This window comes from Nerophis ophidion, linkage group LG24 (assembly GCF_033978795.1).
Source record: "Nerophis ophidion isolate RoL-2023_Sa linkage group LG24, RoL_Noph_v1.0, whole genome shotgun sequence".
NCBI lineage: Eukaryota > Metazoa > Chordata > Actinopteri > Syngnathiformes > Syngnathidae > Nerophis > Nerophis ophidion.
In genome coordinates this window covers 32,128,923-32,261,914 of record NC_084634.1, presented here as the reverse complement: position 1 = coordinate 32,261,914, position 132,992 = coordinate 32,128,923, and the positions used below count along the sequence as shown (strand labels likewise).

The window sequence follows — 132,992 nt, the reverse complement described above, 5'->3', positions numbered from 1 at the left end:
CCACTACTACCGACCACGCAGTATGATAGTTTATATATTAATGATGAAATTTTAACATTACAACACATGCCAATACGGCCGTTTTAGCAATTAATTTTTCATGGACGCCCCTGCTTATTTCAGCAAGACAACGTCAAGCCACATTATGATGAAATATTAACATTGCAGCACATGCCAATACGGACGGTTTAGTTTACTAAATTGCAATTTTAAATTTCCCGCGAGGTATCCTGTTGAAAACGTCGCGGAATGATGACGTTTATATTGACGCGTGCTTGTGACGTTATTGGTTGGAGTGGACATGTTCTCCCAGCACCGAACACGGCTAAAAGTTGTCTCTTTTCATCACATAATTACACAGTATTTTGGACGTCTGTGTTACTGAATCTTTTGCTATTTGTTCAATTAATAATGGAGACGTCAAAATATAGTGCTGTTGGTGGAAAGCGGTGGATTGCAGCTGCCTTTAGCAACCGAAACACAGCCGGTGTTTCTTAGTTTGTTGTGAAGCTTTAACACAGAGCGGTCAAGCAAACATGTTTCTCTACGTCAACCAGCAAGTTTTTGGATGGGAAAATTGTGACATTAAGTCGCCTCTTACCGGAGACTTGAGTGGATTATGCGACCTCATCCTGCAGCTCAAAAAGGCAGCTGTGATCTTGGTTCCTCGGCTTCTCTCAGAGACATTGGCGTTCACCGCAGCCATCCGACTTTCAGGTATGACTTTATAATCTCACTAAAATACTATTAACACAATAAGCAGATAAGGGATTTTCCAGAATTATCCTAGTAAATGTGTCTAATTACATCTGAAATGTGCACACTGGGGCTTCACGGTGATAGAGGGGTTAGTGCGTCTGCCTCACAATACGAAGGTTCTGCAGTCCTGGGTTCAAATCCAGGCTCGGGATCTTTCTGTGTGGAGTTTGCATGTTCTCCCCGTGAATGCGTGGGTTCCCTCCGGGTACTCCGGCTTCCTCCCACTTCCAAAGACATGCACCTGGGGATAGGTTGATTGGCAACACTAAATTGGCCCTAGTGTGTGAATGTGAGTGTGAATGTTGTCTGTCTATCTGTGTTGGCCCTGCGATGAGGTGGCGACTTGTCCAGGGTGTACCCCGCCTTCCGCCCGATTGTAGCTGAGATAGGCGCCAGCGCCCCCCGCGACCCCAAAAGGGAATAAGCGGTAGAAAATGGATGGATGGATGCGCACACTGACGCCGCCTGGAGCCGTCGCCTTGTCTTTTTTTTTTTTTAGTGCTTCACTCCAACTTTCCTCATCCACGAATCTTTCATCCTCGCTCATATTAATGGGGAAATTGTCGCTTTCTCGATCCGAATAGCTCTTGCTGCTGGTGGCTATGATTATAAACAATGTGAGGATGTGAGGAGCCCTACAACCAGTGATGTCACGCGCAAATCGTCTGCTACTTCCCGTAAAGGCAAGGCCTTTTTTATTAGCGACCAAAAGTTGCGAACTTTATCGTGGATGTTCTCTACTAAATCCTTTCAGCAAAAATATGGCAATATGGCGAAATGATCAAGTATGACACATAGAATGGACCTGCTATCCCCGTTTAAATAAGAAAATCTCATTTCAGTAGGCCTTTAAAAAATAAAAATAAAAAGCTGGTTCATCAGAGGCTTGACCGAAACAAACTCAAAAAGGTTGGGGGCCACTGCTTCAGACAATAAAAAACACAAAAGCATACCAAAGTGAATTGAACTATGATATACGGAGTAAGGGGGCTCAAAGGATCTGACTGCACTACAAAGCATCTCTTGTCGGTTAGACTCCAGCAAAGTCTTTCCGCTCAGTTCAAATAATATACTGTTATGCTAAACGAACCAGTACAGTGGAGTGATCTCTGCACAGCTGGCAGACAATATAATGTGTGTCAATTCAGCAGACATGCATGGATTTCACTTTAGAACAGGGGTGTCGAACTAGTTTTCATTGAGGGCCACATCGCGGTTATGGCTGCCCTTTTGACAGCAAATAATATGAGTTTGCATATGCATTGTTGTATATATTTTTTGCGTACACAAGTGTTGGCGCTAGGAATTTTCCCATCAAGTCATAAACATGTTGTCCCACAATAAATTTTTGGGGTATCACTTTTTTGTCACTGACTAATAATGAATGTATGTATTATCCTATCATAGCTCACATTCTACATTGTGTTTTGGAAAAAGGTTGTCAGAAACGTCACTTAATTCATTAAAAAAATAATACAAAAGAAAATAAATTATTATTCATATGTAAATTGATTCAGTTATAAACGTTCTTTCGCTGTCTTCTTTCCTTGATGGATCTAAACTTTAGCGCTGCCAACCCCAAAAGTCAAAGTTCTCTGGCTGACGAGGACTCCCGACACATCTCATCGCTGCATATTTTACTAGAATACCCTTATGAGCATTTCATATATCAAAATAAAGTACCTGCCGTACTGTTTACTTGTTGAAATACCCTTTTTAGAGCAAATATCTATTCAAACGACCACTTTGCTGCTGCCAAAAATGTATTTGAAAGGTATTTCAAAAAGTAAACAGTATAGTAGGTACTTGATTTTGAGATAAGTGTAAAGTGTCTTGCCCAAGGACACAACGGCAGTGACTAGGATGGCGGAAGCGGGAATTGAACCTGCAACCCTCAAGTTGCTAGCACGGCCACTCTACCAACCCCACGTGAGCTGCACAAAGCGCCCTGATAGGAGCAGCATGCTTTTGCAGGAGTTTGCATTTTAAGTCCCATTTAAACATTAAAATAAGTTAACATCATTCGAGGAACTACAAACCCCGTTTCCATATGAGTTGGGAAATGTTGTTGGATGTAAATATAAACGGAAAACAATGATTTGCAAATCTTTTTCAATACATATTCAATTGAATGCACTACAAAGACAAGATATTTGATGTTCAAACTCATGAACTTTATTTTTTTTTTGCAAATAATAATTAACTTAGAATTTCATGGCTGCAACACGTGCCAAAGTAGTTGGGAAAGGGCATGTTCACCATTGTGTTACATCACCTTTTCTTTTAACAACAATCAAACGTTTGGGAACTGAGGAAACTAATTGTTGAAGCTTTGAAAGTGGAATTCTTTCCCTTTCCTTTTTTATGTAGAGCTTCAGTCGTTCAACAGTCCGGGGTTTCCGCTGTCGTATTTTACACTTCATAATGCGCCACACATTTTCCATGGGAGGCAGGTCTGGGCTGCAGGTGGGCCAGTCTAGTACCCGCACTCTTTTACTACAAAGCCACGCTGTTGTATCACGTGGCTTGGCATTGTCTTGCTGAAATAAGCAGGGGCGTCCATAATAACGTTGCTTGGATGACAACATATGTTGCTCCAAAACCTGTATGGATCATCATTAATGGTGCCTTCACAGATGTGTAAGTTACCCATGCCTTGGGCACTAATACACCCCCATACCATCACAGATGCTGGCTTTTGAACTTTGCGCCTATAACAATCCAGATGGTTATTTTCCTCTTTGTTCCGGGGGACACCATGTCCACAATTTTCAAATGTAATTTGAAATGTGGACTCGTCAGAACACAGGACACTTTTCCACTTTGCATCAGTCCATCTTAGATGAGCTTGGGCCTAGCGAAGCCAGCGCCGTTCCGGGTGTTGATAAATGGGTTTTGCTTTGCATGACAGAGTTTTAACTTGCACTTACAGATGTAGAGACCAACTGTAGATACTGACAGTGGATTTGTGGAGTGTTCCTGACTCCATGTGGTGATATCCTTTACACACTGATGTCGGTTTTTGATGAAGTAACGCCTGAGGGATAAAAATCATTTGTATACTCTAGCCTTTAAATACACCGCACTTTTAGACCAATTGATCTGCCGTTTCTTTTATGCCCCCCTCTCCTTTGTGGAGAGGGGGGCATGGATTCAGTGACCATAAATGAAACGCTAGCTGTCCAAAGTGTGGGCCCAGGGTGTACCACTCATCTGTGGTTCAGTTGGGGACGTCTCTGCGCTGCTGACTTGTCTCCACTCAAGGTGATTTCTAGCTGGCCCCAGTATGGACTGGACACTCACACTAATATGTCAGATCCACTATGGACTAGACTCTCACACTATTATGGTAGATCCACTATGGCCTGGACTCTCACACTATTATGTTAGATCCACTATGGACTCGACTCACTTTATTATGTTAGATCCACTATGGACTCAACTCACACTATTATGTCAGATCCACTACGGACTGGACTCTCACACTATTATGTAAGATCCACTATGGACTGGACTCTCACACTATGATGTTAGATCCACTATGGACTGGACTCTCACACTATTATGTTAGATCCACTATGGACTGGACACTCACACTAATATGTCAGATCCACTATGGACTGGACTCTCACACTATTATGTTAGATCCACTATGGACTGGACACTCACACTAATATGTCAGATCCACTATGGACTGGACTCTCACACTATTATGGTAGATCCACTATGGCCTGGACTCTCACACTATTATGTTAGATCCACTATGAACTCGACTAACATTATTATGTTAGATCCACTAAGGACTGGACTCTCACACTATTATGTTAGATCCACTATGGACTGGACGCACACTATTATGTTAGATCCACTATAGAGTGTTAAGTTAGTTCCACTATGGACTGGACTCTCACAATATTATGTTAGATCCACTATTGACTCGACTCACTTTATTATGTTAGATCCACTATGGATTCGACTCGCACTATTATGTCAGATCCACTACGGACTGGACTCTCACACTCTGATGTTAGTTCCACTATGGACTGGACTCTCACACTATTATGTTAGATCCACTATGGACTCGACTCACAATATTATGCTAGATCCAATATGGACTGGACTCTCACACTATTATGTTAGATCCACTATAGACTGGACTCTCAAACTATTAAGTTATATCCACTATGGGATGGACTCTCACACTATTATGCTAGATTCACTACGGACTGGACTCTCACACTATTATGTTAGATCCACTATGGACTCGACTCACTTTATTATGTTAGATCCATTATGGACTCGACTCACACTATTATGTCAGATCCACTATGGACTGGACTCACACTATTATGCTAGATCAACTATGGGATGGACTCTCACACTAATATGTCAGATCCACTATGGACTGGACTCTCACACTATTATGTCAGATCCACTATGGACTGGACTCTCACACTATTATGTCAGATCCACTATGGACTGGACTCTCACACTATTATGTTAGATCCACTATGGACTGGACTTGCACACTATTATGTTAGATCCACTATGGACTGGACTCTCACACTATTATGTTAGATAAATAAATGGGTTGTATTTGTATAGCGCTTTTCTACCTTCAAGGTACTCAAAGCGCTTTGACACTACTTCCACATTTACCCATTCACACACACATTCACACACTGATGGAGGGAGCTGCCATGCAAGGCGCCAACCAGCACCCATCAGGAGCAAGGGTGAAGTGTCTTGCTCAGGACACAACGGACGTGACGAAGTTGGTACTAGGTGGGATTTGAACCAGGGACCCTCGGGTTGCGCACGGCCACTCTCCCACTGCGCCACGCCGTCCCACTATGGACTGGACTCTCACACTATTATGTCAGATCCACTATGGACTGGACTCTCACACTATTATGTTGAATCCACTATGGACTGGACTCACACTATTATGTTAGATCCACCATGGACTCGACTCACACTATTATGTTAGATCCACTATGGACTGGACTTGCACACTATTATGTTAGATCCACTATGGACTGGACTTGCACACTATTATGTTAGATCCACTATGGACTGGACTCTCACGCTCTTATGTCAGATCCACTATGGACTGGACTCTCACACTATTTTGTCAGATCCACTATGGACTGGACTCTCACACTATTATGTTAGATCCACTATGGACTGGACTCTCACCCGATTATGTTAGATCCACTATGAACTGGACTCTCACACTATTATGTTAGATCCACTATGGACTGGACTCTCACACTATTATGTTAGATCCACTATGGACTGGACTCGCACACTATTATGTTAGATCCACTATGGACTGGACTCTCACACTATTATGTTAGATCCACTATAGACTGGACTCTCACACTATTATGTTAGATCCACTATGGACTGGCCTTGCACACTATTATGTTAGATCCACTATGGACTGGACTGTCACACTATTATGTTAGATCCACTATAGACTGGACTCTCACACTATTATGTTAGATCCACTATGGTCTGGACTTTCACTATTATGTTAGATCCACAATGGACTGAACTTGCACACTATTATGCTAGATCCACTATGGACTGGACTCTCACACTAATATGTCAGATCCACTATGGACTGGACTCCCACACTATTATGTCAGATCCACTATGGACTGGACTCTCACACTATTATGTCAGATCCACTATGGACTGACTCTCACACTATTATGTCAGATCCACTATGGACTGGACTCTCACACTATTATGTCAGATCCACTATGGACTGGACTCCCACACTATTATGTCAGATCCACTATGGACTGGACTCTCACACTATTATGTTAGATCCACTATGGACTGGACTCTCACAATATTATGCTAGATCTGCCTTGTTTTTAATGACTACTTGGCCCTCCTATGCTACTATGGGTCATTATGGATGCCAAGTGTTTTCTGAGGTGCTTCTAGTTGGAGATGAGACCATTTTGCTACTGGAAATATGACGTCAAAGTAGTTAACCACCACGGGGGACAGAAATAGTAGTGTTCTCCGGTGCGTGACTGTATCTCACCTCGTCTTTAATCCACACCAGATGTGACTTTTCACGGGCCGAGCGATGCGTCGATGACCCGCGGACACCGGCGGTCGCCGTCGATGGTGGCCGGGCCTGCCACGTCCATACCTCCGCCTGAGGGACGACCAGGGCGGGGGTGATTGATGACGCAGCGTGGCGGGCGTGCTCGGGTGAACACCTCCACGGAGGCCCGGGGAACTCCAGCCTGCACAGAGAGCACTTTGTGCCGGGGAACACAAGCCATTGTGCGGCCTGGTCGGGGGGGGCGTGAAGGTAGACTTGGGGCCGGTATTGACATAACCTCGGCCCGGGCTGCAGACGACACGGTGGCTGCTAGATTTCCGACCTCATATCCAGGATTACAATACTATTTACTATCATGCACACTTTTAAGTATTATATCCGATTAAACGGCTGGTGGGAAAAAAACATTTAAAAGTGTTTGGTTCGCACCTGTGGTGTTGGAGCTGATTAAGATATTTTAATGACCTGAATTAGCGATGGGCGATTCATGAACGAGTTGTTCATTAATGTTCGAGTTGTTTGGTCAAATGGGTACTTGTCTGCGTGAACTGGGGATTTTTACCTTTCCTCCACTTGTTCTACTCCCATTGTAACTAATCACTGCATAAATTAAATTAATTAATCCCAATTTTAATTAACTACTGGTACTTTAAAAAATAAAAAAAACTTTTTCTTTAATTTTGTCTTTTTTTAAACTTATTTTGTGACTTCTCCCCTATTTTAACTAACATCTGGTACTTTTATTAAATATATTGTTTTCTTTAATTTCAACTTTTTTATGTGATTTTTACCTTTCCTCCACTTGTTTTACTCCCATTGTAACTAATCACTGCATAAATTAAATTAATTAATCCCAATTTTAATTAACTACTGGTACTTTACAAAATAAAAAAAACTTTTTCTTTAATTTTGTCTTTTTTTAAACTTATTTTGTGACTTCTCCCCTATTTTAACTAACATCTGGTACTTTTATTAAATATATTGTTTTCTTTAATTTCAACTTTTTTATGTGATTTTTACCTTTCCTCCACTTGTTTTACTCCCATTGTAACTAATTACTGCATAAATTAAATAACTTAATCCCAATTTTAATTAACTACTGGTACTTTAAAAAAAAAAAACGTTTTCTTTAATTTTGTCTTTTTTTTTTTTTTACTTATTTTGTGACTTTTCCCCCATTTTAAATAACTACTGGTACTCTTATTAAATATTTTTTCTCTTTAATTTAATTTTTTTAATGTGATTTTTACCTTTCCACCACTCGTTTTACTCCCATTGTAACTAATTACTGCACGAATTAAAGAAATAAAGCCCCATTTGAATTAACTACTGGTACTTAAAAAAAAATAAAAACGATTTTTAAAAATTATTTAATTTTGTCTTTTTTTTTAATTCATTTTGTGACTCTTCCCCCATTTTAACTAACTACTGGTACTTTTATTAAATACATTGTTTTCTTTAATTTATTTTTTAATGTGATTTTCACCTTTCCACCACTTGTTTTACTCCCATTGTAACTTATTACTGCATGAATTAAAGAAATAAATCCCAATTTTAACTAACTAATGGAACTTAAAAAAAAAAAAATCTTTCATTTTGTCTTTTTTTTTTACTTATTTTGTGACATTTGCCCTATTTTAACTAAAATCTGGTACTTTTATTAAATATATCGTTTTCTTTCATTTCATTTTTTTTCCTTTTTACCTTTCCTTCACTTGTTTTACTCCCATTGTAACTAATCACTGCATAAATTAAATTAATTAATCCCAAATTTAATTAACTACTGGTACTTTAAAAAATAAAAATAAAAATTTCTTTAATTTTGTCTTTTTTATAAACTTATTTTGTAACTTTTCCCCCATTTTAACTAACTTCTGGTACATTTATTAAAAATATTGTTTTCTTTAATTTAAACTTTTTTTTATTTTATTTTTACCTTTCCTCCACTTGTTTTACTCCCATTGTAACTAATTACTGCATAAATTAAATAACTTAATCCCAATTTTAATTAACTACTGGTACTTTAAAAAATAAAAAAACTTTTTCTTTAATTTTGTCTTTTTTTAAACTTATTTTGTGACTTCTCCCCTATTTTAACTAACATCTGGTACTTTTATTAAATATTTTGTTTTCTTTAGTTTCCACTTTTTTTAATTTTATTTTTACCTTTCCTTCACTTGTTTTACTCCCATCGTAACTAATTACTGCACGAATTAAAGAAATAAATCCCCATTTGAATTAACTACTGGTACTTAAAAAAAAATAAAAACGATTTTTAAAAATTATTTAATTTTGTATTTTTTTAAAATTCATTTTGTGAATATTCCCCCATTTTAACTAACTACTGGTACTTTTATTAAATATATTGTTTTCTTTAATTTATTTTTTTTAATGTGATTTTCACCTTTCCACCACTTGTTTTACTCCCATTGTAACTTATTACTGCATGAATTAAAGAAATAAATACCAATTTTAACTCACTACTGGAACTTTAAAAAAAAAAAAATCTTTCATTTTGTCTTTTTTTTAAACTTATTTTGTGACATTTCCCCTATTTTAACTAAAATCTGGTACTTTTATTAAATATATCGTTTTCTTTCATTTCATTTTTTTTTTCCTTTTTACCTTTCCTCCACTTGTTTTACTCCCATTGTAACTAATCACTGCATAAATTAAATTCATTAATCCCAATTTTAATTAACTACTGGTACTTTAAAAAATAAAAAAAACTTTTTCTTTAATTTTGTCTTTTTTTAAACTTATTTTGTGACTTCTCCCCTATTTTAACTAACATCTGATACTTTTCTTAAATATATTGTTTTCTTTAATTTCAACTTTTTTATGTGATTTTTACCTTTCCTCCACTTGTTTTACTCCCATTGTAACTAATTACTGCACGAATTAAAGAAATAAAACCCCATTTGAATTAACTACTGGTACTTAAAAAAAAATAAAAACAATTTTTAAAAATTATTTAATTTTGTGTTTTTTTTAATTCATTTTGTGACTTTTCCCCCATTTTAACTAACTACTGGTACTTTTATTAAATATATTGTTTTCTTTAATTTATTTTTTTTAATGTGATTTTCACCTTTCCACCACTTGTTTTATTCCCATTGTAACTTATTACTGCATGAATTAAAGAAATAAATCCCAATGTTAACTAACTACTGGAACTTAAAAAAAAGAATAATCTTTCATTTTGTCTTTTTTTAAACTTATTTTGTGACATTTCCCCTATTTTAACTAAAATCTGGTACTTTTATTAAATATATTGTTTTCTTTCATTTAATTTTTTTTTCCTTTTTACCTTTCCTCCACTTGTTTTACTCCCATTGTAACTAATCACTGCATAAATTAAATTAATTAATCCCAATTTTAATTAACTACTGGTACTTTGATAAATAAAAAAAACTTTTTCTTTAATTTTGTCTTTTTTTTTTTATTCATTTTGTGAATTTTCCCCCATTTTAACTAACTACTGGTACTTTTATTAAATATATTGTTTTCTTTAATTTCAACTTTTTAATGTGATTTTTACCTTTCCTCCACTTGTTTTACTCCCATTGTAACTAATTACTGCATAAATTAAATAACTTAATCCCAATTTTAATTAACTACTGGTACTTTAAAAAAAAAAAACGTTTTCTTTAATTTTATCTTTTGTTTTTTTAACTTATTTTGGGACTTTTCCCCCATTTTAAATAACTACTGGTACTCTTAATAAATATTTTTTTTCTTTAATTTAATTTTTTTAATGTGATTTTTACCTTTCCACCACTCGTTTTACTCCCATTGTAACTAATTAATGCACGAATTAAAGAAATAAATTCCCATTTGAATTAACTACTGGTACTTAAAAAAAAATAAAAACGATTTTTAAAAATTATTTAATTTTGTCCTTTTTTTATTCATTTTGTGACTTTCCCCCCATTTTAACTAACTACTGGTACTTTTATTAAATATATTGTTTTATTTAATTTATTTTTTTTAATGTGATTTTCACCTTTCCACCACTTGTTTTACTCCCATTGTAACTTATTACTGCATGAATTAAAGAAATAAATCCCAATTTTAACTAACTACTGGAACTTAAAAAAAAAAAAAAAATCTTTCATTTTGTCTTTTTTTTCAACTTATTTTGTGACATTCCCCTATTTTAACTAAAATCTGGTACTTTTATTAAATATATCTTTTCTTTCATTTAATTTTTTTCCCCTTACCTTTCCTCCACTTGTTTTACTCCCATTGTAACTAATCACTGCATAAATTAAATACATTAATCCCAAATTTAATTAACTACTGGTACTTTAAAAAAAAAACATTTTCTTTAATTTTGTCTTTTTTACAAACTTATTTTGTGACTTTTCCCCCATTTTAACTAACTACTGGTACTTTTATTAAATATATTGTTTTCTTTAATTTATTTTTTTTAATGTGATTTTCACTTTTCCACCACTTGTTTTACTCCCATTGTAACTTATTACTGCATGAATTAAAGAAATAAATCCCAATTTTAACTAACTACTGGAACTTAAAAAAAAAATATTCTTTCATTTTGTCTTTTTTTTTCAACTTATTTTGTGACATTCCCCCTATTTTAACTAAAATCTGGTACTTTTATTAAATATATCGTTTTCTTTCATTTCATTTTTTTTCCTTACCTTTCCTCCACTTGTTTTACTCCCATTGTAACTAATTACTGCATAAATTAAATACATTAATCCCAAATTTAATTAACTACTGGTACTTTAAAAAAAAAACTTTTTCTTTAATTTTGTCTTTTTTACAAATTTATTTTGTGACTTTTCCCCCATTTTAACTAACTTCTGGTACTTGTATTAAATATATTATTTTCTTTAATTTCAACTTTTTTTTTTCCTTATGTGACTTTTAATTTTCCACCACTTTTTCACTCCCAATTTAACTAATTAATGCATTAATTAAACACATAAATCCCCATTTTAATTAACTACTGCTACTTCCCTAGTAGTTAGTGTGGGGGTTGAAAAGGTAAAAGTCAGAACATAAGAAAAAAAAACAAGGTTTGAGTAACAATATTAAGTTCAAACGTATTTTGTGACTTTTTGTAAAACTGGTACTTATTTTTTTGTTTGTTTCTTTAATTTTATTTTAAATATTTAATTCCGGCTTCTTTTTTTTTCTATTTATTTTGTGACTCCCCCCATCCCCCATTTACTACTGGTACTAAAAAAAAAACCCCAATCTAACTAATTACTGCAAGAATTAAAAACATAAATCCCCATTTTTATTAACTATTGGTACTCTTTTCACAAAAGAAAAAAACTTAATTTTGCCTTTTGTATTTTTACCTATTTTGTGACTTTTCTTGTACTACTGGTACTTAATTTTGTTTTTCTTTAAAGGTAGAAAATGGATGGATGGAATGTCAACTTGATTTAATTCTGTCTTTTTTTTTTTACTTATTTTGTGACCCCTCAACCTTAACTACTTGTACTTAAAAAAACATCTTTAATTTTAACTTTTTATTTTTTTTCTTATGTGACTTTTAATTTTACACCATTTTTCTTCACCCCCATTATAACTAATTACTGCATGATTTCATTAAATAAATCCCCATTTTTATTAACTACTTGTACTTTTCCCACACAACTAAAAACTATTTGTTAAAATCTGCCTTTTTTTTTTTTTTTTTTACTTATTTTGTGACTTTTCTTGTACTACTGGTACTTTTTTATTTTTTAAATTTAAACTTATTTTTTTCATATGTGACTTTTACTTTTCCACCGCTTTTTTTTTTTACCCTAATTACAACTAATTACTGCATGAATAACATAAATAAATCCACATTTTAATTCACTACTGGTACTTGCCCCCCCAACTCAATTTTTTTTTTTTTTTTTTTTACTCATTTTGTGACTTTTCCCCTCATTTTAACTACTGGTACTTAAAAAGAAATCTTTAATTTCAACTTTTTTATTTTATTTGTTTGACTTTTAGCTTTACACCCCTTTTTTTTCTCACCACCACTATAACTAATTACTGCATGAATTAAATAAATGAATCCCCATTTTAATTAACTACTGGTACTTCCCTAATATTTAGTGTGGGGGTTGAAAAGGTAAAAGTCAGAACATAAGAAAAAAAAATAAGGTTTGAGTAACAATATTAAGTTCAAACGTATTTTGTGACTTTTTGTAATACTGGTAATTATTTTTTTGTTTGTTTCTTTAATTTCATCTTAAAAATGTAATTCTGCCCTTTTTTTTTTTTTTAACTTATTTAGTGACTCCCCTGGTACTAAAAAAAAAAAAACAATCTTTAAATTAAATTTTTTAATTTTTTATTATGACTTTTAATTTCCACCATTGTTTTTTTTTTAACCCCATTATAATTAATTACTGCATGAATTCATTAAATAAATCCCCATTTTTATTAACTACTTGTACTTTTTCCACACTAATAAAAAATATTTCTTTAAATCTGCCTTTTTTTTTACTTATTTTGTGCCTTTTCATGTACTACTGATACTCTTTTTTTTTTTGCTTTTTCAATTTAAACTTATTTTTTTCATATGTGACTTTTACTTTTCCACCACTTTTTTTCTTTTTTTTTACCCTAATTACAACCAATTACTGCATGAATAACATAAATAAATCCACCTTTTAATTCACTGCTGGTACTTGCCCCCCCAACTATATATATATATATTTTTTTTTACTCATTTTGTGACTTTTCCCCTCATTTTAACTACTGGTACTTAAAAAGAAATCTTTAATTTCAACTTTTTTATTTTATTTTGTGTGACTTTTAGCTTTACACCCCTTTTTTTTCACCACCACCACAACTAATTACTGCATGAATTAAATAAATACATCCCCATTCTAATTAACTACTGGTAAGGTTTGAGTAACAATATTAAGTTCAAACGTATTTTGTGACTTTTTGTAATACTGGTACTTATTTTTTTGTTTGTTTCTTTAATTTCATCTTAAAAATTTAATTCTGCCCTTTTTTTTCTCTTTTTTTTTTTTTTAACTTATTTAGTGACTCCCCATACCCCCCATTTAAACTAACTACTGGTACTAAAAAAAAAAAAAAAAACAATCTTTAAATTAAATTTTTTAATTTTTTATTATGACTTTTAATTTCCACAATTGTTTTTTTTTACCCCCATTATAACTAATTACTGCATGAATTCATTAAATAAATCCCCATTTTTATTAACTACTTGTACTTTTTCCACACTAATAAAAAATATTTCTTTAAATCTGCCTTTTTTTAATTTTTTTTTTTACTTATTTTGTGCCTTTTCTTGTACTACTGATACTTTTTTTTTCGCTTTTTCAATTTAAACTTATTTTTTTCTTATGTGACTTTTACTTTTCCACCACTTTTTTTTGTTTTTTTACCCTAATTACAACCAATTACTGCATGAATAACATAAATAAATCCACATTTTAATTCACTACTGGTACTTGCCCCCCCAACTCAATTTTTTTTTTTTTTTTTTACTCATTTTGTGACTTTCCCCCTCATTTTAACTACTGGTACTTAAAAATAAATCTTTAATTTCAACTTTTTTATTTTATTTGTGTGACTTTTAGCTTTACACCCTTTTTTTTTCACCACCACTATAACTAATTACTGCATGAATTAAATAAATAAATCCCCATTTTAATTAACTACTGGTACTTCCCTAGTATTTAGTGTGGGGGTTGAAAAGGTAAAAGCCAGAACATAAGAAAAAAAATAAGGTTTGAGTAACAATATTAAGTTCAAACGTATTTTGTGACTTTTTGTAATACTGGTATTTATTTTTTTGTTTGTTTCTTTAATTTCATCTTAAAAACTTAATTCTGCCCTTTTTTTTAACTTATTTAGTGACTCCCCTGGTACTAAAAAAAAAAAACAATCTTTAAATTAAATTTTTTAATTTTTTATTATGACTTAATTTCCACCATTGTTTTTTTTTACCCCCATTATGACTAATTACTGCATGAATTCATTAAATAAATCCCCATTTTTATTAACTACTTGTACTTTTTCCACACTAATAAAAAATATTTCTTTAAATCTGCCTTTTTTTTTTTTACTTATTTTGTGCCTTTTCTTGTACTACTGATACTTTTTTTTTTTCGCTTTTTCAATTTGAACTTATTTTTTTCTTATGTGACTTTTACTTTTCCACCACTTTTTTTTTTACCCTAATTACAACTAATTAGTGCATGAATAACATAAATAAATCCACATTTTAATTCACTACTGGTACTTGCCCCCCCAACTCAATTTTTTTTTTTTTTTTACTCATTTTGTGACTTTTCCCCTCATTTTAACTATTGGTACTTAAAAAGAAATCTTTAATTTCAACTTTTTTATTTTATTTTGTGTGACTTTTAGCTTTACACCACCACTATAACTAATTACTGCATGAATTAAATAAATAAATCCCCATTCTAATTAACTACTGGTACTTCCCTAGTATTTAGTGTGGGGGTTGAAAAGGTAAAAGTCAGAATATATATAAAAAAAAAAAAAAAAGGTTTAAGTAACAATATTTAGTTCAATAAATGTAAATATCTACAAAGAGAGGGACGATGATTCTGGAGCAGGTCCAATCAACAAGAACTGTCCAAAGATGCTTCACAGGCCCAGCAGGAAGGGGACCAGCAGCAAAGTCTCCATCCTGGCAGACGTACAGGCGGGGCAGCGGCGAAGGAGGAAGATCACACACAACGGTGGTGGCGAGGGGCCGCTTTTTGTCTAAAGATGGCTTTCATGTGAAAGGGGACCTTAATAGGCGTGCGCCTGATCCTCCTCAGTGGGGTTTTAATGAATGTGCCGTGGTGGAACCGTCTGTTGTGGCAAGAAGACGCTGAAAAGTGTTGAGACATCATCAGGACTACACAGCAGTTAAAAGTCTTGGTTACTACATTTGGATGGAGTTGTGTTGTGTTTTGTGCATGCATGACATTACACAACTGCTCTCAATGCAATGCAGAACAACACAACAGCTACCAACTGTCCCATTGACTGCAAGGCCAAGTCTGCCCTCTAGTGGACGTGGAGTGCACCTTGCAGCCAGACTTGTTTATTGGCAGCTTGTTCAAGGGCCAGAATTTGTGTGCAAAAATATTGAATACGGAAAATAAGATAGCAAATGTTATAATAAAAACAATAATATTACGCGGACGTTCATCCTGACTGGGAAATGAAGCTATAGAGCAGGGGACACCAACCTGGTAAGGACCAGATGAGTCTGTTCTAAAAATAGCTCAAATAGCAGCACTTACCAGTGAGCTGCCTCTATTTTTTAAAATGTTATTTATTTACTCGCAAGCTGGTCTCGCTTTGCTCAACATTTTTAATTCTAAGAGAGACAAAACTCAAATAGAAGTTGAAAAATCCAAGAAAATATTTGAAAGACTTGGTCTTGAATAAATTCATTTATTGTTTTACTTTGCTTCTCATAACTTTCAGAAAGACAATTTTAGAGAAAAAAAATACAACCTTAAAAATGATTTTAGGATTTTTAATACCTTTTTACATTTTAAATTCCTTCCTCCTCTTTCCTGACAATTTAAATCAATGTTCAAGTTATTATTATTTTTTTTTTATTATTGTAAAGAATAATAAATACATTTAATTCTTCATTTTAGCTTGTTTTTTCGACAAAAAATATTTGTGAAATATTTTTTCAATCTTATGATTAAAATTCAAAAAAAATATTCTGGCAAATCTAGAAAATCTGTAGAATCAAATTTAAATCTTATTTCAAAGTCTTTTGAATTTATTTTAAATTTTTGTTCTGAAAAATCTAGAAGAAATAATGATTTGTCTTTGTTAGAAATATAGCTTGGTCCAATTTGTTATGAATTACACAACGTGCCAACTTCACTGGTTTAGGAAAGCTTAGGCCTAAGGGGCAGGACTTCTCCTTCCACTATTATTCTTCTTTTGTATATTTTCACAGAACCAACGTCCACTACAATAGACATTCGATTTTAGTCTATTTTTCCAGAGTTACAGGAGTGCTCTGCTGTTTTTAAGGACCTAATCAAAGATCATCTCTATGACCACACTTAAGTGTTTCTAGGAATCTTCTGCAGAAATTAGGATTTTTTTTTGGAACTGAACCCAACTGGGCCACCAGCCTGGTGAAAAAAAGAGGACCTAAGATGGAACCTTGAGGAACACCACTAGTAGAACTAAAGAAGTTGAACTACTGATTGCATCTGAAAGTAAACAAACTACAGCAACATCTTAGTTATGTACAGTGCATCAGAAAAGTATTTATAGCCTCACTCCAAAATGGAATAAATTATTTTTGTCCTAAAAATTACACAGATAGCCATGACAATGTAAAAAAAAAACCATGCACATTTATGAGAAATAAACTAAAATTCCCATGCACCAACTAAGTATTCACAGTCTTTGCTCGATACTTTATTACACCTTCGGCAGAAATTACAGCCTCAAGTATTTTTGAATACGACGCCACAAGCTTGGTACATATTTGCAGTGACTCTCAAACTCCATTAAGTTGGAAGAGATGTCTCTGTACATTTCTGCATTCGTATTTCTATCGATCCTGACTAGCCTCCCAGTTCCTGTCGCTGGGGCGGTATAGCTTGGTCGGTAAAGGGTTCTTGGTTCGATCAATGCTTCTGCCATCCTAGTCACTGCCAAGACTTTACTTTACCCACCTGCTCCCATTGCCCCCCACACTAGTTCGAAATGTAACTTAGATATTGGGTTGCCACCTGGTTTTCTCCAAACATGACGCCTGGCATTCACGCCAAAGAGTTCAATCTTTCTCTCATCAGACCAGAGAATTTGGTTTCTAATTGTCAGAGTCCTTAAGGTGCATTTTTCATCTTAGATGGCGACGAGTCTGCCTACAGGACAGATGTGGACTGGCTGGCATCCTGGTGCAGCCTCAACAACCTGGAGCTGAACGCCCAGAAAACAGTGGAGATGATCATGGACAGACTTCAGGAAAGTCACAGCCCTACCATGCCCCCTCACCCTGATTGACTCTCCCGCCCCCGTCTCCATTGTGGCCTACTTCCGTTTCTTGGGCACCACCATCCCCCAGGACCTCGAGTGGGAGCTGACAATCAGCTCCCTCATTAAGAAGGTCCAGCAGAGGATGTACTTCCTGCGGCAGCTGAGGAAACCTAAGGTGCTGACCGAGATGCTGGTGCAGTTTAACTCAGCCATCATCGAGTCCATCTTCACCTCCTCCATCACCGTGTGGTTCCCCGGCGCCACAGTCCAGGATAAGCATAGACTGCAGCGCATCGTAAGTGCTGTTGGGAAGGTGATTGGCCGCAAGCTCCCATCACTCCAGGACCTGTTCTCCTCAGGGACCAGAAGGCGTGTTGGTCGGATCACAGCTGACTCTTCTGACCCTGGAGACAAACTATTCTCCCCTCTCCCTTCAAGCAGGAGACTACGGTCCATCCAGACCCACACCTCCCGCCACCTAGACAGTTTTTTCCCTTCGGCCATCAGGCACATTAACAGTAACAAGATCTGATAGCTCAATCACAGCTCTTTTTATTACCTACTCTGTGTTATGAGTTTTATGCTGCACGATTGCACCAAGAACAATTCCTAGTTTGTGAACCCGTTCTAAAACAATGGCAATAAAAACTATTCTGATTCTGATGTTGGCAAACTTTTTATTAAAAAATGGCTTCCGTCTGGCCACTATACCATACAGGTCTGACTGGTGGATGGTTGTCCTTCTGTTCTTGGTCACTGACTAGACTTGAGATGAATGCAGCCAATGTACATCCTGGGTGAAAGCAATGCTTCGCATTCAACCTATTGGAGCTTGAGAGGAGGTGCTGCAAAGAGGATTCGACAAAACGACCATTGTGTGGAATTTTAAGGACAAATTTCCATTTTGGACCAAGGCTGTGTTTAGAGTCAGTGTTAAGTTGAACCCACGATGCAGGGAAGAGCCGTGAGTGCAGTCAAAACAAGTCTTTAATGTCTGTTGAGACACAAATACTCCAGGTAATACTCTACAGATGGCAAAAGGAAACACCAGGAGAAACTTGGCAAAGCCAAGGGGTTAATAAATAAAGCTTCTAATCACTACAGAGGATACTTGCAAAAGGTTCTTAAGGACATTAGCAACAGCAAATAAGGATACCGGGAAGTCAGTGACATGCAAAGTGTGACACTATCCACCTCCCTATCAGACGCCCCCATGGCGGCTTACCTGGCTTATTGGGAAACTCTTGGTAAAAGTCAGACAGGAGGGAGGGATTGATAATGAGTGCTCGAGATACCCATGAGTGCCCCTCGGGAGCATGGCCCTCCCAGTCGACCAGGTACTGGTAACCCCTGCCCCTTCTTCTGATATCCAGTGTGCTCCTGATCAAGTAAGTGGGATGGCCATCAACCAGCTGAGAAGGAAGAGTGGGTCACGGGAGATTACAGGCTTTAGGAGAGTCACATGGAAGACGGGGTGAATTTTGAGAGACCCCAGGAGTGTGAGCCTGACTGCTGCAGGATTGAAAATCCTCTCCACTTCAAAAGGGACCCACACAACGAGGGCTGAACGTCCTAGAACTGGCCGCCAGGGGCATGTCCTGGGCACACAACCAGATCTTCTAGCCAGGAACATAGGCAGGAGCCTGAATCCGGTGGCTTTCAGCCGCTTGTGTCTCTTGCCAGACACAGCGGAGTTGGCCAGCCACGCTCGTGTCTCTTGCCAGACAGAGCAGAGTTGGGCTGCCATAGCGGGTAGGGAGGATTGCTTCTTCTGGCAGGGGAAGGCGGGCGGTTGAAAACCGTAGGCAGCATGGAACGGGGAGCGGCCTGTAGCGGAACAGTCTAACGTGTGGGCATATTCCACCCAGGGGAGGTTAGACGACCAGGACACTGGGTGCTGGTGGCACACACAGATCGTATCACCAAGTCCTTGTTGACGCGCTCAGTCTGACCGTTAGATTGGTGGTGGTTTCCTGACGATAGGCTCGCCGTAGCTCCCAGGGACTTGCAAAAAGGCCTAAACACACAGCCGAGGAAAACTGCGGACTTCTGTCAGATACTAGGTCAGACGTTATGCCATGGAGACGAAACACATATGGATTACCGACAGGTTAGCAGTCTACAGTCAAGAGGGGAGTTTTCAGGTAGAGGAATGAAGTGGGCAGACTTGGAAAATCTGTCAACTGTAAGTATGACTGTGTGGCCCTCGGAGGACGTATGGCCCGTTGCAAAGACCAGGCCTATGTGAGACCATGGGCGGGAAGGGACCAGAAGCGGTTGAAGCAGGCCCGCTGGGGGACGGTGAGACGACTTGTTCCTGGCACAGACAGTGCATGCAGACACAAACCTCTTGGTGTCTGCGCGGAAGGGAGACCACCAGAAACGTTGAGCCAACAAAAAAGCTGTGCGATGGCAGGACACTTTGGACTTGTGGGGCCACTTGAGGACTTCAGAACGAGGACCTTTGGCACGAAAAGGCATCGCCTGGGCCAGTCCTTGCGCCTATAGAGTCCTTAATTGGGGGGGGGGGCATCGTGGATAAGGCATCTGGCTTGCTGTTTAGTGATCCAGGGTGATAAGTGAGGGTTTGAGAACCTTGTCAAGAACAAAGCCCATTGCGCCTGGTGAGAGTTGAGACACTGTGTAGAGCTGATGTACGCCAAGTTCTCATGGTCCGTATACACCGTGAAAGGATGGATTGCACCGTCTAGCCAGTCCCTCCACTCCTGTAAAGCCAGCAGCTCCCTGTTACCGATATCGTGGTTCCTCTCTGCTGGAGGTCAATCGACGTGAAATGAAGGCACAGCTGTGCAGTTTTTGATCAGAGGTTGACTTCTGGAAGAGCAGAAGTATCTCCATCAACAAAAGAGGGCATAAAGCGTTTAGGATGCACAAGAACAGGAGCAGAGGTAAACCAGGATTTAGGTCTAGAAAAAGTGTGCCCCGTCTCCAGGCCCCACACAGCCGGCTGCTTATTTCATATAAGTGTAGTTAAGGGTTCAACGAGTTCACTGAAGTTGCAGATATAATGACAAAATGTAGCAAACCCAAAGAATCGTAGCAATTTCCTTGACGTGGGAGTGGGCCAACTCACCACAGCCTGAGTCTTGGCTGGGTACGCCCTAAGTTTACCCTTCTCCACAATTAAGCCTAACTGATGACGCATGGAAAGCGCAATTCTCAACTTTAACAAAAAGCTGGTTCTCTAACAGGGGTTGAAGAACGTTTCCATCCACCGGTATCAACCATGCATTAAATTGATTGTTCATAAATCGTTCAACTTGCACTTACCCATTTTACGCATATAATCCGGCTTTGCTGCGGGCTTTCGTTCAGTTTTCTTCTCTGCTATGTTGAGCCGGAACAGCACACTAGGAGGTGCGCGATTAATTCCGGCCAGGTAGGACAGGTAACTTACTTTAGTTCCCTTTTGTATTTAAGTTATAGGCTATGATTTTTGAGGACGCTATAAGTTATAACGTCCTCAAGAATCAAAACATCTCAAGGGAAGACTTTAGTTAAGGCATATTTTAATCAAGGGTCACAGAAATCTATTTTTTTTAACTTTTCTGAGATTTAAGGAAAATTATAGACATTTTAAGGCCTTAAATACAAATTGTAGGATTTAAAAAAAACGTAAGACTTTACAGATACTGTTTTTAAAGAGTATGCTGAAAAAAATGTTTTGAACTGAACCCGGGTGCAAGCATGGTGTCATTCCCAGACCTAAAGTAGGTACAACCCACAAGGAAGCACTTGAAGACAAACGGTAGTAAGACACCTTAAAGCAAAGATCATTTTAATGGTCCCAAGTATTCTGAACAACTAAGTGTACACTCATGTAAAAGAAAAAAAGAAAAAAATGAGAAGATATGACAAAATACATCACATCTAGAATTCCACTCAATCTTTAATCAAGACGGGATTACAAATTTCTCCAAAAAATCTGCAGTTTCAAAGGGCAAAAATGGTAAAAGTAGCTCACCTACTGAGGTCTTTTAAAAACCTGTTCAAGTGTGACTGAAAACATCCTGAACATTTAAAGGCAGGAACTCTTTTGTTGTCGTCATAATTTACAAAAACAAACCGGAGAATGGTTTTGCGGGACAAATCAGAGCAAGAAAATGAAACGAAGAGAGAAAACTGCTGGCTTTTTGTTTGCTCCCTCCTTTTGGGAGAAATAATGTCCACTGAGTACTGACAACACTGATGACATCATCAGAATACAACAAAGACGGCTCTCTGTGCCACACGCTGCCTCCTACCGGGTCGTGCATGCTAACTTAAAAAAAAGAAAAACAGATAAGGAGAGGAAGAAAAGAAGATTCTGGAGAGATTATAAAAGGGATGAGTGTGTGAGTGTGAATTGGCTGAACCATTTGGGCAACTGATGTCCTTCCCTGAGTGGGGGCGGCGGGGAGACAAACGGATCATGATCCGAGTCCACAATCTCCTGGGATTTCTGTCTGCATATACATGTTTGTTTTGTATCAGTTTCTTTACCATGGTGAGACCTCTGGGTCAGGTTGGAGACCATTGACAAACCTAAGTGTGACTGTTCCCGCCCCCTTGACTTGACCCTCACCTGTGTTGTCCTCTCTTAGTCTGGCCTCCTGATTGGCACTTGTTTGAGTTGGGCTGCTCTGACGAGGACGAGGCGTGTTTCCCCTTATCTGTTCCAGTCCGTCTCCTCTTGTGACCACCAGCAGTGTGTGGCTCTCATTCGTTCCGTGTGTTTACAAGTTAGATCATTCCCGTGTTCAGAAACTGTCTGAGTGGAGCACAAACAGAGACCGCGGCGCATCTTTAGGAGTTCAGCTTGGATTTTTTTGAAGGTGGCAGAGGGTCATCTTTACTCTCTCCTTCTTCCTCCTCCTCCTCTTCCTCGTCATCATCATCATCGGGATAGTCCACCAGTCCCACTAATCCTCCCTGCAAATGACAAAGTACTTAATGTTTAATTATAGGCCTGGGCGATACAGCCCTTTATTAATATCTCAATACACGATTGTCTCGATATTTTGCCTTAGCCTTGAATTAACACTTGATGCATATAATCACACCAGTATGATGATTCTATGTGTCTACATTAAAACATGTTGTTCATACTGCATTAATACCGTATTTTTCAGACAACAAGTCGCAGTTTTTTTCATGGTTTGGGGGTGCGACATATACTCCGGAGCGACTTATATGTGAAATCATTAACACATTACTGTAAAATATCAACTAATATTATTTATCTCATTCGCGGAAGAGACGAAGAAAATATCAGCAATCGTCACATACACGTCAACCAATAAAAATTCGGCGGGGGAGGGTCATGGCAGAAGTGCATTGTGGGTCATGGAATGCTAACTGCTATATGCTACTGCCGTAGCTATTAAAATGGATCATTTCATCGTTGGCGGTAACTTATAAAAAACTGAGAAGGGCTGAACAAAAATGGCAGTGAAAAGGATACATGTACCGCAGATTACAGAATATCAAATAATATTATTTATCTCATTCACGGAAGAGACCAAGAAAATGTCAGCAATCGTCACACACACGTCAACCAATAAGAATTTGGCGAGGGAGGGTAATGGAACTCTAACTGCTATATGCTATATGCTACTGCCTTAGCTATTAAAATTAATCATTTCATAGTTGGCGGTAGCTTATAAAAACTGAGAAGGGCTGAACAAAAATTGGACCGAAAAGGAAATCATGTACTGCAGATTACAAGCTGGACGTAGTGAAATACGCAGCAGAAAACGACAAGAGGAAGCGGCGCATACTTTTGGAGTTGACAGAGGTGTTTAGAAGCGACATCGAGGAAGATTTCATGGGATTTATCGATTAGGAGTGACCGATTGTTTGGTAAACGTATAGCATGTTCTATACGTTATAGTTATTTGAATGACTCTTACCGTAATATGTTACGTTAACATACCAGGCACCTTCTCAGTTGGTTATTTATGCGTCATATAACGTACACTTATTCAGCCTGTTGTTCACTATTCTTTATTTATTATAAAGATGTTAGATTTTCTCAAATCAATTTCCCCCAAAAATGCGACTTATATTCCAGTGCGACGTATATGTTTTTTTCCTTCTTTATTATGCATTTTCGGCCTGTGCGACCTATACTCCGGAGCGATTTATAATCCCAAAAATACGGTATATGTTGATTTTAAACTTTAATGCAGAGAGGGAAATCACAACTAAGTAAATTTACCAAAACTGAATTTATGAAACACTTATTAAGCAGTGGCACAAACATTCATGTCATTTCCAAAAAATAAGTGCAAGATAGTCAGAGACATTCTAAAACAAGCTATTAGTGCACTTTTGTGCATGATGTCACTAAGATGACATATCAAAAAAACACTCAAAGTGCACTTTTTGTACAGAACGCCACTACAATATTTTAAAACAAATAAAGTGCACTTCTGTGCATGATGTCACACAAGATATTTCAATAACAGTCAAATAAAAATTAGACGTATAAAAGGAAATCCAATAGTGTATATCCTTCGCTATGTGGTAGGTTCCTGCGGACGTTATCTTCTGTTGACTATTTTGTTTCATACAATGTTGATCTGGAAATTCCCACTTGAAGCCAAACCACTGCGAGACGATAGACCCTGTGCTGTTTTTCTTCGGAATGTATTCTTCTTCCTTCATTTGTTATCAGATTCGCAACCTCTTTGTCTCGTATTACTACTCGCACCACTGCTAACGTCATCCATGTCGCTACCTTTCTGCTCCGCAAGAGCGTATGACGTTGCAAGCACGACATAAGTGACATGTGTAGGAAGGTGCGCTTGTTTTATGTCTCTGTGAGAAGGAGAGACAAGAAAGATTGAGAAAAGCCTGAGGTGTAATGCCCGTAGCTAAAAGCAACTGCGTGAGAAGGTATACTCGAATATCACGATAGTCATTTTCTATATTGCACAGAGGCAAACTGTGGTCTCTATAATCCAACCTCAGTCAATTCTACTGACACAACTGGGGTTAACAAAGGCTCAATTTTAGGTCCCATTCTTCAATCTTTACATTAGGGCTGCACAAATACCGTATTTTTGCCGACTAAAAGGCGCACTTAAAATCTTTTTATTTTCTCAAAACTCTCCCTATAACCTAATGTACGGACAAATTTTGGTTGTGCTTACTGTCCTTGAAGCTATTTTATTTGGTACATGGTGTATTTGTAAGTGTGACCAGTAGATGGCAGTCACACATACGAGAGACGTGTAGACTGCAATACGACTCCAGTAAACAACACCAAAATTGTATATGTTCCATTGAAAATATAGAACACAACACACAGCGCTCAAAAATCTATCAAAATGTTTTAGTATGAATTTGGCAAGCTATGAAGCCGCACCGCTTGATGGAATGTACTGTGCTTCAACATACGAGTATTATTATTGTGTGTAAGGTAAGACAAATCATCTGACGTTTTTTTTCACAATATTATACAAAATTAACTTTTCTTACCTTCTGGTACCTGCTTATCTGTATTTGGGAACTGGATAAGTCTTGAAAATTTGCACGCTTCCGCCTTTGTAGTCTGTGACGACAACGTCCTCAATAGCTTCTTTTTTTTCCCTCTCTCTTCTTGTTATGGGACATTCATCCTCTGCTGTTGCCCTTTCTAATATAAGGTAATGTAAAGTTCTTACTTATATCTGTCAGTGAACTCGCCATGAGAGACCTAAAACATACCTGTGTATTGAGTTTACATTATTTACCCAAGGAACTTTAGTTATTACAGAGTTCCGGTCGGACATTTTTTCACTGGACACATTTCCGGCGTTGTCTTTGTTTCCAGATGAGGAGATGCTGCTCCGTTATTGATTAAAGTCTGAATGTCATTAAAACATTTAGCTCCATCTTTTGACACTTTTCCCACTCCTGTGCACGCTATACCACTACAACAAAGATGACGGGGAGAAGACGCTGTCGAAGGTGAGCGACGTAAATAAAACCGCCCACAAAACGGCGCATCCTAAAGCGACTTGAAGATGATCTGTAAAACCTAATATATGCAACATTTAGACTAAAGAACCACCACTACATGTTCTGTAGACCACAAGGAAGTGTTTTACATTTCCAAGAAAAATAAAATAGTATGACCCCTCTAATGTGCCTTATATATGAAAATAGACCTGACTAGACCCGCTAATCGGCAGCGCACCTTACACCCGATGGTTTGGAAAAAACAGTAATCTAATTGGTGAGGTTATGTAACCGCTAGGGGATAAAGTTTTTTTCACTTCAAACAGGGAAAGAGGTCTCTTCGTTCTTAGCACCTGAGCATGTTTATGATACAGGATAATTCACTTAGGGCAGTGAGCCCTCTTTAGTCATTCACAATTTTTGTTTCGATGGGTGGCAAGCGACTTCGCGAGACCGCACACAGGAAAAACAGAGAGCTTCGCGACTCGCCAGTGAAAAACGATTGTGGTGTATGTCCGCTAAATGTCACTGAAGATAAACATAAGGCTAAAATGTTCTAATCGTATTTATTACTAGAAAATTAGGGTTGTCCCGATACCAATATTTTGGTCGCGGTACCAAAATGTATTTTGATACTTTTTTAAATAATAGACCACAAAAATGGCATTATTGGCTTTATTTTAACAAAAAAATCTTAGGGTACATTAAACATATGTTTCCTATTGCAATCGAAGACCAAGTTTGTCCTTAAATAAAATAGTTAATACTAGACAACTTGTCTTTTATTAGTAAGTAAACAAAGACTACTTTTTAGTCTGCTGACATATGCAGTAACATATTGTGTCATTTATCATTCTCGTATTTTTTCAAAATTATGAAGGACAAGCTGTAAAAAAATATTTTTAATCAACTTGTTCAGTTATTGTTAATATCTTTATATTTTCTGTTTCAACATGTTCTATCTACACTTCTGTTAAAATGTAATAATCACTTATTCTTCTGTTTGATACTTAAAATTAGTTTGGGATGATACCAAAAATTTAGGTATTGATCCAATACGAAGTAGTTACAGGATCATACAGTGGTCATAATTTAAGTTCTCATGTGTCCAGCAAAGTATTTCCTGATTCTATGAATATAATATGAATTAAAAAAAAAACGAAAAAAGATTTTGTGACAATAAAAAATATTGATGTAATCATAGTAGTATCGACTAGATACACTATTGTACTTTGTATCATTACAGTGGATGTCAGGTGTAAATCCACCCACGGCATTTTTTTACATTGTGACGCCGGATGTTTAGCTATTCGTCACCCTACAGGGATGATACTTGTAAGAAACTTACTTTATTTGTCGCCATGGAAGCGAGGATTAGTGATTTAGAAGAAGCTAAAACACTGCTGACTGCAGATGAACATTTGTCACTAACTAGCTAGCCATGTCTTAAAGCACCTCTTCCTAAGGGCGTGTCAGTGTTCAACTTTAGTTTTTAGGCCATAATGCGTCCGTTCTGCCTTTTCTGTCAACACACTGTCTGCTTGTAAGTAATCTGTGATTGTGTGCTGCCAAACTTGCTCTTCTGCTTGTAAAACCATGCCCGGGAGCAGGTACTTTTCAAACAGACTATAGTACCGTTTTTGATTCATTAGTACCGCGATACTATACAACCCTACTACAAACCTCATTTCCATATGAGTTGAGAAATTGTGTTACATGTAAATATAAACGGAATACAATGATTTGCAAAAAAAAAAAAATGTTTATCAGTTTTAACATCAAATATGTTGTGTTTGTAGCATTGTAGCATATTCAACTGAATATGGGTTGAAAAGGATTTGCAAATCATTGTATTCCGTTTATTGTTACATCGAACACAATTTCCCAATTCATATGGAAACGGGGTTTGTACATACATGTATTTTTATGTGCAAAGCATTATGCAGGGGACATCCACTGTTTCAAGCAAATATTAAAAATAAACATGTCTTTAAAGTTATAATGTAAACATCCGGTGTAAAACAATAACGCTCACTTTAGTGTCTTTCAGCTTTTACTTTCTAAGAAGCAGTGTCCTCCACAGTGGACACGTTTAAAACAGTTTGGAAAATACCGTTTCTCCGAAAAGTCAACTAACAACTTTACTTTTAATAATGTAAATATCTCACAAAGTGATGTTTGGCTTTGCTGGCTACAAATATATTTTCTGGGTGACAGTTTATGAGGAGGCGACTTGTCAAGGTTGTATACTGCTTTTCGCTTGAGTGTACCTGGACACAAACGATGAAAAAATAGATTGATGGATTGACGATTCATCAAGTAGTTCTTCAGTTTCCTCATATTTCTAGAGTTGGACATTTTTTTGGGGTGATGACCTCCGTGCTGTGCCACGTGACCGGCTGGCTCTGTGTCGCCTTGAAAACGCTCAAGGCGAAAGTATTGCTTTGAAGAAAGCAGACTGTCTTACCTCTGTCAAAGACGTTATGTTTTTCGCCTCTGTCTGTTAGCAAAATAACTCAAATATTTATTGGAAATATTTTAATGACATTTTTCAGGAAAAGTCAAAAAATAATTCCTCTCATCGACCATGAACACACTTCACTTCCTGCTTTTGAAGGCTTTCCACACCCCCATCTTCACTAAAATAGGGACATTGTCAAGGCTCTAACTCAAAAATCATATTAAAAATGTTTCTAACGGAAGAATTTGCTTAACTATACAAACTTTACGAACCCTATTCAAGAACCAACTAAGTTAGTAAATCAAGGTTCCCCTGTATTAAAAATCAACAATTATTACACAACTCAGCAGCACGCATTCTGCCAAGGACCAGAGGTTGGAGATATATTGCACCATTTTTAAATGCCTTAATGGCCTTGTGCTTTCTTATCTATCTGACCTGTTTTTGAGATATCAACTCTCACAGATCCGAAGGTCCTCTGGAACCAGCCCTTTATCTTTATCAATACCAAAAGAAAGACACACGGTGAGCCGGCATTCAGCTACAACAGACCCCACCTGTGGAACAGCCTGCTGAAGAGCCTAAGGACTGATACTAGGAAAAAATAAATAAAATAAAACAATAAAAGGCCGACCTTTTTAATCAGGCTTTGTTCTAATCATTTTAAACTCTTAGGTTCTTGACTTTTATTCTTTTATTTTTTATTTCATTAATTGCAAAACTCATTATTAATACTACTGTTATGTTTGTTTTATTTTTTATATCTTAAATTTATATACATTTTAAAATATATTTTATATTATTTTATCTTAGAATACAACATATAGAATTGTAGTTATTCTACAATGGCTTTTTTGTTCAACCCTCAATGCAGTGCAATGTTTGATATTGTCAATACTGCTGAGTGTGGATGCGTGCAGGTATGTTTTATTCTTATTCTTTTTGTGTGAAATAAAATAAATAGTTTGAAAATAGAGTTTGACCTACCTTTGTGGTTACTGCTGGGGTAGGAGGTGAGTTCCGTGTCGCTGAGACAGGAGGCTCAGGTGAACCGGGAGAACCGGGATTCAAGGAGGTGGATGAAGGAGGACTTGACAGACTAGTTTTGGTGGAGCCAGAAAAGGAGAGCTTGAAGCTGGGGTTCTGCCTGCCTGACAAGCTTGACTTGCCCAGAACGTCCTTGTCGTCTGTGTCTTTCACTACAGGCACAGAAAGACAAATGATGCTTCTTAGGAAATCCTTCACAGCTTACAAGACCTTTTAGGACGGTATCCAAAATTCCAAATGTCAAGCATAGAGTCCATTAAACACTCTTTTCGTACGATACATATTCTCAAGGGCAGTGTATACTTTTGTATTTCCTGGTCAGCCTGTTCATCATTTTAAGCATTACTGCCACCGAGCTAGAGGCTTGTGTATTGTTTAAGCATGAATGAAGACGCCAATACTGGAAGTCTCACTGCCTTTAAAAAAAGTTAAAAAAAATAAAACTTACATTTCTTTCTCTCCATGAACTTGCTTATAGGTTCCATGAGGTCTTCCTCATTCTTCGCCTTGTCAGATACCACAGCCTCGCCATCTTCAATGTCTTCTTCGTCCGTGTTGAACCACATCTCCTCTTCGTCCTCCAGTGTCCGTGCGTCCCGACGGAAGCGGTGGTTTCTCAGGATGGAGCGCATGCTAATGAATGATGATAATAACAAAACACCCATTGTAGATGGTTTGTAACAGTATCGTGGAGGTATTTATTAAACTAATTAACAACAAGCTTTGTTAAGAGATTCGTAATGTCTTATTTCAATACTGAATGGGTGTGAGTAGAGCGAGGCAACATGGGAAAACAGATCACAATACTTTTTCATATCAGTCAACATCAATATGGATAAATGCTGCCCAATGCACTCAACAGTGTGGAAGGAATTTGGCTATGGCTAATATGGCCAAAAATCTACAGTACAGACCAAACGTTTAGACACACCTTCTCATTCAATGGGTTTTCTTTACTTTCATTACTATTTAGATTGTAGATTGTCACTGAAGGCATCGAAACTATGACACCTGTGAAGTAAAAACCATTTCAGGTGACTGCCTCTTGAAGTTCATTGAGAGAATGCCAGGAGTGTGCAAAGAAGTAATCATAGCAAAGGGGGGCTATTTTAAAGAAACTGGAATATAAAACATGTATTCAGTTATTTCACCTTTTTTTGTTAAGTACATAACTCCACATGTGTTCATTCATAGTTTTGATGCATTCAGTGATCATCTACAATGTAAATAGTCATGAAAATAAAGAAAACAGATTGAATAAGAGGGTGTGTCCAAACTTTTGGCCTGTGGTGTATGTTGGAGAAAACATCTGGAAATGACACGATTTCTCCATAAATCGTACGATAGATAGATGAACGTTAGGCTTGGAAAAATCAGCATCGTCTACACTAAAAACAACACAACATTTATACCATAAACACACTTCTGACATTTTTTTAAGTTTATTAAATGTCAGTTTATTAAGTTTATTATTCGCTTTGCATAGTAGAGTTTTAACTTTCACCTACAGATGTAGTGACAAACTGTAGTTACTGACTGTGTTTTCTGAAGTGTTCCTGAGACCATGTGGTGATATCCTTTACAAACTGATGTCGCTTTTTGGTGCAGTACCGCCTGAGGGATCGAAGGTCACAGACATTGCCGCTTACGTGCAGTGATTTCTGCAGATTTTCTGAACCTTTTGATGACATTGCAGACCATAGATGGTGAAATCCCTAAATTCCTTGCAATAGCTCGTTGAGAAGTGTTGTTCTGAAACTGTTGGACAACATGCTCAAGCATTTGTTGACAATTTGGTAACCCTTGCCCCATCCTTGATTGTGAATAACTGAGCATTTCATGGAAGCTGTTTTTATACCCAATCATGGCACCCACCTGTTCCTGACTAGCATGTTCACCTGTGGGATGTTCCAAATAAGTGGTTGAGGAGCATTCCTCAACTTTCTCAGGTTTTTTTGCCACTTGTGGCAGCTTTTGTGAAACATGCTGCAGGCCTCAAATTCTAAATGAGTTAATATTTGCAAAAAATAACGATTATCAGTTCAAACGCTAGGTATCTTGTCTTTCACAGTGTATTCAATTGAATATAGGCTGAAAATGATTTGCAAATCATTGAATTCTGTTTATATTTCCGATTTACACAACATGCCAACTTCACTAGTTTGGGGTTTTGAAACTTTGTGTTTATGAGTCATCATTAGTAGGTTAGTCTTGTTTTTTTTTTTAGAATGTGGAATAATTATTGCTACCAAAATTGTATCTTATTATTATTATTATTATAAAGAAAAGTTATTTAGCAATATTTATAAATATTGTTTATTCGCCCAGCCCTTATTGCATGGTAGTCAAACACTATAAAAGTAAATTGTTCTGAAAATATTGTATTTAACAAAATGCAACAGCCTCAGCAATCTGGTTGACATTTTTTCCATCCCTATTACAGTAAATATACCGTACGTGACACAAAGATGCTAACTGGAAGCCGTACTACACCATATCGTGTACTAGGAATAACTCACCTGTCCAGTTTAGGGTTATCTTGCCTCTCACGCTGCTGTTCATATCGCAGCTTGAGGCCCTTGAAAGTCTGGACATAGTCCACATCTTCCAGAGCCTTCCAGTAATTCTCTATTATATGAGCAGTGAGAGATTTTACATCCTCCTAGGGAAAATGGAGAGACAAGAGGGGAGGGCAGGGAAGGTTGGAAAGGGAGGAAGACAAAGTTTGGAGTGCAGGATAATGATGTGCATAAGGAGGTATGTGTGTGTGTGTGTGTGTGTGGGGGGGGGGGGGATAAGTAAGAAACACAAGGACAGGGAGGGAAGAACACCAAAATCATTAATATGCATCAATGAAAGTGTGTTTGCATTGCATTTAAGTAATCAGTCTTCATTTAGGTGTACAGCTTGTTAGGCATGTGATAGTACTGGTGGTCCTCTGGTTACAAATGACTGTGATGGAATTTGAGTTAAGGTTCTCACAGACTCGAACGTACACAGGATGGGTGTGGCTTTGGGATTACTTGCTACCTATTGGCAGCTCCGAACAAAGTGTTGAATGCTGCCAGTCAGAGATTGAGCACATCAAATGTCTGAAAATGTCTCAAAAGTGAGTAGTGGAAAACATTTAATTCATCATTGGCCTGAAGTTGGTTTTATAATATGCTGTAGTAGCAAAATGCAGACTGGTGGATTGAGGATTTGTGGGTCTACGTAAAAAATACATGCCTATCAGGGTCTTGTGAGACACCAGTGCGCAGAGCAGATTCAGCATGGCAGTAAATTTGAGCTTTGCAGGATTCGCAGACTCCACGTGAACTACATTATGCCCAACCTTAGGCCCTTTACCACCGCAATAACTTTTACAGATAGTTTACAATGTGTTTCCACCAAAAACTACCTGGGTCTACTTTTTGCCAGCGAGGTATTGGGGGCAGGCTGTGCTGTCGAACGCTGATTGGTTAAACAAAGTTGGGGGCGTTCCTAAAACTTATTTTTTGAACACAGAACCGCCATTTTGAGAACTCAAGACAACTTATTAATTTCTTATTTCTTGTGTATTTCAGTTACAACAAACCTTCTGTGCAGGTTGTGCTGAAAATAACAAGCAGCGTAATGTCTGTTTATAGCGAGTATTGATAATTTCAACACTCGGTTGTGTAGTGGAATCTTTGCGATGAAATGATCACTGTGATTTTAATCACGATTAGTAGTAAAACCGGTTAGTGGTTGCATCCCTAATGGTATATAAACATTACATATAGGGCTATAGCTGTGAACAAAAGCTTTGCAGGTGAGTTTCGTTGTGACCTTTTGGTTTTCTCACACCAAGAAATACAAAAGATAACAGATATAGAAAAATACTCACCACACGGACATACTCAAACATCTCAATGATGGCCGAGTTCATGAGATTGTAGCGCGAGCCATTTTTGAGAAAAGCCTTAACGACAGGCTCAAATAGAAAGTTTCTCATAATGTAGCGGTTGTAGAACTCGTCCTTCAAGCCGATAATTCTCCGCATGAAGCGCAGGGCACCTGGTGACACAGGAACCGAATTTGAGAACAAGAAAAGGCCAACTACATTGGAGTGTTATGTTGTCGGAGCTCAAAACTCACATAGTGCCAGAAAAGCATGCTGAGAGGCAGTGAGTACCAGTACCCTCCTGAGAATATCCTTGTTGATGATGTAGTTCTTGATGTGATAGGTGTGATGCTCGACACAGAATGTCAGCAGTTCCAAAATGAGGGCTAATAACTGTGAGGTCTGGAAATCATCTAAGAGAAGGGAGAATGAGTTTGTTTAGCTGTTGATTTAACACAAATACATATCTGACCTGCCCACACTCCTCCAGACATGCAATACCTTTGCTGGGCTTTTCCTCTGTGGTGTTGGCCAGTAGTGGAGCTGACAGGACATGCATACAGTGTTTGTAAAAGAAACTGAGGAACTCAGTCTTTTCTGTTTTCTGGAAAGAGAATAAGACGATGTGATGTAACCAACAGTCACTAAGTGAGTATAATGAGACAACAACCCCAGAAGACATGTAATTTTCAGTCTGGAGTTACGACGCAAGACTCAAACAAAATACACAGAAATGTGTGCCAAACCAAATGCGGTTGTGTAGCATGCAAACTCACATTTGCGGTAGCAAGCATGTTTTCTGGGTCCACCAGAGTTCGGAGCAAACCCATCAGTTGCACCGCCCCCCCTAACTCTGGGTCTGTGTCACAGATCATGTGTTCTATGATGAGGTTGATCAGAAGGATGTCCTAAAAGGCCAAAACATTGATTTTTAAATTAGTTGTGTCATCATTTCATACAGTGGGACCTCCGTTTCTGCTCCAAAAAGTATGACAAAGGCTGAATCATATTAAAACAATTAATCTGTTTTAGACAATTTTGGGGGGGAAATTTTGCTTATCATTCACAATCATTATGAAAGACAAGAACACACTGAATTACCATGAATTACCATGAATTGATTAACGTGGACCCCAACTTAAACAAGTTGAAAAACGTATTCGGGTGTTTTCATTTAGTGGTCAATTGTACAGAATATTTACTGAACTGTGCAATCTACTAATAAAAGTTTTAATCAATCAATCAATCAAACACGTCTTTTTTTAGGAATTTAAAGATGATAAAAAACACTTGGAAGATGCGGCTAATAAGAATCACAGTCTAACTTCAAAACTCTCCCATCAATGTTTTGTATACACACTGCAAGTATATATAAAATGTAGTAACAGTATATAACAATATGTATTATGTTTAATATTGAAGCTATTTTGACCATTATAATCAATAACTGGCTTCTTCTGTGCAATGATTTCCGTTTCCATAGCAGCGCACATCAGACTTCCAGCAACAACCGTGTATTCCTACTTCCGGATACAAAACGCTTGTCTGTGTTCCAAACATGGCAGATTTTGGAACAATCAACAAGGACAAATGAGGATTTAGAACCTTATCTTTTTGATGCTGAATGAATGGAGGATGAACTGCTGATTCTAGAAGCCATCACGAACAAAAGGGTTAAACATTTGAGCAGACGAAAGTCGATAGTGAGCTAAAAGCTACTTGAAGCTGCAAATGTGGAATTTAGAGACAAGCTATTTCAACATAAATGGCATGCTTACCCTAAACTAAATAGAAAAAAACGTTCCCGGCCAGCCGGACCAATAAGACAAGTGTACATTGAGTTAGTCACTTTAAATTAATCATGATACACGTAGCACGTCATGCGTGCTATTAAAACAGTGCATATGCTGTCTGGCTGGCCGTGTACAAACAAAACAAGAAATGAGGGCTACAGCTACTGTAAAATGATTGTTCATGTTTTTCAGTCTGTACAAATTGGTGTCTTGTTGCAGTGTTGTGCATTACAAACTGAAACGTGTTTTGTCTTGTCCTAGAACAGGGGTCGGCAACCCGCGGCTCCGGAGGCCGCATGCGGCTCTCTAGCGCCACCCTAATGGCTCTCTGGAGCTTTTTCAAAAATATATGAAAATGGAAATGATGAGGGGAAAAAACATATTTTTTTGTTTTAATTTGGTTTCTATAAGAGGACTGACATGACATAAACCTCCGTAATTGCTATAAAGCGCACTGTTAATATTAAACATGCTTCAATGATTCGAGTATTTGGCGAGCGCAGTTTTGTCGTACTAATTTTGGCGGTCCTCAAACTCACCCTAGTTTGTTTACATGCATAACTTTTTCCGACTTTCTAGGACGTTTTTTATGCCACTTCTTTTTCTGTCTCATTTTGTCCGCCAAACTTAAAACGTTGCGCATGTATGCACAAAGGTGAGTTTTGTTGATGTTATTGACTTGTGTGGAGTGTGCTAATCAGACATATTTGGTCACTGCATGACTGCAAGCTAATCAATGCTAACATGCTATTTAGGCTAGCTTTATGTACCTATTGCATCATTATGCCTCATTTATTGGTATATTTGAGCTCATTTAGTTTCCTTTAAGTCCTCATAATTCAATGTATATCTCATGACACACTATCCGTATGTAATATGGATTTTAACTTTTTGCGGCTCCAGACAGATTTGTTTTTGGATTTTTGGTCCAATATGGCTCTTTCAACATTTTGGGTTGCCGACCCCTGTCCTACAAGCTAGCTTATCTCTTGCCGTAGTTAGCTTTTACGGCTAATACCGAAGTCCACCGATGTGTTACTACAATTAAAAAAAAAAAAAAAGAGTTCCTCAGTGTCCGCTCTTACAATAACAATGTCGCTACAGTTTGGTTATCGTACAGGTTACGGAACGTAAATTAAGTATTTGTGACAGTTTTTCAATGCATTTTTAAAGTGATTTAGAGGTAGAATTAATTGCATTGTGAGCCACCAAGAATGAGCCTAGAATGCAAAAAAAACAAAAAAACATTTTGTCTTGTCTTTCATAATGATTGTAAACAAAAAAGGGAAGTTCCCTTCAACAATACTAAATGGTAGAGCTATCTTTGAATAATGATTTTTAGAGTCAAATCTGATTTGTTAGGTTTTTGCCCATTGTTAATAGATCTATAGCGTCATTTGTTTTTTTTAAGCAATTGTGAAGTGTGTAGTACTGTTCACCTGTCACCAGGTGTCAGAAATTATACAATGTGAGTCTCAAAAATCAAAAAACAACAACAACAAAAAGTCTATGAAATAATTACAATCTTTCATTAGAGAACAAAAAATGGGTCTCATTTTCACCTCAAAGAAAAAGTCTCAAACAAATAAACATGATAGAGATTGGATGGTTTTGTGAGGTCCTTTAGTAAGGTCAGCATCATATCTCACGCAGTGCCGAAAATATATTCAAACTTGTCTATCTAGGAAGTAAGTCCGAACTAGCTTTCCAGAAGTGAACCTGCGGAAAGATCGTTAAAGTTGCCAGAGAGAAGCAAAAAGTGAGGCTTCCTGCCCGAGCTGAGGCGCCGTGTCCAACTTCCGACTCTGTCCCGATAAAGGTGTGCGCTGGCACGGCAAGCTCCGTGTCTGACGTTGACGTGTCCAGACGTGCACCACCTCCCTCATCTAGGAACATGTTCCCAACACATCTGCTGTACGCAGAGGTACTCAAGGGGGTTTAATGACTGCTGATTCAACTGCGAGGTTGATAGTCGAATCCCACTCAGAGTAGAACCACTAAAACGTTGACTAGTCTATGGCAACCCTGGTATAAAGTAGAACTGGGCGATATGGACGAAAAAGTGTATCTTGATATATTTTTAATTAAACTCGATATTCGATATATATTCCGGTGAAAGTATAAATATAACGATATTCATTTTGAGCGAAAATCAGTGAAATTGAAGTGAATGACAACTGTACTGTAAACGGTCAGTGGCACTTTTATTAACCCAGTTAGTCAAGATGGGTATTGACAGCACAGAAAAAAAAACGGAATTACATAACACAAATAAAATGGGAAAAATAGTTGTTCTATGTGAAATAAGCAACATAACTGTGCAAATAATACAACATGCATCAAACTCAAAAAATATATTTGCAGGGAGTCCCTTTTTAATTCCCAGTCGACGATGTAATGGACTGTAACACATGGTTCAGGTCAGCACCAAGTACGTGACTTGACTTTTTTGGCAGCATTTCTGGTAACTCGAGAACAGTTTTGATTTGGGCTTACATGGTAAACAACTCAAATTAATGTTTTATCCAGACGCATACATTTGTCCATATGTAGCAAAGTAGACGCACTGTTGGTTTCCTGAACGTCGTCTACATCGCTAAAATAAAAATCTAAAGAAGAGAATCCCATGGCCATCTTCCACTAGTTTGTTTAATATATAAATCGCCCGCTTGAATTTTCCTTCTTCTCTTCTACGACACTCTCTTCATTTGGGATGCCTGTTGTGATTTCCCTTCCTGATTCCATGACTCGCCCTATCTTGCCTCTTATTGGCCTGTCACTAATGTTTTGACCTAATTTCAACCAATCGTGACTCATCATTGTAAACAACCAACCAATCATGGATGTTCTTGTATGTGCAAGCACGTTTTGGAAGGAGGAAGGTGAGGGGTTTGGTAGCCCATAAAGTGTTGAGAGGGAGTGAGATGCGGGGGAGAACAAGGAACACAACTAATAAGCAGTGTTTGGTCATTTTAACGAGAAATAAATATCGATATTTTCTTTTTTCATAACTTGTTTAAAAATATATAATTATATCTTACAAACTCGATAGATCGCTCAGCCCTAGTATACAGTACACAAAAACTGGTGCACATTTTTTGCGCGAATGTTTGTGAAAAACCTATTCTCTAAAAAATGGGGTGTACAAAACTGTAGGTAGCACTGTGTTTAATTATCAGCTGTTTTTTATTGCAACATTGAACACCACTGATGTTTAATTAAGGCAGTCTTCACATAGTAGGGCAGGCCACGCCGGTGACAATTGTTTTTTTTTGCCGTAACAAAATACAAACCCCGTTTCCATATGAGTTGGGAAATTGTGTTAGATGTAAATATAAACGGAATACAATGATTTGCTAATCATTTTCAACCCATATTCAATTGAATGCACTTCAAAGACAAGATATTTGATGTTCAAACTCATAAACTTTATTTTGTTTTGCAAATAATAACTTAAAATTTCATGGCTGCAACACGTGCCAAAGTAGTTGGGAAAGGGCATGTTCACCACTGTGTTACATCACCTTATCTTTTAACGACACGCAATAAACGTTTGGGAACTGAGGAAACTAATTGTTGAAGCTTTGAAAGTGGAATTTTTCCCATTCTTGTTTTATGTAGAGCTTCAGTCGTTCAACAGTCCGGGATCTCCGCTGTGGTATTTTACGCTTCATAATGCGTCACACATTTTCGATGGGAGACAGGTCTGGACTGCAGGCGGAAAGTACCCGCACTCTTTTTTTTCCCGAAACCACGCTGTTGTAACACTTGTCTTGCTGAAAACAAGCAGGGGCATCCATGATAACGTTGCTTGGATGACAACATATGTTGCTCAAAAACCTGTATTTACCTTTCAGCATTAATGGTACCTTTCAGCATTAATGGTGCCTTTCAGCATTAATGGTGCCTTTCAGCATTAATGGAGCCTTCACAGATGTGTAAGTTACCCATGCCTTGGGCACTAATACACCCCCATACCATCACAGATGCTGGCTTTTGAACTTTGCGCCTATAACAATCCGAATGGTTATTTTCCTCTTTGTTCTGGAGGACACCACGTCCTCTGTTTCCAAATATAATTTGAAATCTGGACTCGTCAGACCACAGAACACCTTTCCACTTTGCATCAGTCCATCTTAGGGGAGCTCGGGCCCAGCCAAGCCAGCGCCGTTTCAGGATATTGTTGATAAATGGGTTTAACTTGGCATAGTAGAGTTTTAACTTGCACTTACAGGTGTAGCGACCAATTGTAGTTACTGCCAGTGGTTTTATGAAGTGTTACTGAGTCCATGTGGTGATATCCTTTACACACTGATGTCGGTTTTTGATGCAGTACCGCCTGAGGGATCAAAAGTCCGTAATATCATCGCTTACGTGCAGTGATTTCTCCAGATTCTCTGAACTTTTTGATGATTTTACGGACTGTAGATGGTAAAATCCCTAAATCCCTTGCAATAGCTCGTTGAGAAATGTTCTAAACCTGTTCGACTATTAGCTTACAAAGTGGTGACCCTAGCCCCTTCCTTGTGCTTGCTGCTTTTATACCCAATCATGGTACCCAACTATAAATAAATAAATGATAAACGGGTTGTACTTGTATAGCGCTTTTCTACCTTCAAGGTACTCAAAGCGCTTTGACACTACTTCTACATTTACCCATTCACACACTGATGGAGGGAGCTGCCATGCAAGGCGCCAACCAGCACCCATCAGGAGCAAGGGTGAAGTGTCTTGCTCAGGACAAAACAGACGTGACGAGGTTGTTACTAGGTGGGATTTGAACCAGGGACCCTCAGGTTGCGCACGGCCACTGCGCCAACTAGCCTGCGGGATGTTCTACATAAGTGTTTGATGAGCATTCCTCAACTTTATCAGTATTTATTGCCACCTTTCCCAACTTCTTTGTCATGTGTTGCTGGCATCAAATTCTAAAGTTAATGATTATTTGCAAAAAAAAAATGTTTATCAGTTTGAACATCAAATATGTTGTCTTTGTAGCATATTCAACTGAATATGGGTTTTTGATTGATTGATTGACATATTTTTATTTCAAATATGCAAAAAAAACAAAAAAAACAAACAAGAGCAAGCATGATCCAATACAGTGCTATAGCCTTAACGGCTATTATAACAAAATGAAAACAATGAAGAATAAAAAAAACAAATGAGCATTCGACTTTTTTTTTTTTGAATATGGGTTGAAAATGATTTGCAAATCATTGTATTGCGTTTATATTTACATCTAACACAATTTCCCAACTCATATGGAAACGGCGTTTGTATGATGAAGCGTAAGAAGCACTTGGCTTCACTGTAACCACAATGGGAGACGATGAAAGACTGGTGGGTTGTTTCCTTTAAAGTTAATAAGCTTACAATGTTATGCAGAGGTATAGTTAACAACAATATAAACTAGACCTGGGCAAATTAAGGCACAAAGGGTCACATGCAGCCCATCAAGCTTTTCAATCTAGCCCACTAAAGATTCCCAATTTTTTTTTTTAGATCTTTAAAATGGAAAATGTAGCTGCCATTATAATGTACAGTGATGTTTTCTAATGACCGTAAGTCTTGAACTATGTTAAGTATTTCAATGGTTGGAATCTGCACTTTGTCATGATATACTAGTTACTATGGTAATCTAATTAGTTACTATGGTAATCTAATTCACAGCAGCTCAGAAGAGGCACCTTGCTGTGTGGGTGGGGAGCGTTTCCACAGAGTGTTTTCAGAGCGGCCAGACTGAAATGCGGGTACTTTCTTTACTTTAAAAAACTGTGGTGCCGTTTTGGCATTCACAGTACGAAAAATCTACAGTTGTTCATTTGCAGTGAAAAAAAATACAGGCAGCTCAGGTGCCAACATCTTACTGTAAAATTGCATTTTTTTTTATTTATAGTAAAAAAAAAAAATACAGTAAAATTCTAGCAACTGAGCTGTCTTTTTCAAACATAAAAAGCAGTAATGTTTTTCCATTTACAAATTTACCATATTTTTATCAAATTGAATTTTTTTTAAATCTATTAATAAAACGCGTTAACAAATTGTGTAATAACACTGATAAAAGCGGCCCTATTGGGCCAAACATAACTGCAATGTGGCCCTCAATGAAAACGACCTTGGCACCTCTACACTACAACATTTCAATTCATGTTTATTTATTTTTAAAAGAACGCCATTTATGCGACTGATAGTTGACGAAATCTAACGAATCAGACTCGACGAAGAGAATCCTTCGTCAATGACAGTCCTACACATCACAAAAGATGTTAGGTTATTTTTACACTTGCAGTGTTAAAATGAAACTAAAAATGTTTCTAAAAGTTTTACAATGACAACAATTTGACCATGTAACGGTGGAAAAAAAAGTGGAGGGACAGAATCTTGGAGGTTCCACTGTAGTTTGAACAATTACATATAACTGCACATAGAACTGACAGGAAGTTGCATTCTCCAAGTACTCACGTCGTCATTTTGCTGAGGCTCCTGCATGACAAACTCTCGTACCATGGAAGGGTTGTACTCCACCAGATAAGAGAAGATATCTGTGGCAGCCCCGCGCACTTGGACATCATCCATTCCCTGTTTCACAAGAAGAGGGTCGTTTTAAATAAATTAGGAATTGTTAAAGAGGAACTGCACTTTTATTTGGATTTTTTCCTATTGATCACAAATATTATGACATTAACACGTCTTTTTTTTTTTAAATAAGATTCTACAGAGGATTAAAATGCTTGCAAAATGCGGCTATTGGGAGTCACTGTTGTAGAGTTTAAAACTCTCCATCAACATTGTATATACACATTCAGCAAGTGTACGTAAAATAGTAACAGACACGATCGTAACAATATGTAACATGTATAATGTTTACCATATTTTGGTCATTTTGAGCATCAATGGAGCTCATTTACTCAGCGCATTTATTTCTGTTCCCATAGCAACACACTTCCGTTGCAAGCGTGTGTTTCCGAAAGTACGAACACTCATATGTTCATATTTTCAAAAACAAACGCTTGTGTGTTCTAATCACGGCAGATTTGGTAATAGACGACGAATACGGCTATTTTTGAACAAATGAGGATTTACTCTTTTTGAACTTGAGTATACTGAGGATGAACTGCTGGTTATAGAAGTGAGCACTAAGAGAGTGCGAAAAATTGGTGTAGACGGAAGCCGAAAGAATGAGTAACATAATGCTGCAAATGTGGAACTTTAAATAAATGGCGTGCTTACCTAAAATTCAACTGGTAAAAAACATCAGCTTGACCAAGCAGTCCATCGAGTGAGTCACTATAATATCGATCATTATATATGCAACACGTCATGTCTGTAAATACAGTTACATACACTGTCGAGCTAATTGTGTACCAACAAAACATTAGATGTGGGCTACCACTTTACAGATACTGCAATGTGATTGTTTATTTCAAAATTCAAAAGCCATTCTGCTGCTGACAGAGGAGTTAATTTAACTACAGCTAAAAAAGTAGCATTCTGTCACAAGGCAATGTGTTTTGCTATGCTAGATACAAGGGTTGTAAGATGTACCGGTAATACTAATGAATCATATTCGATACTATATCGCCTCTAAAAAGTATCGGTCATCCACACCCCCGGTCTCCTGTCATTACATTGCTGGTTTTGTGAGCAGATGAGCATGTTCGGCAGCGCACAATCACAGAGTACTTACAAGTAGACACAGTGTGTAGACAGAAAAGGGAGAAAGGACATATTTTGAAGTGAAGTTATAACACTGAAACACTCTCAGGAAGAGGTGCTTTAAGACATGGCTAGCTAGCTAGCGGCTAAAATCAAGCCGCAGTCGGCAGTGTTTTAGCTACTTCTAAATCACTAATCCTCGCCTCTGTGGCAACAAATAAAGTAAGTTTCTCACAAGTATCATCCCTGCAGGACGAGGAATAGCTAAACATGCTTCACTGCACAACGTCGCTCACCGGCGTCACAATGTGAACCAACGCCATGGGTGGATCTACACCTGACATCTACTGTAATGATACCAAGTACAGGAGCGTAACTAGTCGATACTATGATAACATAATTTTTTTTTTAGCATAACAAAATACATATATATATATTTATAATTCATATCATGTTTATACACTCAAGAAATACTTCCCTGGACACATGAGGACTTTGAAATTGACCAATGTATGATCCTGTAACGACTTGGTATCGGATTGATACCCGAATTTTTGGTATCATCCAAAACTAATGTAAAGTATCCAAACAGAAAAATAAGTGATTATTAAATTTTAACAGAAGTGTAGATAGAACATGTTTGAAATGGAAAATAACCCGATATTAACAGTAAATGAACTAGTACAAATAATGATCCATTTTTACAGCTTGTCCTTTATAATGTTGACAAAATAATAGAATGCAAAATGACAATATGTCACTGCATTCGTCAGCAGCTAAATTAGGAGCCTGTTAGCTTACTAATAAAAGAAAAGGTGACTTGTATGTTCACTAGAAAAGTTGACTTGTATGTTCACTATTTCAATTAAGGACAACATTGCAATAAGAAACAAATGTTTAATGTACTGCAAGATTTTTTGTTAAAATAAAGCAAATAATGCCATTTTTTGTGGTAGTTTTATTTTGAAAAGTATTGTAAAGTACCGAAAAGTGTCAAAAATGTTTTGGATAACAGCACCAAAATATTGATATCGAAACAACACTACTAGATACAGTTCCTGACTGTTGGCTCTTACAATAACAGCAGCTTTGTTGTTATACAGGTTACAGAACGTAAATTAAGTATCGTTGGCAGTTGTTGGATGCAATTTCAAAGTAATTTTGGGGCAGAATGAATTGCTCTAATTGCTGGCCAGTCATTACGATCACTACAAATTAGAATGCTAAAATAACAAAAAACTTTTGGCTTCTTGTCTCATAAAGATTGTAAATGATAGGTAAAATTCCAAAAAAGTGCAGTTCCCCTTTAAATCAAGACAAAAAAACTAACAATATGCCTCTTGGCATTTAGGATGTAAAGCACATTACACAATCTAATTTCTTTTTGTTTAACCTTTGTCTTGTGTTAGGGTCGGCACCGACCCGTTTTAGTTTTTAAATGCATAAAAGAACCACATACATTTTTTTTTATGCATCAAGGCTTTTTGACTTTGTCAGGAACCTCTATTTCAACAAAATAAAACTTGTTTTTTTTGTTTCACTAAATTATAAAATGCTCTGGTTGAAATTATGACCTTGGTGTTGTTAGGGTCGGTTTCGACCCAGTTATAAAAATGAGACTATAAAGCAATAAGTAGTGCCAAAACTGAACACACTGACGGCCAGCTCCTCTCCCAATCATGTGAGCTTTAGGGGATTCTCATTTTACCTTGTTATCCTGTACAAAAACAAACAAAGACGGGCATGTCCAGACATTTGAGGTCAATTCAGTATAGAGTTGTTGACTTGCAGAGTGCACACCATAGATGTTACTATAGTTAAAATTATTAAAATGAAAAAATAAATCAAACAAATTTATTCAAGAGATGTGTTCTAATACCCCTCAGTAATGGTCAGGTAACACAACAACCTTTTTTTTATTTATAGGATTCTCTTGAGGTTCGTTTTACCATTTTTTTCAATTGAAATCAAGGGGTATACTGACAAAAAAAAGGCCCAATAGCCCACACCAAAAATATTAAAACCCATATTTTCATGGATAAGGAAACCTAACGAGGTAACCAAGAGATGAGAAACAAATTGGATGATAGATAATTGTTTTTAGTGTATTTTACAGCTGATTTAAGACATGGGTCAAAACCGACCCGTTAACATAAGAGATGGTAACAGAAAGCTAACACAAGAGGAAGGTTAAAAAAATCAATAAAAGTCTCTACTCACCAATATGACCTCTAGTGCAGGTAGAATCCCCATGTTTGACAGTGTCTTGAAGAAGGCATCTCTGTTTTGAGGTTGTAATGTTTGTGAGAACGCGCAAAATTCCTTCAAGAAGTTAACCTGTAGTGGGAAAGGCATGCACATGTTCAACTTCTCACCCTTTACACGTTTGCTTTAATTGAAAGAAAACCGATGCAATACCAGTTCATGTCTTTTGTCGTCATCTGTAGCCTCGTCTGTTAGCTGTGCAAAAAGATCGGTCAGGAACTTTTCGTCGTCCTGAATCCCATAAAAAAGAAAATGTGAGCGCCATTTATCAAATAGATCTAAAATACATTAAAAAATACAAAAAACGTTAAGTTTCAGGAGAACCAATGATACAGTACAGGCCAAACGTTTGGACACACCTCCTCATTCAATGTGTTTTCATTATTTTCACGAGTATTTAGATTGTCCCTTAAGGCATCAAAACTATGAATGAACACATGTGGGGTTATTCAGTCAACAAAAAAAGGTGAAATAACTGAAAACATGGTTTTATATTCTAGTTTCTTCAAAACAGCCACCCTTTGATCTGATTACGGGTTTGCACACTCTTGGCATTCTCTTGATGAGCCTCAAGCACACCTGTGAAGTGAAAAACATTTCAGGTGACTACCTCTTGAAGCTCATGGAGAGAATGCCAATAGTGTGAAAAGCAGTAATCAGAGCAAAGGGTGGCTATTTTGAAGAAACTAGAATATAAAATATGTTTTCAGTTATTTCACCTTTTTTCTTGTTAAATACATAACTCCACATGTGTTCATTCATAGTTTTGATGCCTTCAAGGAAAATCCATCCATCTTCTTCTGCTTATTTAAGGTTGGGTGGCGGGGGCAGCAGCCTAAGCGGGGAAGCCCAGACTTCCCTCTCCCCAGCCACTTCGTCCAGCTTCTCCCGGGGGATCCCGAGGCGTTCCCAGGCCAGCCGTGAGAGATAGTCTTCCCAACGCGTCCTGGGCCTTCCCCATGGCCTCCTACCGGTCGGACGTGCCCTAAACACCTCCCTAGGGAAGCGTTCGGGTGGCATCCAGGCTAGATGCCCAAACCACCTCATCTGGCTCCTCTCGAAGTGGAGGAGCAGCGGCTTTACTTTGAGTTCCTCCCAGATGGCAGAGCTTCTCACCCTATCTCTAAGGGAGAGCCCCGCCACCCGGCGGAGGAAACTAATTTCGGCCGCTTGTACCCGTGATCTTGTCCTTTCGGTCATGACCCAAAGCTCATGACCATAGGTGAGGATGGGAACGTAGATAGACCCGGAAATTGAGAGCTTTGCCTTCAGGCTCAGCTCCTTCTTCACCACAACAGATCGATACAGCGTCTGCATTACTGAAGACGCTGCACCGATCCGCCTGTCGATCTCACGATCCACTCTTTCCTCACTCGTGAACAAGACTCCGAGGTACTTGAACTCCTCCACTTGGGGCAAGATCTCAACCCAAACCCGGAGATGGGACTCTACCCTTTTCCGGCGAGAACCATGGACTCGGACTTAGAGGTGCTGATTCTCATCCCAGTCGCTTTACACTCGGTTGCGAACCGATCCAGTGAGAGTTGAAGATCTTGGCCAGATGAAGCCACCAGGACCACATCATCTGCAAATAGCAGAGATCTAATCCTGCAGCCACCAAACCAGATATCGGCCTCAGCGCCCTGACTGCGCCTAGAAATTCTGTCCATAAAAGTTATAAACAGAATCGGTGACAAAGGGCAGCCTTGGCGGGGTAAAACCCTCACTGGAAACGTGTCCGACTTACTGCCGGTGATGCGGACCAAGCTCTGACACTGATCATACATGGAGCGGACCGCCACAATAAGACAGTCCGTTACCCCATACTCTCTGAGCACTCCCCACAGGACTTCCCAGGATACACGGTCGAATGCCTTCTCCAAGTCCACAAAGCATATGTAGACTGGTTGGGCAAACTCCCATGCACACTCAAGGACCCTGCCGAGAGTATAGAGCTGGTCCACAGTTTCACGACCAGGACGAAAACCACACTGTTCCTCCTGAATCCGAGGTTCGACTATCCGGCATGGCCTCATCTCCAGTACACCTGAATAGACCTTACCGGGAAGGCTGAGGAGTCCTTCGGGGACAATCTACAATGTAAATAGTCATGAAAATAAAACGCATTGAATGAGGAAACGTGTCCACACTTTTGGCCTGTATTGTATATTAAAACAACAAAAAAAGTATTGCGTCCATTTGTAATAAGGAGTTTAAAAAAACATTGTCCGATTATTTTGTCTATTTTCCTGGTAGCTTGAGTATTTTTTTCTGTCATTATTAATAATACTGTAGCTTTCAAACATAGCAACAGGTACTCTAAGTAAATACTGATTTGGTCTTTTAGACAACTTCACGCTAAATGCTGAGGGAAAATTGCAGTCAACTTCTGGAAGTCCCCAAAGAGACAACAGCCCACGTTTCAGTATTTTACCATTTCAGCATGACTGGTTAACCAAACACTTCCTAGTCTCTATGGCAACAACCCCACATTTGCGGTGTTTGCACACAAAAGGTAACACGATCCTAAAAAAAAAAACAAGATTACACAGAACAAGCAACACAGTCTACTTAAAGGGGCCGCATTATGCAAAAACTAACTTGCTTACTTGCTGGTACCTGTTTTTGTGTATTTGGGATTCCCATTAGTGCCGAAAAAAACAAACAATTATGCCTTTTTCTGAACTTGCTCCAAACGAGACATTTGGAATTTGAGACTTTAGTGACGGATCTAGTCTTGGTTATGTCAGTGGATATCTCCATATCCCCAAAGTGAGTCCGCCATTTTTCTTCAGTTGTAGTTCAAAGTTGTAGTCAAGAAGTTCCCTATTTGTCCCCTGTCCTGTTGTTGTGGGGCAGACTTGCTCATGCATGCTATGGAGGTTGATGTGTATCGTTATTACAGTCGGCAGTGTTATAGCCACTTCTAAATCACTAATCGTCGCCTCCATGGCGACAAATAAAGGAAGTTTCTTACAAGTATCATCCATGTAGGACGAGGAATAGATAAACATGCTTCACTACACACCATAGGAGGATACAATAGCTCACTGGCGTCGCCGCTACCAAAAGCTAGCACGCCTGAATGTAAACAAATGCTATGGGTGGATCTACACCTAACATCCACTCTAATGCTATCAAGTACAATAGCATATCTAGTCGGTACTACTATAATTACATTGATATTCTTTATCATCACAAAATATTGTTTCCTTTATTTAAAATGCATATTATGTTTCAAGCAGTGGTTCGATCGAACCCTAGATGTTCGGTGTGTCGGGCTCTGGGGTTCGGCGGAGGTCAAAACACACCCGACTCATAGTATGAATAAAAACTTCTCCCTATCGGCGTATTACGGAAACGGCAACAGATGAAGGATTTGCAGGTGAGTAATTTGTTGTAAGTTCATGTACTGTGTTGGTTTTGTTGTCTGAACAAGGCGATGTTCATGCACGGTTCATTTTGTACGCCCATCCATCCATTTTCTACCGCTTATTCCCTTTCGGGGTTGCGGGGGGCGCTGGCGCCTATCTCAGCTACAATCGGGCGGAAGGCAGGGTACACCCTGGACAAGTCGCCACCTCATCGCAGGGCCAACACAGATAGACAGACAACATTCACACTCACATTCACACACTAGGGCCAATTTAGTGTTGCCAATCAACCTATCCCCAGGTGCATGTCTTTGGAAGTGGGAGGAAGCCGGAGTACCCGGAGGGAACCAGTAAAAAAAAAAAAACATTGTCACACTTTAGTATGGGGAACATCCATCCATCCATTTTCTGCCGCTTATTCCCGTTCGGGGTCGCGGGGGGCGCTGGCGCCTATCTCAGCTACAATCGGGCGGAAGGCGGGGTACACCCTGGACAAGTCGCCAACTCATCACAGGGCCAACATATTCACCGTTAATTAGTTGCTTTCTAACATGCAAATTTGTAACATATTGGCTCTTAACTAGTCATTAAGTACTTATTAATGCCTTATTCGGCATGGCCCTATTATAACCCAAACCCTCTAACCCTGACCCTAACCAAATAACTCTGAATTAAGTCTTTGTTACTTAGAATATGTTCCCCTAGTTTCCAAAAAACTCAAAATTAAGTCTTTGTTACTTAGAATATGTTCCCCATACTAAACTGTTACCAAAAATAAAAAACTTTGTCTTGAATTTGAAAAATTTTTTTAAATATTTTTCACTTTAGAAGGGTTCGGTGAATGCGCATATAAAACTGGTGGGGTTCGGTACCTCCAACAAGGTTAAGAACTACTGGTTTAAAGACTAAGTAAATATGTCCCTGGAGACTTGAGGACTTTGAATGTGACCAATGTATGAACCTGTAACTACTCGGTATCATCCAAAAGTAATGTAAAGTAAACCGCAGAATATGTAGTGATTATTACATTTTAACAGAAGTGTAGATAGAACATGTTGGAAACGGAAAATAAGCAGATATTAACAGTAAATGAACAAGTGGATTACTAATCCATTTTTACAGCTTCTCCTTTATAATTTTGACAAAATAATAGAATGATAAATTACACAATATGTTACTGCATACGTCAGCACATTTTGTTAGTAGCTTTTGTTTGCTTGCTTACTCATAAAAGACAAGTTGTCTAGTATGTTCACCATTTTATATAAGGACAACATTGTTTTACGATTGCAATAATAAACATGTTTACTGTAAACCCAATAATGCCATTTTTTTGTGGTCTCCTTTATTTAGAAAAGTATTGAAAGTTATCAAAATACATGTTGGTACCGGTACCAAAATATTGGTATCAGCCATTATTGTGTGAGTGTTTGTACCATTGAGTGACCAACTTTTATCCTTTTTTGCGGAATTTTAGGATTTGTTCACTAATGTACAGCAACAATCCTTGTTTAAAATGTTCATAAAAACATGCTTATTTGTCAGACCCATGTCACGTGACTTCAAACTTGACACCTTGTTTGTTGGCTGGTTCGGAGACGGGATCGATTGCTTTAGTCTGAATTTACCGGAACTGGGTCTTGAGTGAACTGTTTTGCACTGAGTTTTTCAGCACGGAATTTTTTTACAACTAATTTTTAAGCAAGCATTTTGTTCACAATTTAAAAAATTGTCAGCATAATTTTATGTCAAAACCATTCAGCTCACAAACTTCAAACGCAATATAACCAGTAAAAAATTCAGTGTCAACAAAAAGCTTTCATAAAAGACAATTTAACCTCCATATATGCGAAAATCTTCTGTTGTTGTCATTTCTAATTAAAAAAATAGCTTCTAGTTCTAACTCGTCAGTAGACTCGATATGGAAGCGCAAAATAATATAACATGGCTGATGGGGTGGCTCACACAAAACGGCGCATTCTGAAGAGAGTCAGAAATTGACTTGAAGATGGTCTGTAAAACAAGATTTATGCAAAGTTTTGCCCAAAGCACCACCATTCATGTTATGTTAAGCACAAGGAAGTGTTTTAATGTGGATTAAAAAAAATAAGACCCATTAAAAAAGGTTAATAAACTGACGGTCCGCATTAGATTAGGACTCGTAATATTCAGTATGTTTTACATGTTTCTTTCTTTTGTTTTTTTAATGCCACCTTTTCAGTATGCTTTGCTTAAAACAAAAACCCACACAAACCTTTCAGGGGAAGAATTGATTGAATATGTCATCCAACCTCACCTGAAGCATGCCCACAATCTCCACCTTGTTGAAGAAGATGAAGGAGTGCAGGGTGGACAGCATGTTCTCCTCAAAAACAGAGGGAGTCGGCAGAACCATGTCCTGAATGTACTGCACCCTATAGGTCTGGTGTATTTTCAGACGCAGTTCAGGGTCCGAGATGGGAATCACCTCCTTAAAGCGGGCCGTTTTCGTGAGAAACTCCCGGTGCCGCCGCGGTTGCGGGAGCGCTGGGTCAAACTCCAAACAACCGATGACGTCCATGATGCACTCGTCTGAGAACATGACCTCGAAGAGGGCGGTGCGATTGAGTAGAAAAATTCCTTTGATGATTTCATACAGATGGTGCAGTCCTTCCTGGTTCTCCAAGTCCTCACACAAGCGGAAAAGCTCGAGGAGCTTGCGGATATAGCCCTCGTTTTCCACGGCCAGCGCCAGTTTCTCTCGCCGCAGTTGCGACGGGAGCGAGGAGGCCACCAGCTCCGCCAAGTCCTCTAGCCGGCTCAGTTCACATGGAGGCAGCTCCAGACCAGGCGAAGCCATGTCATCGAAGCGCTCCTCTTCTAACTCGTCCACTACATCTTGGGTGATGTCCACTGATGGGTCCTTTCCTTGCACCTTGACAATAAAGCAAAATCATTGGTGAATGTTTGATTACCTGGAAAAGGCCTATATACAGTATATGTGACAACTATTGTATTATCTTATTTTTGGGATGATAAGGCGCACTAAAAATGATTTCCTTTTCTCAAAACTCGACGGTGCGCCTTATAACCTAATGTCTGTAATACTTTTGGTTGTACTTACCGACCTCAAATCTATTTTATTTGGTACATGGTGAAATGATAAATGTGACTGCACAAGGCACAGTTTAAAATTTTGGCCCAATCTGTATTTGAGTTTGACACCCCTGGCTTACAGGAAAATAATTAACAAGCATGCCACACGCACACACGCACACACACCCAATGGAAGCCAATAGTAGTTGTTGCTTATATTAAGTGATTGTGCATTAGCCACTTTATTTTACGATAGCATAGACTTTTTTTTTATCCCCCAATGAGTAAATTAGGTATGTTATTTATAAAACATTAAATACCACAAATGTAATACATAGCGTGATTGTCAACAATGCTATCAAAAATCTAATTTGGTAAAATAAGCGTCATAAAAATGTGTTAATGTGTATACTTTAGCTATTTTCTATAAAACAATTTTACTTCTATTATCTTTTGCCAAACTATCGGATCGGAACTCGAAATCTGAACCAAAAAAAATCATATCAGAGGCCCAAATATATTGATTGGGACATCCCTATATAGTTATTTTGGGCGTTACAGGAAGTACAGGAAGGTACCACTGCACTTTCCTGGTGAAACACAAAGCAGGTATGTTAAACATAGCCTTACAGTCCAGTCCAGTGGGTACCACTGTTATTGTAACCACTGTACTGTTATTGTTGGATATATATTGTGTTAGCCTGCAATTAATGCCCTATACACCACAGCACACAAGGGTGGAAAACAGCAAAAAAGCAAAGATGCACAGTCACCTGGCAAATTTTCTCCCAGATCTCATCGCAACCGGCTTTCTCCTGGAAGCTGAGGGCCAAGTCATAGTTTTCGGCCTCTGACCACACGATGAGCGTATCCTGTGAAAGAACCAGCAAAAAATGCATCAATATAAAGTCCCCAGTATGCCCACTGCACTTGAGCAAGATAAAAAGCAGAGGTGTAACAATTAAGATATCGATTTATATTCCTTAGATTAGATGGCGACTTGTCCAGGGTGTACCCCACCTTCCGCCCGATTGTAGCTGAGATAGGCGCCAGCGCCCCCCGCCACCCCAAAAGGGAATAAGCGGTAGAAAATGGATGGATGGATGGATGGATTAGACCAGCGTTTTTCAACCACAGTGCTGCAGGTGTGTGCTGTGAGAAGCAGTCTAGTGTGCCGTGGGAGATTATGTAATTTCATCTATTTGGGGTAAAAGCATTTTTTGCAAACAAGTAATTATAGTCTGCAAATAATGTGCCGTTGATGAGTGGCGGTACGGTCGAGTGCTCGGCACAGTAACCGTGTAATACAGACGACAGCAGCAGGCAGTATGCAGGTGAAAAGGTAAAAATAAACAAAAGGAAAGTGCCCCTAAGAAAAGGCATTGAATCTCAGGGAAGGCTCTGCAGACCGAAACTGAAACTGAACTGGCCACAGAGTAAACCAAAACAGAATGCTGGACGACAGCAAAGACTTACAGCGTGTGGAGCAGAGACGGCGTCCACAAAGTACATCCAAACATGACATGACGATCAACAATGTCCACACAAAGACGGATGAAAACAACCGAAATGTTCTTGATTGCTAAAACAAAGCAGAAGCGGGGAATAGCGCTCAAAGGAAGACGTGAAACTGCTACAGGAAAACACCAACAAAACAGGAAAAGCCACCAAACTAGGAGCGCAATACAAGAACTAACACACTACAGAGGAAAACAGCAAAAAAAATTTAAATAAGTCACGGAGTGAGGGGACAAGTTGTGACAGTAAACATACTTTGAGACAAAAGCTGTAGTGATGCATGGATGGTTATTGTTTAAAGTCATATCCAACAATTGCGACAACGACTTTTTACTGCTGCTGAGTTTAATCTTTTTAATGACATCTGCTAGTGGTGTGCCTCCGGATTTTTTCAATAAAAAAATGTGCCTTGGCTGAAAAAAGGAGTGATTTCTCCAGATTCTCTGAACCTTTTGATGATATTATGAACCGTAAATGTTGAAACCCCCAAATTGTTGTTGTTCTTAAACTGTTTGACTATTTGCTCAAGCAGTTGTGGACAAAGGGGTGTACCTCGCCCCATCCTTTCTTGTGAAAGAATGAGCATTTTTGGGGAAGCTGTTTTTATACCCAATCATGGCACCCACCTGTTCCCAATTAGCCTGCACACCTGTGGGATGTTCCAATTAAGTGTTTGATGAGCATTCCTCATCTTCGTCAATATTTATTGCCACCTTTCCCAACTTCTTTGTCACAGGTTGCTAAAGTTAATGATTATTTAGAAAAAAAAAATGTTTATCAGTTTGAACATCAAATATGTTGTCGTTGTAGCATATTCAACTGAATATGGGTTGAAAAGGATTTGCAAATCATTGTATTCCGTTTATATTTACATCTAACACAATTTCCCAACTCATATGGAAACGGGGTTTGTACATTGATCTGTGTTTCAATCCAATCCAATCCACTTTATTTATATAGCACATTTAAACAACAATAACGTTTCCAAAGTGCTGCACAGCCATGTTAAAAACAATATTATGCTCCACCAATGACTGAATAAAACAAAAAATGAATAAAAATAAAACCAATAAAAACAATATAAAAACAAATATGATTAAAAACTATTTTAAAGGGTAAAATCAATTAAAACAGTAAAATAAAAATAAAAGTGTATAAAAAACACAGAGGACAACAGAGGACAGAGGACCACACAACTCACGTAGTGTTAAAAGCCAAAGAATAAAAGTGGGTCTTAAGACGAGACTTAAAACACTCCACTGTGGAAGCAGTTTGAACATGGAGCGGCAGAGTGTTCCAGAGCTTAGGGCCGACCACAGAGAAGGCCCTGTCTCCCCTGGTCTTAAGTCTGGTCTTGGGCACCACGAGCTGGAGCTGGCTTTCGGACCTCAGAGCACACGCAGGGATGTAAATATGGATGAGGTCCGAGATATATTGAGGTGCCAGTCCATGTAAAGATTTAAAAACAAACAGCAATGTTTTAAATTCAATTCTAAAATGAACAGGGAGCCAGTGCAAACTCTGAAAAATTGGGGTTGTATGCTGCCGTTTCCTGGCCCCTGTTAAAAGTCGTGCTGCCGCGTTCTGGACTAACTGCAACCGGGAGAGAGCTTTTTGGCTAATGCCAGCATAAAGTGCATTGCAGTAGTCCAGGCGACTTGAAATAAAAGCATGCACGACTTGTTCAAAAAGGTTAAAAGATAAAAACGGTTTAACCTTTACTAAAAGACGAAGGTGATAAAAACACGATTTTAAAACGCCATTGACTTGTTTGTCTAGTTTAAAATCGCTGTCGATAGTGACGCCAAGGCTGGTGACTTTGGGACGCACATCATTTTGCAATGGTCCCAAGTCAGTAAGGGCCGGACCAAAAACTAAAACTTCCGTTTTTCCCTCATTCATTATTAAAAGATTCTGGGCTAACCAAGCCTTGACGTCACATAGACAGTTAAGAAGGGGGGTAAGGGGGCCGTGGCTTTTTGAAATCGGCATATAAATTTGGCAGTCATCTGCATAAAAGCGATAAAACACTCCATGTTTCTTAAAAATATCTCCAAGAGGGAGGAGATAAAGAGCGAACAGGATGGGGCCTAAAATAGATCCTTGGGGGACATCACAGTAAAGCGGGGCAGAAGAGGAGGTGGCGTCCCCCAGCCTGACAGAGAAGGACCTCTCAGACAGGTAAGATCTGAACCACTCTAACGCAGTCCCCCTGACACCCACACAGTCTCTCAGGCGGTCTAAAAGAATTGTGTGGTCGACTGTGTCAAAGGCAGCTGAAAGATCTAAAAGTTTGGTAAGTTGGCCTTCCGGAGGAGAGGTATCGATTCAAGACCGTTTTATCGATACAAGAAAATGGAAAACATTCGACTTAAGAACAGCATACATTATATGACATTTAGCACTTTTAATAATAAGGACAGCAAACGTTAAGTCTGTCTGCCCGTCTCTGGCGTCATCAAAGAAAGAATGGAAGCTAGCTACGGTGAGAGAGAAAGGTCCTAACTAATGCCAAAAAATTATATAAATTGCAACACGTAAACTATCAGCTACAGCACAATTGCAAAAACCACAACAGACAGACGGCACAAGACAATGACGAAGCCATAACTCAACCACAAAAGAGGATACCGACAACGGAAGTGACAGCGGAGCTAATTACGGTGACGCACCGACCTACGGAAACACAAGTTGCAGCCTAAGAAAAGTAATTTCCTCACAAACAAATACAAGAGATCGATGAAGGAGGCTATGGAATATAGGAAGCGAGAAGCCAACACCATTGAGAGTCGAGGTGGGAATTAGATTACGACTACTTTTCGGAAGCTAAAAATTGATTTAGGATGCATCTATAATTTATATGTATTGAAGCTGTTTTACATTTCTTTTTCTTTTACTAAATAAGTGTTTATCACTTGCAACTTAAAAAGCCCCTGCACATTTGTAAAAAGAAACGGTTAAATTGATTCTCATATTCACTTAATGAAAATGTGTGCAAAACTGGAACATAAGTTCCCTAAAATAAAGGAGCTGGTCGGATCTCTCGGTGATGTGGTTTGCAGCAGTCAGACAAATTTTAGAACGGTCTGCATTAATTTATTTACAATAACTAAATCGATTTTCGATTATTGACATTTCCTAATGGATTTTATAATCCTCCATGTCCGTATTGCGAATCCAAATTATTTCCCCCACCTCTAATTGAGAGGCCATACATGCTCCAGCAAACCTGGGATGCTGTCAGTCATCGGCAATGCCGGAGCAGAAAAAACATACGGTATTGCCAGGTAACTTTATCTAGCAGGTAATCTAGGGGCCAGCAAGAGTCTGTGGTCGAAGGGTTCTGGGCGGAATTTTGCGTTTCTTGAAGAAAAATTTCCCATGCTTCCAAAGTATTAGTGCAGGGATGTCAAACTAGTTTTCATACCACATGGCAGTTATAGCTGCCATCAGAGGGCTGCTTGAAACAGAGAACAATGTATGAATTTGCCTCTGGATTTCATTATTAATTATATAAGTTGTTTTAAGTAGACTGTAAATTTTGCATGAAAAACATTTACGTTTACAAAATGTTATTGTAAAATAGTGTTTTTTTTATTGGTCACGTTTTACGGTAAATGTAAAAACAGTAACACTGTTTTTTTTGGGGGAGAGGGGTTACGGGAAAAGCTGGCAGCTTAATTGCTAGAATTTTACTACTAAATTGGTTTTATCAACATTCTATTTTTAATGGAAAAACAGTACAAGTTATTTTTTTAGTCCGACAACTTAGCTTCCAGTTTTTCTGCCATAAAAACAAATGTACAGTATTGCCATTTACAGTAATACACGGCTAAAAACAACCACCGCTGATTTTACAGTCAAAAACTTGCACCTCAGTCAACAGAATTTTAACGCAAAAAACAGTAGTAGTTTTTTTCCAATTCACAGTAACATGCTGTAAAGAACAACGTTAAATTTAATGTAATTTTTATCAATTTGATGGGAAATTTGCTGTAAAGTTAAGTATTTTTATTTAGACAAAACATGTTTGAAAAGTATGATAATATACTAATATGTGTAGCAATAATGGATACCAATATAGTTTAAAAGGATTGCAATTTCAAGCAGTACATATATTTTTTCTGTCAAAATGAAAAAAAAAATCGATTACAATTAGTGAGAAAATATTAAGTACTTTATTGACACATATAATTTCCAGGTCTTTGCAGGTTATATTAAATGATGTTGCTTACCCGAGCATTAACTATGCGTGATTTATCCGGGAGAGTCTTGACACCAATTTCCTTGACCTAGTCACACACAAAGAAGTTGTAGGTCTCCATGCTTTTCCAAGCTTTCCTCTGTTTTGCCGTGTAGACTGATGTATGGAGCACCAGATAGTTCAACATGTCTGAGAATGCGACCGACGGATAATCCTATTGCATACTGTAGGTAGATTTTTTCAGCTCGTATCTGAGTTGAATGGTAAGGTCTAAAACCCAAGCTACTGAGATAGTTTGTACGCTGCTGCTGCACAATCACCATGATGGTTTGGCGGTCCATCCCACTTCCCCCACTTTCTGTAAAGTTAAGTTCAAAAGTCACGAGACTGAACACAACCAATTGCTCGTACTTTGTGACGTGACTTCTTCCCCGGAGTGAAAAACCGTGGTGGTCAACCAAGCCAAGATGGCTGTTGCGCTGCAAGCAGCGCGCGAACTATCGGAGTACACAAGAGGCCTAGATCCTCCTGCAAAAAGCAGATACGAGCAAAACATCAAACTATGCAATGCAATACATCCCTATACATTATCAAAACAAGATTTGTTGAGTGATATTAAGGATTATCCGTCGGTCGTGTTCCCAGACATGTCAAACTATCTTGTGACGACACAACAAAACAGATGAGAACTTGGAAGGCATAAAGGTCCACAACATATGTGTGGCTGGGTCATTGGTATCAAGACACTCCCGGATAAACATGCATCATTTTTGCTCAGGTCAGGTTGCCTTTCATGATTTAACTTTGCTTCTACCGCCATGTTTTTTTTGTTGCTGTTGCACGCGCCGTTTACAAGTACGCATGTTTTTCCCCGTCTTTGTCAAAATATAACCGTAGATTTCAAAGAAAGAAAATTTTTTAAAGCAGTAACTTTTTCAGGAACTTCCCCACTTAACCAGGTAAAAAAAAATTCCCCTGCGTTTCCACCAAAAACCAGCCCGCTGGATATAGTTCTTTCGGAACCTTTCAGAGTTCCTACTAGCAAGGTGGGAAAACCAGGAATATTTTCGGGGGCGGGTTGTGCTGTCGAACGCTGATTGGTTGAACACAGTCGGGGGTGTTCCTACAACTTGTCTTTCAAGCAAACGACCGCCAATGGAATATACACCGTGACTTGTATATTTCTTGTGCATTTCTATTACAACAAACTTGACAACGGAGAGAAAGACGATTGAAAGGAGCTTTTGGAATGCAGGAAATTTTGTGGGGCATCTTTGTGCTGAAGAACACTGATCAGTGGAACTATCTTGCAGTCTCATAGTCATTAAATTATATACAGTTTATTGCTGCGGCTTATTATTTTTACAAACTTCATTTCGATACACGAAGCTAGGAGATGTGGACGGACTCAAAGCAGGGAGCTAGGCTGCTAACTACTCTGACTTCATTCGATAAATATGGGAAAAAAGGAGCAGTACACGAGGGGAACGAAGATAAATGACAAAATATTAATTATTTACTTTATTACATGTTGTAAAAGTAGTCAGTGATATTCCATTTGTGTAGTTCTTAGCCTCAACCTGAGTGAACAGAATGCTAACGCTAACACTAAAGCAGATATATGCTGTGTTGTTGGCGTGAGATAAACACTGACATGTATTCTTTATACAAACCCCGTTTCCATATGAGTTGGGAAATTGTGTTACATGTAAATATAAACGGAATACAATGATTTGCAAATCCTTTTCAACCCATATTCTATTGAATGCACTACAAAAACAAGATATTTGCGGTTCAAACTCAAACTTTATTTTTTTTTGTAAATAATTAATTTACAATTTAATGGCTGCAACACGTGCCAAAGTAGTTGGGAAAGGGCATGTTCACCACTGTGTTACATCATCTTCTCTTTTAACAACACTCAATAAATGTTTAGGAACTGAGGAAACTGATTGTTGAAGCTTTGAAAGTGGAATTCTTTCCCATTCTTGATTTATGTAGAGCTTCAGTCGTTCAACAGTCCGAGGTCTCTGCTGTCGTATTTTACGCTTCATAATGCACCACACATTTTTGATGGGAGACAGGTCTGGACTGCAGGCAGGCCAGGAAAGTACCAGCACTCTTTTTTTACGAAACCACGCTGTTGTAACACGTGCTGAATGTGGCTTGGCATTCCATCCATCCATTTCCTACCGCTTATTCCCTTTTGAGGTAGCGGGGGGCGCTGGTGCCTATCTCAGCTACAATCGGGCGGAAGGCGAGGTACAACCTGGACAAGTCGCCCTATCATCGCAGGGCCTGGCTTGGCATTGTCTTGGTGAAATAAGCATGGGCATCCATGAAAAAGACAGCGCTTAGATGGCAGCATATTTTGTTCCAAAACCTGTATGTACCTTTCAGCATTAATGGGGCCTTCACAGATGTTTAAGTTACCCATGCCTCGTGCACTAATGCACCCCCATACCATCACAGATTCTGGCTTTTGAACTTTGCGTCGATAACAGTCTGGATGGTTCGCTTCCCCTTTGGTCTGGATGACACAATGTCGAATATTTCCAAAAAGAATTAGAAATGTGGACTCGTCAGACCACAGAACACTTTTCCACTTTGCATCAGTCCATCATAGATGATCTCGGGCCCAGAGAAACCGGCAGCGTTTCTGGAGGTTGTTGATAAATGGCTTTCGCTTTGCATAATAGAGCTTTAACTTGCACTTTCAGATGTAGGGACTAACTGTATTTAATGACAGTGGTTTTCTGAAGTTTTACTGAGCCCATGTGGTGATATCCTTTAGAGATTGATATCGGTTTTTGATACAGTGCCGTCTGAGGGATCGAAGGTCCCGGTCATTCAATGTTGGTTTCCGGCCGTGCCGCTTACGTGGATTGATTTCTCCAGATTCCCTGAACCTTTTGATGATATTATGGACCGTAGATGTTGAAATCCCTTAATTTCTAGCAGTTGCACTTTGAGAAACGTTGATCTTAAACTGTTTGACTATTTGCTCATGCAGTTGTGGACAAAGGGGTGTACCTCACCCTGTTATGGGAAGCTGTTTTTATACCCAATCATGGCACCCATCTGTTCCCAATTAGCCTGCACACCTGTGGGATGTTCCATATAAGTGTTTGATGAGCATTCTTCAACTTTATCAGTATTTATTGCCTACTTTCCCAACTTATTTTTCACGGGTTGCTGACATCAAATTCTAATGTAAATGATTATTTGCACACAAAAAAAAGTTTATCAGTTTAAACATCAAATATGTTGTCTTTGTAGCATATTCAATTGAATATGGGTTGAAAATGATTTGCAAATCATTGTATTTCCGTTTATATTTACATCTAACACATTTTCCCTAAACATATGAAAAGGGGTTTGAATATTATTTGCAGATGAAGTGCACCAAAAGGAATCACCTGAACCTCATGAATTCATCATTTACTGAGAGAACAACTTTCTGACTGTTGGACATTATAGGCAAAACCTGACTTTTTATAAACAATTTGGTAAATGCTATTATATAAATCATTTCCTTTTAATAATAATAATAATGGATTAGATTTATATCGCACTTTTCTATTAGATATTCAAAGCGCTCACAGAGAAGTGGGAACCCATCATTCATTCACACCTGGTGGTGGTAAGCAGGGATGGGAATGAAGATTTACAAAATCAGCTGAAAATGTTTTAATCCTAAAACACCGCTTTGCGGAAGGCCGCACAGCGGCCGCACCCGAGTGCACATGGTGCTAGGGGGCTCTGGGGGCATTCCCCTCCAGATAAAGTTTGAAATCTATGTTAGCCAACATGTGGCTGAACATGTTGTAATTCTATGAGTGTTGGGTTTCGGCAGCACAGGTGTACATTCGCTCTTTAATAATGTTCTCAGGGCTCTGTGTACATGCAGGCTGGTTTTTAGGATAATGTACATGTCATTGTACGTCTAAAGTTGATCAAAATAAGCACAATAATGCCGCCAAGTCAGCTATTGCCACTTTTTTTCAGGCACTGCTGGATTTTAAAAAGATGTTCCGCAGCCACCGTAGCAGAACCTCCAGGTTCAGTAACAGCTTCTTCCCTCAGGCCGTAAGACTCTTGAACGCATTAAAATAATGCCCTCAATTCCCTCCAAAAATGGATTAACTCCCTAGGATATAAAGACAATATAACATCCATCCATCCATCTTTTCCCGCATATCCGAGGTCGGGTCGCGGGGACAGCAGCCTAAGCAGGGAAGCCCAGACTTCCCTCTCCCCAGCCACTTCGCCCAGCTCTTCCCGGGGGATCCCGAGGCGTTTGCACGCCAGCCGGGAGGCATAGTCTACCCAACTTGTCCTGGGTCTTCCCCATGGCCTCCTACTGGTCAGACATGCCCTAAACACCTCCCTAGGGAGGCGTTCGGGTGGCATCTTGACCAGATGCCCGTACCACCTCATCTGGCTCCTCTCGCAGCAGCCTTACTTTGAGCTCCCCATGGATGGCACAGCATCTCACCCTATCTCTAAGGGAGAGCCCATATATATAGGGAGAGACAATATAACATACATCCATAAACGTGGACGTATATGACAAAGCCCAATGGATTAGTAATCTATTTATTTATATATGTGCACCTTATTACTCTTTTATCCTGCACTACCATGAGCTAATGCAACAAAATGTTGTTCTTATCTGTACTGTAAAGTTCAAATTTGAATGACAATAAAAGGAATAGGTTGATTGGCAACACTAAATTGGCCCTAGTGTTTGAATGTGAGTGTGAATGTTGTCTGTCTATCTGTGTTGGCCCTGTGATAGGATAGCCGCTAGCGCCCCCAAAAGGGAATAAGCGGCAGAAAACGGATGGATGGATAGATAAAATGAAGACTAAGTCTAAGTGTGTGTAGACCAGTGGGGGCCATTTGCGGCCCGCAGGTCATTTTTTAACGGCCCCACGGCACATTTTAAAAAGACAATGGAAAAAAAATTAAAACATAAAAAGTGGTATAAAATAGCAAACAGGTGAAATGTAACAAGAAAATGTTGCAATGTTTACTCTAATAACACAAAGCTGCCATGCAGGCTGTTTCTTTCTTTAAAAAAAAAAAAAAAATAGTGAATCAAAATCAATTATGAATTATTGACCAATTCAAGGCTCCAATTTCGTCACATTAAATATTCCACTTTGAGATATTTTGGGGGGCAAATGTTGCATATTTTGTGTTTACCATATAAAAAAACAGATGTTTTTCTAAAGAAGGGCCTAAGACAAACAAACAAAAAAAATAAACTACAAAAAAACGTATAATTGACGAATAGATCTGAAGTTGATCTCGAGACCATTGTGTTAAAAGTAAACAGTAAAAAAAATATATATTATTTATTTTTTAACACTTTAATGAGTAGGAGCCTTTTGGATCAGTGTGTTTTGTTTTTAAGTGTCATTGCACAAAAAATAACAGTGAACAATCAATGTTGTTATGAGTTGTTGACCGTTTTACGGCTCCAATTATTATATAATCTCAAACATTTTCGTAAAAATTTTATTGGGTGAAAATATTGCATATTTTGTTTGTTTTTTTCCACAAAAAAAAAACATGGTTTTCTTTGACAAAAGGAGTATACAACTTAAATCTTTAAAAACGTCATATTGACAGATTGACTTAATGTTGATCTAGAGATTTAAAGGCCTACTGAAACCCACTACTAACGACCACGCAGTCTGACCGGTTTAGTTTACTAAATTACAATTTGAAATTTCCCGCGGAGTTTCTTGTTGAAAACGTCGCGGAATGATGACGCGTGCGCGCGACATCCCGGTTTGCAGGGGACATATTAGCACAGCACCATTTGCGGCTAAAAGTCGTCTCTTTTCATCGCGCAATTAAACAGTATTCTGGACATCCTTGTTGCTGAATCTTTAGCAATTTGTTCAATTAATAATGGAGAAGTCAAAGTAGAAAGATGGAGGTGGGAAGCTTTAGCCTTTAGCCACACAAACACGACGTTTCCTTGTGTAAAATTCCCGGAGGTGAAGCTTTGCTATGGATCAGAGCGGTCAAGCGAACATGGTTCCCGACCACTTGTCAACCGGCAGGTTTCGGTGAGAAAATTGTGGTAAAAAGTCGCCTCTTACCGGAGATCAGCTGAGCTTGCGCCGTCCATGCAGCTGCCGTCGACTTCCCTCAGAGACTGGCGTCAAGACACCCGTGGATACACCCTTTCGACTATCAGTTACGATTTAATCTCACTAAAAAACTAGCAACACAATAGAAAGATAAGGAATTTCCCAGAATTATAAATAAATAATATTTGATATTTTACGGTAATGTGTTAATAATTTCACACATAAGTCGCTCCAGAGTATAAGTCGCACTCCCGGCCAAACTATTAACACAACTACGACTTATAGTCAGAAAAATACGGTATTTAGAGCCCTAAAAGATCAATAATGCAGGACACCATTGATTTGAATTCTTTAATATTTTTGAGTAATCACAGTGAAAAGATAATTAAAATACCACTAAATGTATTTGTGATACATGTGATACATTTTAGTTTTTGTTTTTTTTACTTTCAACACTTAAGTTACGAGATCAACTTTGTATCGATTTTATGTTTAAACTATGATTGTTTTATGCTCTTCTGTCAAAGAAAACGTTTATGTTTTTACATGGCAACTACACAATATATGCAATATTTACCACATAAAACATTTTAAAATGAAATATTTGAACTAATTGGAGCTTTGAAAATAATTCATTATAACATGGATTTTTTTGTCATAATTTTTTTTTTTTAGCAATGGCAAAAAAATAAAAAATAAATCATTGACTGATTGAAACTTGTATTTAGTAGATTGCACAGAACAGTACATATTCCGTACAATTGACCACTAAAGGGTAATACCCGAATAAGTTTTACAACTTGTTTAAGTCGGGGTCCATGTTAAAAGCCTACTGAAACCCACTACTACCGACCACACAGTCTGATAGTTTATATATCAATGATGAAATCTTTACATTGCAACACATGCCAATACGGCCGGTTTAGTTTACTAAATTGCAATTTTAAATTTCCAGCGGAGTTTCCTGTTGAAAATGTTGCGGAATGGTGACGCGTATGACGACGCGTTTGTGACGTTGTTGGTTGGAGAGGACATAATAGCTCAGCATCACTTGCGGCTAAAAGTCGTCTCTTTTCATCGCGCAATTACAAAGTATTTTGGACATCTGTGTTGCTAAATCTTTTGAAATTAGTTCAATTAATAATGGAGAAGTCAAAGTAGAAAGATGGAGGTGGGAAGCTTTAGCCTTTAGCCACACAAACACAGTGATTCCTTGTTTAAAATTCCCAGAGGTGAAGCTTTACTATGGATCAGAGCGGTCAAACGAACATGGTTCCGGACCACTTGTCAACCGGCAGGTTTTGGTGAGAAAATTGTGGTAAAAAGTCGCCTCTCACTGAAGATCAGCGGAGCTTCTGTCCTGCTGCCGTGACTTCCTTCAGAGACTGGTGCCAACACACGCGTCCGTGGACACACCCGTGCAACTATCAGGTACTATTTAACTCACTAAAACACTAGCAAAACAATACAAAGATAAGGAATTTCCCAGAATTATCCTAGTAAATGTGTCTAAAAACATCTGAATCGCTCCCAATGCTTTATTAACTTTATTTTTTCTAGTTCTTTACTTTACAGAGCAGGCTATACTTCCTCAGGAGGCTGGATTCCTTCAACATCTGCAAAAAAACTCTTGTGGATGTACTACCAGTCTGTGGTTGCCAGTGTTCTGTTCTACATGGTAGTGTGCTGGGGGGGCAGTACATCTAAGGACAGCTCCAGACTTGAGAAACTGATCAGGCGGGCCGGTTCTACAATCGGAATGAAACTGGACTCATTGGTGACGGTGGCAGAGAAGAGGACTGTTGACAAACTAGTGAGCATCCTGGATGATGCCAGTCACCCTCTGCATAGCGTTATCAGTAGCCAGAGGAGCCTGTTCAGTGCTAGACTGCTTCATCCCAAGTGCAGGACTAATAGACTAAAGAAACTCCTTTGTCCCACATGCCATTAGACTGTACAACTCCTCTCTGGGGCGGAGGGTACAAGGAAGACAGGGGATGCAAAACAATAACAGTGCAATACGTTTTCATAACATGGTCACTACTGCCTACTTTCTCTTGTTATATTCTTATTTTACTGTTATATTTTTATTCCCATTGTTGCTTTTTATTTTTTATTCTTATTGTAATAATTCTCTATTTTGTTTCCATTTAAACCCACATTCTTTACTTTTTTTAAAAATTTATCTCAACTCTGTACACTGCTGGTGGAATTTTAATTTTCCTGAAGGAACTCTCCTGAAGGAATCAATAAAGTACTATCTATCTATCTATCTATCTATCTATAAATTTCCTCATCCACGAATCTTTCATCCTCGTTCAAATTAATGGGGAAATTGTCGCTTCCTCGGTCCAAATAGCACTTGCTGCTGGAGGCTCACATTATAAACAATGTGAGGAGCCCTCACACCGGTGACGTCATCGTCAGATACTTCCGGTAAAGGCAAGGCTTTTTCATTAGCGACCAAAAGTTGCGAACTTTATCGTTGAAGTTCTCTACTAATCCTTTCAGAAAAAATATGGCAATATCGCAAAATGATCAAGTATGACACATAGAATGGACCTGCTATTCCCGTTTAAATAAGAAAATCTCATTTCAGTAGGCCTTTAATCAATTCATGGTAAAGATGAGTTTTCCATGGTAAAATAAAGGCAAAAGAAAAAAAAACAGCCTGCGTGGCAGCTTTGTGTCAACATTGCAACTTTTTCTCGATAGATTTCACCTCATTCCAATATTTTTAATTTTTTGATTGATTGATTGATACTTTTATTAGTAGATTGCACAGTTCAGTACATATTCCGTACAATTGATCACTAAATGGTAACACCCGAATAAGTTTTTCCACTTAAGTCAGGGTCCACGTTAATCATCCATTTTCTACCGCTTATTCCCTTTTGGGGTCGCGGGGGGGCGCTGGCGCCTATCTCAGCTACAATCGGGCGGAAGGCGGGGTACACCCTGGACAAGTCGCCACCTCATCGCAGGGCCAACACAGATAGACAGACAACATTCACACTCACATTCAAACACTAGGGCCAATTTAGTGTTGCCAATCAACCTATCCCCAGGTGCATGTCTCTGGAAGTGGGAGGAAGCCAGAGTACCCGGAGGGAACCCACGCATTCACGGGGAGAACATGCAAACTCCACACAGAAAGATCCCGAGCCTGGATTTGAACCCAGGACTGCAGGAACTTTGTATTGTGAGGCAGACGCACTAACCCCTCTTAATCAATTCATTGTAATGTTCTTTTGTATTTTTGCAATAGCATTTCCAGAATGTAACTGCGGGCCACACTTTGGACACCCCTGACGTAAATCGATTCATGGTAACAAAAAAAAAAAAGCACTGACCTGCTGTTTCTGGTACGCAGTATTTGTGTTTATTTTGGACTCCAGTAGTAAGGAACCTTGGCAGTGACAGAGACAAGTTCAGTATTGGTCATTTGATGATGGGGACCACAGTGTTGCACATTTTTGGCGCAAGTACAAGGCGCTTACCATCACTCTCCGCCCGCACCAGGAGAGACGTGCCTTTCAGCTGGTCCACATACCCCGACGAGACGTGTCCTGTGCCGCGGTCGTCCCACTGTCTGTCCTCGTTGAGGGTGTAGACTTTGACTCGTCGGCGAGTGTCCGTCATCCTGACAGGTGCTTGCGACCGGTCCCCCCCCCTCCCCAAACACCCGTCCAGGCTGGTGCACCTCACCTTAGTGACGCCACGACTTTCAATCGCGGTCCAAAAACGTTGCGGGCTTGGGTCAAGCCGACCACCAAGCGAACGTCCAGCTTCTGCTTCCAACTAATATATTTACGCTATATTATCACAATGTTAGTCAGAAAACTTCAAAGAGAAGACCGCGCACTCCGGAGCCACCTTGAAGAGGTAGTCGAACATCAAAACAAGGAGTTGCACCATAAAGGGGCTTGTGTTTACACACTTGCTACATTAAAAAAACGCATATTTATTGATTTGTCGATAGTTGGAATCCTTAAGATATAGACGTCGATACACTCTGGTGGACGTTAGCTGGCAGCGCTAACGCGTTGACGTGCCTTCGCGTAACCCAGACACCAGGGCTTCGTACCTTACCCGTTTTAAGGCCAAATAACCACAGCAACGCGCCAAAAACATCGTTTCACATTTGCAGGCGTTTGGTTTTAATCCGGACCAGTGTTGGGAAATATGGCTGGATAGCAGGCCGGCTAACTTAGCGTTAGCCGCTATTTCTCCCCAATGTGTTCCGCCATGTTCTGGCTCGGGGCCGCAGAGAGGAAACTCTCTCCGTACTGTTATACATTCCCGAAAACAATGCAAACCAACAAGCTCGTTGTTGTAAAATTTACATAAAGCGTTTGCTTTACACCGTATTGCTATTTGTCATTCATTACCGATGTCTTGCTCGGTTATTTGCTAACAGTCCCCCCGTGAGTATTCAGCCATCTTGGGCCCCAACAGTCTGTACGGGGTTTCCTGCACACCAACAACAGGGCAGCCCGCCACATTTAAAGAGACAGTGCATGACGGAAGTCACTTTATTACGTTTAAAGTACTGCTTTTTTTAGTAACTATTTCATAATAATGAGGTAGATCAGTGGTTGTCATACTTTTTTCACTAAGAAAAAACGTGCCTCTCCAATTACTTCCATAATGACTTACATTAGAATACAGTAGCGTAGTAGGCCTTAAGTATTCATTAAAAACAAGGTTGTAGGCCATGTCCACACGAACATGGATACTTAATAAACGCATACTTTTCTCTGAGTTTACAGTTTATGCTTCTTACCCACAAGCAAATGCTTGTGGATAAGCATTTGCTTGTGGATAAGTTTTTATTGTCCTTAAAAACACAGACTTTTGCAAACCAGAGTTTGCAAATACGTGTATACAGCTCAAAACGGAGACTCGTACTGTTCTGATGACGTCACGGTTGTGCGCTGTCATTTCCAAATCTCAACAACACTGCCTTGCTGGCTTTCAACACACTATAAGAGGACTTAATGTACGTTTCAAAGTAAACATGCTGATATTTTCACTCTACATTAAAAAAAAAAAAAGACGCATCAGAATGATACGCCAGTGCTAATGTCAGTCAGCTTTTTTGGTATTTTTCTGACGCATTCTAAGTGGTAAATAAATAAATACATAAAAAGTCCGCTAACAATGTAGTCAATGGGAGCTCTCTATTTTGCCCACAAATCCCTCAAATAACCACCTAAAACCCGCCAACAATACTCTTTATACATATCGTGACCTGAATATCAACCACAGATTAGCAATGGTGTTTTTATTAGAATTATTAGTCCCATATGAGTATGGGCCCCAACAGTCTGTACGGGGTTTACTGCACACCAACAACAGGACAGCCCGCCACATTTAAAGAGACAGTGCATGACGGAAGTCACTTTATTACGTTTAAAGTACTGCTTTTTTTAGTAACTATTTCATAATAATGAGGTAGATCAGTGGTTGTCATACTTTTTTCACTAAGAAAAAAACGTGCCTCTCCAATTACTTCCATAATGACCTACAGTAGAATACAGTAGCGTAGTAGGCCTTAAGTATTCATTAAAAACAAGGTTTTAGGCCATGTCCACACAAACACGGATACTTAATAAATGCATACTTATCTCTGTGTTTACAGTTTAGGATTTTTGTCTACATGCAAACGCGTACTCTTGTCCTTAAAAACAGACATTTGCAAACAAGAGTTAGCTAATGAGTGTACGCAGCTCAAAACTGTGACTCGTACTCTTCTGATGACGTCACGGTTGTGCGCTGTCGTTTCCAAATCTCAACAACACTGCCTTGCTGGCTTTCAACACACTATAAGAGGGTTTACTGTATGTTTGAATGTAAACATGCTGAGATTTACACTCTACAATGAAGAAGAAGAAAAACAAGACGCATCAAAATTATGCGCCAGCACTATCAGTCAGCTGTTTTGGTATTTTTCTGATGCATTCTAAGTTGTAAATAAATAAATACATAAAAAGTCCGCCAACAACGTAGTCAATGGGGGCTCTCTATTTTTCCCACAAATCCCTCTAAAGAACCAGCCAACGAAACTCTATTAACCAAATATTAGCAATGTTGTTGTTATTAGAATTATTAGTCCCCTCGTGAGTATTCAGCCATCTTGGGCCCCAACAGTCAGTACGGGGTTTCCTGCACACCAACAACAGGGCAGCCCGCCACATTTAAAGAGACAGTGCATGACGGAAGTCACTTTATTACGTTTAAAGTACTGCTTTTTTTAGTAACTATTTCATAATAATGAGGTAGATCAGTGGTTGTCATACTTTTTTCACTAAGAAAAAACGTGCCTGTCCAATTACTTCCATAATGACTTACATTAGAATACAGTAGCGTAGTAGGCCGTAAGTATTCATTAAAAACAAGGTTTTAGGCCATCTCCACACGAAAATGGATACTTAATAAACGCATACTTTTCTCTGAGTTTACAGTTTATGCTTCTTATCCACAAGCAAATGCATAGTATTGTCCTTAAAAACACAGACTTTTGCAAACCAGAGTTTGCAAATACGTGTATACAGCTCAAAACGGAGACTCGTACTGTTCTGATGACGTCACGGTTGTGCGCTGTCATTTCCAAATCTCAACAACACTGCCTTGCTGGCTTTCAACACACTACAAGAGGACTTAATGTATGTTTGAATATAAACATGCTGATATTTTCACTATACATTGAATTAAAAAATAAATACTTATCAAAATTATGCGCCGGTTCTAATGCCAGTCAGCTGTATTTGGTATTTTTCTGACGCATTCTGAGTGGTAAATAAATAAATACATAAAAAGTCCGCTAACAATGTAGTCAATGGGAGCTCTCTATTTTGCCCACAAATCCCTCAAATAACCACCTAAAACCCGCCAACAATACTCTTTATACATACCGTGACCTGAATATCAACCACAGATTAGCAATGTTGTTTTTATTAGAATTATTAGTCCAATATGAGTATGGGCCCCAACAGTCTGTACGGGGTTTCCTGCACACCAACAACAGGACAGCCCGCCACATTTAAAGAGACAGTGCATGACGGAAGTGACTTTATTACGTTTAAAGTACTGCTTTTTTTAGTAACTATTTCACAACAATAAGGTAGATCAGTGGTTGTTGTACTTTTTATTAAGTACCACCCAAGAAAAAACTTGCCTCTCCAATTACTTCCATAATGACCTACAGTAGAATGCAGTAGCTTAGTAGACCTTAAGTATTCATTAAAAACAAGGTTGTAGGCCATGTCCACACAAACACAGATACTTAATAAATGCATACTTATCTCTGTGTTTACAGTTTAGGCTTCTTGTCTACATGCAAACGCGTACTCTTGTCCTTAAAAACAGACATTTGCAAACAAGAGTTTGCAAATGAGTGTACGCAGCTCAAAACGGCGACTCGTACTCTTCTGATGACGTCACAGTTGTGTGCTGTCGTTTCCAAATCTCAACAACACTGCCTTGCTGGCTTTCAACACACTATAAGAGGGTTTACTGTATGTTTGAACATAAATATGCTGAGATTTACACTCTACAATGAAGAAGAAGAAGAAAAACAAGACGCATCAAAATTATGCGCCAGCACTAATGTCAGTCAGCTGTTTTGGTATTTTTCTGATGCATTCTAAGTCGTAAATAAATAAATACATAAAAAGTCCGCCAACAACGTAGTCAATGGGGGCTCTCTATTTTTCCCACAAATCCCTCTAAAGAACCACCCAATACCCGCCAACGAAACTCTATTAACCAAATATTAGCAATGTTGTTATTAGAATTATTAATCCCCTCGTGAGTATTCAGCCATCTTGGGCCCCAACAGTCAGTACGGGGTTTCCTGCACACCAACAACAGGACAGCCCGCCACATTTAAAGGGACAGTGCATGATGAAAGTGACTATTACGTGTAAAGTACTGTTTTTTTAGTAACTATTTCGTAATAATGAGGTATATCAGTGGTTGATTAACTTTTTTTTACCAAGTACAACCCACGAAAAAACTTGGCTCGCCATTTACCTCTATAATGAGCGACATTAAAATGCAGTAGCGTACTAGGCCTTAAGTATTCATTAAAAACAAGGCAGACGTTTTCGGTCATGTCCAAACGAACACGGATACTTAATTGCATACTCATCTCTGTGTTTACCGTTTAGGCTTCTTGTCCACACGCAAACGCATACTATTGCAAACGCTGGCCAAGGTGAAGAGTTCCACCAACTTTTACCAGTGGAGTGGAAAAACATGTTGACTTGATATGCTTAATTGTTTCATTGTATCCATTAAACCATATACAATCATATTTATAATCCGCAATGTAGGTAAAAACACAGTTTAAACATCACTGATTCAGTCAGCCGTTTCAAATATTCCACTCCAAATACTTTCGGCTATTTTCGGAGACTGACGTCACAATGGGAACGCTTCTGCACTCTGACCATATTCATACTGGAAATACCCAACAATTATATAACACATTTTTTTTCTTATGCATTCTAAGTCGTAAATAAATAAATACATAAAAAGTCCGCTAACAATGTAGTCAATGGTGGCTCTCTATTTTGCCCACAAATCCCTAAATAACATTCCAAATTATCTTGAGTATTAACCAAATTTTAGCGAGGTTATAAGCGCTAATGCAAACAAACCATTTCTTAGCGACGCAATGATACAGACAGCGAAGTAGCCATTTATCGCCATTACCGGTTTGAAGGAGGATTTAGCGTTGAATTCTAGAAGCTGTTCATCTGTAACATTCAATGTCCATTTGTAGATGGAGACAAGCATGCACAACCGAAGACAGTGTCTGCAGGAAGACTTCCTTTTTAACCTTTCGTGTGCATCATGATTAATTGTTCATTGACATCCTATCATTTGATATCAAAGTGAGAGCAGACATTGTACAGTAAGCTATCACTTTATTATGTTTGTAGTTTGTATTTCTTGTTTATCACTTAGCAATACTGCTACATGAAGCTATAGTTTTTCCCTAAAACTGGATTTGTTTAGCAGAGCTTCTAAAACTTGTAGCTCATCCTCCTTATATTGACGATCAAGAATATAAGGTTCTGGATCATAATTTTGCCCAAAGTAATCGTTGTTGGCTCTCACAAAGTCCGCACAATTTGCATTGTTGTTGGTCGGGAAGGGATCTGCGATGACGTCTGGCTTCTTCAATATTTCTCAAAATGGCTCGGGAATCTCCTTGAGATTGATACTATTTTGATCATATCTTTTTATTCACAAACTTTGGAAGTCTTTAGGTGTCATAAATCAAATAAATATGATAATAGCTTCAATATAGAGGCAACTTGTTTTTCAACTCTGGTACTTTGTGACCATGTAAAGCGACCGAGCGACTAAAAAAAAACATGATGTAGCTTCCTCCTTGCAAGTGTGTATAGATGTTAAAGACAATATACACGTCATTGCACATTTAATCCATCACAATATCGATAAATAAATGCTTTCCAATTCCACAAGTCTGTGCGCTTTAGGCACTTACATGTAACTATTCAGGTTTCCTTGGCTCCTTGGGAGTATGCACTGATTTTATAAATAATTTACACTTCATTGGACTTGTAATTAATCACCACGTTGCTGATTAAACATATTATTCCGCAAGTGTTGCGTTTCAGCAGCACAGGCACATATGCATGCTTTATACATTAAGAAAGATTCATAATGTTCCTGTGTAAATCAAAACATGTCTAGTATATCAAAATAAACATGATATTAACAGAGGTGTAATGCTAGCAAGTCAGCTGTGGCTTCTTTTCCAGGCTTCTGATTAGACAAAATGTGGATGACAGCAGGTGTATGTGTTTGTGCGTAGACTGAGACAGTTTTGAATCTGCACCTGTGTGGATGAGGATCGTTTTAACCCAGCGTATTAAGTTTTTTGAAACCATCCGTGCTTGTGTGGACATCATTTCAAAAACACATATCCACGGTTTTAACGATCTCCATCCACATATTCGACAGCGATTGTATCCTAATCAGCTGAATGTCATTGTCGCAAAGCCCATTTTGATATGTCTTTTTTATTAACGTTGAGTAAAAAGGGCAGTAATTTTACGTTCAAACATGTTGTGCTTTGATAATGACAGTCATCCCAAGTCTCCGTGTGTGCAGTGTACACGTAGTTTTGGAACAGCGTTTGCAATAGTCTGCGTTTTTAAGGACACAAGTATGTGTTTGTCTGTGGAAAAGAGACCTAAATGCAGTAAGTATCTGTGGTAGTGTGGACATGTAATAGTGTTGGTCACTGTATCATTACACTCAGTATTGAACAGTAACACTGGTTGAATATTGGGAAATAAAACAGTTACTTTAATCAAGTGATTATATGGCTCTACTACCAGACCGTTTGAAAACCACTGAGGTAGATTTAATGTTTTTTTTTTATGAACTAGGAGTAATTTCATTATGCATCATGGATTAAAATTAGTACAGTACAATAAAATCCAACAACAAACAAACTTTTTTCAACCAGTTGTATTTACATTTTATGTAAATATTTGCATTATTTTTATACGGTGAAAAAACATCCTTGAGCAAAATAATATTTGCATATTGCTAGTTTAAAAACTAGAAATAAATTAAGTTTAAAATAGTCTATGGATGTTCTCATTCATTCAGCTCATTGTATTTTCAGGGCATTCAATCCATCGCAATTGGACTGTTTGGTTTGTCTGAGAAGACGTTTTTGCATCTCATCAGAGTAGGCATCATGAATTCATGCTTAAAGACTTAGATTGGTCATATTTAGTCTAGTAGCTGGTGCCAAAAAAAACACTATTTATATTCCAACACAGTAGGGTTACTCTTTTGCATCTCAACAATTGTTCTTTTTTCACTACAATAGGGTGGAAACATCCTTGAGTTGAAGCACAAATTGTTGGGGTTTTGGCAGCGGCTACTAGACCAGATCTGACCAATCTTGAGCATGAATTGATGAAGGCGGAATGTCTTCTAAGACAAACCGAACAGTCGAGTTGCGATCGAGTGAATGCCCTGACAACTTCAAAGTTGTGTGGTAAAGAATGAAAGGACAGTCTTGATACCAAAACTTTATTAGGAAACAAGCTGTTGTTGCCATTTCCTTGAAATAACAGACAGTAAAACAAATGGTTGACAACAACAGCATTAAGCACAAATAAAGTAACCACTGCAAGTCAGAGTAACATTGTAAAAGGCTCCAGCTCAGATGTGACCCTAAAAAGGCCAAGTGGTATAGAAAATGGATGTATGGGACACATGTAATTGTGAGAGGTCATGGTCAGTTTGTTGACATTAACCATATTCTATCTGCACATGATTATTAAATTAATTTACCGTATTTTCTGGACTAAAAGCTAATAGCCCCCCCCCCCCCAAACTTTGAACCTTGTGGTTTATACAAATGTGCGGCTGATCTATGGTTTATTACGGAATGGCAATCAAACTAAAATGATACACTTAAAGAAACTGTTCAAACTCAAATGTGTTCACAAAGTAATGTACACGGAAGAAGAAACGTACCAGACCCTATTAATAAAAGGACAATCTTATTCATCCCATAAAGAATGAATAAAGACATCCATAACTTTTCTGTACTGTTTGATCAAGCGTTGGACTGCTATGTTACAGGCACCGTTTGGAAACAATTACGGTATAAAGTTAAAGTACCACTGATAGTCACACACACACGGTATGTGTGGCGAAATTACTCTCTCCCTGGGAGTTGAGGGGAGCAGTGAGCAGCAACGGTGGCTGTGCGCTGGAATTAATGTATGTAAATAAACACAAAATCTTTCTATGTAAATATCATTTCACAACATAAAGGTTTAAATACAGTACAGGCCAAAATTTTGGACACACCGTCTCCTCATTCAATGCGTTTTCTTTATTTTCATGACTATTTACATTGTAGATGGTCACTGAAGCCATTAAAACTATGAATGAACACATGTGGAGTTATGTATTTAACAAAAAAAGGTGAAACAACTAAAAACGTGTTATATGCTAGTTTCTTCAAAATAGCCACCTTTTGCTTTGATTACGGCTTTGCATACTCTTGGCATTCTCTCGATGAACTTCAAGAGGTAGTCACCTGAAAAGGTTTTCACTTCACAGGTGTTATGGTTTTGATGCCTTCAGTGACAATCTACAATGTTAATAATCATGAAAATAAAGAAAACACATTGAAATGAGAAGGTGTGTCCTAACGTTCGACCTGCACTGTGTGTCCGGTGCGGTTAATATACGGAAAAACAAATAATCAAAAAATTAGGTGAGCGTGGCCTACATAACAGGGCGGCTAGTGGTCCAGAAAATACGGTATACAGTAAATGACAACACATTTATTGGCTTTCGTTAAAATGAGGACAGATGACAGAGAAAAAGGAAGGTAAAATGTTTTCATTTTGCTAAAAGAAGTCTATTTTCAAAATGTATCTGGTAACAAACGTGTGCCTTACAACCTAAACCTTCCCCAATATAAAATATGGGCATCCTCACTTTACCGTACTCCGTTGTCCCATTACACATATCTCAGAAAATAACTGAAATGTAAATGTTTTACACAATATACCCTTTTCAGATGTGTGTAGAAGGACAAAAGCGATAAGACTTCTTTCTACTTCCCTGCTTGCTGAGCTTGACGCCTCAGCAGGACATAAATCTTCTCCTTGATCCAGTCTTTGTTATACGGCTGGTATGTCTGGGTGTCAGCTCTGTAACTTTACAACAAAAAGAGCAATTAATTGAAACAATACACAAGCAAATTGGTGCTTTAATTAGGTATGTGACAATCAGCTGCTAACCTACCGTATTTTCCGGACCATAGGGCGCACGGGATTATAAGGCGCACTGCCAACGAATGGTCTATTTTTAATCTTTTTTCATATATAAGGCGCACTGGATTACAGGGCGCTTCAAAGGAGTCATATTTTTTTCGTTCTAAATTCAAAACACTTCCTTGCGGTCCACATAACACGTAATGGTGGTTCTTTGGTCAAAATGTTGCATAGATTATGTTTTACAGATCATCTTCAAGCCGCTTTAGGATGCGCAGTTTTGTTGGTGGTCTTATATAAATGGCTCACCTTCGGCACCTTCATCTTTGTTTTAGCGGTGTAGCGTGCAAGGACGTGAGTGGAAGAAGTGAAGATGGAGCTAACTGTTTCAATGACATTCAGACTTTACTTCAATCAATAACAGAGCAGCATCTCCTCATCCAGAAACGACAACAATGCCGTCCAAATGTGTCACGTGAAAAAACGTTAGACTGGAACTCTCTAATAACTAAAGTGCCTTGGGTGAATAATGTAAACTCACTACACTGGTATGTTTTAGCACTTTCATGGCGAGTTTGCTGACAAATATAAGTAAGAACTTTACACTACATTATATTAGAAATGGCAACAGCAGAGGATGAATGTCCCATAACAAGAAGATAGAGAAAAAGAAGAAGCTTATCTACTACAGACTACAAAGGCGGGCGCACGCAATTTTTCAGATTTATGCAGATCCCAAATACAGATCGGCAGGTACCAGAAGGTAAAAAAAGTCACTTTTGCATAATATTGCGAAACAAAACGCCAGATAATATGTCTGACCTTATATACACACACACACACACACCATAATAATACTCGTTAATTTAATGTGCCGACAATCCATTAAGCAGTGCGGCTACTTAGCTTACCAAAGTCGTACCAAAACATTTTGATACATTTTTGAGCGCCCTGTGTAATGTTCTTATTTTCAATGGAGCATATACAATTTTGGTGTTCTTTACTTATTAAATCATATTGCCATCATAGTGCAGTCTACACATATCTCTTATATTTGACTGCCATCTACTGGTCACACTTATTTTACCATGTACTAAGGTCAGTAAGCAAAACCAGAATTATTCTATAGATTAGGCACACTGTCGAGTTCTAAGGGAAAAAAACGATTTTAAGTGTGACCTATAGTCCGGAAAATTCGGTACTTAACTCCTTCGCAGCGGCGGCTTGTGACCGTTTAGTACGAGGCAGTTTGGAATGCAAATCATTGTTTTTTTTTTAAACAATTGAAAAGTACAGGGGTTCATGACGCAGTGGAAGTGGAAATTTACAGGTGTAATTTGAAGAAGTGGAATATATCAACACGCGAACAAAATAACCATACTCAGTGGTAAGTTTTAGTTTTTATACTTATAGTTTTAGACTTTTGTTTACGTATTTGTACGAATAATCCTCAACTATGAAAACCCGATGATGGTTTTTGAGCGTCCTGAAAATGCTTTTGTGAGGCTGGTGTGGCCATTATAGCTGCCGGCGCCGCTCTGCCTCGGACAAACAAAACAAACATTTGTGTAACATTTCATCAAGAAAAAAAAAAAACACGACTTCTGTCAGATAGTCCCATACTAATGCATAATTATTTGCTTTAAAATGCCATTAAAAACTTCCAGGAAATATTGAAGTTAGAGCTATTTTTCTGTTCATTATACTGTCGTTACATAATTTAATTAAAAATGAATCAATTAAGTTTTTTATTTTATTAAGTAATTTTCTTTGGGTTACTGACTCAACTAATCCATTTACAGTATTTTTCAGATTATAAGGCGCACTTAAAATCTTTTTGTTTTCCTAAAACATCCACCCATTGCGTTTGTTTACATTTTGATACTGGTAAGCTACGGTGTGTAGTGAAGCATGTTTAGCTATTTGTCATCCTGCAGGGATGATACTTGTAAGACACGTACTTTATTTGTCCGGTGGGGCGTTTCAGTGTTATAACTTCACCTTTATTGTTAGTTTTTATGCCAAAATGCGCCCATTCCCCCTTTTCTGTCTACACACGGTGTCTGCTTATAAGTACTCTGTGATTGTGTTCCGCCGAACATGCTCCACTGCTCGTAAAACCAGCAATGTCGACGCGGGCGCGGGAGGAGGGTTGCGGGACCGGTACATTTCAGAGACTGTTTTGTACTGAAAATAATTCATTAGTATCGCGGTACTATACTAATACCAGTATACCGTACAACCCTAGTTTGAACTTCATCGGTCAGTAGTCTCGCTATGGAAGCGCTAAAAACGACAACAAAAGATGAAGATGCGGTTGAAGTGGAGCCACGCAAATAAGACCTGCCCACAAAATGACAAAATCTTAGACTTGAAAACGGTCTATAAAACTATATCTATGCAACATTTCCAGAATACGACCACCAATACATGTCATGTAGACCACAAGGTTTTAAATGTACAAAACAAAATCATAATATGACCCCTTTAATGCCAATTTCTGGGTTGAGTAGCCAGAAATTGTACTCAAGTAAGAGTACTGTTACTTGAAAGATATATTACTAAAGTAAAAGTAAGGAGTAGTCACTCAATTATATACTTGGAGTACTAAGATGACAGGGGATGCAAAACAATAACAGTGCAATACGTTTTCATAACATGGTCACTACTGCCTACTTTGTCTTGATATATTCTTATATTACTGTTATTTTATTCCCATTGTTGCTTTTTATTTTTTATTCTTATTGTAATATTTCTCTATTTTGTTTCCATTTAAACCCCCATTATTTACTTTTTACTTTTTTTTTTTTAAATTGATCTCAACACTGTACACTGCTGCTGGAATTTTAATTTTCCTGAAGGAATCAATAAAGTACTATCTATCTATCTAAAAGTAAAAAGTATTTTGTGAAAAAACTACTCAAGTACTGAGTAACTGATGAGTAACCTGTTCGTTTAATGATAACAACAACAAGTAATTCACAAAAACACAAAAATAGCAACTAACAAATTCAGAGCCAGGAATATCTCTTAAGCAACTACAACAATGATATATATTAAATAATATATATTTGGTTTTACACTGTATTGAAAAAAAATTTGAAAATGAAATTTACCTTTGCAACCTCATTATACTATTGGCTTAGTTTTAAATTCATAAATGTCAGTTTTTCAATACCCGACCTGTTTTTTGTGCCTTTAAAAAAGATTTAGAACTCTACATTAAAACACTCTACTTCTAACAACCAAAAAGCTGTGAAAACGATGATGCTGTGATCCAAATTTAAGTTTTTTACTGAGATTGAGTGAGCCTATGGCTTAGCACTTTGTTTATTTTATATATTTTTTTTCTATTTTAGTTATTCTGAATTTACAACCCCCTGGCGCTGTTTTGTACGGTTTTTATACTGTTTTTGTACTGACTTTGATTATTATTTTCAAATGTTTATGAATAAAGGTTTATAAAAAAAAAGTGTGCACTTATTCATGTGACCGCCTGGCTCTGTTTGATTGGTGAAACGGAGTCAAACGTCACCAGTGACTATATTTGATTGGTGAAACACAGGCATGTGTTAGATCCTACTTTGAAGGTCTATTTGACAAACAAACAAACAAAACCGTGCATTAACAGATCGATAAAAATCCTGAGCGAGTTGAATGTAGATAAATGGAGCGGAGTAAAAGTAGCGTTTCTTCTCTATAAATATACTCAAGTAAAAGTAAAAGTATGTTGCATTAGAAGTACAATTTATCCCAAGTTACTCAAGTAGATGTAACGGAGTAAATGTAGCGCGTTACTACCCACCACTGGCCTTGTGTATGAAAATAGACCTGAATAAAGCAGTTCATCGAGAGTGCGCCTTATGGTCGGAAAAATACGGTACTTTTAATCTAATGCATTTTTGACAAATAAGGGTGCCATGATGTTTTGAGGTTAGCGTTCCAAAATGTAGGTCATACATTTCTGTATCGTCTTACTGGATAATCCAGTACAAAGAAGCGATTGATTTGTATAAGTACCATTAGAAAGCTTAGCCTCCAGTTTTTGCAACGGTATCATTTCTTTTTTTTTTGTCACATACCTACTTTAGTCGTGTGGCACTTACACAAGACAGCTGAGATCTGCCAGGTCGTCAATAAAGTCAAACAACTGACTAATATCGTATGTGATGGACGGGCTGTTTGGATTCATCCTCTTCAAATGTTCTTCATACATTTTGCACACACCTGGATGAGGTAAAATAATGGAAAACTTATGTCAACTGACAATGCCATCAAAATCACACAGGATGCAAGCAAAATAAAAGGATATCTTAGTAATATTGGAGAGCTTAAAGGCCTACTGAAACCCATTGCTACAGACCACGCAGTCTGATAGTTTATACATCAATAATGAAATCTTAACATTGCAAAACATGCCAATGCGGCCTTTTTAGTTTACTAAATTGCAATTTTAAATTTCCCGCGAAGTGTCCTGTTGAAAACGTCGCAGAATGATGACGCTTATGTTGACGCGTGCTTTTGACGTTATTGGTTGTAGCAGACATTTTATCCCAGCACCACTCACGGCTAAAAGTCGTCCGATTTAACCACATAATTACACAGTATTCTGGACATCTGTGTTGCTGAATATTTTGCAGTTTGTTTAATTAATAATGGATACTACAAAGAAGAATGCTGTTGGTGGAAAGCGGTGTATTTCGGCCGGCTGTAGCAACACAAACACAGCCGGTGTTTCTTTGTTTGTTGTGAAGCTTTAATATGGAACAGAGCGGTCAAGCGAACATGTTTCTCTACCACATGTCAACCGGAAGGTTTCGGTGAGAAATTTGTGGTAATAAGTCGGCTCTTACCGTAAACATGAGCGGAGCTTGTGTCGTTCTTCCTGCAGCTGTCAAAGAGGCAGCTGCGACTTTCTTGGCTCCTCCATGGCAGAGACACTGACTTTCAGGTATGACTTTATAATCTCACTAAAACACTAGAAACACAATAAGCAGATAAGGGATTTTCCAGAATTACCCTAGTATCTTCTTTGGCAGCTTAGTCACAGATGACCATGGTAATTTACGCTTGTGTCAGACACTTATTTCGATTTGATGTTTAATTTATTTATTTTAATTTTTTATTTTGTAATGGTACTTTAATTATTATTAACAGTTTGTTTTTTTATTTAAATAGTTTTGTCATCCTATTTTAGTCAATTATTTGTATTATCCGTTGTGGTGAAGAAGGAGCTGAGCCTGAAGACAAGGCACTCAATTTACTGGTCGATCTGCGTTCCCATCCTCACCTATGGTCATGAGCTTTGGGTCATGGCCGAAAGGATAAGATCACGGGTACAAGCGGCCGAAATTAGTTTCTGAAGCTCTGTCATCCGGGAGGAACTCAAAGTAAAGCCGCTGCTCCTCCACATCGAGAGGAGCCAGATGAGGTGGTTCGGGCATCTGGTCAGGATGCCACCCGAACGCTTCCCGAGTGAGCTGTTTAGGGCACGTCCAACCGGTAAGAGGCCACGGGGAAGACCCAGGAAACGTTGGGAAGAGTATGTCTCCCGGCTGGCCTGGGAACGCCTCGGGATCCCCCGGGAAGAGCTAGACGAAGTGGCTGGGGAGAGGGAAGTCTGGGCTTCCCTGCTTAGGCTGCTGCCCCCGCGACCCGACCTCGGATAAGCGGAAGATGGATGGATGGATGGATATTTGTATTATCTTTTCAATTTTAATGAGTGTTGTAATTATACAATGCCCTTATATAATTATAATTTTCACATTTTAACTTGATGTTTTGTTGATACAGTACATTCAGGTTTGTTGACAACGCCTAGCATGGCTGTACAACCCAATTCTTGAGTGACAGTCCCTGTTGCACTTTGGACAAACATGTGTAAAGACTTCGTCCCGCTGTTGCTGTGCAATGCTATTTGCAGTACGTTTCCTCCTGTCTCTCTTCTGCTCTGCGAGCTGGCCTCTCCTCAAATCAGCCTCTGCAATACCCCGTCCAACCGCTTGACGCCAGACATTTCGGTTCTCCGCCTGTGTCTCCCAGCTGTCTAGAGGAATATTACACGCCTTCCGATCTCTATTGCATGCGTCCTTGAACCGGAGGGAGGGACGACCAACACGTCTGGAACCAGCAGCTAGTTGTCCGTCCGTCCTCCATCCGTCGAACATGTTCCAGCCATCGAAGACGGCGCTGGCTAAGAAGAGAGTTCATGCTATGGATATTAGCCCACTGACGAATGACACTGTGTGGATTATAGTGCTGCCAACTAATACTGAGGATACGTTTGATGCACCGCATGTGGAAAGCGTTAAGTCGACGCTCTTGTAAGTAGTCCAGGTCTCGCTTCCGTAGAGTAAAGTGCTGAGAACGCAGGCCAGATAAACTCGGATCTTTGTATGTTGAGTAAGAGCGTTGTTTTCCCACACTCGTTTTGCTAGTTTAGCCATGAAAGTATTTGCCTTTCCAAGCCTCCTGTCAAGTTCAACATCAAGCGAGAGTTTATTGCCGATTGTCGAGCCTAGGTATATAAAATTGTCTAAAGTGACACCATTCATCTTGATAACAGGATTTGGGATAAGGGATTTTCCAGAATTATACTAGTAAATGTGTCTAATAACATCTGAATCGCTCCCACTGCCCTCGTCTTTTTTTTCTTTTTCTTCTAGTCCTTCACTCTGACTCCCCTCATCCACAAATCTTTCATCCTCGCTCAAATTAATGGGGAAATCGTGGCTTTCTCGGTCCGAATCGCTCTTGCTGCTGGTGGCCATGATTATAAACAACGTTCAGATGTGAGGAGCCCTACAACCTGTGACGCAGTGGTGTCAAACTCAAATACAGAGTGGGCCAAAATTCTAAACTGAACAATGCCGCGGGCCAAAGTTGAACAACTTAACATTTTAGTAGGGACCTAAAAACAAGTTTTGCATTGAATATTGAACAAGCAAGGCTTATATAACTTTATAGTGACATGCAAAATCGAGTTTTGTTGGTAGCAGGGGTGTATATTGTAGCGTCCCGGAAAAGTTAATGCTGCAAGGGGTTATGGGTATTTGTTCTGTTGTGTTTATGTTGTGTTACGGTGCGGATGTTCTCCCGAAATGTGTTTGTCATTCTTGTTTGGTGTGGGTTCACAGTGTGGTGTAACACTGTTAAAGTTGTTTATATGGCCACCCTCAGTGTGACCTGTATGGCTGTTGACCAAGTATGCGTTTGCATTCACTTGTGTGTGTGTAGAAGCCGCATATATTACATGACTGGGCCGGCACGCTGTTTGTATGAAGGAAAAGCGGACGTGACGACAGGTTGTAGAGGATGCTAAAATTAGTACCTTTAAGGCACGCCCCCAATATTGTTGTCCGGGTGGAAATTCGGGAGAATGGTTGCCCCAGGAGATTTCCGGTGGGGGCACTGAAATTCGTGATTCTCCTGGAAAAATCGGGAGGGTTGGCAAGAATGAAAATTAGCGTTGAATACGGTGATACAGCGGCACCGCCACTGTATAATACCGGCGGGCCAGCTCTATTTTTAATTTATTATTGCCTCAAGGGCCAAATTAAATTACACGGGCCAGAGTTTGACACCCATGCCGTGACGTCAAGCGCACATCGTCTGCTACTTCCGGTACAGGCAAGGCTTTTTTAATAGCGACCAAAAGTTGCAAACTTTATCGTCGATGTTCTCTACTAAATCCTATCAACTAAAATATGGCAATATCGTGAAATGATCAAGTATGACACATAGAATGGACCTGCTATCGCCGTTTAAATAAGAAAATCTCATTTCAGTAGGCCTTTAAGCAGTGATTTGGGCTACTACCTTCCATGCATTCATTCACCGACTCGTAGTCTGCATACGTCCGGCCTTCGGGTCTCTTGGTCGGCTGAACCAAAAGGATAGTGTGCGACTGCAGGAACGATAAAATGTCAATGGGCGAGACATGTAAATTTTAAAGAGATACATAGCATTTTTAATATTCAATATACTAAAAGTATATATAGAAGACACATTTAATATTCAATATATTAAAAGTATATAGAGGACACATTTCAATTAAGCACAGCTCGTTGGACCGAGTTAGCCTGCTAGCTTCTTAACCTAGCAACAGTGGCTCGTCAACAGTAGCCGCAGATTTAAGTCTTTACTTCAAAAATAACAGACCCGCTCACCATATTTGTGCGAATCCTGACGCGGTGGTTTATTCGGCTGGAAGAAGTCGGCGGAAACACAACTCGAAGTTGAACAATTCCCCCTTGCGTCGTAGCAACTAGCTACGCTAAAATAGCCAACGGAAGTGAAATGTGTACATTTCCGGTAGAGAGATTAAAGTGCTTCAAAATAAAGGTTTATTTCAAAACAAAGAAAATTGAAACCGGCATTCAGTTAATTGAGTGAATGTAAAAATAATTCGTTGTGTGAATGCTAAATAGTATTATAATTATTAATTCCTTCTCACACATTTTTCATCCAATTCAAACCATTCACTTTCAAAACGTTCGGCTTTTTCATGACACATGCGCTACCGTTATACCCCGAAATTTCCAAAAACATCTAGAACAGGGGTCACCAACGCGGTGCCCGCGGGCACCAGGTAGCCCGTAAGGACCAGACGAGTCGCCCGCTGGCCTGTTCTAAAAATAGCTCAAATAGCAGCACTTACCAGTGAGCTGCCTCGATTTTTAAAATGTTATTTATTTACTCGCAAGCTGGTCTCGCTTTGCTTGTTATTTTTAATTCTAAGAGAGACAAAAATCAAATAGAATTTGAAAATCCAAGAAAATATTTTAAAGACTTGGTCTTCACTTGTTTAAATAAATTCATTAATTTTTTTACTTTGCTTCTTATAACTTTCAGAAAAACAAATTTTGAGAAAAAATTCAACCTTAAAAATGATTTTAGGATTTTTAAACACATATACCTTTTTACCTTTTAAATTATTTCCTCTTCTTTCCTGACAATTTAAATCAATGTTCAAGTAAATACATTTTTTTTTATTGTAAAGAATAACAAATAAATCTTAATTTAATTTTTCATTTTAGCTTCTGTTTTTTCGACTAAGAATATTTGAGAAATATTTCTTCAAATTTATGATTAAAATTCAAAAAAATTATTCTGGCAAATCAAGAAAATCTGTAGAATCAAATTTAAATCCTATTTCAAAGTCTTTTGAATTTTTTTTTTACAATTTTTGTTCTGGAAAATCTAGAAGAAATAATGATTTGTCTTTGTTAGAAATATGGCTTGGTCCAATTTGTTATATTTTCGAAAAAAGTGCAGATTGGATTTTAACCTATTTTTAAAACATGTCATCAAAATTCTAAAATGAATCTTAAACAGGAAAAATTACTAATAAAGTTCCATAAATTATTTTTGTAATTTTTCTAAAAAGATTCGAATTAAATAGTTTTTCTTTTCTTTTTTTCGGTTTAACTTAAAATTTTAAAGAGTCGAAATTGAAAATAAATTATGTTTCAAAATTAAATTTTTATTTTTTCGTGTTTTCTCCACTTTTAAACCGTTCAATGAAGTGTTTTTTTTAAATCATTTATTCTCTACCAAAAAACCTTCCGTAAAAGGAAAAAAAAATGTATGACGGAATGACAGACAGAAATACTCTTTTTTATATATATATATATCGATTTATTTTTTAAAGGTAAATTGAGCAAAGTGGCTATTTCTGGCAATTTATTACGTGTGTATCAAACTGGTAGCCCTTCGCATTAATCAGTACCCAAGAAGTAGCTCTTGGTTTCAAAAAGGTGGGTGACCCCTGGTCTAGGAATTCCACATCTCTCGAGACATTTTATCCCATTTAAAATGCGTTGTCAATTTTTCTACAAAACCCAAAACCAGTGAAGTTGGCACATTGTGTAATTCATAAATAAAAACAGAATACAATAATTTGCAAATCATTTTCAACTTATATTCAATTGAATTGACTGCAAAGACAAGATATTTAATGGTATGTCTTTTTTTTGCAAATAATCATTAACTCAGAATTTAATTTAATAATGGTGCCTTCCCAGATGTGTAAGTTACCCATGCCTTGGGCATTAATACACCCCCATACCATCACAGATGTTGGATTTTCAATTTTGCGCCTATAAAAATCCGAATGGGTCTTTTCCTCTTTGTTCCGGAGGACACAACATCCACAGTTTTTTACACTTTGCATCAGTCCATTTTAGATGAGCTCAGGCCTAGCGAAGCCGGCGGCGTTTCTGGGTGTTGTTGATAAATGGCTTTGGCTTTGCATAGTAGAGTTTTAACTTGTACTTACAGATGTAGCGATGAACTGTCGTTACTGACAGTGTTTTTTTCAAGTGTTACTGAGCCCATGTGGTGATATCCTTTACACCCTAATGTCAGTTTTTGATGCAATACCGTCTGAGGGATCGAAGGTCAAGAGCATTCAATGTTGGTTTTCAGCCTTGCTGCTTACGTGCAGTAAGTTCTCCATATACTCTGAACCTTTTGATAATATTGCGGACCGAATCCCTAAATTCCTTGTAATAGCTGGTTGATAAATGTTTTTCTTAAACGATTTGCTCACGCACTTGTTCACAAAGTGGTGACCCTCACCCCATCCTTGTTTGTGAATGACTGAGCATTTCATGGAGACTGCTTTTATACCCAATCATGGCACCCACCTGTTCCCAATTAGCCTGTTCACCTGTGGGATGTTCCAAAAAGGTGTTTGATGAACATTGCTCAACTTTCTCAGTCTTGTTTGCCACTTTTGCCAGCTTTTTTTTTGAAACATGATTCAGGCATTAAATTCCAAATGAGCTAATATTTGCAAAAAAACAAACAAACAAAGTTTTCCAATTTGAACGTTAAGTATCTGGTTTTTGCTGTCTATTCAATTCTAATATAAGTTGAAAAGGATTAGCAAATCATTGTATTGTGTTTTATTTACAGTTGACATAAGGTGCCAACTTCAGTGGTTTTGGTGTTTGTAATCTCGAAATTTTCCACATTTCTCAACCGATTCAAACAGTTCAAAAGCCAACGTGTTCCTTGCTAATGTTAGATAATTGCTAGCACAATAACAAAAACTATGTTTTCAGATATACACTCAAGAGTAAAAATGTTGGTATTTCAATCAATCAATCAATCAATCAATCAATCAATCAATCAATGTTGATTTATATAGCCCTAAATCTCAAGTGTCTCAAAGGGCTGCACAAGCCACCATGACATCTTCGGTTCAGAGCCCACATAGGGCAAGGAAAAACTCACAACCCAGTGGGATGTCAATGTGAATGACTATGAAAAACATTGGAGAGGACCGCAGATGTGGGTGACCCCCCTGAAATGTTAAATACTTGTCACCTGTAATTTGTTAGCATGCCAATATTAGCATATTAGATTTTTGAATGATTTTGCTGATATACACCTCACAATCATATGTTTTGATGCTTGACATATGCTAACCGTTAGCACGCTAGCTTCATGGATAATTTTGCAGGTATACACCTCAGAGTCACATATGTTGGTACTTGACGCATGCTTACTGTTAGCATGTTAGCCATATTTAGTCAAATTTCTTGTTACTTGTCCCTACCGGGGTAGCATGCTAACTGTTAGAATATTGGGTGGGCTGTGGCTTTTCAGCATTCACAAGCAATTTCTTCTGACATTGCATTTTTTATCCTATTCAAACATTTCTACTTTCAAAACGTTTGGCTTATTCATCATGACACATGCGCTACCAAGTTTAAGTAAACAGTGGTAATTCAGTTTGAACACATAATAAGATAAGGCCCCTTAGTTTCGATTTTCGCAGGTGGATTGGATCACTTCTTGTAGGAAAGAGGCCCTAGTTGGGACTTCGGAATGCAAAAGTGGTAGCCCTATCCTTGAGAAGAGACTACCTGTCTGGCTCAACGTCAACATTTAAGTTATGACTTCAAGCCTTTGTTTTTCAGACACTTACACACTAAGATTTCCTTTTCAATCAATCAATCAATGTTTATTTATATAGCCTTAAATCACAAATGTCTCGAAGGACTGTACAAACCATTACGACTACGACATCCTCGGAAGAACCCACAAAAGGGCAAGGAAAACTCACACCCAGTGGGGAGGGAGAATTCACACCCAGTGGGATGCCAGTGACAATGATGACTATGAGAAACCTTGGAGAGGACCTCAAATGTGGGCAACCCCCCCCCTCCCTCTAGGGGACCGAAAGCAATGGATGTCGAGCGGGTCTAACATGATACTGTGAAAGTTCAATCCATAGTGGCTCCAACACAGCTGCGAGAGTTCAGTTCAAAGCGGATCCAAGACAGCAGCGAGAGTCCCGTCCACAGGAGACCATCCCAAGCGGAGACGGATCAGCAGCGTAGAGATGTCCCCAACCGATACACAGACCAGCGGTCCATCCTGGGTCCCGACGAGCGGTCCATCCTGGGTCTCGACTCTGGACAGCCAGTACTTCATCCATGGTCATCGGACTGGACCCCCTCCACAAGGGAGGGGGCAGACATAGGAGAAAAAGAAAAGAAGCGGCAGATCAACTGGTCTATAAAGGAGTTCTATTTAAAGGCTAGAGTATACAAATGAGTTTCAAGGTGAGACTTAAATGCTTCTACTGAGGTAGCATCTCGAACTGTTACCGGGAGGGCATTCCAGAGTACTGGAGCCCGAACGGAAAACGCTCTATAGCCCGCAGACTTTTTTGGGGCTTTAGGAATCACTAATAAGCCAGTCAGGATGTGCTTTCCTGACTTAGCACACACACACTGAGACAGGAGGGATGAATATAAAACTGTTGGTTTGGTTTCTTCAAGTTAGGAGTGCCTAATATTTTTGACTTGACCTCCTCTAGGTACTGCAGTCCTGTATAATGACGCTCGCTTGTAATAAAGCAACTTTTTGTTCTCCGACGCCTCTTTTGATCCAGCCGCACTTCCGTGTCGCCCTTCTGCTCGGGAGGGGGTGACAAGACCAGACATACACATGAGTAGTTAAATATTGAAGTGTTGACTTTGCAATATGTGCAGTATAATTAATCCGCATAGGGATGAAGAATGTCAGTTTCAATATTTTTACTGGACTTAAACCAGTGTCACATTACAGAGGGACATTACCATTTAAAAATGGGTAATCACATTGTTTTTATTGAATTGCACAAACAACACTACACAAATGACAGTGACCGACATGCCAAAATTGTAAACAATGAACATAAACACAACCAGGAGCTGTGAATATGCCAGTTACAAAATGAAACAGTCATAGACACCTACATATTATATTGCCTAATTGTCATTTATGTTTGGGGGCGTTTTAGGGGTGTAGCCCGCAGACCTAACACTGACTTTGACAGGCTGCAAGAGAAAAAAAGTTATTAGCGTTGCCTTGGCAGCCTCCGAACCAAAACTCTGTACATTTGCCGCTGCTTGTGTTGTAATAAAACCGTCTCTTCCAGGTGTCACATGGCCCCGGGTCGCGGGGTAGGGAGCACACAGTCCGTGCAGGTGGAGGGGTTGGATCTGCCGGGATCTGGAGTGCAAAGGTAAATGAAGAAGATCCGATTCAACTTTTGCAAGAGATGATGGTGATTTCCTGTTTTTCAGCAGCACTTGGAACATTGCAATTTAAATAGGCCATTTCCTACCACAATAGTCTGGTATTCGGGACATCCGGCTCTTCCAAATCCTTGAGCAGGTGTAACCTCATCCAAACAACATCCGTATCTACGATTGGAAGGTACTTTAACTTAGCCAATACATCTTTCAACAGTTTTTAAAAAGAAACAAACAATTGTTACCTGGTGTTAACACAGTCAGCTCGGGAACAACCCCCGTTTCTGGGTCCAGTGGCGGAGGTATGGCCATCAGGGCAGCAGCCAAAAGTAGACTGGTGACAGTCAGGAGTAACTACTCCTGGGTTGGCATCACTGTCAGGGCTTGGTCTGGAAGCTAGAACATCAACATGCAGAGACATATACAAATAATGACGCATCAACATACTTGCCAACCTTGAGACCTCCGATTTCGGGAGGTAGGGGGTGGGGGTCGTGGTCGAGGCGTGGTTGGGGCAGCGCGTGGTTAAGAGGGGAGGAATATATATACTGTACATCTACAATTCACCAACTCGAGGATTTCATATATATTTCATATGTATATATGTTCATATATATATATATAAATGTATGTATATATATATATGTATGAAATACTAGACTTTCAGTGAATTCTAGCTATATATATTTATATTATTATATATATAAATAAAATAAATAGTTAAATTTCAGACGGCACCAATCAAATACAGAGTAATAAAAACACAGTTGTTCTACTAACTGTACTGTGCTTGCTGGTTACAATAAAACAACAACAACACTTACCTTTCACTATTTGAGTAACCTTTGTAGTGCCATTTGCGTACTGGCGAGAGTCACTTGCCGTCAGGTGCGCAACACCACATAAATCGTTGGCCAATCAAAAAGCCACCCCATAACGCTATAGCCAACATTCACCAGGAGATGGCAACAGACAACATAGAATCACTCTATTACAGACGGCGTCGCCATGGCTGTAACTTCCTCATTCTTCTGCTTCGTCTCCTTGTGTGTGCAGTTTTTTATTAAAATCCGTAGATGTTGTAACGTGATTGGGAAGGAAAGATGTTTATATAGTGGGAAAGCGGACGTGAAAACAGGCTGTCCCTACTCAAGTCCGCATGGAGCTGGAGGGGGCGTGGCCTCCAGCTCCGCTGGATTTCGGGAGATTTTCAGGAGAAAATTTCTTCCGGGAGGTTTTCGGGAGAGGCGCTGAATTTTGGGAGTCTCCCGGAAAATCCGGGAGGGTTGGCAAGTATGCGCATTAACATCATTGAATAAGTTGAATCAGGTTTATAAACAGCTCTGTGGTTGACCATTTCAAGGTGTTTGTAAAGGTTTGAATATGTTTTTCTTTCATTTTAATCCTTGAGTTATACAAAACCCAAAACCAGTGACGTTGGCACGTTGTGTAAATCGGGAATAAAAACAGAAATCAATGATTTGCAAATCCTTTTTTAAATATATTCAATTTGATACACTGTAAAGACAAGCAATTTTGTTCTGCAAATAATCAATAACTTAGAATTTAATTGCTGAAATAAGCAGGGGCGTCAATGAAAAAGACGTTGCTTGGATGGCAACATGCGTTGCTCCAAAACCAGTATGGACCTTTCAGCAATAATGGTGCCTTCACAGATGTGTACGTTACCCATGCCCTGGGCACTAATACACCCCCATACCATCACAGATGCTGGCTTTTGATCATTGTGCCTATAACAGTCCGGATGGTTATTTTCCTCTTTGGTCCAGGGGACACCACGTCCACAGTTTCCAAAAACAACTTTGCATCAGTCCATCTCAGATGATCTCCGTCACAGAGAAGCCGGGGGCGTTTCTGGATGTTGTTGATAAATGGATTTCGCTTTGCATAGTAGAGTTTTAACTTGCACTTACAGATGTAGCGACAAACTGTAATTACTGACAGTGGTTTGCTGAAGTGTTTCTGAGCCCATGTGGTGATATCCTTTACACACTCGCTTTTTGATGCAGTACCTCCTGACGGTTCCAAGGTCACGGGCATTCAATGTTGGTTTTCAGCCTTACTACCTATGTGCAGTGAATTCCCCAGATCATATCACGGACCATAGATGGCGAAATCCTTAAATTCCTTGCAATAGCTCGTTGAGAAATGTTGTTCTCAAACAATTTTCTCACGCATTTGTTCACAAAGTGGTGACCTTCATCCCATCTTTGTTTGTGAATGGCTGAGCATTTCATGGAAGGTGCTTTTACACCCAATCATGGCACCCACCTGTTCTCAATTAACCTGTTCCAAATAAGTGTTTGTTGAGCATTCCTCAACTTTCTCAGTCTCTTTTGCCACTTGTCCCAGCTTTTTTAAAACATGTTGCAGGCATCACATTCCTAATGAGCTAATATTAGGAAATAATAACATAGTTTATTAGTGTCTTGTCTTTGCTTTGAATTCAATTGAATATAGGTTGAAAATAATTTGCAAATCATTATATTCTGTTTTTATGTACTATTTACACAACGTGCCAACTTCACTGGTTCTGTATAATCTACAAACCTGAAGGCTCCTCATGAACATACGGTACAAATCCGGTCATGGTGCTTTCATGCGCCCCCGGATCCTGCAGACTCGGTACTCCTACAGAGGGGAAATATCCGCTGAGTGCTTTTAATACAATCACATTGAAGAAGTACGCCACAGATGTGGAGTTGCCTCACCCTGAGCTTCATAGCAGGGCTGCGTGTTGCATCGCTCCACAGTTGCGGGTTTCCTCATGATCCCGCACCTGACCACCGGTTGTGGCTTCAGATTGGCGTCAAAGCAGCCCAGCTGCCTCTCCCTCACACCGCCGCCGCAACTGCGAGTGCACTGCAAAATGACACGTTCATGAACGGCAAGATGCATTGTCATTTGTTATCATGTCATGTCAAGTGTTTTTTTTTTCTTTGTTATATTGAATCAGTGTCCAGAGGCGTAGCACCACATCCTGGGACTCCTAAAGGCCTCCCCATCCCGCCCTAAAACCAACGTTGCCACCCCAAACACTTGGTATGTTTACATGCACTAAAACTATGTAAACATCTTGTAGGTATATACTTTACTGTATATATATATGTATATATATGTGTGTGTATATGTATATATATATATATATTAGGGGTGGGCAAATTAATGCGTTAATTACGCGTTAACTCATCAATCTATTAACGCCGAAAATTATTTTATCGCACTTTTGCGTATGTTGTTTACATGCTTTTATTTTGTTAACGCCTTTTCTTAACAAGATGGCGTCGCCCGGCGTCGATGGGCTCTTGGTAAAGACGGAACATTTGGCAAAAATACCGGACAATTCTGCAAAATTCACGGCTGGCTTACAGCGTGGTCACTCCGGGATCACTTACGACCGCCAGACAATTCTGGATGTGGATAGATCGGGCCGTTTTGGGCTGAATGATGCGTTCTTGCTAGACCGGCTAGCTAGCATGGGAATACTTTGCTACATCCAGCAGCGGAGTGTATGTGTTGTTTGTCTATTTATGAATAATGCAGACGAGGCGTGTTGGCTGAGTTCTTAACGTTTGCTTTCAGAGCGTGCATATCACAACATACAAGATGCCGTCATGGCGACACACAACCTATACCGGGCTACCGCGCATGCTCGTCACTCCTGTTGCATGCTGGGTAGGGTAGTTCTTTTATTCCCTGGCTCATAACATCACAATATAGTACCATGTATATGCGTTCAGTTTATCAAAGCACCAAGCAAACAATCGGGAAATTCCCATCATATCAATTCCTAGATATGGTCATAATTATTTTAAGTGCACTACGCAGAATAAACACAACATTATTAATATTGCTATTACGGATAATTTGATCAAAAATTCCCTAAAACAGCCCACTACCTATAATATAGGTTTTTTAAATATAAGACCCTGATAAAAAAAAAAAATTCTGCTATTACCTCAGAAATTGCTTGTTCAGATGTTATGATTGTGGCTCAGAGATTTGTATGTAGATTATATTCATTTTCCATAACAAACAGGATAACTTAAATACCCTGGCAGTGGTAGTAATAAGCTTAAATGTTTGTATTTACATTTTTTGAGTTGATTTTCATAAAATATGCTATTTAACTGCAACTGTTTGACAAGGACTGATTTAAATTGTGTTTGCACAACAAATGTTTTGGCGCTTTTTTTCATGTGGGAGAATATTCCAATAAAGGTGCGCTACACACTACTTTTGAATTCATTATTGGGCTTTGCGTATACAATGCAGTTAATCGCGATTAATCGGAGAAATAGTGCGATTAACTTCGATTAAAATTTTTAATCGTTGCCCAGCCCTAATATATATATATATATATATATATATATATATATATATATATATATATATATATATATTCCCTTTGGGGTCTTGGGGAGTGCTGGTGCCTATCTCAGCTACAATCGGGCGGAAGGCGGGGTACACCCTGGACAAGTCGCCACCTCATCACAGGGCCAACACAGATAGACAGACAACATTCACACTCACATTTACACACTAGGGCCAATTTAGTGTTGCCAATCAAGCTATCCCCAGGTGCATGTCTTTGGAAGTGGGAGGAAGCCGGAGTACCCGGAGGGAACCCAAGCAGTCCTGGGGAGGACATGCAAACTCCACAAAGAAAGATCCCGACCCCGGGATTGAACCCTGGACTACACAGGACCTTCGTATTGTGAGACAGACACTCTAACCCCTCTCCACCGTGCTTCCCTATATATATACCTGTATATATATATAAAATCGTTGCTGTGTTTTGCTTAATTCTAAAAATTGTCTATGGAGGAGTTGATTTGAGGAGTAAAAGAGGAGCGAAGTTCATATGTTGTTAATATTCAGTGTTTTATCGTTCATAGTTAATATTGTAAATCCCACATTCTTTATTTTCATGTACATTTTGGGTATCTCATTCAGTAAAAAAAATGTAAAATTCCATTGCTTTTTTTAAGGTGGTCGGTCCTAACTTTTTTTGCTTTCAATCAGACATTATCGTGAGGGGTTCCGACCCCCAAACACATTTTTTTTTTCAAAATTTGGCACAACGAGGCAAAATAATCACCCAGGCCTGATATACTAGTTACTATGGTAATCTAGGTCACAGCAGCTCAGACGAGTGTGGGTGGGGAGCGTTTCCACAGAGTGTCAGCCTGAAATGTGGGTGTCAGGGACAGACGTGGAAGGAGATTTTTACAACAAAGTTGTAAAGCTTAGTGATATATCAGATGTATCAGATAGTAGATGGGGTTTTTTTTACCCTTCGCGTTCATATTTTGCTGTGTTTGTTGCATTATTGTTTCATTTCTCTAGTGACTCAAAGCGCTTTTACATAGGTTTACATATTCATATATTGTCAATATTCAGTGTTTTATCGTTCTTAGATAATATTGTAAATCCCAATTTCTTTATTTTCATGTACATTCTGGGTGTCTCATTCAATAAAAAAAGAATTAGAATTCCATTCCGTTTTTTAAGGCGGTCTGTCATAACGTTTTTAGTATTCAGACATTATTTTGAGGTTTTGTATTAGTGTTCCTAAAAATAGGTATACCGGCCCCCAGACAAATTTTTTTCTCTAAATTTGGCCCTCCCGAGGCAAAATAATCACCCAGGCCTGATATACTAGTTACTATGGTAATCTAGGTCACAGCAGCTCAGACGAGTGTGGGTGGCAAGCGTTTCCACAGAGTGTCAGCCTGAAATGAGGGTGTCAGGGACAGATGCGGAAGGAGATTTTTACAACAAAGTTCTGAAGCTTAGTGATATATCAGATATATCAGATAGTAGATGGGTTTTTTTTACCCTTCGCCTTCATATTTTGCTGTGTTTGTTGCATTTTTGTTGCATTTCGCTTAAATGTAAAATATGTCGATGGAGAAGGGGTGTGACGTTGATATGTTGTCAATATTTAGTGTTTTATTGTTCATAGATAATATTGTAAATCCCACATTCTTTATTTTCATGTACATTCTGGGTCTCTCATTCAATAAAAAAAAAATGTTAAATTCTATTTCGTTTTTTATGGCGGTCTGTCATAACATTTTTAGTATTCAGACATTATTGTGAGGTTTTGTATTAGTGTTTCAAAAAATAGATACAATACAAATAATACAAATCATAATATAACCTCACTATTCTTATGATTATATTAATATTATTATTAGGGAGTTAAATATTTCCCTGTGTTTTAAACCTAGTCACCCCTCTGTTTTTTAAAGGATTTCCATAGTATTGAAATGCTGTAATTACCAGTCCGTAGGTGGAAACATGCCAGGTGATGTGTGTGTGGCAGACTCTTCTCCTGCAGGTCTGGACCGAGGGAGGTCTTTGGAGGTTGATGCAGGCCTCGTCAACCAAGCGTTCCCCTCCTAGACCCTCGCATATCACTTCTCTTGTCTGCTGGCCCTCTCCACAAGTCACTGAGCACTAAATCACGATACAGTCCATCATGATTCTTTGCTTCATGTACAGTTCACCAATGTATTGCATTTGAAAGATACACACCGGACCAAAGCTGGAGACGGTGTACTTGGCATCACACGGGTGCATGTTGCACACCTGCTGGCACTGGGGCCTCAGCAGGCCCTGCGTGATACACTGGGTTTCGTCTACCATACGGGGGCTCGCCGGGTCCTGAAGCCAGCATTCCACCTTGCGATACTGCATTCCTCCGCCGCAGGTGGCGGAGCACTCAGCGTAGGCGCCGGTTTTGTAAACGTATGATTGGGTCTCCGTCGGCTGGGGGGCGACGGCATCAGTGGCAGGGGAATGATCGGGATGAGTGTCGTCTTCCATGCCCAAAATCACTCCTTGGCTTACTACCTGCAACAAATAATAGTCAAAGTGCTACTGTCTCTTTAAATCACAGGAAATCTCTGCTAAAAGAAATAATAATAAAAGAAAATCCTTTCCTATCAAACCATGTTCTAAATATATTTCTGTTGCTGTAAAAAAAAAAACTACAAAACCCAAAACCAGTGAAGTTGACACTTTGTGTAAATTGTAAATAAAAACAGAATACAATGATTTGCAAATCCTTTTCAACTTATATTCAATTGAAGAGACTGCAAAGACAATACATTTAATGTTCGAACTGAGAAACTTCATTTTTGTTTGCAAATTAGTTTATTAAGGATCCCCATTAGTCTACACCGCAGTGGAGACTATTCTTCCTGGGATCCAGGCAAAAAAACATCACACAACCACAGAACAAACGATTAAAATGCAGTACAACATGATCCAATAATAAATTGTCATAATACAAAAATAGCAACAACAAAGAACCAAAAAATACTAATAAATGTTGTTACATAATCATTTTCATACCAAAGATAAAAATAGCAATATAAAAATAGATATACTGTATACATTTTTGCAAAAATAAAACAAAGAACCAATGGCCTAAAATATACACATTAGTGTACCAAAGACAAACAATAAGTGACGAAAAAGTATCATCCATCCATTTTCTGCTGCTTATCCCATCCATCCATCCATTTTCTACCGCTTATTCCCTTTCGGGGTCGCGGGGGGCGCTGGCGCCTATCTCAGCTACAATCGGGCGAAAGGCGGGGTACACCCTGGACAAGTCGCCATCTCATCGCAGGGCCAACACAGATAGACAGACAACATTCACACTCACATTCACACACTAGGGCCAATTTAGTGTTGCCAATCAACCTATCCCCAGGTGCATGTCTTTGGAAGTGGGAGGAAGCCGGAGTACCCGGAGGGAACCCACGCATTCACGGGGAGAACATGCAAACTCCACACAGAAAGATCCCGAGCCTGGATTTGAACCCAGGACTGCAGGACCTTCGTATTGTGAGGCAGACGCACTAACCCCTCTGCCACCGTGAAGCCCGATCCATTACAGTCTTTTTCAAAACATCACTTTTGGGTTTAAGACGGGTGAGAGCACCTCTTTGGGCTAGCCTGGTACCGTAGTTGTGACTGTCACTGGCAAGCAAGAGCTGAGAATAAAGATATGAGGGTTTATGGTATGTATAGATGTTTTTTAAAAAATAGAATCAAACCACAAGCCAGTCTTTCATCAACTTTCATCCATGACAATTCATGATGCATGATCTCAATGCCGGTCCTAAATGAGCAATGGAGAGCTAGTCTGGCAGCTCTGTTTTGGGTAAGCTGGATTTTATTTAGATCTTGTTTAGATGCATTAGAGCAGATTGCTGGGCAGTAGTCCATATGTGACAATACAAGGGATTGTATAACTTGCTTCATAGATGTGTTAGTTAAAAAATAGGCACTTCTTCTTATGATTGAAAATAATAATTGACAAATAAATAATAATTAAATAATAATAATAATAATAATTAAATAATTAATAGTCAAATAATCATTGACTTAGAAAAAGTTGCAAACAAATTGGCATGGGGGCATTTTGACCACTGTGTTACATGGCCTTTCCTTTTAACAACACTTAATAAACGTTTGGGAACTAAGGAGACCAATTTTTGAAGCTTTTCAGGTGGAATTCCTTTCCCGTTCTTGCTTGATGTACAGTGAAGTGCAGTGAAGTGAATTACATTTATATAGGGCTTTTTCTCTAGTGACTCAAAGCGCTTTTACATAATGAAACCCAATATCTAAGTTACATTTAAACCAGTGTGGGGGGCACTGGGAGCAGGTGGGTAAAGTGTCTTGCCCAAGGACACAACGGCAGTGACTAGGATGGCGAAGCGGGGATCGAACCTGCAATCCTCAAGTTGCTGGCACCGCCGCTCTACCAACCGAGCTATACTGTCCCAACAGCTTAAGTTGTTCAACAGTCCAAGGTCTCCGTTGTGGTATTTTAGGCTTCATATTGCGCCACATTGGCCCTGCGATGAGGTGGCGACTTGTCTAGGGTGTACACCGCCTTCCGCCCGATTGTAGCTGAGATAGGCGCCAGCGCCCCCCGCGACCCCGAAAGGGAATAAGCGGTAGAAAATGGATGGATGGATGGATATTGTGCCACACATTTTCAATGGGAGACAAGTCTGGACTACAGGCAGGCCAGTCTAGTACACACACTCACGTGGCTTGGCATTGTCTTGCGGAAATAAGCAGGGGCTTCCATGAAAAAGATTTTACTTGGATGACAACATATGTTGTTCCAAAACCTGTATGTACCGTTCAGCATTAATGGTGCCTTCACAGATGTGTAAGTTACCCATGCCTTGGGCACTAATACACCCCCATACCATCACAGATGCTGGCTTTTGAACTACGGCGGTCACTCGAAGCGAGTATGACGATCCTCCTGGTAGGGGTGTGTCCCCCTTGTGGAGGATGCATGTGCGTGACTTTGTTTAACGTGAGGAGAATGGTGCACAGACAGTCACCACACGATTCTTGGCAAATCCGGGCAAGGGTCCAGTGGCATGGAGTTCAAAACGACTGGAGACCTTTTTCTGCTGCAGCCTTCATCCGCCATCCAGGCCGTTGTGAGGCTCCACAGGGTTACCAATCATCCTCCGCCTTTTCCACCGTTGAGGTCTTGGGTTGCTATTTCCCTATAACTGGGCCCACATAAATGTGGGGGTGCCTTCTTCCACCATTGCGACCGTTGTGGTAGTTCTTACATCTACCGTCTTCTGCCTGCTCCGTCGTTAAGGTCTTTACCGTATCCCTGGCTAGGGGGCAGTCAGGTACTAAGCCTTTGCCAAGGGCCACCTGGGGTAACAGTAGTAAAGGGGTTAACTTCCTTGTGCCCCAAGACCCCATAGAGGAGCCTCCACTGCCGGATGCACTTTAATGTCATACCCAGAACATCTTTGCGCCTAAAACAGTCCGGATGGTTCTTTTCCTCTTTGGTCCGGAGGACACGATGTCCACAGTTTCCAAAAACAAAGTGAAATGTGGTCTTTTCAGACCACAGAACACTTTTCCACTTTTCACCAGTCCATCTTAGATGAGCTTGAGCCGAGCAAAGCCGGCGGTGTTTCTGGGTGTTGTTGATAAATGGCTTTGGCTTTGAATAGTAGAGTTTTAACTTGCACTTACAGCAGGGGTGTCCCACGTACGGCCCGAGGGCCGGATCAGGCCTGCCAACAGGTTTTATCCGGCCCGCGGGATAAGTTTGCGAAGTATAAAAATTAACCTGAAATTTTTGAATGAAAGAAACAGCTGTTCTAAATGTGTCCACTAGATGTCACAATAGCAATTCTTGGTATCTTTGTAAATTATGCTACATGTGTACAAAATAAACCACATGATGTTAGTACATCAGTCGAGGAAAATGATCAAACTACATAAATAACAACCTGTAATTTGATTTTGATATATACTATATATATTTTTATTTTGATTGACACCAATGAGTTGACTGATGAACATCATCACATAAATTATTAAGAAAATATAAACGACAAATAAATGATTAACCGCAACATGTGGGTGTAAAAAAATCAAACAACATTATGATTAGTACATTTTTGCCTGCTGTATTTTCAAACAAAGAAACAAATCTGAAGTTGTCTTTATTTGTAAGTTATTGTGCCGGGATTTTACTAGTTTGGCCCAATTAGGAGTAAATTTTTGTCCATGTGGCCCCGGATCTAAAATTAGTTTGACAACCCTGACTTACAGACTTAGCGACGAACTGTAGTTACTGACAGTGGTTTTCGGAAAGTGTTCTTTAGCCCATGTGGTGATATCCTATACACACTGATTTTCACTTTTTGATGCAGTACCGCCTGAGGAATCGAAGGTCACAGGCGTTCAATGTTGGTTTTCAGTCTTGCTGCCAATGTGCAGGGATTTCTCCAGATTCTCTGACCTCTTGATGATATTACGGACCGTAGATGGTGAAATCCCTAAATTCCTTGCAATAGCTGGTTGAGAAATGTTGTTCTTAAACAATTTGCTAGCGCATTTATTCACAAATTGGTGACCTAGCCCCATCCTTGTTTGTTAATGACTGAGCATTTCATGGAAGAGGCTTTTATACCTAATTTTGGCACCCACCTGCTCCTAATTAGCCCTTGGGATGCTCCAAATAAGTGTTTGATGAGCATTGCTCAACTATCTCAGTCTTAGTTTTAAACATGCTGCAGGCATCAAATTCCAAATAAGCTCATATTTGCAAAAAATAACAACGTTTACCATTTCGAACGTATCTTGTCTTAAGTTGAAAAGGATTTGCAAGTCATTGTATTCTGTTTTTATTTATTTATTTTTCGGGTCTCCCCATGTCTAGCATTAAAAGATTACAGTTGGTACAAAATGCGGCTGCTAGACTTTTGACAAGAACAAGAAAGTTTGATCACATTACGCCTGTACTGGCTCACCTGCACTGGCTTCCTGTGCACTTAAGATGTGACTTTAAGGTTTTACTACTTACGTATAAAATACTACACGGTCTAGCTCCATCCTATCTTGCCGATTGTATTGTACCATATGTCCCGGCAAGAAATCTGCGTTCAAAGGACTCCGGCTTATTAGTGATTCCCAAAGCCCAAAAAAGTATGCGGGCTATAGAGCGTTTTCCGTTCGGGCTCCAGTACTCTGGAATGCCCTCCCGGTAACAGTTTGAGATGCTACCTCAGTAGAAGCATTTAAGTCTCACCTTAAAACTCATTTGTATACTCTAGCCTTTAAATAGACTCCCTTTTTAGACCAGTTGATCTGCCGTTTCTTTTCTTTTTCTCCTCTGTCCCACTGGAGGGGTCCGGTCCAGTGGCAATGGATGAGGTGCTGTCTGTCCTGAGTCGGGACCCAGGATGGAACGCTAATCCAGAGCCTGGACCCAGGATGGACCGCTCGCCTGTGTATCGGCTGGGGACATCCCTGCGCTGCTGATCCGCCTCCGCTTGGGGTGGTTTCCTGCTGGCTCCACTGTGGACGGGACTCTCTCTGCTGGGTTGGATACACTTTGGACTGGACTCTCACGGTTGTGTTGGACCCACTATGGATTGAACTTTCACAGCATCATGTTAGACACGCTCGACATCCATTGCTTTCGGTTCCCCTAGAGGGGAGGGGGTTGCCAACATGTGCGGTCCTCTCCAAGGTTTTCTCACAGTCATCATTGTCACCGGCGACCCACTAGGTGTGAGTTTTCCTTGCCCTTATGTGGGCTCTCCCGAGGATGTCGTTGTGGTTTGTGCAGCCCTTTGAGACACTAGTGATTTAGGGCTATGTAAATAATCATCGATTGATTGATTGATTGATTGATTTCCCATTTACACAACGTGCCAACTTCCCTGGTTTTGGGTTTTGTAAACCAGAGAAAACAACCCCGAATTCATAAAGTTGACATTAGATTGACACAATTGCCTTACCCTACAGACGCCGTCCACACAGATGTCACTGCGTCCCAGATGGCACAGGGTTCCATCCTGTACTTTGGGCCAGTGACGGTAAACAATGTTCTCTTCTCGAGTGACACAGGTCAGTTCACAAGGGTTGGCTGGACAGAACAGAGCAGAACCCACCTAAAGCCGCCTGTGTCCAGTAGTCACAGAGTTTGCAGTATTAGGTATCATACCTGCGTAATATGACACCCATGTGTGATGTCTGCCTTGGAAGTCCATTCGGTCAAATTGGGAGCATTGCTCCTCTCTAAAGTCCCTGGAACCCACTGGACATTCCTGTCATGTGGAAAAAAAAGGATTCATTTAGTCAATTTTTGACATTCCTATAACAGAAAACAGTTGTTTATATCAGTTTGTTTATTTGAGGTAGGTCATTTTAAAATCGTATTTTTGCTGCAATGCAAGCGCCCATTGACTGCTACAGCAATGAATGCCATGTTAGCAATCATCAACATTTTTGAAACCAAGAGATACTTTTTGGGTACTGATTAATGCAAAGGGGCTACCAACCAGTTTGATACACACTTAAATATCCATCCATCCATCCATTTTTCTACCGCTTATTCCCTTTTGGGGTCGCGGGGGGCGCTGGCGCCTATCTCAGCTACAATCGGGCGGAAGGCGGGGTACACCCTGGACAAGTCGCCACCTCATCGCAGGGCCAACACAGATAGACAGACAACATTCACACTCACATTCACACACTAGGGACCATTTTAGTGTTGCCAATCAACCTATCCCCAGGTGCATGTCTTTGGAAGTGGGAGGAAGCCGGAGTACCCGGAGGGAACCCACGCATTCACGGGGAGAACATGTAAACTCCACACAAAAAGATCCCGAGCCTGGATTTGAACCCAGGACTGCAGGAACTTCGTATTGTGAGGCAGACGCACTAACCAAATCGCTAGAAATAGCCAATTTGCTCAATTTACCTTTAATAAATACATCTATATATAAAACAATGGGTATTTCTGTCTGTCATTTTTTTTTTCCTTTTACGGAAGGTTTTTTGTAGAGAATAAATGATTAAAAAAAACACTTAATTGAACGGTTTAAAAGAGGAGAAAACAGGAAAAAAAATGAAAATAAAATTTTGAAACATAGTTTATCTTCAATTTCGACTCTTTAAAATTCAAAATTCAACCAAAAAATATGAAGACAAAAACTAGCTAATTCGAATCTTTTTGAAAAACTAAAAAAAATAATTTATGGAACATCATTAGTAATTTTTCCTGATTAAGATTAATTTTAGAATTTTGATGACATGTTTTAAATAGGTTAAAATCCAATCTGCACTTTGTTAGAATATATAACAAATTGGACCAAGCTATATTTCTAACAAAGACAAATTATAATTTGTTCTAGATTTTCCAGAAAAAAAATATTAAAAGAAATCCAAAATACTTTGAAATAAAATTTAAATTTGATTCTACATATTTTCTAGATTTGCCAGAATAATTTTGGGGAATTTTAATCATAATAAGTTTGAAGAAATATTTCACAACAGCAGCTATAATGAAAAATTAAATTAAAATGTATTTATTATTCTTTACAATAAAGAAAAAAAATACTTGAACATTGATTTAAATTTTCAGGAAAGAAGAGGAAGGAATTCAAAAGGTAAAAAGCTTGCATGCTAGCATGCTAACATTAGCATTACAACGTTTCCAGCTAATATTACACTCTCTTTGTGTAATTCCGCAGCCATACACCTTAGAGCCATATAACTTGGAATGAAACACATGTTAACTGTCAGCGTGCTAATGTTAGCGTGCTAACATCTAAGTGCTAACTTTTTTTGAGCAAATTTTACACTTTTTTTGTCTAATTTCGCAGCCATACACCTTATAGACATCTAGCTTGGTGTTTGAAACATGCTAACTGTATGCATGCGTTTCCCTTAGAGTCATATCAGAATTAGAATAGTTTTTTACTGCCATTGTTTGAGAACGAGTTCACAAACTAGGAATTTTTCTTGGTGCAATCGTGCAACATAAAACACATAACACAGAATAGGTATTACAATGAGCTGTAATTGAGCTTTTGTTATTGTTATATATTGTTATATAACTTGGTATGTGACATTTCTTAGCTGCTCGTATGCCAATGTTAGCATGCTTGCATACTAACATTAACATGCTAACTTTTTTCCTCTATTTACACAGTCATATAACTTAGTGTGTGACACATGCTAGCTGATAGCATGCTAACATTAGCTGTCTAGCATGCTAAATGTTTTACCTTGTTTTGCAACCATTTACCCCTGATTCATATTACTTGGTATGTGACACATGCTAACTGATAGCATGCTAACATTAGCTTGCTAACATGCTAAAATCAGCATACTAACTTTTTGAGCTGGTTTTGCAAACATTTACCCCAGAGTCATATATTTTTTTACGTGACACTTGTTAACTGTTAGCATGCCAACTTAAGCATGCTAACTTTTTCATATAATTTTGCATGTTAATATTTATATATTTCCTAACTCTTACAGCCGTGTTTGATTGATTGAGACTTTTAGTACATTGCACAGTACAGTACATATTCCGTACAATTGACCACTAAATGGTAACACCCCAATAAGTTTTTCAACATGAAATGTGTTACTTGAAATGTGAGTCATGCTAACAGTTAGCATGCCATCGAAGTGTTAGCATTTTATTGTGCGCATGCTAACATTTTAGGCTGGCTCTGGACCTCATTTTGTACAGTTACACCTAAAACTCACAAATTCTGACCCTAGGCACTATTTATGACCCCCCGGCCAAACGTCCAGGGCATAAATAGTTATACATACATATATATAATATATCATATTTACATTTGTATTACAGATCTGAAAGGACTTGGACGATCCAACACAGTCATGACCCCCATCTGTCCTAAAAAAGAGAGACAAAGCAAGCAAACATTATTGAAGTTAGGCGCAAATATACAAACCCTTTTTCCATATGAGTCGGGAAATTGTGTTAGATGTAAATATAAACGGAATACAATGATTTGCAAATCCTTTTCAACCCAAATTCAGTTGAATGCACTACAAAGACACGATATTTGATGTTCAAACTCAAAAACTTTATTTTTTTTTTGCAAATAATATTTAACTCAGAATTTCATGCCAGCAAAGATGTCGAATATTTCCAAAAATAATTTGAAATGTGGACTCGTCAGACCACAGAACACTTTTCCACTTTGGATCAGTCCATCTTAGATGATCTCGGGCCCAGAGAAGCCGGCGGCATTTCTGGGTGTTGTTGATAAATGGCTTTCGCTTTGCATAGTAGAGCTTTAACTTACACTTACAGATGTAGCAACGAACTGTATTTAGTGACAGCGGTTTTCTGAATTGTTCCTGAGCCCATCTGGTGATATCCTTTAGAGATTGATGTCGGTTTTTGAAACAATGCCGTCTGAGGGACCGTACGTCACGGTCACTCAATGTTGGTTTCCGGCCATGGCGCTTACATGGAGTCATTTCTCCAGATTCTCTGAACCTTTTGATGATATAATGGACCATAGATGTTGAAATCCATAAATTTCTAGCAATTGCACTTTGAGAAACGTTGTTCCTAAACTGTTTGACTATTTGCTCACACAGTTGTGGACAAAGGGGTGTACCTCACCCCATCCTTTCTTGTGGAAGACTGAGCATTTTTTGGGAAGCTGTTTTTATACCCAATCAAGGCACCCACCTGTTCCCAATTATCCTGCACACCTGTGGGATGTTCCAAATAAGTGTTTGATGAGCATTCCTCAACTTTATCAGTATTTATTGCCACCTTTCCCAACTTCTTTGTCACGTTTTGCGGGCATCAAATTCTAAAGTTAATGATTATTTGCAAAAAAAAAAAAAACGTTTATCAGTTTGAACATCAAATATGTTGTCTTTGTAGCATATTCAACTGAGTATGGGTTGAAAATGATTTGCAAATAATTGTATTCCGTTTATATTTACATCTAACACAATTTCCCAACTCATATGGGAACAGGGTTTGTAGAACTCAGTATAAAGTAAAGTACAATATTAAGACTAATATACACAAAATAGCATTTGGTCAACAATAGGGTCTTAAGTCTCAAATTCAATTCACCTGGGGGCCACTGGATGCAGAGCCTGGGTGAGGCTGGGCCGCAAGAAAATAAAATATTGTAGCGTCCCGGAAGAGTTAGTGCTGCAAAGGGTTCTGGGTATTTGTTCTGTCATTTTTATGTTGTGTTACGGTGCGGATGTTCTCCCGAATTGTGTTTGTCATTCTTGTTTCGTGCGGGTTCACAGTGTGGCGCATATTTGTAACAGTGTTAAAGTTGTTTATACGGCCACCCTCTGTGTGACCTGTATGGCTGTTGACCAAGTATGACTTGCATTCACTTTCATATTACGTGACTGTGCCGGCACGCACAGGCAGTGCCTTTAAGGTTTATTGGCGCTCTGTTCTTCTCCCTACGTCCGTGTACCACTCCGTACAGCGGCGTTTTCAAAATTCATACATTTTAATTTTTGAAACTGATACCTATCATTTTTGATAATACATTCTAAAGCATTTATTGGCCGATAATATCGGCAGTCCAATATTATCGGACATCTCTACAATAGTGATGGGATCGGCAGTTCTTTTGACTGTATTGAATCACTACAATAAGTTCCTTAAATTGAGTCGTTCAAAAAATGTGTTCACCGTAAGGTGTGCTGGATGCAAGAATTTGCCATGTTATTGAATATTCAACATTATTGTCTTTGAGGTTCCAAATGTGTTTGCTGAGTTCTGTAGAATTCCGCAAAGTCTGGTTTCTAAAGGAGGCGTTGTGATTATTCCATCTTGTTTTGAACGCTCCTTCGGTTAATCCTACGTACGTGTCGGATGTGTTAATGTCCTTGCGTGTTACCTTTGCTTGGTAAACGACTGATGCCTCCAGCACACCTTACAACAGTGGTAATAAAAGATGCAACCTATGCTTAAAAGAGAAACTGTTTATTATATATCATCCAGATCTATCATCCCTCAACAAGCGCAGTGAAATCATTTCAACATGCCGCCACAGACGGAAACACCTCCTAGGTAACACATGAGCCAATCACCACACCCTACGCCTGCCTGTACCCACCCACTCTGTGCCCTATATGAACCATTGTATGTGAATGCTTCCATTAAAATCTCCTGATGATTGAGGGAACCCCTCATGAAACAGTTCTGTAGAGATGAAGTAGTCTTGTGATTTTTCCCACACCTACATATTGCGCTCTACCACGGTATCAAGCACTATTCTCTGGATAATCCAATCAAGACATATACATATATATATATATATATACATACATACATTTATATATACAGTATATAATTTATATTTATTTATTTTGCCGTTTTTGTTCACATGTTGAAGGTGTTTTAATGAATATACATGCATGTTTAACATATAGATTCCTATCTTTCATGAACACAAGAATATAAGTTGGTGTATTACCTGATCCTGATGACTTGCATTGATTGGAATCAGACGTCCACGTTTTCAAACGGAGGAGAAAAAAAGTTCCTCTTTTCTGTCTAATACCACATGAAAGTCGTTGTTTTTTGGCATCTTATCTGTCCAGCTTCCATATTTGTTTTCATACACTTTACAAGAAATACATTGGCGGCAAACACCGTAGCTTGCTAGCTTGTTTGCGCTGGCTTTCGGAGACTCTTATTTTGTTAGCGCAGGCGCGATGGAGCGGCGCTTTTATTGTGAAGACCGGAACTGTGCGATCAGTCTTTAGGCTTTTGACGGGAAGTACGGTGGAAATAAAAAGTGTGTTTTTTCCTTTACACTTTTGATTGATTGATTGAAACTTTTATTATTAGATTGCACAGTACAGTACATATTCCGTACAATTGACCACTAAATGGTAACACCCGAATAAGTTTGTCAACATGTTTAAGTCGGGTTTTATGTATCACGGTCATGTGACCGCCTGGCTCTGTTTGATTGGTCCAAGGTCACCAGTGACTGCATGTGATTGGTGAAACGCAGGCATGCATAGACCCTACTTTGAAGCACTGTCATTAACCAAAACAAACATTAATAGATCGATAAAAAAAAGTAGCGATTAGCAAGCTTAATGTAGATAAATGGAACGGAGTAAAAGTAGCCTTTCTTCTCTATAAATATACTCAAGTAAAAGTAAAAGTAAATTGCTTAAAAACTACTCGTAGAAGTACAATTGATCCCAAAAGTTACTCAAGTAAATGTAACGGAGTAAATGTAGCGTGTTACTACCCACCTCTGATCATGAGTCAGTCAGTAACAGCTTCCCCAGCGGCAGATCTCGGTGTGTGTCAGTTCGCGAATGCCCAATGCACCGTGACTGAACGAGAGCCTCAATGTGACGTCCTCCTCCGCGACACAGTAAGTTCTCTGTGTCAGTAGGTTCGCGAGTCCTGATTCTGAATGAGTGAGTGAGTGCAGCGCAAACCTGAATCACGTCCTCAGCGACAACCAGTCAGTTCTTGTAGGTTCGTGAAGGGAACCTGAATCACTCAGCTACAGTTCTGTGGGCCAGAGGGCGACAGACGTGAATCGCTCTCTGCCCTGACAGACTCCCTTTGACGTTCGCAAACAGACATTGCAGCTGTAGTAGAGATTCTGTTACTTTTAAAAACACTGTGTGTGCGTTTCCGGCCTGTCCAATGAACAAAGTGTTACTCTGTGTCTTGGTTGGGGTGGTTTAGCTCGGTTGATAAAGTGGCCGTGCCAGCAACTTGAGGGTTGCAGGTTCGATTCCCGCTTCCGCCATCCTAATCACTGAGGTTGTGTCCTTGGGCAAGACACTTTACCCACCTGCTTCCAGTGCCACCCACACTGGTTTGAATGTAACTTAGATATTGGGTTTCACTATGTAAAGCGCTTTGAGTGACTAGAGAAAAAGCGCTATATAAATATAATTCACTTCACTTCACTTGGTTGTTAAGTATGTTTTATTGCACTGAAATGAAAATAAGAAATAAATAAAAGTGGGAAATAAAAAAAAAATAGTAATAGCCTACTAAAATCACTCGCGGCATTGGGGCAAGCAGAGCGGAGAGCGAGAGCCTTGTCGTTCACTGAGTGATTCCTGTCGTTAATCCGCGGTGAACGAATCGTTTGCTCAGTCCCTCCCCCCGCCCCCATGATGAATAGCTGGCTGCGTCGTTCGCCGACGTCGAGGGTCCAGTGAGTCACAGAATGCGCCGGTTCCACTCATACCGGCATGGAGCGCAACTGAACTGAGAAAGGAACAAATCAGTTCATGAAGTGATTCGGTTCAGTACGTTCACTCGTTCGAACTACTCTACAAATAACGATTTGGTGTCGCGGTGTAACTGCAGCCAGGCAGGTAAGAGAACCCCTGTATGTGTGGCAACATCTCTGTCGCTTCCACTCATTTGCTACTTTTCCACTAATGCAGGGGTAGGCAACCCAGAACGTTGAAGGAGCCATTTTGGAGCCAAATAACACAACGCTGTCAGGCGCCATTCATATAAAACTCAGGGGGCGCACTAACATTAGACTTTCATATTAAGGTGGGGGCTGCAAAATAACGTCTCAGACAATTGCCGAGATCCCTGGTCTTAAAAATGTGAAAATAGTTTTGAAGATCACCCGTCCAAACTCCTGGTGTACCTGCATTTGATTTTTATTTCATACAAAGAACAATACAAAGTCTGTTCTTACCTTGATGTAAGGCATTTCCTGGTTCTCATTGCCACACCAGTGCCACAAGAGCGGCTACAGGGGCCAAAGGGGCCAAACTCCCCCCAGTGGTCGTACGAGGGCTGTGTCTGCTGCAAGTGCAAGGGCATCAAAGTCAGTTGGTCAGCCTACACAGTAATGTTCACACTAGCGTGCGGCATTCTTCTGCCACAAGATAGTCCCCATATGCTGCACATAAATCAGTATTATAGAACATACTGTACTGAAAGTTGAGAGCACCCTAAGGAAACATTGCCAGATGTGAGACTCACAGTCCAGACGGTGGGTATTGCCAGAAACTGTAGGAGCGCCAGGACTTTCAGCTTGTCCATTTCTATCGCCAACTGCAGAAACTATGGGAAGGAGAGGAATTAAATACAAACCCCGTTTCCATATGAGTGGGGAAATTGTGTTAGAGGTAAATAAAAACAGAATACAATGATTTGCAAATCCTTTTTCAACCCATATTCAATTGAATGCACTACAAAGACAAGATATTTGATGTTTAAACTCATAAACTTTTTTTTTTGCAAATAATAATTAAGTTGGAATTTCATGGCTGCAACACGTGCCAAAGTAGTTGGGAAAGGGCATGTTCACCACTGTGTTACATCACCTTTTCTTTTAACAACACTCAATAAACGTTTGGGAACTGAGGAAACTAATTGTTGAAGCTTTGAAAGTGGAATTTTTTCCCATTCTTGTTTTATGTAGAGCTTCAGTCATTAAACAGTCGGGCAGCATATGTTGTTCCAAAACCTGTATGAACCTTTCAGCATTAATGGTGCCTTCACAGATGTGTAAGTTACTCATGCCTCGGGCACTAATGCACCCCCATACCCTCACAGATGCTGGCTTTTGAACTTTGGGTCGATAACAGTCTGGATGGTTTGCTTCCCCTTTGGTCCGGATGACACCATGTCCAATAGTTCCAAAAACAATTTGAAATGTGGACTCGTCAGACCACAGAACACTTTTCCACTTTGCATCAGTCCATCTTAGATGATCTCCGGCACAGAGAAGCTGGCGGCGTTTCTGGATGTTGTTGATAAATGGATTTCGCTTTGCATAGTAGAGTTTTAACTTGCACTTGCAGATGTAGCGACAAACTGTATTTAGTGAGAGTGGTTTTCTGGAGTGTTCCTGACCCCATGTGGTGATATCCTTTAGAGATTGATGTCGGTTTTTGATACATTGCCGTCTGAGGGATGGAAGGTCACGGTCATTCAATGTTGGTTTCTGGCCATGCCGCTTACATGGAGTGATTTCTCCAGATTCTCTGAACCTTTTGATGATATTATGGACCGTAGATGTTGAAAGTCCTAAATGTCTTGCAATTGCACTTTGAGAAACGTTGTTCTTAAACTGTTTGACTATTTTCTCATGCAGTTGTGGACAAAGGGGTGTACCTCGCCCCATCCTTTCCTGTGAAAGACTGAGCATTTTCTGGGAAGCTGTTTTCATACCCAATCATGGCACCCACCTGTTCCCAATTAGTCTTCACACCTGTGGGATGTTCCAAATAAGTGTTTTTAATGAGCATTCCTCAACTTTATCAGTTTTTATTGCCACCTTTCCCAACTTCTTTGTCACGTGTTGCTGGCATCAAATTCCAAAGTTAATGATTATTTGCAAAAAACATTTTTTTTTTACCAGTTTGAACATCAAATATGTTGTCTTTGTAGCATATTTAACTGAATATGGGTTGAAAGTGAATTGCAAATCATTGTATTCTGTTTATATTTACATCTAACACAATTTCCCAACTCATATGGAAACAGGGTTTGTACTTCTGCAAACATTACAATCTTTTATTAACGTGTCACATTTCTAAAGTATCCCCAGGTTCAGTCATTTTAATTGAAAAAAGTAACTATAGGACAACAATAGGAATACAATTTATATCTATACGGGACATTTAGGTTAATAGTAACACAGTTAAAAGAGTGTGAAGTTGAAAGCTTTGACCTACTCTCTCAGTCGTTTGTTCATTTTCATTTTCTATAAGTATGCCGATACTGTGTGATATAAGTCTTACCTTTTCAATGAGAATGCCGAGGAAATATGTTGAGTCCCGGTGTTGGTGGAAGGAGTACTGCCGCACACTGACATGCAGTGTTCTCTCTGCACACACTCTGTCAGCACAGCACAGCCAATGAGAAGTCAGAGTCCAGCCATACATTAGAACACCTCCTCTTTCTATATTCCTGAGAACCGACGTCCTCTGCGGTGGACTTTTTTTTTTTTTGCAGAGTTACACATTTCTGGAAAGAAACACAGCCCCATATCATCACAGAAGCCGCTTTTCAACGTTGCGCCCATGAGAATATGGTTCAATATGGTATGGTTCTTTTTCCTCTTTGTTCCGGAGGGACACGACGTCTACAGTTTCCAAACACAATTTGAAATGTGGACTCGTCAGACCGCAGAACACTTTTCACTTAGCATAAGTCCATTTTAGATGAGCTCAAACCCAGCGAAGCCGACGGCGTTTCTGGGTGTTGTTGATAAATGGCTATGGCTTTGCATAGTAGAGTTTTAACTTACAGATGTAGCGACCATATGTAGTTACTGACAGTAATGCCGCACTTTGACATCCAGTGTTCTCTACACACACTCTGTGCCATAGGTCTTTCTATATTCCTGAGAACCAACGTCCTCTGCGGTGGACATTTGTCTTTTGTTTTTTTTGCAGGGTTACACATTTTTTCGGAAAGAAAACAGCACAAAATGTCCACTGCATATGATGCTGGTTATAAGCAGGATATAGTCCATTCCACTGTTTTGCAACCTTAAGATGGACTATATACACTTACTCCTGGGGCAGTATAGCTCGGTAGGTAGAGCGGCCGTGCCAGCAACTTGAGGGTTGCAGGTTCGATCCCCGCTCCCGCCATCCTAGTCACTGTCGTTGTGTCCTTGGGCAAGACACTTTACCCACCTGCTCCCAGTGCCAACGTAACTTAGATATTGGGTTTCACTATGTAAAGCGCTTTGAGTCACTAGAGAAAGAGCGCTATATAAATATAATTTACTTCATTTCACTCCTAGAACCCAAAAGGGATTCACTCATAAAATTGTTGTAATTCAGCAAAAAAATAATATTTCCTTTCAATACTTAAAATCTTAGAACAACTTCAGATTTATCTACTGATATAATGGTTAACTTATCCTTTAATTTTTCTTCATTTTTTGTCGGAAATATATTACTTAATGGGAAAAAACAAAACAAGCAATATTTAAAAATAAATAAAGAGCAGAGTTGAATATTTGAGGTATACATATATATATATATATATATATATATATATATTATATATATATATATATATATATATATATATATATATATATATATCTTCAGTACATTGTACCGATCCGTTGTGGTGAAGAAGGAGCTGAGCCGGAAGGCAAAGCTCTCAATTTACCGGTCGATCTATTTTCCCATCCTCACCTATGGTCATGAGCTTTGGGTCATGACCGAAAGGATAAGATCACGGGTACAAGCGGCCGAAATGAGTTTCCTCCGCCGTGTGGCGGGGCTCTCCCTTAGAGATAGGGTGAGAAGCTCTGCCATCCGGGAGAAACTCAAAGTAAAGCCGCTGCTCTTCCACATCGAGAGGAGCCAGATGAGGTGGTTCGGGCATCTGGTCAGGATGCCACCCGAATGCCTCCCTAGGGAGGTGTTTAGGGCACGTCCAACCGGTAGGAGGCCACGGGGAAGACCCAGGACACGTTGGGAAGACTATGTCTCCCGGCTGGCCTGGGAACGCCTCGGGATCCCCCGGGAAGAGCTAGACGAAGTGGCTGGGGAGAGGGAAGTCTGGGCTTCCCTGCTTAGGCTGTTGCCCCCGCGACCCGACCTCGGATAAGCGGAAGATGATGGATGGATGGATATATATATATATATATATCTGGAGTATTGGTGCGTTCAAAACAGCAGCGGGCCGGCTCTAATACTGATCAAATATCATCCCGGGGGCCGTAGATCATTCATTCACGGGTTCCGAATCTGGCCGCGGGCCTTGACTTTGACACCCATGTGTCAGACTGTAGAGCACTCATTCGTGCATTGTTCTGCGTGTCCTTTTGCAATTCATCAAGTATAGTATTAGGATCTCAAATGTAAATGAAGGCTCTTTAAGCAACAAAAAGCATCAATCTTATTTCAGTTTAGGGGCCGTGTGGAGGAAAATCTACTCCCAAGTGGGCCGTGATGGTAAAATCGTGGCATGATAACTTAAAATTAAAGACAACTTTGGATTAGGTTAGGATAGGATAGGTCTTTATTGTCTTTGCGACTGTCACGGTCGGGGCGCCCTCATCCTTGCGCTCTGCTTGCCGCACTTCGGGACATGCCCACGTCCCTGCAGCAGCCGCCAGCTGCAATCATTCGAAGGAAATCGGCGCACGAGCCTTAAATGAGGGATCTGCCTGCTCAACCTGCCATCACGGGCCGGAATATAGTCTTCTGTACCGTAAACCGATACCCACCTTTATGTTTTCTCTCTGTCCTGATCTCTGTGTTTGATGGCCGTGTCCTCTCTCACTTCGCATTTCCCTGTGTGCATCTCCGAGTCACGCTGTGTGTCGTGTGCTCCTGGATCTTCCCTGTCTTCCTCGCGCTCCCTGGTTCTCGACTCCTCACTTGCCCCGGACTATGACGACTCTCTCCTGCCTCTCTACTCCGCTTCCGCCCCTGGACAACTCTGCCTGCCTTGCCCTTGTCGGACATCACTGCTCCTCCCAACACGCACCTCCAACATTTACAGTAAAACGTTCCCATTAAATACACATAGTCTTACACCATACACACTCTTGGATTTTTGACACACACCATTCTATGGTTTAGGAGTGTTGTTTATTATATATATATATATATATATATATATATATATATATATATATATATATATATATATATATATATATATATATATATATATATCCATCCATCCATTTTCTACCACTTATTCCCTTTTGGGGTCGCGGGGGGTGCTCGCGCCTATCTCAGCTACATTCGGGCGGAAGGCGTGGTACACGCTGGACAAGTCGCCACCTCATCGCAGGGCCAACACAGATAGACAGACAACATTCACACTCACATTCACACACTAGGGCCAATTTTTAGTGTTGCCAATCAACCTATCCCCAGGTGCATGTCTTTGGAAGTGGGAGGAAGCCGGAGTACCCGGAGGTAACCCACGCATTCAGGGGGAGAACATGCAAACTCCACACAGAAAGATCCCGAGCCTGGATTTGAACCCAGGACTGCAGGACCTTCGTATTGTGAGGCAGACGCACTAACCCCTCTGCCACCGTGAAGCCATATATATATATATATATATATATATATGTATATATATGTATATTTATGTATATATATATATATAAAATAAATCATTGTGTATTACCACTCTCTGGTGTCTGAGTCGTCATCTCCCCTCAGTAACCATAACAGCAACAAGTACAATGAAACTATGTTTTCAGCACAAACCCGTTCAAGATTAGACAAACAAACAGTGTACAGGGTTGCGGAAGAGGAACTCTGATGGGTCGCCACGAGACGCCGCATAAAACGTGGGGAAAAAGGTAAAACGCTGGGGAAGGAGACGAATAAAAATATACAATCTAGACTGGGATCCTAAGGGGGCCTAGTCTGGAGTGGGGAAAAAAACTCCATGCCATACACACATAAATAAATAAATAAATGGGTTGTACTTGTATAGCGCTTTTCTACCTTCAAGGTACTCAAAGCGCTTTGACACTACTTCCTCATTTACCCATTCACACACACATTCACACACTGATGGAGGGAGCTGCCATGCAAGGCACCAACCAGCACCCATCAGGAGCAAGGGTGAAGTGTCTTGCTCAAGGACACAACGGACGTGACAAGGTTGGTACTAGGTGGGAATTGAACCAGGGACACTCGGGTTGCGCAAGGCCACTCTCCCACTGCGCCACGCCGTCCCTAAACATAAACATGTTACATTTAATCACAGCAACAGGTTGTTTTCTTTGTCTTACTTTGGCCAAAAATAGAACAAACCCATTTTGGAAATATTACAAAAAAATATCCATGAAGGAAAGAAGAAAGTGAATGAATGTTTATAACTGAATACATTGACATATGCATAAAAATGTTTTTTTATTTGTATTTTTTTGTATTTTTATGAATCAAGTAACATTTATGACAACCTTTTTCCCAAACAGAATATAGAATGTGAGGTACAACAGGATAATGCATACATTTATCATTTGTTTCGAAAACGCTTAGAAAAAAGTGGGACCCCAACAATTGACTGTGGGACCCCATTTCTAATGACTCCATGGGCCAACACTGATCAAATGGGGCGGTATAGGTTGGTTGGTGGAGTGGCCGTGCCAGCAACTTGAGGGTTCTGAGTTCGTTCCTAGTCACTGCCGTTGTGTCCTTGGGCAAGACATCTTACCCACCTGCTCCCAGTGCCACCCACACTGGTTTAAATGTAACTTAGATATTGGGTTTCACTTTTTTCTCTCTGGCACTCATGGAGGGCGAACGCTCCCCTTTCCTCTCCCTTATCTCTCCTGCTTGCTTCTTTGCTTTGTCTTGTCTTAACTTTCTTGTTGCCTCTTTTTGCACTGCTCTCCAAATCTAAATATTGGAACTATTTAACTGGCTTCAACAAAATTGACGAGATCTTGGATTTCGGGGAACCTGCTGTCGTGACGAAGCGATTGTTGCTGGACACACGACGGACTCTCGGGCGACCTTTTTCTGTCGAGGACGTGAAGATATCCACCTATTCGGAATTATGACAACAGGACATCTGCTGATTGGAGTAAGCGTTGCTCTGGTTTGTCGACAAATTGGAAGTTGCTGGCGGTCTTCAAAGTACCCCAAAGCTGCCACAAATGATTGGAGGATGCGGGAAGAACTGTGGATTACATCGGACTGTCTACCCCGCAGGTTTGAGGACCAGTCATAGACAATTTAGAGTGAAAAGCTAATTTTATTTTCACTCGCATACAAATCATTCTAAGTTGGATTGTGTCCCTGTCTTCCAGACTCTCCTGAAGAACACTGCAGCGTAGACACAACAAACTCCCTTCTTGTCTCTCATGGACACACACCTGTTGTTGTTGACTTTGGACTAGCGACCCGACAATACATCAAGGCCGCGGAACAGAGACACACCATGGGCTCACACACACATCCACACAAAAAAATATACGCCACACATTAGCACCCCCACCACCCCAACCCAACGCCCTCGACGCAAATCCCATAGGGGTGATGCCTGAGAGCTGCGGCCTACCACCATGACCTTGAACTACCTTCCTTCTGTTGCTAGATATCTCGAGATGTATTTGTGTAATATGTATATGTGCTTTGCTATGGAGTTTTTTTCACCGCTCCAGTCTAGATTGTATTTTTTTACTTATCCTTCCCCAGCGTTGACCTTTTTCCCATCTTTTATGGCGACCCATCAGCGTTCTTGTTCTGTAACCCTGTACGCTGTTTGTCTAATCTTGAACAGGTTTTGTGCTGAAAACAAAGTTTCGTTGTACTTGTGCAATGACAATAAAGACCTATCCTATCCTATCCTAGAGAAAAGCGCTACATAAATATAATTCACTTCACAAATATCATCCTGGGCGGGGGCTGTAGATCATTCCTTGGCCCTGACTTTGACACCCCTGCTTTAGAGGCCTATAATATTAGTGGAATCGTTAGTTTTACAAGCTTATTTTTGTTCTGGCAGACATTAATCAGCTTCTTTAATAGCTTAGCATGCAAAGCAAATACAATTTCAGGGAGAATTGAGCAAAAACCAAAATGTCCCTGTTGCTACTTCAAAGCCACGGATGTCCGAATATACGTGTGACCAGATCCTACTAAAGTACGACTTTGTGTCCCGTCAGAACTGCTTGCTGAGTTTCTGCGCTTCCTGCTCTTTGGTTTCAAAGGCGCTCTTGGTGCTGAACAAGCCGTCCATGGCTTCCATGATCTCCTGCATATCCCGGGAGAGCTCCATGTAGCTTTCCTTCAGCTCGTCCTGCTGCTCCTTCAGTTCCGTGGCGGCGCTCAGCAGGTCGCCGGCCTGGCTGCTGCACTGACTCCTCAGCTGCTCCACGTCCGACAGCAGCAGCTCCATGCTCTTCATCAGCTCGTTCAGACTCCCGCTCGTCCCCTCAAACGTTTCGTCGAAAGCGTCCGCCTCGGCCTCCTCCAGGCTGGGGTTGGGCTCCGAAGGCCCCGCTTCTGGCTCTGGCTTTGAGTCTTCCTCCATGGCGCACTGATACCTGGGTTCAGGCTCTGCAAGACAAGAGGGTCATTCTCCGGCTCTTTGCACAGGGTGAAGAGAATTCACTAATCCCCTAGAATTTGTGTGGTGTGCGTCCAGGTGCCCTCTCACTGCTCCTCTAATCCGTTTAGGGACGCTATCCCTGGCGACACCCTCCCCTGCCCGGACCGTGGCCGGCTCAGGCGAGCAGCAGGCGGGACGTCAGATTATGTGATCCTTCCCTCCTCCTCATGATCGCCACAACCATGACCGCAGACGGATTAGCAACCACCCCTGTGACGCCGAGTTAAAACTCGGGTGCACTACAACAGACTTGTGTATCCTCATTTTTTTTTTGCTCTGCTACTTTTATCTGAGTTAGACATTTCCGAAAAACACAAGTGTCCAGTTCTGAGATCATATCAAAGACTGTAAAAATGGGACTCATTACCTCTCTGCTTGGCACTCAGCATCAAGGGTTGGAATTGGGGGGTTAAATCACCGAAATGATTCCCGAGCGGGGCTACAGCTGCTGCTCACTGCTCCCCTCACCTCCCAGGGGGTGGAACAAGGGGATGAGTCAAATGCAGAGGATATATCAGTGGTACTTTAACTTGAACTTTATCCAGTCATCGGCCCCTCAATTGTTATTTAAACCTTGTGCCAACCTAGGGGCCCCTTTTACAAAACCCAAAACCAGTGAAGTTGGCACTTTGTGTAAACGGTAAATAAAAACAGAACACAATGATTTGCGAATCCTTTTCAACTTATATTCAATTGAATAGACCGCAAAGACAAGATAATTAACGTTTAAACTGGAAAGCTGTGTTATTTTTTGCAAATGTTAGCTCATTTGCAGATGGATGCCTGCAACATGTGTCAAGTGGCAAAAAAGACTGAGAAAGTTGAAGAATGCTCATCAAACACTTATTCGGAAGATCCCACAGGTGAACAAGCTAATCGGGAACAGGTGGGGGGCCATGATTGGGTATAAAAGCAGCACAAAGAAGGATGGGGCCACGGTCACCACTTTGTAAACGAATACATGAGCCAATTGTCGAACAGTTTAAGAACAACATTTCCCAACCAGCTATTGCAAGGAATTAAGGGATTTCACCATCTACGGTCCGTAATACCATCAAAAGTTTCCAAGAATCTGGAGAAATCACTGCACGAAAGCAGCAAGGCTAAAAACCAACATTAAATGCCTGTGACTTTCGATGCCTCAGGCGGTACTTAATCCCAAAAACGAAATCAGTGCGTAAAGGATATCACCACATGGGTTGAGGAACACTTCAGGAACCTACTGTCAGTAACTGCAGTTCGTCGCTACACCTTTAAGTGCTGGTTAAAACTCTACTATGCAAAGCGAAAGCCATTTATCAACAACACCCACAAATGCCGCTGGCTTCGCTGGGCCCGAGCTCATCTAAGGTAGACTGATGCAAAGTGGAAAAGTGTTCTGTGGTCAAAATTGTTTTTGGAAAATGTGGATGTGGTGTCCTCCGGAACAAAGAGGAAAAAGAACCATCCAGATTGTTATGGGCGCAAAGCTCAAAAGGCAGCATCTGTGATGGAATGGGGTGCATTAGTGCCCAAGGCATGGGTAACTTACACATCTGTGAAGGCACCATTAATGCTGAAAGGTGCATACAGGTTTTGGAGCAATATATGTTGCCATCAAATCAACGTCTTTTTCATGGACGCCCCTGCTTATTTCAGCAAGACGATGCCAAGCCACATTCTGCACGTGTTTCAACAGCGTAAAAGTGTAGTAAAAGAGTCCGGGTACTAGACTGGCCTGCCTGTAGTCTAGACCTATCTCCCATTGAAAATTTGTGGCACAATATGAAGCCTAAAATACCACAACAGAGACCCCGGACTGTTAGCTGTACATCAAGAAAGAATGGGAAAGAATTACACATGAAAAGCTTCAGAAATAGTGTTGTTAAAAGGAAAGGCTATGTAACACAGTGGTAAAAATGCCCCTGTGCTAATGTGTTGCTGCCATTGAATTCTAAGTTGATGATTATTTGCAAAAAAAACAATGACATTTCTCAGTTGAAACATTAAATATCTTGTCTTTGCAGTCTACTCAATTGAATATAAGTTTAAAAGGATTTGCACATGTTTGTATTCAGTTTTTATTTACCATTTACACAACCTGACAACTTTACTGGTTTTGTGTTTAGAGCAAGAACGAACAAAAAAAGTGTCCAAAATGACCTAAGGGTTAGAAAATATTTACATGTGGAATAGATGCAATGAAAAATGTTTAAGAAAAACAACTGACTTATTAATAATGCAATAGATCAATCAACTTTAAAGTTGACATGAATACACTTTAATTTGTGAAAATATTCTCTCACAAATTTTCATTGTCTTCTCCGCTATCATCGCCTCCTTTTAAAGTAACTGAATAGAAAATGTGAAAAAAAAGCCTGTGCATGCGCGCACCTACCCTTTAAATGGCTTCAAAGATAAGGACTCCACTACTTCAAACCTCTTATCAACGCTGGCCAACTTGTTTTGGAAGGGAGGCCAATAATCTCAAAATATAAAAAAGTCACAAATGCTGTTTAGACAGCATTTAAAACTTTTTTTTTTTAACAAAAATTAATATTATATTTATTTAAAGCAGCAATGACTCTATTATAAACATAAATTTTTTGTTAACTTGTTTGACACCATTTTACAAATTAGAGGAAACAAAACAAAACAACTAAACTAACCTGTTCTAGTACAAGTACACAAATTATTATCATTATTATTATTATTATTATCAGAAAAGACAGCGTGGCGAAGATGCAACAAAATACGTACTTGTTTCTGCAGTTCTCCAGTCAGAGTGAGGATGTTGCAGCATGCACACTAGAGATAAGTGCAGAACCTTGCAGGAGCTCGCCCACTTCTATTCTGCACACAGACAAAAAAAATAAATTGAACAACAACCTAAACATTTAAATAAACGACAACAAAATGATAACCTTCATTTATATATTTTTTTCACCACCTGCACTTTGCTTGCCGTCCCTGCGTCCTGGAGTCCAGACCAACAATGCCAACATACAAACTAACTTAGTGTATTTTTATATAATTAGCAATGCAGAAACCATATAACTAATAATAACAATAATAATGGTAATAATAATAACTACATTTATAATAATTAAGATAATAACTTTTCTTAGTAACTTCTGGTTAACCAGCTATATATATTTTTTGAAATATGTTGTTTTATATAAATCATCCATCCATCCATCCATTTTCTACCGCTTATTCCCTTTCGGGGTCGCGGGGGGCGCTGGCGCCTTTCTCAGCTACAATCGGGCGGAAGGCGGGGTACACCCTGGACAAGTCGCCACCTCATCGCAGGGCCAACACAGATAGACAGACAACATTCACACTCATTTTACAGGATAATTGCAATATTTAGACAAACACATGATTTAGTGACTATCGAAGAGGTTTAATAAATGTACAAAACCCAAAACCAGTGAAGTTGGCACTTTGTGTAAATGGTAAATAAAAACAGACTACAAAGATTTGAAAATCCTTTTCAACTTATTTTCAATTGAATAGACTGCAAAGAACAAAATTCCAACTGAGAAACTTCATTTTTTTGTTGTTGCAAATAATCATTAACTTAGAATTTAATGGCAGCACATTGCAAAAAAAGTTGGCACATGGGTATTTTTACCACTATGTTACATGGCCTTTCCTTTTAACAACACTCAGTAAACGTTTGGGAACTGAGGAGACCAATTTTTGAAGCTTTTCAGGTGGAATTATTTCCCATTCTTAAGTTGTTCAACAGTCCGGGGTCTCTGTTGTGGTATTTTAGGCTTCATAATGCGCCACACATTTTCAATGGGAGACAGGTCTGAACTACAGAGAGGCCAGTCTAGTACCAGCACTCTTTTACTATGAAGCCACGCTGTTGTAACACACGGCTTGGCATTGTTTTGCTGAAATAAGCAGGGGCGTCCATAATAACGTTGCTTGGATGGCAACAAATGTCGCTCCAAAACCTGTATGTACCTTTCAGCATTAATGGTGCCTTCACAGATGTGTAGATGAATTACCCACCCCCAAACCATCATAGATGCTGGCTTTTGACCTTTGTGCCGAGAACTGTCCGGATGGTTCTTTCCCAGAGGACACGACGTCCAGTTTCTAAAAAAACATTTGAAATGTGGACTTGTCAGACCACAGAACACTTTTCCACTTTGCATCAATCCAGCATCAGGCCCAGCGAAGCCGGGCAGCGTTTCTGGGTGTTGTTGATGAATGGCTTAGGCTGTGCATAGTAGAGTTTTAACTTGAGTTACAGATGTAGCGGCCAACTGTAGTTACTGACAGTGGTTTTCTGAAGTGTTCCCGAGCCCATGTGGTGATATCCTTTACACACTGATTAGTGTATATTTTATTGACTTATAGTTTTATACAAATACTTGGATTTTCATGTAATTACAACAGCAATGCAGAAACCATGCACACACACACACATTTTATCGATGGCATTTTGAACGGACAGAGATACCGTGACGAGATCCAGGGGCCCACTGTTGTGCCATCCCCCCGAGACCATCGCCTCATGTTACATACAGCATGACAATGCACGGCCCCATGTTGCAAGGATCAGTACACAATTCCTGAAAGCTGGATGACCAGCATACTCACCGGACATGTCTCCCACGGAGCATGGATGGGATGCTGTGGATCGGCGTGTACGACAGCATGTTCCAATTCCAAACTGCACATTTCAGGGCGGCCTTATACGTGGTCAGCCTCAGGCACACCTGTGCAATAATCATGCTGCTTAATCAGCATCTCGATTTGTCACACCTGTGAGGAGGGATGGATTATCGTGGAGATGAAGAAATGCTCACTAACACAGATTTAGACGATTTGTGAACAATATGTGAGAGGAATAGGTCTTGTAGTGTATATAGTACAAGTCTTAGATATTATAGTTCAACTCATGGCACACTCAAGACTCCATCATTGTTGGCGCTAGGAATGTTCAAAATGTGGTCCCAGGGACCCCATCAAGTCATAAAAATGGGGTCCCACAGTCAATTTTTGGGGTCCCACTTTTTTGTAACCGGGTTTAAAAACAAAACAAAACATATCCTGTTTCATCTCACATTTTATATTGTGTTTGGGGAAAAATGTTGTCATAAATGTTACTTAATTCATAAAAAGAAAACAATGTTTATGCTAATGTTAATGTATTCGGTTATAAACATTTATCACTTTCTTCTTTCCTTCATGGATCCAAACTCTACCGCTGCTGGTAATTTTTTCTGTAATATTTTCAGAATGTCTTTATTCTATTTTTGGCCAAAGTTTTATAGTCTGGCCCGCATGTGCACGGATTTTCCTCCATGCGGCCCCTGAGCTAAAATGAGTTTGACACCCCTGCTCTAAAGCAGGCAATGTGTTGTGACAGCTACACCCTAGTTGTTATTGTTATGACTATTTTATTGAGCACTATTACCTTCAAATTTGAATCACAACTTTGCCTACTATCAAAATGACTTTGAAAGTCTTATATAAGTGTTATAATGAAGTTAACACATGATGTAAATGTCTATATTAGCCTACTATCAAAAATACTTCAAAAGTCTTATTTAAGTGTTAAAATGAAGGCAACACAAGATGTAAGTGTCTATATTAGCTATATTAGCCTACTATCAAAATACTTTAAAAGTCTAATATAAGTGAAATAATGAAGTAAAATAACGATTTAAATGTCTATGTTAGCTCTATTAGCCAACTATTAAAATTACTTTAAAATTCTTAAATAAGTGCTGTAATGAAGTCAATAAATGATGTAAGTGTCTATATTAACCTACTATCAAAATGACTCTAAAAGTCTTATATAAGTGTTTTAATGAAGTCAACACATGACATAAGTGTTTATATTAGTTATATTACCCTACTATCAAAATTACTTTAAAAGTCTAATATAAGTGTTATAATGAAGGCACACATGAAGTAAGTGTCTATATTAGCTATATTAGCCTACTATCAAAATTACTTTAAAAAAGTCTAATATAAGTGTTATAATGAAGGCAACACATGATGTAAGTGTTTATATTAGTTATATTAGCCTACTATCAAAATTACTTTAAAAGTCTAATATGTGCTATAATGAAGTCAACACATGACATAAGTGTTTGTGTTAGTTATATTAGCCTACTATCAAAATTACTTTAAAATTCTTATATAAGTGTTACAATGAAGTCAACACATGATGTTAGTGTCTATATTATCTATATTAGCCTACTATTAAAATTACTTTAAAAGTCCTGTATAAGTGCTATAATGAAGGCATCACATACTGTAAGTGTCTATGTTAGTTATATAAGCCTACTATCAAAATTACTTTGAAAGTCTTATATAAGTGTTGTAATGAAGGCAACACATGATGTTAGTGTCTATATTAGCTATATTAGCCCACCATCAAAATTACTTAAAAAGTCTAATAATGAAGGCAACACATGATGTAAGTGACTATAGTAGCTATATTAGCCTACTGTCAAAATTACTTTAAAAGTCTAATAATGAAAGCAACACAGGATGTAAGCGTCTATATTAGCTATATTAGCCCACCATCAAAATTACTTAAAAAGTCTAATAATGAAGGCAACACATGATGTAAGTGACTATAGTAGCTATAGTAGCCTACTATCAAAATTACTTTAAAAGTCTAATAATGAAAGCAACACAGGGTGTAAGTGTCTATAGTAGCTATATTAGCCTACTATCAAAATTACTTAAATAGTCTAATAATGAAGGCAACACATGATGTAAGTGTCTATATTAGCCTTACTATCAAAATAACTATAAAAGTCTTATATAAGTGTTGCAATGAAGGCAACACTTGATGTGTCTATATTAGCTATATCAGCCTACTATCAAAATGACATTAAAAGTCTTATATAAGTGTTATAATGAAGGCAACACATGATGTAAGTGTCTATATTAGCTATATTAGCCTACTATCAAAATTACTTTAAAAGTCTAATAATGAAAGCAACACAAGATGTGTCCATAGTAGCTATATTAGCCTACTATCAAAATTACTTAAAAAGTCTAATAATGAAGGCAACACATGATGTAAGTGTCTATATTAGCTATATTAGCCTACTATCAAAATTACTTCAATCAATCAATCAATCAATCAATCAATGTTTACTTATATAGCCCTAAATCACTAGTGTCTCAAAGGGCTGCACAAACCACTACGACATCCTCGGTAGGCCCACATAAGGGCAAGGAAAACTCACACCCAGTGGGACGTCGGTGACAATGATGACTATAAGAACCTTGGAGAGGAGGAAAGCAATAGATATCGAGCGTCTAAATAGTCTAATAATGAAGGCAACACATGATGTAAGTTTCTATATTAGCCTTACTATCAAAATAACTATAAAAGTCTTATATAAGTGTTAAAATGAAGGCAACACTTGATGTGTCTATATTAACTATATCAGCCTACTATCAAAATGACATTAAAAGTCTTATATAAGTGTTATAATGAAGGCAACACATGATGTAAGTGTCTATATTAGCTATATTAGCCTACCATCAAAATTACTTAAAAAGTCTAATAATGAAGGCAACACATGATGTAAGTGTCTATATTAGCTATATTAGCCTACTATCAAAATTACTTAAAAAGTCTAATAATGAAGGCAGCACATGATGTAAGTGTCTATATTAGCTATATTAGCCTACTATCAAAATTACTTAAATAGTCTAATAATGAAGGCAACACATGATGTAAGTGTCTATATTAGCCTTACTATCAAAATAACTATAAAAGTCTTATATAAGTGTTGCAATGAAGGCAACACTTGATGTGTCTATATTAGCTATATCAGCCTACTATCAAAATGACATTAAAAGTCTTATATAAGTGTTATAATGAAGGCAACACATGATGTAAGTGTCTATATTAGCTATATTAGCCTACTATCAAAATTACTTAAAAAGTCTTATAATGAAGGCAGCACATGATGTAAGTGTCTATATTAGCTATATTAGCCTACTATCAAAATTACTTAAATAGTCTAATAATGAAGGCAACACATGATGTAAGTGTCTATATTAGCTATATTGGCCTACTATCAAAATTACTTAAAAAGTCTAATAATGAAGGCAACACATGATGTAAGTGTCTATATTAGCTGTATTAGCCTACTATCAAAATTACTTAAAAAGTCTTATAATGAAGGCAGCACATGATGTAAGTGTCTATATTAGCTATATTAGCCTACTATCAAAATTACTTAAATAGTCTAATAATGAAGGCAGCACATGATGTAAGTGTCTATATTAGCTATATTAGCCTACTATCAAAATTACTTAAATAGTCTAATAATGAAGGCAACACATGATCCATCCATCCATTTTCTACCGCTTATTCCCTTTTGGGGTCGCGGGGGGCGCTGGCGCCTATCTCAGCTGCAATCGGCCGGAAGGCGACACTTACATCATGTGCTACCCCCCCCACCCCCCCGCAAACACATGATGTCATTTTGATAGTAGGCTAATATAGCTAATATAGACACTTACATCATGTGCTGCATTCATTATAAGACTTTTTGAGTAATTTTGATAGTAGGCTAATATGGCTAATATAGACACTTACAACCTGTGTTGCTTTCATTATTAGACTTTTGAAGTAATTTTGATAGTAGGCTAATATAGCTAATATAGACACTTACATCATGTCTTGCCTTCATTATAACACTTATATAAGACTTTTATAGTTATTTTGATAGTAAGGCTAATATAGACACTTACATCATGTGTTACCCCCCCCCGGCAACACATGATGTAAGTGTCTATATTAGCCTTACTATCAAAATAACTATAAAAGTCTTATATAAGTGTTATAATGAAGGCAAGACATGATGTAAGTGTCTATATTAGCTAAATTAGCCTACTATCAAAATTACTTCAAAAGTCTAATAATGAAAGCAACACAGGTTGTAAGTGTCTATATTAGCCATATTAGCCTACTATCAAAATTACTTAAAAAGTCTTATAATGAATGCAGCACATGATGTAAGTGTCTATATTAGCTATATTAGCCTACTATCAAAATGACATTAAAAGTCTTATATAAGTGTTATAATGAGGGCAACACATGATGTAAGTGTCTATATTAGCTATATTAGCCTACTATCAAAATTACTTAAATAGTCTAATAATGAAGGCAACACATGATGTAAGTGTCTATATTAGCCTTACTATCAAAATGACATTAAAAGTCTTATCTAAGTGTTATAATGAAAGCAACACATGATGTAAGTGTCTATATTAGCTATATTAGCCTACTATCAAAATTACTTAAAAAGTCTAATAATGAAGGCAACACATGATGTAAGTGTCTATATTAGCCATATTAGCCTACTATCAAAATTACTTAAAAAGTCTTATAATGAATGCAGCACATGATGTAAGTGTCTATATTAGCTATATTAGCTTACTATCAAAATTACTTAAATAATCTAATAATGAAGGCAACATATGGTGTAAGTGTTTATATTAGCCTTACTATCAAAATAACTATAAAAGTCTTATATAAGTGTTTCAATGAAGGCAACACTTGATGTGTCTATATTAGCTATATCAGCCTACTATCAAAATGACATTAAAAGTCTTATATAAGTGTTATAATGAAGGCAACACATGATGTTAGTGTCTATATTAGCTAAATTAGCCTACTATCAAAATTACTTTAAAAGTCTAATAATGAAAGCAACACAGGATGTAAGTGTCTATAGTAGCTATATTAGCCTACTATCAAAATTACTTAAAAAGTCTAATAATGAAGGCAACACATGATGTAAATGTCTATATTAGCTATATTAGCCTACTATCAAAATTACTTAAAAAGTCTTATAATGAAGGCAGCCCATGATGTAAGTGTCTATATTAGCTATATTAGCCTACTATTAAAATGACTTTGAAAGTCTTATATAAGTGTTATAATGAAGGCAACACATGCTGTAAGTGTCTATATTAGTTATATAAGCCTACTATCAAAATTACTTTGAAAGTCTTATATAAGTGTTATAACGAAGGCAACACATGATGTAAGTGTCTATATTAGCTATATTAGCCTACTATCAAAATTACTTTAAAAGTCTAATAATGAAAGCAACACAAGATGTAAGTGTCTATAGTAGCTATATTAGCCTACCATCAAAATTACTTAAAAAGTCTAATAATGAAGGCAACACATGATGTAAGTGTCTATATTAGCTATATTAGCCTACTATCAAAATTACTTAAAAAGTCTAATAATGAAGGCAACACATGATGTAAGTGTCTATAGTAGCTATATTAGCCTACTATCAAAATTACTTAAAAAGTCTAATAATGAAGGCAACACATGATGTAAGTGTCTATAGTAGCTATATTAGCCTACTATCAAAATTACTTAAAAAGTCTAATAATGAAGGCAACACATGATGTAAGTGTTTATATTAGCTATATTAGCCTACTATCAAAATTACTTAAAAAGTCTTATAATGAAGGCAGCACATGATGTAAGTGTCCATATTAGCTATATTAGCCTACTATCAAAATTACTTAAATAGTCTAATAATGAAGGCAACACATGATGTAAGTGTTTATATTAGCCTTACTATCAAAATAACTATAAAAGTCTTATATAAGTGTTGCAATGAAGGTAACACATGCTGTAAGTGTCTATATTAGTTATATAAGCCTACTATCAAAATTACTTTGAAAGTCTTATATAAGTGTTATAACGAAGGCAACACATGATGTAAGTGTCTATAGTAGCTATATTAGCCTACTATCAAAATTACTTTAAAAGTCTAATAATGAAAGCAACACAAGATGTAAGTGTCTATAGTAGCTATATTAGCCTACCATCAAAATTACTTAAAAAGTCTAATAATGAAGGCAACACATGATGTAAGTGTCTATATTAGCTATATTAGCCTATTATCAAAATTACTTAAAAAGTCTAATAATGAAGGCAACACATGATGTAAGTGTCTATAGTAGCTATATTAGCCTACTATCAAAATTACTTAAAAAGTCTAATAATGAAGGCAACACATGATGTAAGTGTCTATAGTAGCTATATTAGCCTACTATCAAAATTACTTAAAAAGTCTAATAATGAAGGCAACACATGATGTAAGTGTTTATATTAGCTATATTAGCCTACTATCAAAATTACTTAAAAAGTCTTATAATGAAGGCAGCACATGATGTAAGTGTCCATATTAGCTATATTAGCCTACTATCAAAATTACTTAAATAGTCTAATAATGAAGGCAACACATGATGTAAGTGTTTATATTAGCCTTACTATCAAAATAACTATAAAAGTCTTATATAAGTGTTGCAATGAAGGCAACACTTGATGTGTCTATATTAGCTATATTAGCCTACTATCAAAATGACATTAAACGTCTTATATAAGTGTTAAAATGAAGGCAACACATGATGTAAGTGTCTATATTAGCTATATCAGCCTACTATCAAAATTACTTAAAAAGTCTTATAATGAAGGCAGCACATGATGTAAGTGTCTATAGTAGCTATATTAGCCTACTATCAAAATTACTTTAAAAGTCTAATAATGAAAGCAACACAGGATGTAAGTGTCTATATTAGCCTTACTATCAAAATGACATTAAAAGTGTTATATAAGTGTTAAAATGAAGGCAACACATGATCCATCCATCCATTTTCTACCGCTTATTCCCTTTCGGGGTCGCGGGGGGCGCTGGCGCCTATCTCAGCTACAATCGGGCGGAAGGCGGGGTACACCCTGGACAAGTCTCCACCTCATCGCAGGGCCAACACAGATAGACAGACAACATTCACACTCACATTCACACACTAGGGCCAATTTAGTGTTGCTAATCAACCTATCCCCAGGTGCATGTCTTTGGAAGTGGGAGGAAGCCGGAGTACCTGGAGGGAACCCACGCATTCACGGGGAGAACATGCAAACTCCACACAGAAAGATCCCGAGCCTGGATTTGAACCCAGGACTGCAGGACCTTCGTATTGTGAGGCAGACGCACTAACCCCTCTGCCACCGTGAAGCCCTTGAAACACATGATGTAAGTATTTCTATTACTTCAGTTATCAGTTCTAAACATTAATTTACTTTCTTCTTTCCTTCATGGATCGAAACCTTACCGCTCACCGGTAGTTTTTTTTTTTCCTATATTTTTATTGTAACATTTTTCGGAATGTGTTTGTTCCATTTTTGGCCAAAGTAACACAAAAAAGAAACCAATGGTATTATGAGCTAAAATGAGTTTGACTTCCAGAAAATGTCCACACGAGGGCAGTGTTGCTCCTAATAATAATGGTACTCTTTTAATAATGCAGTATTGTATTGCAGGCAGCTGTCTCCAAGGTTAGAATGTTCCTAATCTACAAAAATGTTTAGTTTCACATCATTTTGGTTTAGTATTTGAGTGAAGGCCTAAGGTGACATCATTAACGTCCAACCATGTGCATGTGAGATCAACGTGTGGGGTTTTAGAGGGCATGGACTCGTATTCAGGGCACCCAGCCGAGCGTGATGCGGGGAGGGAGAAAAGGGGCTATTGTTGTGGTCCAGATGAGTGTCAGAGGTGCGTTGGAGAACAGTTTCACTCGTGGGGCCTTGAACAAAAACAAACTTGCAACAACCGCCCCTCGGTCTTCAAAGAAGCTCTTTTCGAAGAGTGAAATAAATGAAACGTTCGGATTTTTGACACTTTTGAACTGGTCGTTTCTATTTGTTTATGTCACTGGAGAAACATCTGCTTCATATCTACTGAAGGCTGTCGCACATCCAGTCATCACTGCCAGTTAAGCTGGGAGGAAAAAAAAAAACAAGAAAGAGTGTGATTTACTCAAGCAAATGAGAGCGTATGAGAAGCTCCCTGTCAGGGGAGGAATGGGCGAGTTATGAGCTGGCGGTTTGCTCCTGTGGGCCCTCAATAGGAAGGTCCCTCCAGAGGGCGGAGGAACCAAGAGCTCTACTGAGTGTGCTTGCAAGATTTAGGACACTCCATCTGGTATTTTGGACACATTGTTGTTTAAATGCACTTATTGCTGGACTTGAAAATGTTTAAATACAAAACACCAAAACCAGTGAAGTTGGTAAATACAAAACAGAAAACAATGATTTGCAAATCCTTTTCAACTTATATTCAATTGAATAGACAGCAAGATATTTAATGTTTGAACTTAGAAATTTAATTTTTTTTTCTGCAAATAATCATTCACTTAGAATTTAAAGGGGAACATTATCACAATTTCAAAAGGGTTAAAAACAGTAAAAATCAGTTCCCAGTGGATTGTTGTATTATTTTAAGTTTTTTTCAAAATTTTACCGGTCTTGGAATATCCCTAAATTAAGCTTTAAAGTGCTAGATTTTCGCTATTTGCGATGCGACTATCCATTTCCCTGTGACGTCATACAGTGCTGCCAATGTAAACAAACAACGGCGAATAGCACAGCAAGATATAGCGACATTAGCTCGGATTCAGACTCGGATTTCAGCGGCTTAAGTGATTCAACAGATTACGCATGTATTGAAACGGATGGTTGGAGTATGAAAGTATTGAAGAAGAAACTGAAGCTATTGAAGCTATTCATAGCCATAGCATGGCCGAATAGCTGCGTTAGCATCGCCGGTAAAATGTGCGGACCAAACGATCAGGACTTTCGCATCTTGTGACACTGGAGCAACTTAAATCCGTCGATTGGTAAGTGTTTTTTTCGCATTGAATGTGGGTGGAAGGAAACGTAATATAGTTACAAATGCATCTGCAGGTTATCCATACATCTCTGTGCCATGTCTGCTTTAGCACCGCCGGTAAATAGCATGTTAGCATCGATTAGCGTAGCATGTTAGCATTGATTAGCTGGCAGTCACGCCGCGACCAAATATGTCTGATTAGCACATAAGTCAACATCAACAAAACTCACCTTTGTGATTTCGTTGACTTTATCGTTGCAAATGCATCTGCAGGTCATCCATACATCTCTGTGCCATGTCTGTCATCGCCGGTAAAATGTGGAGACACTCATTCAATGGGGGTCTGGCGGCAGACACTTTCGCATCTTCGGGCCAGTGGTGCAACTTGAATCCCTCCCTGTTAGTGTTGTTACTCCCTCCGACAACACACCGACGAGGCATGATGTCTCCAAGGTTCCAAAAAATAGTCGAAAAAACGGAAAATAACAGAGCTGAGACCCGGTGTTTACAATGTGTTGAAAATGAAAATGGCGGCTGTATTACCTCGGCGACGTCACATTCTGACGTCATCGCCACCAGAGCGATAAACACAAAGGCGTTTAAGTCGCCAAAATTCACCCATTTAGAGTTCGGAAATCGGTTAAAAAAATACATGGTCTTTTTTTCTGCACCATCAAGGTATATATTGACGCTTACATAGGTCTGGTGATAATGTTCCCCTTTAATGTAAGCAACACATTGCAAAAAAGTTGGTACAGTGTCGTTTTTACCACTGTGTTACATGGCCTTTCCTTTTAACAACACTCAGTAAACATTTGAGAACTGACGAGACCAAATTTTGAAGCTTTTCAGGTGGAATTCTTTCCCATTCTAGCTTGATGTACAGCTTAAGTTGTTCAACAGTCGGGGGTCTCAATTGTGGTATTTTAGGCTTAATAATGCGCCACACATTTTCAAATGGAGACAGGTCTGGACTGCAGGCACTCTTTTACTCTTTTTGTTGTAACACGTCTTGCTGAAATAAGCAGGGGCGTCCGTGATAACGTTGCTTGGATGGCATCGCATGTTGCTCCAAAACCTGTATGGTACCTTTCAGCATTAATGGTGCCTTCACAGATGTGTAAGTTACCCATGCCTTGGGCACTAATACACCCCACAGATGCAGGCTTTTTAACTTTGTGCCTAGAACAATCCGGATTGTTCTTTTCCTTTTTATCACGGAGGACCCGACGTCCAGTTTCCAAAAAACAATTTGAAATGTGGACTCGTCAGAACACAGAACATGTTTCTACTTTGCATCAGTCCATCTTAGATGAGCTCAGGCCCAGAGAAGCCGGCGGTGTTTCTGGGTGTTGTCGATAAATG

At 39.0% G+C, this 132,992-nt stretch overlaps 3 protein-coding genes across 4 annotated transcripts; all 3 read right to left on the bottom strand.

Annotated features, from left to right (window-relative positions):
- Positions 1-21,624: 21,624 nt before the first annotated feature.
- LOC133542356 (serine/threonine-protein phosphatase 4 regulatory subunit 3) lies at positions 21,625-67,639 on the bottom strand. Of its 2 annotated transcripts, none has more exons than XM_061886412.1 (15): positions 66,661-67,639; positions 66,514-66,569; positions 52,102-52,200; positions 50,550-51,167; positions 45,033-45,110; positions 44,835-44,951; positions 41,421-41,537; positions 33,939-34,070; positions 33,664-33,766; positions 33,417-33,575; positions 33,166-33,335; positions 31,817-31,959; positions 29,746-29,930; positions 29,238-29,449; positions 21,625-22,774 (listed from the first exon to the last, which is right to left on the bottom strand). In XM_061886412.1, the coding sequence occupies exons 1-15, from the start codon at positions 66,800-66,802 to the stop codon at positions 22,649-22,651; spliced, it is 2,457 nt and encodes an 818-aa protein (XP_061742396.1). In that variant the 5' UTR covers positions 66,803-67,639; the 3' UTR covers positions 21,625-22,648. The 2 variants fall into 2 exon arrangements, with proteins under 2 accessions (XP_061742396.1, XP_061742397.1); XM_061886413.1 differs by having other exon boundaries at positions 31,817-31,956.
- A 6,596-nt stretch (positions 67,640-74,235) lies between these two features.
- Positions 74,236-84,264, bottom strand: LOC133542579 (enhancer of rudimentary homolog). Its single transcript, XM_061886847.1, has 4 exons — positions 84,126-84,264; positions 83,776-83,863; positions 80,064-80,184; positions 74,236-75,900 (listed from the first exon to the last, which is right to left on the bottom strand). The coding sequence occupies exons 1-4, from the start codon at positions 84,126-84,128 to the stop codon at positions 75,798-75,800; spliced, it is 315 nt and encodes a 104-aa protein (XP_061742831.1). The 5' UTR covers positions 84,129-84,264; the 3' UTR covers positions 74,236-75,797.
- Positions 84,265-89,064: 4,800 nt separating this feature from the next.
- On the bottom strand, positions 89,065-111,786 carry LOC133542586 (papilin-like). The gene is made up of 13 exons (XM_061886866.1): positions 111,621-111,786; positions 109,855-109,935; positions 109,565-109,674; positions 104,697-104,757; positions 102,046-102,148; positions 101,840-101,967; positions 96,057-96,374; positions 95,802-95,978; positions 92,225-92,375; positions 92,064-92,144; positions 89,738-89,888; positions 89,585-89,663; positions 89,065-89,469 (listed from the first exon to the last, which is right to left on the bottom strand). Exons 1-13 carry the CDS (start codon positions 111,762-111,764, stop codon positions 89,275-89,277), a joined length of 1,779 nt encoding a protein of 592 aa, XP_061742850.1. The 5' UTR covers positions 111,765-111,786; the 3' UTR covers positions 89,065-89,274.
- Between the last annotated feature and the right edge of the window lie 21,206 nt (positions 111,787-132,992).

Bases quoted from the DNA above. Each gene is read 5' to 3' on its own strand.
- LOC133542356 (XM_061886412.1), bottom strand. From the start codon at position 66,802: ATGACGGACACTCGCCGACGAGTCAAAGTCTACACCCTCAACGAGGAC. The intron at 66,570-66,660 runs GTAAGCGCCTTG...GTCACTGCCAAG, and splicing joins GGTGCGGGCGGAGAGTGATG to GTTCCTTACTACTGGAGTCC. The intron at 45,111-50,549 runs GTGAGGTTGGAT...TATGGGATTCAG, and splicing joins AGATTGTGGGCATGCTTCAG to GACGACGAAAAGTTCCTGAC.
- LOC133542579 (XM_061886847.1), bottom strand. The intron at 80,185-83,775 runs GTAGTAGCCCAA...TACCTCATCCAG, and splicing joins GGTGAATGAATGCATGGAAG to GTGTGTGCAAAATGTATGAA. The intron at 75,901-80,063 runs GTAAGTGCCACA...TTTGTTGTAAAG, and splicing joins GCAGATCTCAGCTGTCTTGT to TTACAGAGCTGACACCCAGA.
- LOC133542586 (XM_061886866.1), bottom strand. From the start codon at position 111,764: ATGTATGGCTGGACTCTGACTTCTCATTGGCTGTGCTGTGCTGACAGA. The intron at 109,675-109,854 runs GTGAGTCTCACA...TTGCACTTGCAG, and splicing joins CAATACCCACCGTCTGGACT to CAGACACAGCCCTCGTACGA. The intron at 89,664-89,737 runs GTAACAATTGTT...TTCCAATCGTAG, and splicing joins GCTGACTGTGTTAACACCAG to ATACGGATGTTGTTTGGATG.